Genomic DNA, 121,896 nt, shown 5'->3' with positions numbered 1-121,896 from the left:
GCATTCCACTTGTTTAACCGTTTCTGTTAGTAAATAAAACAGGAATATAAAATGTCCACATGTTTTTGTTAACTGTTTTTATTTGCTGGGACTCAGATGAGAAGTCATTAAACTATAAAAACAAGTGGATGTTTATGATTTTATGTTTTGTCTCAAACCAAAAAACCCTGAAAGTGACTCCATTCTGTTGTCTCTACATACCTGGTTAGTCACCCTCGTTGTTTTAACTCCTGCTAATCCAGATTAAGTCATCTGGAAACCTGTCAATCTGGATCAGCTGATAAAATCCAATGTTGCTTTGAAACACTGTCATAATAAGAAGGATCCCCAGATTCCAGATGATTACATAAACACAGGGGGTTGATTTGGGGATAAATTAGTTTTTATTTCACTATAATTAAATTTGGTTTTCCAAGTTACGTAATAGAAGAAAACCTGACAGAACCAGAATACAAACTATCCAAACCTTCATCTTCATCATCATCATCATCAGCATCATCATCTCTTACCTTATGGATTTTCCTTCTTCAGACGCGGGAAAACAAACGTGATTCTGACGTGTAAAGTCGTGTTTATTTATTTCCACTTATTCATTTATATCCACTCGTGGAAATAAATAAATAAATGAGTTTCGTTAAAATCCAGACTTTCTTCCCGGAGCGGATCTCTGTTGCTGGTTGCGAAGACGCGTTGCCAAGGAAGTACGTCACCCGCGGGAACGCAACGGTCAGAGTGAACCAATCGTAGACATAAATTATACAGAGACGTCGCATCATCGTGGCGCCATCTTGGATCGGTCTCCATGCGCCTCCAATGCTTTTATTTGTAAGGTGTAGGTCAGGGGTGTCAAACTGCAGTCCTGGAGGGCCGGTATCCTGCAGGTTTTTGTTGTGTCCCTGCTCCAACACACACCTGACCGACACTCAAACAGGTTGACAAGAAGCTGTTGGATCCATTGATTTGAATCAGCTGTGTTAGTGGAGGGAAACAACAAAAACCTGCCGGATTCCGGCCCTCGAGGACTGGATTCTGACACCCCTGGTGTAGGTCCAACACAACAATAACATCACCAATTTTTACCTGATTTTTCTCCCAGTTTGGTTTGTTACAAAGGGCAGAGATTTTGTTATGATACAGGTCACTGTCATACATGAACAACTGTGTTTTTATGCTAAAATATTTTTTATAATGCTATGTTACAAAGACATAAGGTTGGTACAATATAAATAAACGTATAAATGAATTAAACTAACATAAAACTAACATGTTTGATTGTTTATTGATGCTTTTGGATTTATCTGGTCAAATAAATTATTATTGAACCTTGTGAAATGTAATTCCAAATGATCTGCTTTCAGCATTTTGCCAGTTCATTTATTTTGAGCTGAAATAAGGCTGGATACAGATGCTCCACTAATTAATGCTGAGGCCTCCCCACCAAATTTAAATTTTACATTCTCTCTGAGAAGTTGCAGAAAAAGTGGTGGTACTTCATCAATAGCTGGCGATTCACTCAAAATCAGACAAATACTATTAGATCAGTACAACACCTTTGAACATGATGCATTTGTTTTTTATAGTCCTTCAGTTCTTTGCATCTCTGTCAACAGACCACTGAAACATGATGCTTTTATAAATTTTCTTAATTTTTATCAATAAACCTTACCACTTATTATCTTATTATATCAGGTGATTTTAACATACACATAGAACAAACATTTGATTTTATGGTGGCAAAAGTTTTAAATTGACTTAACTGCTTTGATTTTACACTACATGTTACACAACTGACTCACAACAGAGGACACACTCTGGACCTGATCCTCATCTATGGTCCGTCAACTCGTGTGTCCTCTGTCGTCAACTTGGCTGTGCTGGACCACTACAATGTGTTCTTTAATATCACCAGTTTAATTCAGTGGGAGACCTCGATACAAACTGTCAGGAGCGTGTGCAGATTTTATTTAAATCTTGGGTAAATTTCATCCAGTTACCCTAACTGCATCCCATGATTTAGTTGTTGATCATTTTATCCATGAAGTCAAATCAACACTTGATTCTATCTCTCCACTAAAAACAAAGAAGGTGCTGCCTCAGCACATGATTGGCTGGGTAGATGTCATGTGATTGGTTGGGTAAATGTCCGTCGTCTGACTGGCTGGGCAGATGTTCGTCACGTGATTGGCTGGGCAGATGTTCGTCAAGTGATTGGCTGGGTAGATGTCTGTCAAGTGATTGGCTGGGTAGATGTCTGTCAAGTGATTGGCTGGGTAGATGCCTGTCACATGATCGGCTGGGTAATGTCTGTCACGTGATTGGCTGGGTAGATGTCTCACGCGATCAGCTGGGTATTGTCTGTCACGTGATTGGCTGGGTAGATGTCTGTCATGTGGCCGTCATAGACGTAGGAGAAGCATCTCCTTTAGGATTGCGGGAACTTCAGCCTCCATCATCTGGTGTTAAATGATGATTCTGATATGAAGTTTTTAACGTCCTCAAGACACAAATCGGAGACAGAAGCGAAATTTTTATAGATCTTTTATTTCTCATTTTCAGTTTGTCTCTCAGACCTGATCACATTGATCACACACAGGTAACACACACTGATTTCCATGCTGCTGGCGACTCGACCTGGTTCTGTTCATGTCTAATTCATCTGACCAGAACCTAAGAGCAGGTCTGCATGAACCTGGGTGAGGTCACATGACCCGGCTGGTGGAACAGAACCTGTAGAACCTGTTAGTGTTTGGTGCAGCAGCTTGTTTACAATAAAAACTTTTTGGACTGGATTTACAGTTTTATTGGGATTTAAAACACATCTTTGAAATTACCCCCTACTTCCTGCTTGGACTCCACCTCCTCCGTCTGACCACACCCCTTACTTGTCATTTTGACTCCACCCCTTCCTGTGTGACTCCACCCCCTCCATCAGAACTCTGGCAGCGACTCATCGTAGTCCATAATGCCAAAGTGTGTCGTCCTTTGGATAGCTGTAGCCGGGTCTGGGTCCTGACTGGGAGGCTCCATATCAGGACTCCTGGTGAGGAGCGTAACTTCCTCCACCTCCTGACCCAGAGGAAGGTTTTCTAGCTGGGCCTCCTCCTCCTTCTCCTCCTCCTCCTCCTCTTCCTTATCATCCTGCTGCTCCTCCTCTTCTGGGCTCTGATTGGTCATCCCAAACAGATGACGCGCTCGCTGCTCCAGGAAGGAGCCTACGACCGGTGGGGACTCGATGGGAGAGGAGGAGCATGACAGGAGGTGTAGGGGGGAGGTGGAGAGGGCCTCCACTGCTCCATTAATAATACCAACAGAAGAAGAAGAGGGGTGTGGCTTGTCGTTGCCCAGGGAGATGGGGGAGGAGACGCTGTCGGTGCTGAGGGAAACAGATGACATCACATGACATCACAGAGACCAGAACCTGCCTGCTAAGTTGGTTCTGGTCCGTATCTGAGGACAGAACCTCAGACTGGAGGACACAAAGCCGACCATTTCTGGCTGGTTCTGGATCTGAGCAGCGGAACCGTGTCAGATCTGGTCTTACCTGCTGGATGGGTCCAGGTGGATCTGGCTGTACAGGTGCAGCATCTGGGTCTGCAGGTTCTGGGTGATCCTCCTCAGAGCGAGGCAGCGACTCTCTGAGGCCGACAGCTCCGCCCTGCATCACACACAAACAGGGAACCAAACCTCAGTCAGATTCTGCTGACTGGACCCAAGACCACCAGCGTCATCGGAACCACCAGAACAAGGCTGCCCAGGACTCTGACCTGCTGTGGCTCTTGGTGTCCTCCAGGAGTTTCTTCTGATCCAGGATCAGCTGCTCCTTCTTGGCCAGCTGGCTCTCCAGCTCTGCTGCTCTGTGATTGGCTGCTTCCAGCTTCTGTCTCAGCTGGACGTCGCTGTCCTTCAGTCTCTGGAAGTCCTTACCCACGCTGCACTGCAGCATGGCCTCTTCCTGCACCACACAGGTCACACAGTCAGAGTCTGTGGACCGCAGGGCCCAGTTCTGATGCAGGAGCAGGTTCTTACAGTCCAGATGCGGGGGTCTCCTCCGTCCAGCTGTTCCCTCAGAGACCTGTTGGTTTCTCTCAGCAGGACCAGCTGCTGGTCCAGGAGGAAGATCTGCTGCTGGACCTGCTCGCTGCTGCACAGCTGCAACACAGAACCAAGATCTGAGGATAGACCGGACCATCCAGAACCACCAGCAGAACCTCTGCTGGTCCTGATGGACCGGACCATCCAGAACCAGCGGTTTATAGGAAACACTGTCACCAAGGAGAACCGTGGGACTGATCCTCCATGTTGGCAGGAACCGGGTTCTGTTTCCAGCAACAGGACTGCTACTGGTTTTACTGGTTTGTCATAGGAACTCCAGTCACATCCAGTTTATTTTCCTCTTCCTGTAATAAATAAATCTACGTCCAGATATTTTCCTGCAGCTGGAAGCAGACGTAGGAAGTGATTTATTCCTGCATATTTAGACATAAATCCAGAATATCTGAACTTATCGACATGAATCAGACGATGAACAGATAATAGATGTGATCACAGATCAATACTGAATCTAGAAACGTTGAGGATCATGGTGCAGGTTTATTTAGGGATCAGTAGTTTCAGAAACTGACGACAGGTGGAGGAACTTCCAGCAGGTAAACACCTGGAACATCTGGACTCTAGGTCTGGGCGACATGACGATGTATGTTTCATCTGGACGATAGAAAATGTTTCGTTTCATATGAGGCTCTATCGTTTACCACCATAAGCTGCTTTACTGCAGTATTTTACATCAAGACATGCTTTATGGCACGCTGCGATACATAAACATGGAGGAAGACGGTAGAAGACGTGTTTCAGAGGATAATTCACTAAAAGACGACCAGACAACCCAAACTGATGAGCTTGTTCCTTAAAGGGGAAATTTCTGTCTGGATGCAGTTTGGATGTAAAAAGAGCGACGTGGAGCCGACAACAGACTAGCTCACAGTCCCGACAATGGACTCCGACACAACTAACTCATTTCATCCAATCCATTTGATTTATACAACATATTTTATAAATGTAAATGGTTTCCAAAATGCTGCACAAGTAAAAGAAAAACAATGTTACAAAACTAAAATACAAACTATACTAAAATAGCAATAAATACAAGTCATAAATAGGGGTGGGAAAATCGAATCGAAAAATCAAAATTTTTTTGATTTTTTGTTAAAAATTATTTTTTTTCTCAAATAAATATATCTAATCCATTACAAAATTTTTTGAATTTTTCTTGTTTTTATTGATCTTTTAACTTGTCTTTTTGGACATTATAGCAGCAGAATGATGGTGTGTTGTTTTTCCCAATTGAAATCAAGGAAAATGACGAGCAACAAAAAAAAAGTTATCTACTTTTTTTTGTTTTTAAATCTACAAAAATGAGCAATATTGAAGAATTGTGAGAATCACCAGCAATTGTTCATCCCAATTAAAAGTGAATCAACACCCAAAAAATCGGAATCGAATCAAATTGGGACAAAAGCATATCGTCACAGCTCTACAAGTAAGCCTAAAAGCAGTCATAATAATAAAATCAAATAAAATTAAATTAAAAAAGACAGAAGACCACATAACTACATTTTATCACCTGCAGGAATCAGGATAAAGAACACAGAATAAAGAATAGAGTCAACCAGCAAAAGCAGCTTCAAGTGGAAGAGAAAGCTCAGAATATACTCCAAACGCTGCAGCAGGTATTTACCTGTGGAATGTCATACGGCCATAGTTCCCCCAGATGGAAGGAGATCACTACTGCTGTTGCCTAGCAACATCTGATACATAACTGATGACCGACACAACATTACACAGTTTTATATGGTTATGTATCGTTATGGGATGTAAGAGGAGCTGAATCGGGACATGAGGTTTTGGTCGTAACGCCCAGACCTACTGTAAACCTGAACGGACTTCATTCGTCAGCAGGTTGAAGGATCAAAGTTATTGATCAAAGTTTCTGCATCCGATCACTTCCTGTCAGCTGATCCATGTCAGGACGTTTCTCTGTGGCGTGTTGGGAACAGACGCTCGTTTTCTGCTCAGTAGAAGAAGAAGTTTCTCTCACCTTGAGTGACAGCTGGGTCAGCTGGTGCTCAGCATTATACGCCTTGTTGTTGGCTTTCTGAAGCTCCGCCTCCAGCTCTCTGAGCCGGCTCTGACTCTCCTGCAGCTCGCTCTGAAACAGCCAATCAGAGCAGAGATGAAGCAGCTGTCGTCCAGGTGGGCGGGGGTTTCGGACCGTCGCCGTACCTGCAGTCTCTGGATGACTCGGGTGTCGTCCTGCTGACGCTGCAGCAGCCGCCGGACGTCTTCGTGCAGCTGCTCGCTCTGTTTCGTCATGTCCTGCTGGAGGACGGCGTAGCGTCCCTGTTCTCTGTCCAGACTCAACTTCAGGCAGCGGATTTCCTCGTCCAGGACGCTCAGCTGCGACTTCTGTCCGCATGGAAACAGAACGGCTGAAAAACAGTTGGGTGGGGCAGTAATGGTCATGGCTTATGTGCTGGTTACCATGGCAACATTGTGCTCCTCCAGCGCAGTGGCGTTGATGACTCTACGCAGCAGGCGGCGGTTTCTGACAGCGTGCTGCTGCCGCTTGAAGCGCTCATACTGCAGCTGGCTGTGGACCAGAAGCAGCTGGCTCCTGAGGGACTGAAGCTCCTCCCCCTGGGCGGGGCCTGACGCAGAGACAGAAGCATGACTCAGCAAAAACCGTCACTGACAGACCCGACTCCAACGGTCACCATGGTAACGTGGAGGTTTGATCCGGATTGGTCCAGACGAGGATCTTCAGTTCTGAGTTCTTCAGAATAAAAGTCTCCAGACTGGCAGGAGGATCCAGATTCATGTCCACGCAAAGAACTGGTTTAGAGGATCCTCCAAGGGACGGATCCTCACCAGAACCTGGACCTGAACGGGTCCGATGGAGGGACGGATCCACACCAGAACCTGGACCTGAACGGGTCCGATGGAGGGACGGATCCACACCAGAACCTGGACCTGAAGGGGTCCGATGGAGGGACGGATCCACACCAGAACCTGGACCTGAACGGGTCCGATGGAGGGACGGATCCACACCAGAACCTGGACCTGAACGGGTCAGATGGAAGGACGGATCCACACCAGAAACTGGACTTGAATGGGTCTGATGGAGGGATGGATCCTCTGCAGAACCTGAAACTGGACGGGTCCGATGGAGGGATGCATCCTGACCAGAACCTGGACCTGAACGGGTCCGATGGAGGGATGCATCCTGACCAGAACCTGGACCTGAACGGGTCCGATGGAGGGACGGATCCTCACCAGAACCTGGACCTTCCCAGGTCTGACGTTCTTGAAGGATCCTGGAGAACGGTTCCTGGAGTCCGACCCTCTGGAGACCCAGTTTCTCCAGCGGGTCAGACTGAGATGAAGAACAGAACCACTCAGACGAGATCTGTTGAACTGGACAGACTGGTTCTGTCAAACTGGACAGACTGGTTCTGACTGGACTGTTTGCACAGACATGGTGATGATTCCTGTTGCCATGGAGACAAAGATGCCGTAAGGCGTGGACGTGCGGCTGTGAGTGAAACGAGCAGAAGCAGCATCACAGCCGGTCTCACACCGCCATCTAGTGGCTGCAGACTGGTCAGTACTGACAGGACACAACTGGGACCAGACCACATGCTGGATCTGGATCCAGAACCGCAGCGTTAAGCTAAGTCAGATGAAGACTTTCAGCACCGTGAACACACACGTAGTGGATCAACTGGTCCGGTTTCAGCGGTCCACATCATGTTAATGAGTTAGATGAGTGTTAGTTTCCGGTACCTTTGCTTCTCATGCTGTGATGTTTACCTCCAGTCTGACTCCGGTCCAGCAGCTTACTTCCTGCAGACAACCTGCCGAGAAGCAGACGGATGGACGTTACCCGTAGCAACAACATTTCCAAGCCTTCCACGTTCTGTTTGCAGCAGCACAGTTTCATCTTCACGAGTTGCATCAGAGCAGGAAACCAGGAAAAGTTGGACACGTCTGCTGTCCACGCTGAAAGGTGTCCTTCTGCACGCCCAGCGCATCAACAGTTACAGGCCGCGTTTCTGATCCCGCCAAAATAAAACACATCATGTATACAGGATCCAGTTCCTGACTGGTTCTTCCAGACTGCAGAAACGTTTCCATGTTCTTAGTATCTGTTGGACCGGGAGCAGGTCCAATAACCTCCTCATTCCCACCAGGTTGCCAGTAGAACACCTGATCACCGTCTGGAGGCAGCGAAGACGTGAATTCATCTGAAACTGGCGGGTGATGGACGATAAGCAGCTCAGAGACGTCATTAACAGTCGAGTTGTTCTGCAGGAAAACAGGAGCTGTCTGTTAAACAGCTAAAGAGAAGAAAGTCAGAAACACGGATCTCTCCTCTGAGGAGGAGAATAAATACGTTTAGTAAAGACCAGTAAAAACTACGACCAGTAAAACCAGTCACTGTAAAACCAGATCAGAGGAAGTAAAAAACAGTAGGAGGAAAAAGTCAAACTATAAGAAACAGAAATCTGATTAAAACTTCTGCTGAAGAATAAACCGTCTTCGTAAACCTCCAGAACCGGGACACGGGTCCAGGGATGGGCTCCTCCCGGGACAGCCCCCAGTAAGTACCAGACCCTGGTCCAGAGCATCACGACTCGGTCCAGACCTCCAGGTCCTGGTAGGAAGACTCAAACCCGGGTTAAAAAGGGAACAGGTAGCAGGAACCAAGCTGGTCCTTGACCTCTGATCCTAGACCTGATGGCCGAACTGGAAACTCCAGACCCAGCTAAAATCCCCCAGTCAGCTGACCGGACCTCCTCTTTATCTGGGTGTCTCCTTTGAGGGACAAATGTCCAAACCGTGACACAAAAGACAAAGCTAAGAACAGTCAGTAAAAGCACAAAGTCCAGATTGTCTCCATGGAAACGAGACAAACAAATTCCACAAACACAGTAAAAGTCATTTGTCTGCACACAGCGGCAGTTTTATGTCGAATTTAGTCCTGAGACCGTTACAAGACCACTTTCCTTGTGGTTCGTCCCTTTATGAGCACTGAAAACAGCTGCTTCCACATCTGGATCGTCCACTAGACCCGGTCAGACTGCGGACTTTGATCAGCTGAGAGGTCCACCAGAGCCGGGCTGGAAGATTAATCATTTAATCTCAGTACGATCTGGGTTTCCATCGATCATAAAACTAAAAGGGTGTGATTATTTTTCTCTCTGCAGTTTCCTCTCCTGCTGTCTTCAGCTGCTAATCGAGCGTCTCTGGCGTTGCAGCGCTGTGCTGTAAACTCCTCCCACAGCCGCTTTGCTTTCATTCAGACACTGTTGCCAACTTGGAGACTTTCTCGCTAAATCTGGAGACTTTTTTTGTTAAAAGCGACAAATCTAGCAGCTTTTACTGGAGTTATTAGAACCTTTTCTGGTGTTTTGGCGACTGACTTGAAGGCACATATTGTTCTGCAGTTACTGTAAGGAAGGAGCAGCGGGAGCCTCTCCCGTCCTAAAGCACTCCCAGGCGGCCAGTCTCAGTCGGCTCCGGCTGCAGGTCCATGTAGAATAACTGCAGTAGGTTGTGGAAGTTCACCTAAACATAGTTTATACCATTGTCAGTGACAACTGGCGGCATTATTTTCCTATACATAGTTCGGCCAGTTAAACACTGTAATATCCCTCCGTTACGGGGCGTTACCATGGCAACGCGTTAAAACGGAGGAACTGGTTTCTGCTCTCACCTCCAGCTGAGGTGTTGGTGGGCATCGTGTCCGTGGACGATCATCTGGTCCAAGGCCTTCAGGGGCGAGATGGAGGCGTGGTCTTCCTCTCCATCCTCATGGCTCTGCTGCTCGCCAGCAGCTCTCTGCATCGCCTCCTGCAGGAGAAAAGGAGCTGCTGCAGCCTGACCAGCAGTTTAAAACCACTTCATCCACCTGAGTCCGCTCACCTGCGTCTTCCTCCCCAGAAACAGCATGGCGGCTCGGGGCACAGCCAGCTCAAACAGGGACTCGTATAGAGGGGCGGGGCTTCTGTCAGAGAGGGAGGGGCCTTCCTCCTCAGGTGTGTGGGAGGAGGAGGGATGTGGGTGGTGACAGGGTGAAACGGAGCAGGCAGAGGGAAGCCATGAGGGGGTTTCATCACGTCTGGGGGTGGAGGTGAGGAGGAGGTGCTGAGAGGAGGAGGAGGTGGGGGGAGGTGGCAGGGACTCCTCAGGTTCAGCATCTGCAGACAAACAGATGTTTACAAGCAGCTGTCTGCATGACATCACCCAGGTCAGTCAGCTGACCCGCTCACCTGCACCCTCATTGTTGTTGATGACATCACTCGTCTGCTGCTGCACCGTGATTGGCTGCTGCTTTACCTGTGTGGACAGACAGGTAGACGCCTCCTGCTGCTGTTTCACCATGGAAACCTCCACCTGTACATCCACCTGTGGCCCAGGTATTACCTGGCTGTCTGCAGACGGTGGAGCTACAGAGGGCAGCGAGGGACATTTCACACCTAGACACACACAGTTGTGTTAATCTGTGGACACACACACACACACACACACACACACACACACACACACACACACACCAGTCATAAAAGTGGAACACCTCACCTGAGACAGAGGTGCACCTGCTGAGTGGAGGAGTGGGGCCCGAACCCGCAGGTTCAGGAGGAGGCGTCGATAAACCACACTGGGAGGAGGGGCTCCATGACACGTCATCAATCTGTGATACACACAGTCACACATACACACACACACAGACAGGTGTTACCTGCATGTAGGTGGTGTTACCTGCCTGTAGGTGGTGTTACCTGTATGCAGGTGGTGTTACCTGCGTGTAGGCGGTGTTACCTATGTGTAGGTGGTGTTACCTGGATGTAGGCGGTGTTACCTGTGTGTAGGCGGTGTTACCTGGATGTAGGCGGTGTTACCTGCATGTAGGTGGTGTTACCTGTATGTAGGTGGTGTTACCTGGATGTAGGCGGTGTTACCTGTGTGTAGGCGGTGTTACCTGTGTGTAGGCGGTGTTACCTGCATGTAGGTGGTGTTACCTGTATGTAGGTGGTGTTACCTGTGTGTGATACACACAGTCACACATACACACACACACAGACAGGTGTTACCTGCATGTAGGTGGTGTTACCTGCCTGTAGGTGGTGTTACCTGTATGCAGGTGGTGTTACCTGCATGTAGGCGGTGTTACCTGCGTGTAGGTGGTGTTACCTGCATGTAGGTGGTGTTACCTGTATGTAGGCGGTGTTACCTGTGTGTAGGCGGTGTTACCTGTGTGTAGGCGGTGTTACCTGCATGTAGGTGGTGTTACCTGTATGTAGGCGGTGTTACCTGTGTGTAGGCGGTGTTACCTGTGTGTAGGCGGTGTTACCTGCATGTAGGTGGTGTTACCTGTATGTAGGTGGTGTTACCTGTGTGTAGGTGGTGTTACCTGTGTGTAGGTGGTGTTACCTGTGTGTAGGTGGTGTTACCTGTATGCAGGTGGTGTTACCTGTGTGTAGGTGGTGTTACCTGCATGTAGGTGGTGTTACCTGTATGTAGGTGGTGTTACCTGTGTGTAGGTGGTGTTACCTGTACGTAGGTGGTGTTACCTGTATGTAGGTGGTGTTACCTGTGTGTAGGTGGTGTTACCTGCGTGTAGGTGGTGTTACCTGTATGTAGGTGGTGTTACCTGTGTGTAGGTGGTGTTACCTGGATGTAGGTGGTGTTACCTGGATGTAGGTGGTGTTACCTGTGTGTAGGTGGTGTTACCTGTATGTAGGTGGTGTTACCTGTATGTAGGTGGTGTTACCTGTGTGTAGGTGGTGTTACCTGCATGTAGGTGGTGTTACATGCGTGTATGTGGTGTTACATGCGTGTATGTGGTGTTACCTGTATGTAGGTGGTGTTACCTGTGTGTAGGTGGTGTTACCTGCGTGTAGGTGGTGTTACCTGCATGTAGGTGGTGTTACCTGGATGTAGATGGTGTTACCTGTGTGTAGGTGGTGTTACCTGTATGTAGGTGGTGTTACCTGCGTGTAGGTGGTGTTACCTGCATGTAGGTGGTGTTACCTGTATGTAGGTGGTGTTACCTGCGTGTAGGTGGTGTTACCTGCATGTAGGTGGTGTTACCTGCATGTAGGTGGTGTTACCTGGATGTAGGTGGTGTTACCTGCATGTAGGTGGTGTTACCTGGATGTAGGTGGTGTTACCTGTGTGTAGGTGGTGTTACCTGTATGTAGGTGGTGTTACCTGCATGTAGGTGGTGTTACCTGCGTGTAGATGGTGTTACCTGCGTGTAGGTGGTGTTACCTGCGTGTAGGTGGTGTTACCTGCATGTAGGTGGTGTTACCTGCATGTATATGGTGTTACCTGCGTGTAGGTGGTGTTACCTGTGTGTAAGTGGTGTTACCTGTATGTAGGCGGTGTTACCTGCATGTAGGTGGTGTTACCTGCATGTAAGTGGTGTTACCTGTGTGTAGGTGGTGTTACCTGCATGTAGGTGGTGTTACCTGCATGTAGGTGGTGTTACCTGTATGTAGGCGGTGTTACCTGCATGTAGGTGGTGTTACCTGCATGTAGGCAGTGTTACCTGCATGTAAGTGGTGTTACCTGTATGTAGGTGGTGTTACCTGTGTGCAGGTGGTGTTGGTTGTCAGCTGATGTGCACATCTGGACAGTGAGGAACTTCCTGTCAACACACAAACATCTGTTCCGTTTGTTTACTTTGAACATCAAAGTAAATCAATAACTTTGTTTACTTTGTTGGGACGGACCTGCGCTGCCGAGCGAATCTGGGAGGTGAGGGGTGGAGGTGATATCCAGCTGCAGAAGTGGGAAGAACGCTGATGGAGGTCTGGACGCGACGGAAGAGGAGGAGTAAATGTCCTCTTCACAAGAGGACTCCAGCGGATCCAGAGACAGTCTGGAGCACTCGATGACGATGTCATGGACTTCATAACACCTCCACCTGAGAAGAAGGGGGGGGGTCAGCACCAACACACTGGGCTGAATTCAATTCAACTTTATTCTAAACAATGTCGTCTCAGGTCACTTTGGGGTGCGTTCCCATCAGGACAGTCCACTAGACTTGGTCCGACTGAGGACTCAGCTGTAGGGGGGGGTATCCATGCGGACCGAGATCGTGTTCACGCTGCACTTCGGTCAAACCAGTCAAACCATTAGAATAATATCTCCCCATTCCCACCAGAGGTGCCGCTGCACTAGTATTTAGCAGAAGAGAGGACCAGACCCGTTTGAAGAAGAAAACTCTGTTTCCTCCACCTGCCAGTTAAACATGGAGACCAAACTCTGGCTGTTTTGGGTTTTTATTGTGTCTTATGCAAGTATCCTGCAGAAATCCACTGCAACAATGGACGCAGTATGAACACCAGACGAGGCAGAGGACCCTTAACGCCATCGCTATGGATTTACCCACAATGCAATGCTATGCCACATGCAGGAAGGGACTTTTCTAGTCCACTTCCTGCATGTGGTCCACTTGAAACAGACCCAGACCTGTGTTTGTAGAGTCCGCTTCTTTGGTCCGAATCAGAATTCGTTTGGTGCGTTCACATTTCCCCAAACGAAGCGACTTTCCGAGGAAACAGGATTCGGATTTGGATCAAAAAGGCTGATGTGAACGTGCTCTTACTGACACACAGATTAAAACCAGTTCATAATAAACGGCCAAGCTGATAGAAACCAACAGACTGCATCAACCCTCCATCCTGAGCTGCACGAGCCTTCCCGGCTCAGGGAGGGCAGCCTTCTGCCTCTACTGGTTGGGGTGGAGACGACAGGAAAGACAGACCAACCACAGCTTTTATCCCACGGATGATGAGGGGACGGGCTGGAACACCTGGATGCAGGTTTTACATCTGGATGCAACTCGTACAGATGTCCTCCAGCAGGTTGGGATGTTTGTTCTTCTCTGAATGAGTTCTTATGGAGCTGCTACTGGTTTTACACTGGAACTCCAGTCACATCCAGCTTATTTTCCTCTTCCTGTAATAAATAAATCTACGTCCAGATATTTTCCTGCAGCTGGAAGCAGACGTAGGAAGTGATTTATTCCTGCATATTTAGACATAAATCCAGAATATCTGAACTTATCGACGTGAATCAGACGATGAACAGATAATAGATGTGATCACAGATCAATACTGAATCTAGAAACGTTGAGGATCATGGTGCAGGTTTATTTAGGGATCAGCAATTAGGAAACTAAAGACAGGTGGAAAAACTTCCAGCAGGTAAACACCTGGAACATCTGGCAACAGGTGAATGACGTTCATTCAGCAGCAGGTTGGAGGATCAAAGTTAATGATCAGAGTTTCTGCATCCAATCACTTCCTGTCAGCTGATCCATGTCAGGATGTTTCTCTCTGGCATGTTTTTAACATTTCCCCCAACATGGCCGACGGAGCCGCGGTGCATTAACCATACGAAGCTCGCCAGCCCCACGTTGCTGACGGTGTTCCTCAGGAATCGACCCACCGCTACTCCACCAGCTGGACTGTACTTGGGCAGAAGACACATTTCTAATCTTTACCAATCATTCAGGTTTTTCTCCTCTGACTCAGATCCCACACCTAAAAAAGGACCGATAGGGATGTAATGATGCTGTTTCCATAGCAACTCACACCACTGCTGCCAGACGGAAGTCAGGGCATCAGCAGGAAAGTCTGAGGAAAACATCTGAACAAGCTCTTTTCCATGTCTGGGTGTTTCATCAGGTGTGAACAGCTTCAGGTCTGGTTCTGTGGTGGACAGGGTGCACTCACCTAGACGGGTCCAGTTCGTAGTCCGGAGTCCCTGTAACCAGTTCTGGGTGAACCCGAACATGTTCCAACATTGGCTGAAAGATGAGATGAGGGACAACCATCAACACTGCAGTTTTTACACTTATTCATCTTGTAGAACAGGGATCCCCAATTCCGGTCCTCGAGGGCCGGAATACTGCAGGTAAAAGATGTTCCCCACAACAACATTCCTGACTCAAATGGACGGGTCAGTACCGGACTTCTGCAGAACTTGACGACAAGCCGAGGAAATCACTTTGATTTGAATCAGGTGTGTTTCAGTTGGGAAACATTCAATACCTGCAGGATTCCTGTCTACGAGGACCGGATTTAGAGATCCCTGATGTTCTTCTGGTTACATGACAGGAAATAAAGGCTGGGCGAAATCATGTGATGAATCACGAACACATGGAGCAGAACTCTGGACCTGGACCAGGAAGCTGGATTTCCTCCAATGGAGACAACTTCAGGGTTTCCTGTACAAAAACACTGATTCATTCTTCTTACACCTTCCAGAACCACCTCCTGGAAGGTGTCCAGGTCCAGAATGATATCAGAATCAGTGTTTACAGACCTTCAGCACCTCCTGGAAGGTGTCCAGGTCCAGAAGGATCACAGAATCAGTGTTTACAGACCATCACTACCTCCTGGAAGGTGTCCAGGTCCAGAATGATATCAGAATCAGTGTTTACAGACCTTCACTACCTCCTGGAAGGTGTCCAGGTCCAGAATGATATCAGAATCAGTGTTTACAGACCTTCAGCACCTCCTGGAAGGTGTCCAGGTCCAGAACCATCTCAGAATCAGTGTTTACAGACCTTCACTACCTCCTGGAAGTTGTCCAGGTCCAGAATGATATCAGAATCAGTGTTTACAGACCTTCACTACCTCCTGGAAGGTGTCCAGGTCCAGAATGATATCAGAATCAGTGTTTACAGACCTTCACTACCTCCTGGAAGGTGTCCAGGTCCAGAATGATATCAGAATCAGTGTTTACAGACCTTCACTACCTCCTGGAAGGTGTCCAGGTCCAGAATGATATCAGAATCAGTGTTTACAGACCTTCAGCACCTCCTGGAAGGTGTCCAGGTCCAGAATGATATCAGAATCAGTGTTTACAGACCTTCAGCACCTCCTGGAAGGTGTCCAGGTCCAGAAGGATCACAGAATCAGTGTTTACAGACCATCACTACCTCCTGGAAGGTGTCCAGGTCCAGAAGGATCACAGAATCAGTGTTTACAGACCATCACTACCTCCTGGAAGGTGTCCAGGTCCAGAAGGATCACAGAATCAGTGTTTACAGACCATCACTACCTCCTGGAAGGTGTCCAGGTCCAGAACCATCTCAGAATCAGTGTTTACAGACCTTCAGCACCTCCTGGAAGGTGTCCAGGTCCAGAACCATCTCAGAATCAGTGTTTACAGACCTTCAGCACCTCCTGGAAGGTGTCCAGGTCCAGAACCATCTCAGAATCAGTGTTTACAGACCTTCACTACCTCCTGGAAGGTGTCCAGGTCCAGAACCATCTCAGAATCAGTGTTTACAGACCTTCAGCACCTCCTGGAAGGTGTCCAGGTCCAGAACCATCTCAGAATCAGTGTTTACAGACCTTCACTACCTCCTGGAAGGTGTCCAGGTCCAGAACCATCTCAGAATCAATGTTTACAGACCTTCAGCACCTCCTGGAAGGTGTCCAGGTCCAGAAGGATCACAGAATCAGTGTTTACAGACCATCACTACCTCCTGGAAGGTGTCCAGGTCCAGAAGGATCACAGAATCAGTGTTTACAGACCATCACTACCTCCTGGAAGGTGTCCAGGTCCAGAACGATATCAGAATCAGTGTTTACAGACCTTCAGCACCTCCTGGAAGTTGTCCAGGTCCAGAATGATATCAGAATCAGTGTTTACAGACCTTCACTACCTCCTGGAAGGTGTCCAGGTCCAGAATGATGTCAGAATCAGTGTTTACAGACCTTCACTACCTCCTGGAAGGTGTCCAGGTCCAGAACAATCTCAGAATCAGTGTTTACAGACCTTCACTACCTCCTGGAAGGTGTCCAGGTCCAGAACCATCTCAGAATCAGTTTTTATCCCCCTTTTTAACAAGTCTTTTATTATCAATGACCTGATGTTAGATAAAAAAGTTGATTGCTTATTTTCAACTGGAACATGGTACAGATGCACCAGTTATTCTCACTGAGACCTCACCACCAAAATTTAATTTTTTATTCTCCTTTAGAAGTAACAAGAAAGGTGGTGGTACTGCATCAACAACAAATAGTCTCCTAAATAATAGACAAATACTTTTAGATCAGTACACCACCTTTGAGGATCTCGCTTTTGTTTTTAACAGTCCCCCAATCCTCTGTATCACTGTTTACAGACCACCCAAACATGATGCTGCTTTTATCAGTGAATTTTCCAAACTTTTATCAGCAATACATGCCGCCCACAATCTTATCATCATATCTGGTGATTTTAACATACACATGGACAATCCCTCTGATTCAATGACAAAAGGGTTTTTAAGTCTATTAGATTGTTTTAACTTTACACAACATAGTAAACAGCCGACTCACAACCGAGGACATGCATTGGATTTAATTATTAGTTATGGCTTGTCAGTTAGTGTGTCCTCTGTTGTGGATTTAGCCATATCGGACCACTACTGTGTGTTTTTTGACGTCACCAGTTTTAACCAGCAGGGGGCCCCGTGAGAACCATTAGGAAACGATGTATTACTTCTGAAGTGGCTGAGAATTTTATTGAAATTTTATACCAAACATCTTCTGAGAACTTACCTGCTTCCTGCGATTCAGTTGTTGATCAGTTTAATAATAGACTAAAATCAGCAATTGATACAGCAGCTTCACTTGTATTAAAAACCAAATTGAAGCCACCGTGGAGAACTGAAGAAAAAAAAGAGCTGAAACAAAACTGCAGGAGAGCAGAAAGACGATGGAGAAAAACTAAACTTGTAGTGCACTATGAAATCCTGTGTGATCACCTAAAAATCTATAATAACACAATAAAAAAGGCAAGAACTGATCACTTCTCATAACTCATAACTGTCAACAAAAGTAATCCAAAGTTCCTTTTTAAAACCATTGATATTTAATAAACACTGGTTTTGATAAGTCCTCCATGCAACCATCACAAACAGCATGTGAGGACTTTGCAGACCACTTCAGAAGTAAGATCAATGCTATCAGATCCAGTCTTTTATCTAAATGCAGTGTTGATTTGAACAGATCTGAAGCATTGTTTTTACCTGAGGAGAAGCTGGAGAGTTTTGTCCTGGTTGATACAAAGATGCTTGGTCGAGTTTTCTCCCAGCTGAACCCAACAACCTGCCTTTTAGACCCCATTCCCACATCACTGTTCAAGACATTTGATGGCTTCTTTGAGTCTGAGTTTTTACTGATAATAAATTCCTCTCTTCAGACAGGTGTCTTCCCCACCGCCTTTGAAACAGCGGTGGTGAAGCCCCTTCTGAAGAAGAGTAATCTGGATCCCAACATTCTTGATAACTACAGACCTGTATCCAACTTGCCGTTTCTTATCAAAATGATAGAAAAAGTTGTTTTTATTCAGCTAAATGAGTTTTTAAACAGGAATAATATCTTAGAAAAGTCAGTCTGGTTTTTAGGACAAACCACAGTACTGAGACGGCCCTTTTAAAGATTGTGAACGATCTAAGAGGCAATCTGGATGCACACAAACTTTCTGTCCTGGTGCTGCTGGATCTCAGTGCCGCTTTAGATACAGTAGACCACCAGATTTTATTAAACAGACTAAGATGTCTGTTGGGCCTCTCAGGTACTGTTTTAAAATGGTTTTACTCCTATCTCACAGATCAACAGTTTTTTATAAGTATGGATACATGCTCCTCAAAGACCCATAAAATAAAATGTGGGGTTCCCCAAGGATCAATTTTAGGCCCATTACTTTTTAACCTGTATATGTTGCCACTTGGGGACATCATCAGGAGACACGGCATTGATTTCCATAGCTATGCTGATGATACACAGCTTTACATCGCTGTGTCTCCTGATGACCTGGAGCCAGTTAACACCCTTTTAAACTGTATTTTAGATATAAAGTCATGGATGGCAGAGAACTTCTTCCAGCTCAACCAGGACAAGACTGAAGTTTTAATCATCGGTCCTGAAGAGATGAGAGAGATCATTTCATGCAAACTGCAGAGTTTTAAATCCTCCCTGTGTGTACGAAATCTGGGTGTTATTTTTGACTCTGAGCTGAATTTTTTTCCACATATTAGACATGTTACAAGACAGGATTTTATCATCTTAAAAACATCGCCAGAGTCCGCCCTTTTCTCTCTCTTGCCAGCACGGAGGTACTAATGCATGCTTTTATTTCTAGTAGACTAGACTACTGTAATGCCCTGCTCTCTGGTCTTCCCAAAAAGAGTATTTCTAGTTTACAACTAATGCAGAACTCGGCGGCACGAGTTCTGACAAGGACCAGGGGGCGGGAACACATTACACCAGTTTTAAAGTCGCTGCACTGGCTCCCCGTGCAATTCAGGATTGATTTTAAGGTTCTTTTAGTGGTTTATAAATGTCTTAATGGTCTTGGGCCTTCTTATTTATCTGACCTGTTTTTAAAGTATGAGCCCTCGCGGACCCTGAGGTCCTCAGGTACCGGCCTTTTAGTTCTTCCTAAAGTTCGTACCAAAACATATGGCGAGGCCACATTTCAGTATTACGGGCCTCGCCTATGGAACAGCCTGCCTGAGGGCCTCAGGGCTGCAGACTGTTGATGTTTTTACAAAAAAGCTCAAGACCTTTTTAGTTTAGCTTTTAACTGAGTTTTAACATTCTTATATTAGCCCATATTTATTCTTCTTTTTAGTTAATTTGATTTATTTATATATTTTATATATTTATTTACATATTATGAATTTTATTATTTTTTTAATGGATTTTATTTTTGTTTTCACTCCAGCTCTCTCCTCATTGGGGTCCTCTTCACCAAGGGCTGCCCCTGCTCTGACTGCATGGGTGTTGCTGTGGGGGCTGTCCCTGTCTGGTGGGTCGGGATCCGGCGCTGCAGCCTTACAGTTGTGGCGTGGGTCCTGTCTGCCCGGACCCGGGTGGACCCCATGGTGGTGGCCCCCATGGTGATGGCCTGGGTGGTCTTGGTTGGGGGTAGCCCTTTGTGTAGAGGCTCCCTGAGAATATTGTTTCCTTATCTGGTGCACATCTGGTACAAATGCACCTGGCCATTCATCTTCTTTTAACTGTTATAGGGCTAATAGGGCATGGGTGAGGGTGGTTGTGGGTGGGTGAAAGGGGACTCTGAGTGTATGTGTGTGTGTGTTTTATCTATTTTGATGTAAATTGTTTTATAATGTAATGCACTTTGTATTGTTATTAAGCATGAAAAGTACTATACAAATAAAGTTTGATTTGATTTGATTTACGGACCTTCACCACCTCCTGGAAGGTGTCCAGGTTCTCCTTCATGCTGTAATGCAGCCTCAGGTAGGAGATGAAGTTGCAGGGAAACATCCCGTACAGACGGTGGAACAGAGAGTACACACCTGCCTGAAGATGGACCAGGTAGACCACCGACACATGACCTGGAGGAACAATGAGCAGCCAATCAGAACTGAGATCTGTGATTGATTGTTTGGTCTAACACAAACTACATGGTACCGGGGTTCTTGTAGCTCCAGGATGCCAGGCGCCCGAACACGTCGAAGAAGTCATAAATGTGTTGTTTCCCAGCCTGTGGAATCATGGGTAGGAGAGTGATGAGGACCAGGACTCCGGTGATCAGGAAGACCACATCACTGTCAGTCTGAAAACAATCAAGAGATCAATAACAGTGACTGACATAAGATTGGAGTCCGGTGTGCATCTGGATCATGGTCGTACCTTGAGGCAGCGCAACAGGGCGGGCAGCAGCAGAGACTGGCTGATGTGATGAACCCACGGCGGCTGTTTCCTGATCAGGTGACCCAGCAGAGTCACAGCAGCCAGTCTGGATCCTGGTCTGCTCAGAGCCTCATTCAGCCTCTCCAGCAGGACCTGACCAGGGGTCCAACGAGATTCAGAACCACATACACCAACACCTGAACATCTGCCGCACCCTGCTCACCTTGTGATGAGGCTCCCTGATGGAGGAGAGGAGGAGCACCGCCTGGGAGGAGGAGGACTCCACGTAGTACTCCACCAGAGAGGACAGGAGCACGCCTCCTCTGTCTACAAGGAGAAGCTCAGGTCAGACCGAGGTGGAGGGGACAGGTGGAGACATGCAGGGACAGGTGGAGACATGGTGGAGACATGCAGGGACAGGTGGAGACATGCAGGGACAGGTGGAGACATGGTGGAGACATGCAGGGACAGGTGGAGACATGCAGGGACAGGTGGAGACATGGTGGAGACATGAAGGGACAAGTAGAGACATGATGGAGACATGGTGGAGACATGCAGGGACAGGTGGAGACATGCAGGGACAGGTAGAGACATGATGGAGACATGCTGGAGACATGCAGGGACAGGTGGAGACATGCAGGGACAGGTGTAGACATGGTGGAGACATGCAGGGACAGGTGGAGACATGCAGGGACAGGTGGAGACATGGTGGAAACATGGTGGAGACATGAAGGGACAGGTAGAGACATGATGGAGACATGGTGGAGACATGCAGGGACAGGTGGAGACATGCAGGGACAGGTAGAGACATGATGGAGACATGCTGGAGACATGCAGGGAAAGGTGGAGACATGCAGGGACAGGTAGAGACATGATGGAGACATGGTGGAGACATGCAGGGACAGGTGGAGACATGCAGGGACAGGTGTAGACATGGTGGAGACATGCAGGGACAGGTGGAGACATGCAGGGACAGGTAGAGACATGGTGGAGACATGCAGGGACAGGTGGAGACATGCAGGGACAGGTAGAGACATGATGGAGACATGGTGGAGACATGCAGGGACAGGTGGAGACATGCAGGGACAGGTGGAGACATGGTGGAAACATGCAGGGACAGGTGTAGACATGCAGGGACAGGTGTAGACATGGTGGAGACATGCAGGGACAGGTGGAGACATGGTGGAGACATGCAGGGACAGGTGGAGACATGCAGGGACAGGTGGAGACATGCAGGGACAGGTGTAGACATGGTGGAGACATGCAGGGACAGGTGGAGACATGGTGGAGACATGCAGGGACAGGTGGAGACATGCAGGGACAGGTGTAGACATGGTGGAAACATGCAGGGACAGGTGGAGACATGATGGAGACAGGTGTAGACATGGTGGAGACATGCAGGGACAGGTGTAGACATGGAGACATGCAGGGACAGGTGGAGACATGGTGGAAACATGCAGGGACAGGTGGAGACATGGTGGAGACATGCAGGGACAGGTGGAGACATGGTGGAGACATGCAGGGACAGGTGGAGACATGGTGGAGACATGCAGGGACAGGTAGAGACATGGTGGAGACATGCAGGGACAGGTAGAGACATGATGGAGACAGGTGTAGACATGGTGGAGACATGCAGGGACAGGTGTAGACATGGTGGAGACATGCAGGGACAGGTGGAGACATGGTGGAAACATGCAGGGACAGGTGGAGACATGCAGGGACAGGTGGAGACATGGTGGAGACATGCAGGGACAGGTGGAGACATGGTGGAAACATGGAGGGACAGGTGTAGACATGGTGGAGACATGCAGGGACAGGTGGAGACATGCAGGGACAGGTGGAGACATGGTGGAAACATGAAGGGACAGGTGTAGACATGGTGGAGACATGCAGGGACAGGTGGAGACATGGTGGAGACATGCAGGGACAGGTGGAGACATGCAGGGACAGGTGGAGACATGGTGGAGACATGCAGGGACAGGTGGACACATGGTGGAAACATGCAGGGACAGGTGTAGACATGGTGGAGACATGCAGGGACAGGTGGAGACATGGTGGAGACATGCAGGGACAGGTGGAGACATGCAGGGACAGGTGGAGACATGGTGGAAACATGCAGGGACAGGTGGAGACATGGTGGAAACATGCAGGGACAGGTGTAGACATGGTGGAGACATGCAGGGACAGGTGGAGACATGAAGGGACAGGTGTAGACATGGTGGAGACATGCAGGGACAGGTGTAGACATGGTGGAAACATGCAGGGACAGGTGGAGACATGGTGGAGACATGCAGGGACAGGTGGAGACATGAAGGGACAGGTGTAGACATGGTGGAGACATGCAGGGACAGGTGGACACATGGTGGAAACATGCAGGGACAGGTGTAGACATGGTGGAGACATGCAGGGACAGGTGGAGACATGGTGGAGACATGCAGGGACAGGTGGAGACATGCAGGGACAGGTGGAGACATGGTGGAAACATGCAGGGACAGGTGGAGACATGGTGGAGACATGCAGGGACAGGTGTAGACATGGTGGAGACATGCAGGGACAGGTGGAGACATGCAGGGACAGGTGTAGACATGGTGGAGACATGCAGGGACAGGTGGAGACATGGTGGAAACATGCAGGGACAGGTAGAGACATGATGGAGACATGCAGGGACAGGTGTAGACATGGTGGAGACATGCAGGGACAGGTGGAGACATGCAGGGACAGGTGTAGACATGGTGGGGACAGGTGGAGACATGGTGGAGACATGCAGGGACAGGTGGAGACATGGTGGAAACATACAGGGACAGGTGGAGACATGGTGGAAACATGCAGGGACAGGTGGAGACATGGTGGAAACATGCAGGGACAGGTGGAGACATGGTGGAGACATGCAGGGACAGGTGGAGACATGGTGGAGACATGCAGGGACAGGTGGAGACATGCAGGGACAGGTGGAGACATGGTGGAGACATGCAGGGACAGGTGGAGACATGGTGGAAACATGCAGGGACAGGTAGAGACATGATGGAGACATGCAGGGACAGGTGTAGACATGGTGGAGACATGCAGGGACAGGAGGAGACATGCAGGGACAGGTGTAGACATGGTGGGGACAGGTGGAGACATGGTGGAGACATGCAGGGACAGGTGGAGACATGGTGGAAACATACAGGGACAGGTGGAGACATGGTGGAAACATGCAGGGACAGGTGGAGACATGGTGGAAACATGCAGGGACAGGTGGAGACATGGTGGAGACATGCAGGGACAGGTGGAGACATGCAGGGACAGGTGGAGACATGGTGGAGACATGCAGGGACAGGTGTAGACATGGTGGGGACAGGTGGAGACATGGTGGAAACATGCAGGGACAGGTGGAGACATGGTGGAAACATGCAGGGACAGGTGGAGACATGCAGGGACAGGTGTAGACATGGTGGAGACATGCAGGGACAGGTGGAGACATGGTGGAGACATGCAGGGACAGGTGGAGACATGCAGGGACAGGTGGAGACATGGTGGAGACATGCAGGGACAGGTAGAGACATGGTGGAGACATGCAGGGACAGGTGGAGACATGCAGGGACAGGTGGAGACATGGTGGAAACATGCAGGGACAGGTGGAGACATGGTGGAAACATGCAGGGACAGGTGGAGACATGGTGGAGACATGCAGGGACAGGTGGAGACATGCAGGGACAGGTGGAGACATGGTGGAGACATGCAGGGACAGGTGGAGACATGGTGGAGACATGCAGGGACAGGTGTAGACATGGTGGAGACATGCGGGGACAGGTGTAGACATGGTGGAGACATGCAGAGACAGGTGTAGACATGGTGGAGACATGCAGGGACAGGTGTAGACATGGTGGAGACATGCGGGGACCGGCGTAGACATGGTGGAGACATGCAGGGACAGGTGTAGACATGGTGGAGACATGCAGGGACAGGTGGAGACATGGTGGAGACATGCAGGGACAGGTGGAGACATGCAGGGACAGGTGGAGACATGGTGGAGACATGCAGGGACAGGTGGAGACATGGTGGAAACATGCAGGGACAGGTAGAGACATGATGGAGACATGCAGGGACAGGTGTAGACATGGTGGAGACATGCAGGGACAGGAGGAGACATGCAGGGACAGGTGTAGACATGGTGGGGACAGGTGGAGACATGGTGGAGACATGCAGGTACAGGTGGAGACATGGTGGAAACATACAGGGACAGGTGGAGACATGGTGGAAACATGCAGGGACAGGTGGAGACATGGTGGAGACATGCGGGGACCGGCGTAGACATGGTGGAGACATGCAGGGACAGGTGTAGACATGGTGGAGACATGCAGGGACAGGTGGAGACATGGTGGAGACATGCAGGGACAGGTGGAGACATGCAGGGACAGGTGGAGACATGGTGGAGACATGCAGGGACAGGTGGAGACATGGTGGAAACATGCAGGGACAGGTAGAGACATGATGGAGACATGCAGGGACAGGTGTAGACATGGTGGAGACATGCAGGGACAGGAGGAGACATGGTGGAGACATGCAGGGACAGGTGGGGACATGGTGGAGACATGCAGGGACAGGTAGAGACATGATGGAGACATGCAGGGACAGGTGTAGACATGGTGGAGACATGCAGGGACAGGAGGAGACATGCAGGGACAGGTGTAGACATGGTGGGGACAGGTGGAGACATGGTGGAGACATGCAGGTACAGGTGGAGACATGGTGGAAACATACAGGGACAGGTGGAGACATGGTGGAAACATGCAGGGACAGGTGGAGACATGGTGGAAACATGCAGGGACAGGTGGAGACATGCAGGGACAGGTGGAGACATGGTGGAGACATGCAGGGACAGGTGGAGACATGCAGGGACAGGTGGAGACATGGTGGAGACATGCAGGGACAGGTGTAGACATGGTGGGGACAGGTGGAGACATGGTGGAAACATGCAGGGACAGGTGGAGACATGGTGGAAACATGCAGGGACAGGTGGAGACATGCAGGGACAGGTGGAGACATGGTGGAGACATGCAGGGACAGGTGGAGACATGGTGGAGACATGCAGGGACAGGTGGAGACATGCAGGGACAGGTGGAGACATGGTGGAGACATGCAGGGACAGGTAGAGACATGGTGGAGACATGCAGGGACAGGTGGAGACATGCAGGGACAGGTGGAGACATGGTGGAAACAAGCAGGGACAGGTGGAGACATGGTGGAGACATGCAGGGACAGGTGGAGACATGGTGGAGACATGCAGGGACAGGTGGAGACATGGTGGAGACATGCAGGGACAGGTGTAGACATGGTGGAGACATGCGGGGACAGGTGTAGACATGGTGGAGACATGCAGAGACAGGTGTAGACATGGTGGAGACATGCAGGGACAGGTGTAGACATGGTGGAGACATGCGGGGACCGGCGTAGACATGGTGGAGACATGCAGGGACAGGTGTAGACATGGTGGAGACATGCAGGGACAGGTGGAGACATGGTGGAGACATGCAGGGACAGGTGTAGACATGGTGGAGACATGCAGGGACAGGTGTAAACATGGTGGAGACATGCAGGGACAGGTGGAGACATGGTGGAGTCATGCAGGGACAGGTGGAGACATGCAGGGACAGGTGGAGACATGGTGGAGACATGCAGGGACAGGTGTAGACATGGTGGAGACATGCAGGGACAGGTGTAGACATGGTGGAGACATGCAGGGACAGGTGTAGACATGGTGGAGACATGCGGGGACAGGTGTAGACATGGTGGAGACATGCAGAGACAGGTGTAGACATGGTGGAGACATGCAGGGACAGGTATAGACATGGTGGAGACATGCGGGGACCGGCGTAGACATGGTGGAGACATGCAGGGACAGGTGTAGACATGGTGGAGACATGCAGGGACAGGTGGAGACATGGTGGAGACATGCAGGGACAGGTGTAGACATGGTGGAGACATGCAGGGACAGGTGTAAACATGGTGGAGACATGCAGGGACAGGTGTAGACATGGTGGAGTCATGCAGGGACAGGTGGAGACATGCAGGGACAGGTGGAGACATGGTGGAGACATGCAGGGACAGGTGTAGACATGGTGGAGACATGCAGGGACAGGTGTAGACATGGTGGAGACATGCAGGGACAGGTGTAGACATGGTGGAGACATGCAGGGACAGGGGGAGACATGCAGGGACAGGTGTAGACATGGTGGAGACATGCAGGGACAGGGGGAGACATGCAGGGACAGGTGTAGACATGGTGGAGACATGCAGGGACAGGTAGAGACATGGTGGAGACATGCAGGGACAGGTAGAGACATGATGGAGACATGCAGGGACAGGTGTAGACATGGTGGAGACATGCAGCGACAGGGGGAGACATGCAGGGACAGGTGTAGACATGGTGGAGACATGCAGCGACAGGGGGAGACATGCAGGGACAGGTGTAGACATGGTGGAGACATGCAGGGACAGGTAGAGACATGGTGGAGACATGCAGGGACAGGTAGAGACATGAGACATGCAGGGACAGGTGTAGACATGGTGGAGACATGCAGGGACAGGTGTAGACATGGTGGAGACATGCAGGGACAGGTGGACTCACCTGTACTCAGCTGCAGGCTGACAGCGGCTCTTACTTGCTCCGCCTCCTGCAGGTCGGAGCTGTCCAATGAGTTCAGGAGCTCAGTGATACTAACCTGGTCCCTGGACATGTTGGAAGCAGAAGTCCAGTAAACAAAGCGACCTGAAACCAGTGGACATAATGTGGACAGTTAATCATCAGCGGGTGTCCAGGTGTCTCAGGTGAGGAAAGGTAACAATGTTCCACCTGGAACATGTATGTTAACAACAACAAAGTTAACACACTGAGTTTCATTCTAATCAGGATCATTTGTGTGAAAACTAGATTGTTTATCTCCTGCAGACTAAAGACGGATCATGTCCAGCGGTTCCTTCTGACTAAAGACGGATCATGTCCAGCGGTTCCTTCTGACTAAAGACGGATCATGACCAGCAGTTCCTGCAGACTAAAGACGGATCATGTCCAGCGGTTCCTGCAGACTAAAGACGGATCATGTCCAGCGGTTCCTTCTGACTAAAGACGGATCATGTCCAGCGGTTCCTTCTTACTAAAGACGGATCATGTCCTGCGGTTCCTTCTGACTAAAGACGGATCATGTCCTGCGATTCCTTCTGACTAAAGACGGATCATGTCCAGCGGTTCCTGCAGACTAAAGACGGATCATGTCCAGCGGTTCCTGCAGACTAAAGACGGATCATGTCCAGCGGTTCCTTCTGACTAAAGACGGATCATGTCCAGCGGTTCCTGCAGACTAAAGACGGATCATGTCCAACGGTTCCTGCAGACTAAAGACGGATCATGTCCAGCGGTTTCTTCTGACTAAAGACGGATCATGTCCAGCAGTTCCTGCAGACTAAAGACGGATCATGTCCAGCGGTTCCTGCAGACTAAAGACGGATCATGTCCAGCAGTTCCTGCAGACTAAAGACAGATCATGTCCAGCGGTTCCTTCTGACTAAAGACGGATCATGTCCAGCGGTTCCTGTGGACTAAAGACGGATCATGTCCAGCGGTTCCTTCTGACTAAAGACGGATCATGTCCAGTGGTTCCTTCTGACTAAAGACGGATCATGTCCAGCGGTTCCTTCTGAATAAAGACGGATCATGTCCTGCGGTTCCTTCTGACTAAAGACGGATCATGTCCAGCGGTTCCTGTGGACTAAAGACGGATCATGTCTGCGGTTCCTTCTGACTAAAGACGGATCATGTCCAGCGGTTCCTTCTGACTAAAGACGGATCATGTCCAGCGGTTCCTGCAGACTAAAGACGGATCATGTCTGCGGTTCCTTCTGACTAAAGACGGATCATGTCCAGCGGTTCCTTCTGACTAAAGACGGATCATGTCCAGCGGTTCCTGCTGACTAAAGACGGATCATGTCCAGCGGTTCCTGCAGACTAAAGACGGATCATGTCCAGCGGTTCCTTCTGACTAAAGACGGATCATGTCCTGCGGTTCCTTCTGACTAAAGACGGATCATGTCCAGCGGTTCCTTCTGACTAAAGACGGATCATGTCCAGCGGTTCCTGCAGACTAAAGACGGATCATGTCCAGCGGTTCCTTCTGACTAAAGACGGATCATGTCCAGCGGTTCCTGCAGACTAAATACGGATCATGTCCAGCGGTTCCTTCTGACTAAAGACGGATCATGTCCAGCCGTTCCTGCAGACTAAAGACGGATCATGTCCAGCGGTTCCATCTGACTAAAGACGGATCATGTCCTGCGGTTCCTTCGGACTAAAGGTGGATCATGTCCAGCGGTTCCTGCAGACTAAAGACGGATCATGTCTGCGGTTCCTTCTGACAAAAGACGGATCATGTCCAGCGGTTCCTTCTGACTAAAGACGGATCAGGTCCAGCGGTTCCTTCTGACTAAAGACGGATCAGGTCCAGCGGTTCCTTCTGACTAAAGACGGATCAGGTCCTGCGGTTCCTTCTGACTAAAGACGGATCATGTCCAGCGGTTCCTTCTGACTAAAGACGGATCATGTCCAGCGGTTCTTTCTGACTAAAGACGGATCATGTCCAGCGGTTCCTTCTGACTAAAGACGGATCATGTCCAGCGGTTCCTTCTGACTAAAGACGGATCATGTCCAGCGGTTCCTGCAGACTAAAGACGGATCATGTCCAGCGGTTCCTTCTGACTAAAGACGGATCATGGCCAGCGGTTCCTGCAGACTAAAGACGGATCATGTCCAGCGGTTCCTGCAGACTAAAGACGGATCATGTCCAGCGGTTCCTTCTGACTAAAGATGGATCATGTCCAGCGGTTCCTTCAGACTAAAGACGGATCATGTCCAGCGGTTCCTTCTGACTAAAGACGGATCATGTCCAGCGGTTCCTGCTGACTAAAGACGGATCATGTCCAGCGGTTCCTGCTGACTAAAGACGGATCATGTCCAGCGGTTCCTTCTGACTAAAGACGGATCATGTCCAGCGGTTCCTTCTGACTAAAGACGGATCATGTCCAGCGGTTCCTGCAGACTAAAGACGGATCATGTCTGCGGTTCCTTCTGACTAAAGACGGATCATGTCCAGCGGTTCCTTCTGACTAAAGACGGATCATGTCTGCGGTTCCTTCTGACTAAAGACGGATCATGTCCAGCGGTTCCTTCTGACTAAAGACGGATCATGTCCAGCGGTTCCTTCTGACTAAAGACGGATCATGTCCAGCGGTTCCTTCTGACTAAAGACGGATCATGTCCAGCGGTTCCTTCTGACTAAAGACGGATCATGTCCAGCGGTTCCTTCTGACTAAAGACGGATCATGTCCAGCGGTTCCTGCTGACTAAAGACGGATCATGTCCAGCGGTTCCTGCAGACTAAAGACGGATCATGTCCAGCGGTTCCTGCAGACTAAAGACGGATCATGTCCTGCGGTTCCTTCTGACTAAAGACGGATCATGTCCAGTGGTTCCTTCTGACTAAAGACGGATCATGTCCAGCGGTTCCTGCAGACTAAAGACGGATCGTGTCCAGCAGTTCCTTCTGACTAAAGACGGATCATGTCCAGCGGATCCTTCTGACTAAAGACGGATCATGTCCAGCCGTTCCTGCAGACTAAAGACGGATCATGTCCAGCGGTTCCTTCTGACTAAAGACGGATCATGTCCTGCGGTTCCTTCTGACTAAAGACGGATCATGTCCAGCGGTTCCTTCTGACTAAAGACGGATCATGTCTGCGGTTCCTTCTGACAAAAGACGGATCATGTCCAGCGGATCCTTCTGACTAAAGACGGATCAGGTCCAGCGGTTCCTTCTGACTAAAGACGGATCATGTCCTGCGGTTCCTTCTGACTAAAGACGGATCATGTCCTGCGGTTCCTTCTGACTAAAGACGGATCATGTCCAGCGGTTCCTGAAGACTAAAGACGGATCATGTCCAGCGGTTCCTTCTGACTAAAGACGGATCATGTCCAGCGGTTCCTGCAGACTAAAGACGGATCATGTCCAGCGGTTCCTGCAGACTAAAGACGGATCATGTCCAGCGGTTCCTGCAGACTAAAGACGGATCATGTCCAGCGGTTCCTGCAGACTAAAGACGGATCATGTCCTGCGGTCCTGTGGACTAAAGACGGATCATGTCTGCGGTTCCTTCTGACTAAAGACGGATCATGTCCAGCGGTTCCTTCTGACTAAAGACGGATCATGTCCAGCGGTTCCTTCTGACTAAAGACGGATCATGTCCAGCGGTTCCTGCAGACTAAAGACGGATCATGTCTGCGGTTCCTTCTGACTAAAGACGGATCATGTCCAGCGGTACCTTCTGACTAAAGACGGATCATGTCTGCGGTTCCTTCTGACTAAAGACGGATCATGTCCAGCGGTTCCTTCTGACTAAAGACGGATCATGTCCAGCGGTTCCTTCAGACTAAAGACGGATCATGTCCAGCGGTTCCTGCAGACTAAAGACGGATCATGTCCAGCGGTTCCTTCTGACTAAAGACGGATCATGTCCAGCGGTTCCTGCAGACTAAAGACGGATCATGTCTGCGGTTCCTTCTGACTAAAGACGGATCATGTCCAGCGGTTCCTTCTGACTAAAGACGGATCATGTCCAGCGGTTCCTTCTGACTAAAGACGGATCATGTCCAGCGGTTCCTTCAGACTAAAGACGGATCATGTCCAGCGGTTCCATCTGACTAAAGACGGATCATGTCCAGCGGTTCCTGCTGACTAAAGACGGATCATGTCCAGCGGTTCCTGCTGACTAAAGACGGATCATGTCCAGCGGTTCCTGCAGACTAAAGACATTTCATGTCCAGCGGTTCCTTCTGACTAAAGACGGATCATGTCCTGCGGTTCCTGCAGACTAAAGACGGATCATGTCCAGCGGTTCCTTCTGACTAAAGACGGATCATGTCCAGCGGTTCCTTCTGACTAAAGACGGATCATGTCCAGCGGTTCCTTCTGACTAAAGACGGATCATGTCCAGCGGTTCCTGCAGACTAAAGACGGATCATGTCCAGCGGTTCCTTCTGACTAAAGACGGATCATGTCCAGCGGTTCCTGCAGACTAAAGACGGATCATGTCCAGCGGTTCCTGCAGACTAAAGACGGATCATGTCCAGCGGTTCCTGCAGACTAAAGACGGATCATGTCCAGCGGTTCCTGCAGACTAAAGACGGATCATGTCCTGCGGTTCCTTCTGACTAAAGACGGATCATGTCCTGCGGTTCCTTCTGACTAAAGAAGGATCATGTCCAGCGGTTCCTTCTGACTAAAGACGGATCATGTCCAGCGGTTCCTTCTGACTAAAGACGGATCATGTCCAGCGGTTCCTTCTGACTAAAGACGGATCATGTCCAGCGTGTTCCTGATGACTAAAGACGGATCATGTCCAGCGGTTCCTTCTGACTAAAGACGGATCATGTCCAGCGGTTCCTGCTGACTAAAGACGGATCATGTCCAGCGGTTCCTGCAGACTAAAGACGGATCATGTCCAGCGGTTCCTGCAGACTAAAGACGGATCATGTCCAGCGGTTCCTGCAGACTAAAGACGGATCATGTCCTGCGGTTCCTTCTGACTAAAGACGGATCATGTCCAGCGGTTCCTTCTGACTAAAGACGGATCATGTCCAGCGGTTCCTGCAGACTAAAGACGGATCATGTCCAGCAGTTCCTTCTGACTAAAGACGGATCATGTCCAGCGGATCCTTCTGACTAAAGACGGATCATGTCCAGCCGTTCCTGCAGACTAAAGACGGATCATGTCCTGCGGTTCCTTCTGACTAAAGACGGATCATGTCCTGCGGTTCCTTCTGACTAAAGACGGATCATGTCCAGCGGTTCCTTCTGACTAAAGACGGATCATGTCTGCGGTTCCTTCTGACAAAAGACGGATCATGTCCAGCGGATCCTTCTGACTAAAGATGGATCAGGTCCAGCGGTTCCTTCTGACTAAAGACGGATCATGTCCTGCGGTTCCTTCTGACTAAAGACGGATCATGTCCTGCGGTTCCTTCTGACTAAAGACGGATCATGTCCAGCGGTTCCTTCTGACTAAAGACGGATCATGTCCAGCGGTTCCTTCTGACTAAAGACGGATCATGTCCAGCGGTTCCTGCAGACTAAAGACGGATCATGTCCAGCGGTTCCTGCAGACTAAAGACGGATCATGTCCAGCGGTTCCTGCAGACTAAAGACGGATCATGTCCTGCGGTCCTGTGGACTAAAGACGGATCATGTCTGCGGTTCCTTCTGACTAAAGACGGATCATGTCCAGCGGTTCCTTCTGACTAAAGACGGATCATGTCCAGCGGTTCCTGCAGACTAAAGACGGATCATGTCTGCGGTTCCTTCTGACTAAAGACGGATCATGTCCAGCGGTACCTTCTGACTAAAGACGGATCATGTCTGCGGTTCCTTCTGACTAAAGACGGATCATGTCCAGCGGTTCCTTCTGACTAAAGACGGATCATGTCCAGCGGTTCCTTCAGACTAAAGACGGATCATGTCCAGCGGTTCCTGCAGACTAAAGACGGATCATGTCCAGCGGTTCCTTCTGACTAAAGACGGATCATGTCCAGCGGTTCCTGCAGACTAAAGACGGATCATGTCCAGCGGTTCCTGCAGACTAAAGACGGATCATGTCCAGCGGTTCCTGCAGACTAAAGACGGATCATGTCCTGCGGCTCCTGCAGACTAAAGACGGATCATGTCTGCGGTTCCTTCTGACTAAAGACGGATCATGTCCAGCGGTTCCTTCTGACTAAAGACGGATCATGTCCAGCGGTTCCTTCTGACTAAAGACGGATCATGTCCAGCGGTTCCTGCAGACTAAAGACGGATCATGTCCAGCGGATCCTGCAGACTAAAGACGGATCATGTCTGCGGTTCCTTCTGACTAAAGACGGATCATGTCCAGCGGTTCCTTCTGACTAAAGACGGATCATGTCTGCGGTTCCTTCTGACTAAAGACGGATCATGTCCAGCGGTTCCTTCTGACTAAAGACGGATCATGTCCAGCGGTTCCTTCTGACTAAAGACGGATCATGTCCAGCGGTTCCTTCAGACTAAAGACGGATCATGTCCAGCGGTTCCTTCTGACTAAAGACGGATCATGTCCAGCGGTTCCTGCTGACTAAAGACGGATCATGTCCAGCGGTTCCTGCTGACTAAAGACGGATCATGTCCAGCGGTTCCTGCAGACTAAAGACATTTCATGTCCAGCGGTTCCTTCTGACTAAAGACGGATCATGTCCTGCGGTTCCTTCTGACTAAAGACGGATCATGTCCAGCGGTTCCTTCTGACTAAAGACGGATCATGTCCAGCGGTTCCTTCTGACTAAAGACGGATCATGTCCAGCGGTTCCTTCTGACTAAAGACGGATCATGTCCAGCGGTTCCTGCAGACTAAAGACGGATCATGTCCAGCGGTTCCTTCTGACTAAAGACGGATCATGTCCAGCGGTTCCTGCAGACTAAAGACTGATCATGTCCAGCGGTTCCTGCAGACTAAAGACGGATCATGTCCAGCGGTTCCTGCAGACTAAAGACGGATCATGTCCAGCGGTTCCTGCAGACTAAAGACGGATCATGTCCTGCGGTTCCTTCTGACTAAAGACGGATCATGTCCTGCGGTTCCTTCTGACTAAAGAAGGATCATGTCCAGCGGTTCCTTCTGACTAAAGACGGATCATGTCCAGCGGTTCCTTCTGACTAAAGACGGATCATGTCCAGCGGTTCCTTCTGACTAAAGACGGATCATGTCCAGCGTGTTCCTGATGACTAAAGACGGATCATGTCCAGCGTGTTCCTTATGACTAAAGACGGATCATGTCCAGCGGTTCCTGCTGACTAAAGACGGATCATGTCCAGCGGTTCCTGCAGACTAAAGACGGATCATGTCCAGCGGTTCCTGCAGACTAAAGACGGATCATGTCCAGCGGTTCCTGCAGACTAAAGACGGATCATGTCCAGCGGTTCCTGCAGACTAAAGACGGATCATGTCCTGCGGTTCCTTCTGACTAAAGACGGATCATGTCCAGCGGTTCCTTCTGACTAAAGACGGATCATGTCCAGCGGTTCCTGCAGACTAAAGACGGATCATGTCCAGCAGTTCCTTCTGACTAAAGACGGATCATGTCCAGCGGATCCTTCTGACTAAAGACGGATCATGTCCAGCCGTTCCTGCAGACTAAAGACGGATCATGTCCAGCGGTTCCTTCTGACTAAAGACGGATCATGTCCTGCGGTTCCTTCTGACTAAAGACGGATCATGTCCAGCGGTTCCTTCTGACTAAAGACGGATCATGTCTGCGGTTCCTTCTGGCAAAAGACGGATCATGTCCAGCGGATCCTTCTGACTAAAGACGGATCAGGTCCAGCGGTTCCTTCTGACTAAAGACGGATCATGTCCTGCGGTTCCTTCTGACTAAAGACGGATCATGTCCTGCGGTTCCTTCTGACTAAAGACGGATCATGTCCAGCGGTTCCTGAAGACTAAAGACGGATCATGTCCAGCGGTTCCTTCTGACTAAAGACGGATCATGTCCAGCGGTTCCTGCAGACTAAAGACGGATCATGTCCAGCGGTTCCTGCAGACTAAAGACGGATCATGTCCAGCGGTTCCTGCAGACTAAAGACGGATCATGTCCAGCGGTTCCTGCAGACTAAAGACGGATCATGTCCTGCGGTCCTGTGGACTAAAGACGGATCATGTCTGCGGTTCCTTCTGACTAAAGACGGATCATGTCCAGCGGTTCCTTCTGACTAAAGACGGATCATGTCCAGCGGTTCCTTCTGACTAAAGACGGATCATGTCCAGCGGTTCCTTCTGACTAAAGACGGATCATGTCCAGCGGTTCCTGCAGACTAAAGACGGATCATGTCTGCGGTTCCTTCTGACTAAAGACGGATCATGTCCAGCGGTACCTTCTGACTAAAGACGGATCATGTCTGCGGTTCCTTCTGACTAAAGACGGATCATGTCCAGCGGTTCCTTCTGACTAAAGACGGATCATGTCCAGCGGTTCCTTCAGACTAAAGACGGATCATGTCCAGCGGTTCCTTCTGACTAAAGACGGATCATGTCCAGCGGTTCCTGCTGACTAAAGACGGATCATGTCTTCGGTTCCTTCTGACTAAAGACGGATCATGTCCAGCGGTTCCTTCTGACTAAAGACGGATCATGTCTGCGGTTCCTTCTGACTAAAGACGGATCATGTCCAGCGGTTCCTTCTGACTAAAGACGGATCATGTCCAGCGGTTCCTTCTGACTAAAGACGGATCATGTCCAGCGGTTCCTTCTGACTAAAGACGGATCATGTCCAGCGGTTCCTTCAGACTAAAGACTGATCATGTCCAGCGGTTCCTTCTGACTAAAGACGGATCATGTCCAGCGGTTCCTGCTGACTAAAGACGGATCATGTCCTGCGGTTCCTGCAGACTAAAGACGGATCATGTCTGCGGTTCCTTCTGACTAAAGACGGATCATGTCCAGCGGTTCCTTCTGACTAAAGACGGATCATGTCCAGCGGTTCCTTCTGACTAAAGACGGATCATGTCCAGAGGTTCCTTCTGACTAAAGACGGATCATGTCCAGCGGTTCCTGCAGACTAAAGACGGATCATGTCCAGCGGTTCCTTCTGACTAAAGACGGATCATGTCCAGCGGTTCCTGCAGACTAAAGACGGATCATGTCCAGCGGTTCCTGCAGACTAAAGACGGATCATGTCCAGCGGTTCCTGCAGACTAAAGACGGATCATGTCCAGCGGTTCCTGCAGACTAAAGACGGATCATGTCCTGCGGTTCCTGCAGACTAAAGACGGATCATGTCCTGCGGTTCCTGCAGACTAAAGACGGATCATGTCTGCGGTTCCTTCTGACTAAAGACGGATCATGTCCAGCGGTTCCTTCTGACTAAAGACGGATCATGTCCAGCGGTTCCTTCTGACTAAAGACGGATCATGTCCAGCGGTTCCTTCTGACTAAAGACGGATCATGTCCAGCGGTTCCTGCAGACTAAAGACGGACCATGTCTGCGGTTCCTTCTGACTAAAGACGGATCATGTCCAGCGGTTCCTTCTGACTAAAGACGGATCATGTCTGCGGTTCCTTCTGACTAAAGACGGATCATGTCCAGCGGTTCCTTCTGACTAAAGACGGATCATGTCCAGCGGTTCCTTCTGACTAAAGACGGATCATGTCCAGCGGTTCCTTCTGACTAAAGACGGATCATGTCCAGCGGTTCCTTCTGACTAAAGACGGATCATGTCCAGCGGTTCCTTCTGACTAAAGACGGATCATGTCCAGCGGTTCCTGCAGACTAAAGACGGATCATGTCCAGCGGTTCCTTCTGACTAAAGACGGATCATGTCCAGCGGTTCCTGCAGACTAAAGACGGATCATGTCCAGCGGTTCCTGCAGACTAAAGACGGATCATGTCCAGCGGTTCCTGCAGACTAAAGACGGATCATGTCCTGCGGTCCTGTGGACTAAAGACGGATCATGTCTGCGGTTCCTTCTGACTAAAGACGGATCATGTCCAGCGGTTCCTTCTGACTAAAGACGGATCATTTCCAGCGGTTCCTTCTGACTAAAGACGGATCATGTCCAGCGGTTCCTGCAGACTAAAGACGGATCATGTCTGCGGTTCCTTCTGACTAAAGACGGATCATGTCCAGCGGTACCTTCTGACTAAAGACGGATCATGTCTGCGGTTCCTTCTGACTAAAGACGGATCATGTCCAGCGGTTCCTTCTGACTAAAGACGGATCATGTCCAGCGGTTCCTTCAGACTAAAGACGGATCATGTCCAGCGGTTCCTTCTGACTAAAGACGGATCATGTCCAGTGGTTCCTGCTGACTAAAGACGGATCATGTCCAGCGGTTCCTTCTGACTAAAGACGGATCATGTCCAGCAGTTCCTGCAGACTAAAGACGGATCATGTCCAGCGGTTCCTGCTGACTAAGGATGGATCATGTCCAGCGGTTCCTGTGGACTAAAGACGGATCATGTCTGCGGTTCCTTCTGACTAAAGACGGATCATGTCCAGCGGTTCCTTCTGACTAAAGACGGATCAGGTCCAGCGGTTCCTTCTGACTAAAGACGGATCATGTCCTGCGGTTCCTTCTGACTAAAGACGGATCATGTCCAGCGGTTCCTTCTGACTAAAGACGGATCATGTCCAGCGGTTCCTGCAGACTAAAGACGGATCATGTCCAGCGGTTCCTTCTGACTAAAGACGGATCATGTCCAGCGGTTCCTGCAGACTAAAGACGGATCATGTCCAGCGGTTCCTGCAGACTAAAGACGGATCATGTCCAGCGGTTCCTGCAGACTAAAGACGGATCATGTCCAGCGGTTCCTGCAGACTAAAGACGGATCATGTCCTGCGGTTCCTGCAGACTAAAGACGGATCATGTCTGCGGTTCCTTCTGACTAAAGACGGATCATGTCCAGCGGTTCCTTCTGACTAAAGACGGATCATGTCCAGCGGTTCCTTCTGACTAAAGACGGATCATGTCCAGCGGTTCCTTCTGACTAAAGACGGATCATGTCCAGCGGTTCCTGCAGACTAAAGACGGACCATGTCTGCGGTTCCTTCTGACTAAAGACGGATCATGTCCAGCGGTTCCTTCTGACTAAAGACGGATCATGTCTGCGGTTCCTTCTGACTAAAGACGGATCATGTCCAGCGGTTCCTTCTGACTAAAGACGGATCATGTCCAGCGGTTCCTTCTGACTAAAGACGGATCATGTCCAGCGGTTCCTTCAGACTAAAGACGGATCATGTCCAGCGGTTCCTTCTGACTAAAGACGGATCATGTCCAGCGGTTCCTGCTGACTAAAGACGGATCATGTCCAGCGGTTCCTGCAGACTAAAGACATTTCATGTCCAGCGGTTCCTTCTGACTAAAGACGGATCATGTCCAGCGGTTCCTGCAGACTAAAGACGGATCATGTCTTCGGTTCCTTCTGACTAAAGACGGATCATGTCCAGCGGTTCCTTCTGACTAAAGACGGATCATGTCTGCGGTTCCTTCTGACTAAAGACGGATCATGTCCAGCGGTTCCTTCTGACTAAAGACGGATCATGTCCAGCGGTTCCTTCTGACTAAAGAGGGATCATGTCCAGCGGTTCCTTCAGACTAAAGACTGATCATGTCCAGCGGTTCCTTCTGACTAAAGACGGATCATGTCCAGCGGTTCCTGCTGACTAAAGACGGATCATGTCCTGCGGTTCCTGCAGACTAAAGACGGATCATGTCTGCGGTTCCTTCTGACTAAAGACGGATCATGTCCAGCGGTTCCTTCTGACTAAAGACGGATCATGTCCAGCGGTTCCTTCTGACTAAAGACGGATCATGTCCAGCGGTTCCTTCTGACTAAAGACGGATCATGTCCAGAGGTTCCTTCTGACTAAAGACGGATCATGTCCAGCGGTTCCTGCAGACTAAAGACGGATCATGTCCAGCGGTTCCTTCTGACTAAAGACGGATCATGTCCAGCGGTTCCTGCAGACTAAAGACGGATCATGTCCAGCGGTTCCTGCAGACTAAAGACGGATCATGTCCAGCGGTTCCTGCAGACTAAAGACGGATCATGTCCAGCGGTTCCTGCAGACTAAAGACGGATCATGTCCTGCGGTTCCTGCAGACTAAAGACGGATCATGTCTGCGGTTCCTTCTGACTAAAGACGGATCATGTCCAGCGGTTCCTTCTGACTAAAGACGGATCATGTCCAGCGGTTCCTTCTGACTAAAGACGGATCATGTCCAGCGGTTCCTTCTGACTAAAGACGGATCATGTCCAGCGGTTCCTGCAGACTAAAGACGGACCATGTCTGCGGTTCCTTCTGACTAAAGACGGATCATGTCCAGCGGTTCCTGCAGACTAAAGACGGATCATGTCCAGCGGTTCCTTCTGACTAAAGACGGATCATGTCCAGCGGTTCCTGCAGACTAAAGACGGATCATGTCCAGCGGTTCCTGCAGACTAAAGACGGATCATGTCCAGCGGTTCCTGCAGACTAAAGACGGATCATGTCCTGCGGTCCTGTGGACTAAAGACGGATCATGTCTGCGGTTCCTTCTGACTAAAGACGGATCATGTCCAGCGGTTCCTTCTGACTAAAGACGGATCATTTCCAGCGGTTCCTTCTGACTAAAGACGGATCATGTCCAGCGGTTCCTGCAGACTAAAGACGGATCATGTCTGCGGTTCCTTCTGACTAAAGACGGATCATGTCCAGCGGTACCTTCTGACTAAAGACGGATCATGTCTGCGGTTCCTTCTGACTAAAGACGGATCATGTCCAGCGGTTCCTTCTGACTAAAGACGGATCATGTCCAGCGGTTCCTTCAGACTAAAGACGGATCATGTCCAGCGGTTCCTTCTGACTAAAGACGGATCATGTCCAGCGGTTCCTGCTGACTAAAGACGGATCATGTCCAGCGGTTCCTTCTGACTAAAGACGGATCATGTCCAGCAGTTCCTGCAGACTAAAGACGGATCATGTCCAGCGGTTCCTGCTGACTAAGGATGGATCATGTCCAGCGGTTCCTGTGGACTAAAGACGGATCATGTCTGCGGTTCCTTCTGACTAAAGACGGATCATGTCCAGCGGTTCCTTCTGACTAAAGACGGATCAGGTCCAGCGGTTCCTTCTGACTAAAGACGGATCATGTCCTGCGGTTCCTTCTGACTAAAGACGGATCATGTCCAGCGGTTCCTTCTGACTAAAGACGGATCATGTCCAGCGGTTCCTGCAGACTAAAGACGGATCATGTCCAGCGGTTCCTTCTGACTAAAGACGGATCATGTCCAGCGGTTCCTGCAGACTAAAGACGGATCATGTCCAGCGGTTCCTGCAGACTAAAGACGGATCATGTCCAGCGGTTCCTGCAGACTAAAGACGGATCATGTCCAGCGGTTCCTGCAGACTAAAGACGGATCATGTCCTGCGGTTCCTGCAGACTAAAGACGGATCATGTCTGCGGTTCCTTCTGACTAAAGACGGATCATGTCCAGCGGTTCCTTCTGACTAAAGACGGATCATGTCCAGCGGTTCCTTCTGACTAAAGACGGATCATGTCCAGCGGTTCCTTCTGACTAAAGACGGATCATGTCCAGCGGTTCCTGCAGACTAAAGACGGACCATGTCTGCGGTTCCTTCTGACTAAAGACGGATCATGTCCAGCGGTTCCTTCTGACTAAAGACGGATCATGTCTGCGGTTCCTTCTGACTAAAGACGGATCATGTCCAGCGGTTCCTGCAGACTAAAGACGGATCATGTCCAGCGGTTCCTTCTGACTAAAGACGGATCATGTCCAGCGGTTCCTTCAGACTAAAGACGGATCATGTCCAGCGGTTCCTTCTGACTAAAGACGGATCATGTCCAGCGGTTCCTGCTGACTAAAGACGGATCATGTCCAGCGGTTCCTGCAGACTAAAGACATTTCATGTCCAGCGGTTCCTTCTGACTAAAGACGGATCATGTCCAGCGGTTCCTGCAGACTAAAGACGGATCATGTCTTCGGTTCCTTCTGACTAAAGACGGATCATGTCCAGCGGTTCCTTCTGACTAAAGACGGATCATGTCTGCGGTTCCTTCTGACTAAAGACGGATCATGTCCAGCGGTTCCTTCTGACTAAAGACGGATCATGTCCAGCGGTTCCTTCTGACTAAAGAGGGATCATGTCCAGCGGTTCCTTCAGACTAAAGACTGATCATGTCCAGCGGTTCCTTCTGACTAAAGACGGATCATGTCCAGCGGTTCCTGCTGACTAAAGACGGATCATGTCCTGCGGTTCCTGCAGACTAAAGACGGATCATGTCTGCGGTTCCTTCTGACTAAAGACGGATCATGTCCAGCGGTTCCTTCTGACTAAAGACGGATCATGTCCAGCGGTTCCTTCTGACTAAAGACGGATCATGTCCAGAGGTTCCTTCTGACTAAAGACGGATCATGTCCAGCGGTTCCTGCAGACTAAAGACGGATCATGTCCAGCGGTTCCTTCTGACTAAAGACGGATCATGTCCAGCGGTTCCTGCAGACTAAAGACGGATCATGTCCAGCGGTTCCTGCAGACTAAAGACGGATCATGTCCAGCGGTTCCTGCAGACTAAAGACGGATCATGTCCAGCGGTTCCTGCAGACTAAAGACGGATCATGTCCTGCGGTTCCTGCAGACTAAAGACGGATCATGTCTGCGGTTCCTTCTGACTAAAGACGGATCATGTCCAGCGGTTCCTTCTGACTAAAGACGGATCATGTCCAGCGGTTCCTTCTGACTAAAGACGGATCATGTCCAGCGGTTCCTTCTGACTAAAGACGGATCATGTCCAGCGGTTCCTGCAGACTAAAGACGGACCATGTCTGCGGTTCCTTCTGACTAAAGACGGATCATGTCCAGCGGTTCCTTCTGACTAAAGACGGATCATGTCTGCGGTTCCTTCTGACTAAAGACGGATCATGTCCAGCGGTTCCTTCTGACTAAAGACGGATCATGTCCAGCGGTTCCTTCTGACTAAAGACGGATCATGTCCAGCGGTTCCTTCTGACTAAAGACGGATCATGTCCAGCGGTTCCTTCTGACTAAAGACGGATCATGTCCAGCGGTTCCTTCTGACTAAAGACGGATCATGTCCAGCGGTTCCTGCAGACTAAAGACGGATCATGTCCAGCGGTTCCTTCTGACTAAAGACGGATCATGTCCAGCGGTTCCTTCTGACTAAAGACGGATCATGTCCAGCGGTTCCTGCAGACTAAAGACGGATCATGTCCAGCGGTTCCTTCTGACTAAAGACGGATCATGTCCAGCGGTTCCTTCTGACTAAAGACGGATCATGTCCAGCGGTTCCTGCAGACTAAAGACGGATCATGTCCAGCGGTCCCTGTGGACTAAAGACGGATCATGTCTGCGGTTCCTTCTGACTAAAGACGGATCATGTCCAGCGGTTCCTTCTGACTAAAGACGGATCATGTCCTGCGGTTCCTTCTGACTAAAGACGGATCATGTCCTGCAGTTCCTGCAGACTAAAGACGGATCATGTCCAGCGGTTCCTGCAGACTAAGGATGGATCATGTCCACCGGTTCCTGTGGACTAAAGACGGATCATGTCCAGCGGTTCCTTCTGAATAAAGACGGATCATGTCCAGCGGTTCCTTCTGACTAAAGACGGATCATGTCCAGAGGTTCCTTCTGACTAAAGACGGATCATGTCCAGCGGTTCCTGCAGACTAAAGACGGATCATGTCCAGCGGTTCCTTCTGACTAAAGACGGATCATGTCCAGCGGTTCCTTCTGACTAAAGACGGATCATGTCCAGCGGTTCCTTCTGACTAAAGACGGATCATGTCCAGCGGTTCCTTCTGACTAAAGACGGATCATGTCCAGCGGTTCCTGCAGACTAAAGACGGATCATGTCCTGCGGTTCCTTCTGACTAAAGACGGATCATGTCCAGCGGTTCCTTCTGACTAAAGACGGATCATGTCCTGCGGTTCCTTCTGACTAAAGACGGATCATGTCCAGCGGTTCCTTCTGACTAAAGACGGATCATGTCCAGCGGTTCCTTCTGACTAAAGACGGATCATGTCCAGCGGTTCCTTCTGACTAAAGACGGATCATGTCCAGCGGTTCCTGCAGACTAAAGACGGATCATGTCCAGCGGTTCCTTCTGACTAAAGACGGATCATGTCCAGCGGATCCTTCTGACTAAAGACGGATCATGTCCAGCAGTTCCTTCTGACTAAAGACGGATCATGTCCAGCGGTTCCTGCAGACTAAAGACGGATCATGTCCTGCGGTTCCTTCTGACTAAAGACGGATCATGTCCACCGGTTCCTTCTGACTAAAGACGGATCATGTCCAGCGGTTCCTTCTGACTAAAGACGGATCATGTCCTGCGGTTCCTTCTGACTAAAGACGGATCATGTCCAGCGGTTCCTGCAGACTAAAGACGGATCATGTCCAGCGGTTCCTGCAGACTAAAGACGGATCATGTCCTGCGGTTCCTTCTGACTAAAGACGGATCATGTCCTGCGGTTCCTTCTGACTAAAGACAGATCATGTCCTGCGGTTCCTTCTGACTAAAGACGGATCATGTCCAGCGGTTCCTTCTGACTAAAGACGGATCATGTCCAGCGGTTCCTTCTGACTAAAGACGGATCATGTCCAGCGGTTCCTGCAGACTAAAGACGGATCATGTCCAGCGGTTCCTTCTGACTAAAGACGGATCATGTCCAGCGGTTCCTTCTGACTAAAGACGGATCATGTCCAGCGGTTCCTTCTGACTAAAGACGGATCATGTCCAGCGGTTCCTGCAGACTAAAGACGGATCATGTCCAGCGGTTCCTTCTGACTAAAGACGGATCATGTCCAGCGGTTCCTGCAGACTAAAGACGGATCATGTCCTGCGGTTCCTTCTGACTAAAGACGGATCATGTCCTGCGGTTCCTTCTGACTAAAGACGGATCATGTCCAGCGGTTCCTTCAGACTAAAGACGGATCATGTCCAGCGGTTCCTTCTGACTAAAGACGGATCATGTCCAGCGGTTCCTTCTGACTAAAGACGGATCATGTCCAGCGGTTCCTTCTTACTAAAGACGGATCATGTCCAGCGGTTCCTTCTGACTAAAGACGGATCATGTCTGCGGTTCCTTCTGACTAAAGACGGATCATGTCCAGCGGTTCCTGCAGACTAAAGACGGATCATGCAGCAAAATTTAGTTTGTCTTCATCATGTTAATTTTATCTGCTTTTATGATGGTTTGTAATCTGTTCTTGTTTCATCCTGCAGACCACACCAGGACCAGATCTAGGACCAGGTCCAGACCTTTTCTCCAGTCATCACAACAGAACAGTGCTAAATAAAATCATGTAGGTTTAATCTCCTTTTATTTTGTGAAATAAATAAAAAGATTTTTTAAATAAAAGCTTTAATTAATTTGTTTTAACTTTTGTTTTTTTTCCTGCTTTTTTAAAATGTTATGTTTATTTATAATTAATAAATATTAAGTTTGTTAATCTGACTGATTAAATCAGTTCATTTTTCATATAATAATAAATTGATAATAAAAACTGACTATACAAATAATAAACTTAATGTAATAATAATTATTAGATCAATCAATTAATCTGTATTATATCTTATCAATCGACAGCTGATCACGCAGGTCAAACGTCACACACGTGACGTCATCCTTCATATTGACAGCTGCTGGAGGCTAACAGTTAGCTGCTAAGCTAACAGGCTAACGTGACGTCCTCAGCTGAAATGCTGCATTGACAGAGCCGCACGCGCCGGCGTGTCACCGCAGACCGTCGGTGCGTGCACTCCGCTGAGAAGCCAGACTGTGACGCAAACAGAGAAACTAAAAGTTCGACTGAGAAACTTTGGAAGTTACCTTCAGACCTGTTGATTACGGCGTGGAGCAGACATGTCCAGCCACAGCAAGCCCCGCCCACCGCCGTAACCTGACACCTGCAGCTGTCAATCAAACTCTGTGGCTGTTCAGGGCCAAAGGACGCGGTGGGAAAACAGAACTTCATAGAGAAAACTTCCTTTTTCTGCTCAAGTTGTTGTTGTTGTTGTTTTTTTTGTTTTTGTTTTACACACATATTCACTTATTACAGGTCAGGTTAGTCACTGTTAATGTAACCATATATAAATAAAGTGAAAACCATGTCCAGTAGTCCTTTATTAGTGGCCTACTAATTTGTTCAGAGTTGTTGTGGCTCTGGCTGTTTCACAGAAGATTCAAAGGGTCCTGCACTCAGACTAAACATACAATCACATGTATGTTTTCCATGTTGCAGATTCTGAAACATAAAGGCAGACAGATAGTTGTTTACGACTGTAATGAACCCTCATATGATGAAATGACAGGGAAACATTAATGTCTGTGGTGACGAGGAAAAGTGTTGGAAGGTAAACTCACGGCTGGAGGATAAAACACAGATGAGTGTGTGTGTTCTGTTTGTATCTGCAGCTGTGTGTGTTCTCACTCTGCTGCTGATAAAAAGGTTGCAGGTGACTGATCGTTTTAAACCGAGGCCCAGTAAATATTTCCTCTCAATTGTGATCACCGTGGACCTTTACCACCAGGTCAAAGATCGACGCAAAGTGTGACGATAACAAACCTGAGTCCTGTTTGATTAAATACAGAGAAAATGTTACACTTCAGACTAACAGAGTCTGGATCTGGATTATTCAGATCTTTAATGTGGTCCTGATGGAGCAGATGTGTATTTGTGTGGTTCCAAAGCTCCTCTGTAGGGAAGAGATCTACCTAGAGTTCCTAAAGGGCACATTCACCTTTTTGGCCTTTTTGCTTTGAATCCTAGTCTGTTTGCTCAGAAAGTCTGCATCATTTGGGGAAATGTCGATGCTCCAAATGAGTTCTGATTCAGATCAAAGAAGCGGAATCATCCGTCTTCTAGCGGACCAAATACAGGACGCGGACTACAAAGTCACAAAAAAATCACTGCCTGCATTTGCTGTAGTGTTACATTGTGGGTAAACGCAGGCCATCAAGCTACAACAACAAAGACGTGAAACGCCAGAAATGGCTTGTGGGGCGATAACGATGTAAAAGCACGAACAGATATATGGATAGCTGCGGAAATTCTGAAGGAGTTTTCTTGTTCTACTCCGGTCTTGTCCTCTCTTTTGCTAAATACAAGTGCAGCGCCATCTTTGTTAGAAAAGGGGATTTATTATTCTAATGGTTTGGCTGGTTTAACCATAGACTGTATATAAAAAGATGGGCGGAGCCTCCGTCACCAATAGGTTTCTGAAGAGCTGAATTGAAGGTCGGTGGGCGGTTCCTACCATCGCCATCTTGGCAGGGGCATGTGCGTCGTCTCGCCCAGAAAATACAAATATCGGCAAAGAGGTGGAGCTGAGAGCGGGGCTGAGAGCGTCATGGTAGATGATTGATATCGAGCAAACTCCGAGCTTTCTGTAGCTAAGAGCTAACCGAGCTAATCGGAGATAACAGGAGCTAACCAGCTAACGGAGGTAAGCGGGCTAAAGCTAAGTCACGTTGTTAACCGGCTAAAAACCGCGGTTGTTCTACGTTCTTCTGATTTGAAGCGGGAGATCGGGTACCTGTCAATCAAAAGGACACGCCCCTAAATATGCCGAACGTAGAGATTAAATTACTTTTAAACGGGTGAGTTAGAAAAAAATTCACTGCCCCCACAGTTGTCATGAAGGTAAACCTGACCTATAAACCGAAAATGGATTTTTGTACCAGGCTGTAAACATGTTTATTCCTGCTGTAAACATGTTTATTTCTGCTGTAAACATGTTTATTTCTGCCGTAAACATGTCTATTCCTGCTGTAAACATGTTTATTCCTGCTGTAAACATGTTTATTTCTGCTGTAAACATGTTTATTTCTGCCGTAAACATGTCTATTCCTGCTGTAAACATGTCTATTCCTGCTGTAAACATGTTTATTCCTGCTGTAAACATGTTTATTCCTGCCGTAAACATGTTTATTTCTGCCGTAAACATGTTTTTTCCTGCCGTAAACATGTTTATTCCTGCCGTAAACATGTTTATTTCTGCTGTAAACATGTTTATTCCTGCCGTAAACGTGTTTATTCCTGCTGTAAACATGTTTATTTCTGCTGTAAACATGTTTATTTCTGCCGTAAACATGTTTATTCCTGCCGTAAACGTGTTTATTCCTGCTGTAAACATGTTTATTCCTGCCGTAAATATGTTTATTTCTGGTGTAAACATGTTTATTTTAGCTGTAAACATGTTTATTTCTGGTATAAACATGTTTGTTCCTGCTGTGAAGTTGGTCTTTTTAACATGGGAGTCTATAGGGATTTGCTCTGTTTTGGAGCCCCTAGTGGGTGAAGGGGGAACTGCAGTTTTATGCACTTCCACATCGGCTTCACTTTTAACTGCCAGAGGTTGCTGCTTGGGTTTGACCAAAGTGCAGCGTGAACACGGTCTCGGTCCGCATGGATACACCCCCCTACAACTGAGCCGAGTCCCCAATCAGACCGCGTCTAGCGGACTATCCTGATGTGAAAGCAGCCTGTGGTTCTGCATGCTGTGGGACTGTCCTGGCTGACATGCCTCTGCAGCACTGTATTAGCATCAGGGACAGTCGCTCTGGGCTGCCAGATTTGGATGGACATGATCTCTAGGATCAGTTGGAATGTTGAGAGGATCCAGTTTGGTGGTCTTAAGATTGGGTCTCTGCTTTTGCAGATGATGTGGTTTTGTTGGGTCCATCAGGTCGTGATCTCCAGGTCTCTCTGGAGAGATTCGCAGCCGAGTGAGAAGCAGTTGTGATGAAAATCAGAACCTCTGAATCCAAGAGCATGTTCCTCAGTTTGAACAGGGTGGAGTGTCCTCTCCAGGGTGGAAATGAGGTGGAACGGGAGGTCTACAGGAGGATCAGCAGCATCTGCGGTGACTTGGACGCTGCATCAGTCTGTCCTGGTGAAGAAGAAGCTGAGCTCAGAGGAGAAGATCTGGATTTACCATCCATCTACATTCACACACTCACCGGTGATCACCAGCTGTAGAGATCCAAAGAACCAGACCATAAAATCAAGTGTCTGCAATGAGAATACCAGTCAAGTGTACAGTTTATGCCGGGAAACTCTCGCTTACCAGTACAAAACATCTGGAGCATCATGGAAGCAGAAATCCTGTAGAGCAGCTGGAATCCTGCATCAGACCAGAATGGGACAACATTCCTCTCCTATAACTCCAGCAGCTGCTCTCCTAGCTTCCCAGATGTTTGCAGACAGATGCTAATAGAAGGGAAGATGCTAACAATGCTGAACATCACACTGGAACTGCTTTTTACACATGCTAACAGCTGCTAACAATGCTAAACATCACCCAGCTGCTTTAAAAATGTAGATGTATTTGTGCCATCAGATTCAAAATCATGAAATGATAAATTGTCTCAGTTTCATCATCTAATATAGTGTTCATCTTCTACTGGGAATAAAAGGTGATGAAATTCTGGTTTTATTTTCAGTTTGAGACACAGGTCTTTTAGGTTTTGGGGTTATAAAATTTAATCAGACGCTTGATGAGCTCATCAGGTTGCAGTTTACACAGCAGTGTCCAACACAAACAGCTCGACAGAATGTGAAACAGCAGCAGGTGTGTTGGAGATAAGAGGCTGGCAGCCTTTAACCAGGTATAAAGCTGCCGGCGCTGCAGCACAAACACAGAGGTGGTGATGATGATGAGGAAGCTGCTGTTGGTTCTGTTGGCTTTCTGGCTGCACGCCGCCTCGGCTGCAAAGGTGAGTTTCAGCCTGATGAATTTTCCTAAGAATGCACTAATCTGGAATATATTCAGACAGATTTAATCCTCCGCTGTGGTGAAGAGGGCAGAAGGAAAACTAAACGTCCCCTCATAGTTTTTATGAGAGGCATAACATAACATAACATAACATAACATAACATAACATAACATAACATAACATAACATAACATAACATAACATAACATAACATAACATAACATAACATAACATAACATAACATAATAAAGAAGTTATGGAGTTGTGGAGTAATGGGCTGAGTGAACTGGGGTTTTTTTTGTAGATTAATCATGTTTGTTGTTAAAAAGTCTAAAGGAACTTTTAGGATTCTGATGAAAATGAGCCCAAGTCTGGTTTTAACCCTTTAACCTTCACACTAACAAAAAGACCAGAAACAAATTTAATGTTTTAAGCAAATGGTTGAGATGTTAAAAAGACAAAGTTAATAATAATGTAACACCAGTGAAACAGTTAAAATGTGAAGCAGTAGTGTAATAACACACTTTGTCCAGGCTTTATACACCCACACCAGCTGGTAGACATGCTCAGGCAGGTTTATTTCCACAATGTTTTACAGAAATTAATCAAAGTCACTGCAAATTTACCTCGACCACATGTAGACCAGGACCATAAAGGTTTAAAGAGGCTTATTTTCTCTTAATGTGAGTAAAATTACATTTAGTGGAGCTTTAATGACAGAAATGGTATTGTGTGTTAGGATAAAAAAAGACACCAACACGTGGAGAGACATAAAGGACAGTTTCTTCAGACTAAAGTAAATCTGAACTTCTCCAAACATTTGAGACTTTTATGGTGAAACTGGTACAGCCGAGTCTGGTAGCTTTACAGTTGTTTCCATGATTGTGTCATATTGTTTCTTATCGTTTTGCATCATATTGCATCAGAATATATATATATATATGTATGTATTGTATCATATTGTGTTATATCGTATCACAGAAAACAGCACAGAAACCAGTACGAGTGCAGACATGCTTATCTTTTCCTCCCAATCCATTTAAATTTAAACCTCTATCAGACTGAAGTGTTTACATGATGCATCTCTACACTGACTGGACGCTGGTGTGCAAGTAACCAACTAGTAAGAGGTTCAGAGATGACAGCATCACGTGAAATGATGAGCTGAAACTTAAAACGGCACTTATTAGAGTAAAGAACATCAGCTGGATGAGACGTATCTGGGGAGACAGAGGCCATTTTATGGCGGTGTGTTAGTTTGGCCAGTTATCATCTCTTATCGCTGAGTATGAGACGGCAGCTGGCCGCCAGCGGGTAATCAGCCTCAGGTCCTTATGTTTCACATGCAGAGTACTAAAGAAGTGGTGTTTTCTGCTTGTGGATGGTGTGCAGCTGGGCGTTGTGAAGACGGAGGCCGGCCTGGTGGAGGGCAAGAGTCACAGCATGGGCCTCTTCAGGAGTGTTGATGTCTTTAAAGGCATTCCTTTCGCTGATGTTCCCCTGATGTGGGAGAAACCAAAGCCTCATCCTGGGTGGGACGGTGCGTAAACCTCACCTGGCTGCAGGTGTAGGACGTAGCGAGCAGCTCAGATCCTTCCTGTTGTCTTTTCCAGGAATACTGAAGGCCACAAAGTACCGTGATCGCTGCCTGCAGGTGACACTGCTGCAGACAAAAACCCAGGGCAGCGAGGACTGTCTCTACCTGAACATCTTTGTCCCACAAGGACGATCACGTAGGTAACACACGACTGTCTTAATGTTCTCAATAACGTCCTGTTCTCTGACATCAGAGGAACTGCAGCTTCTCAACCTCATGTCTTCGTCTTGTCCTTAGTGTCCAGCAGCCTCCCAGTGATGGTGTACCTGTTTGGAGGAGCATTCCTGCTGGGAGCGTCCAATGACGTGGAAGTCCTCGGGAACTCTCTGTACGATGGGAAGGAGATGGCTGACAGGGGCCACGTCATCATAGTCACAGTGAACTACAGAGTCGGTACCCTGGGTTTTCTCAGTACCGGGGACTCCCGACTGCCAGGTGTGACCTCAGCTGCAGACAAAACGACATAATTACATTATGTATAAACATAAAAGTGTGTATATGTAACCAGAACAACAAATATAATTGTTAGAACGATTGACATTAACATGTTAATTTATAATTCACTCAGCACTTTGCAAACTTGCAGCCTCTGAATGCACATAAAACCGTTTCCACCAGCAGATCCAGGTTGGTATGGGACAGTTTGGTTCGGTAAGCCCTGATCACTGATGCGTTTCCACGGCAACGACAGCCCTACCTGGAAAGCAGAATATCAGCCGTATAATGGACTGAGCAGTGAAGGACAGTCAAGCACAGGTTTAAAGTTTCAATAAAGGTTTTTATTTTAACAAAAAAAGTAATCCAAAAGCCATTTACAGCCTGACTGAATAACCTGATGCGGTGCAGTTTGGTCCAGTTAGCTGGTTCTGCCCCAGGGCCACCTACTGGCAGCTGAGCCAGTAAAACAACCAGATCCACTGAAATAACTCCAACAGCATGAATTAGGCTTAAAACCCACACATAAATAAATAAATAAATAAATAAATAAATAAATAAATAAATAATAAAAAAATAAATAAATAAAATGCACCGTTTTAGAAGGAATGTGATTACTAATGTCGCAAACAGGTGGCTGCGGGTGGGGCACTCCTTTAGAGATAGGGTGAGGAGCTCGGTCATCCAGGAGGAGATCAGAGTAGAGCCGCTGCTCCTTCGCATCAAGAGGAACCAGTTGAGGTGGCTCGGGCATCTGGTCAGGATGCCTCCTGGACCTCCCTGGTGAGGTGTTCCAGGCACGTCCCTCTGGGAGGAGACCCCGGGGAAGACCCAGGACACGCTGGAGGGATTATATCTCTCGGCTGGCCTGGGAACGCCTCCGGATCCCCCCCGCAGAGTTGGCAAATGTGGCTGGGGAGAGGGAAGGCTGGGCTTCCCTGCTTAGGCTGCTGCCCCCGCGACCCGACCCCTGATAAGCGGCAGAAGATGGATGGATGGATGGATGGATGGATGGATGGAGGGGTGGATGTATGGATAATGTCAAACATAAATGATACTGGTGTGTAACTGAAATCCTGTATGAAGGGTTGCTGCTACCACTGCTGTGTGGCTGCAGACGGCCAATCACAAGCTGGAGAGAGATGGATGGGTCATCTACCTAATGAATGATGTCACAGTGGTGTGATGCCGCTTCCTGACCTATCTCAAACTGTCCTGACCCATCCTGATCCTGACCTGGACCAAACTGTCCTGACCCGTCCTGACCCGTGGTGCTCAGGACCTGCTGGTGGAAACCAGGCTATGTCATAAAGACAAACTGCATCATTTGAGAGACACAGAACCTCACATCTGGACTGAAATCATGGAATGACAGAATTAGTAAATGAATCAGGTGTGAGACGGTGGAGTTTGCTCCAACGCTGGTGGGATCCCTTACCTCCAACAGTGTTTCATGGTGTCTGAACCAAATGATGGACATCAAGTCTCCTCCAGAAGTTCAGCAGATGACACGAGGACGACAGGAACCTGATGTCGTGAAGAAATCCAACGCTACCTGCTTCTAGAAACATCTAGAAAAGCTGCACATGTTGGTGGCAAAGCAATGAGAAGAAACTGGCTCTGAGACCAGGAGGAGGGTCTCTTTGCCTTCAGCGTGAACTGTGTTAACATGACAGGGTTTCTGGAAGTCCTCCCGGGTCCATGCAGTGATGTCCAGGAGTGCATGGGGTCTGCATGTGAGGTTCTGTGGATCAAGTTCTGCTGCCAGCGATCTGGCCTTTATAGATTCTGAACCAGCACCAAAGCTTAGAACCATGTTGTGGGTTATGATGCAGGGCTCGGGCTCAGCTGATGTTATAGCAACGTGGTAACTTGGTGGCTTCCTGCTTGTCTCAGGTAACTATGGTCTGTGGGACCAGCACGCTGCCATTTCCTGGGTCCGCAGGAACATTGAGGCCTTCGGAGGAAACCCGGACAACATCACCATCTTCGGCCAATCAGCCGGAGCCGCCAGTGTTAGCTTCCAGGTGAGAGATTAACGTCACATGATCAAATCCTGGAACTAAGTGCAGGTTTAAAATCCAGATCTTCAGACTGAGTTCTGCGGTTCTGGTTCTGTCAGGTCTCACCACACAAGGTCTTTGTCCACCTCTGTGTCTCAGATGCTGTCCCCATACAGTAAAGGGTTGTTCCGCAGAGCGATTACCCAGTGTGGCGTGGCTCTTAGCCCCTGGGCCTTGCAGAGGAACCCCATGGCCCTCACCAAGAAGGTCTGCAGCTCCCCTGGAGCTGGTTTCACGTATGTAATCCCATACGGTTTACACCTGTCTTCTAATCACTGCTCGTCTTTCCACAGATCGCCCGTAAAGTGGGATGCTGGAGAAGCGATGAAGAAGAAATGCTGACGTGTCTGAAGATGAGCGACCCAGTTGGTCTCACTATGGCGGGAAAAATCGATGTGCTACTCCTTCTTGGAAAAGGTCTGAGCAGGAACAGAGTTATTTCTCACATCCTGACGCATGAAATGTGTTTGTTCTTCAAAGGTCTGATTTAGACATGTGGACGGACATAGCACATCTAATATCAGGTGGACAGGACAAGTAGAAGTTTATCTCATCATGTCCTCCTATCTCTTTTTACCATCATCGTTCTCTGTTGTCTGTAGGATATCCCTTCTCCACCAGTCTAGTTTTGGTTAAAGTGTCTTCATACATGTTGCATTGTATTGTAGCATTTGTGTAGTTTAATAGTTGGCATCAGCTGAAGAACCACTGGATCAACCTCTGTTGAAGGAAAGTTGAAGATTTACACACTAACTGTTGAGTATTCAGCATCACAGCTAGCTGGGTGTTGGCTTTATTAGGATACTAAAGCAACTTATATGAGAGTTGATCAATTAAGCACAGAGAGAGGGAGGCTTACACAGGGAGAACACACAAACTCTACACAGAAAGGCCACTGTTCAAGCCTCTCCCAGCTGAGGCTTGAACCAGCAACCTTCTTGCAGCCAAGCCGCAGTGCTGATCACCATGCTGCCAGCTCAACAGAAGTTGGCCGCAGTGTGCAGCTCAATCTGCTGGTAAACAGAAGACATGCTAACATAGCAGTCCAGTTAGCTTTATTATGCTAGTAACCAAACAGCAGACAGTGTATTGATTTGATACGATTAAACACTTGAGTTGTTGTCTCTAAAGCTAACACACAATCAGGACAGCAGCTCAGTTAGTTACTCCAATTGATCAATAATCAGATGACTAGAGAGTCCAGGATGGACACTGTGTCCTGCTATAGTTTCTCCACCTTGAAGTCAGCAGTTTTACTGATACTGTATATAAAAGATGGACAGCGCATCCACGACATCACTCATAGGTTTGTAAAAAGTTAAAGTGAAGCTCATTGGGCAGTTCTACCATCTTGGCAGCACAACACATGTCATTGCCTTCAGAGAAATGGGCAAAGGTAGAGCTGAGAGGAGGGCTATGAGCGTAGGGGTGAAATATTTTTGAACCAGGCTGTAAAAATGTTTATTTCTGCTGTGAAGTTGGTCTCTGCTTTGGAGTCCCTGGTGAAGAACTGCAAACTACAGTATAACCCTGACTTTCAGCCTCACACAAGTGTAAATGTTTTACCAGAAAATGATTTATTGAAAGCAGGAGGTTGTTAGCTTGGAGCCATCTGGTGGGGTGGGGCAGAACTACAGTCCAAGGCAATGTTCTTCTGGAATTAGTGAAAACTCCAATAAACATAGCAAAAGTCCAACATCCAATAGCGTAGTCAATGAGACAGGCAATGGTCATTCACGGAGATTAAACTGCTTATCCGAGATGAGCAAGCCAGAATCTGTGGTCGTTCAAAGCAGGTAAACATCGGGTGACAAAGATCCCACATGGGCAGGGCAGGGATGATCCAGGGACGTGACTTCGTCAATGACTAGCGCTCAGGAACATGGAAAAGATGCTGGCTATGAACAAGACAAAAGCTGTTGACCACCTGGCAGGGAAACAGAGACTGGAAAGGGTTTAAGTAGTGCAAGGTACAGGTGAGAAGGAACAGCCAGGGAAGTTCAGATGGAAAAAATGAACTTAATCAAGAGAACATGAACCATGACAGCAAACTGCAAATTTTGGCACTTCTGAATAGGCTTCACTTTTAACCTGCTTAGTTTTACTGAACTTGAACTCACTGATACCTGCACATAAACAATTTGGTGATCCGCGTCTGCAGGTGTGGTAATGGACCTGCTGGAGCTGGCTCCAGTGATCGATGGGGATTTTGTGCCAGATGAACCCAGTAAACTGTTTCACAATGCAGCTCAGTTTGATTACCTGGCTGGTGTCAACAGCATGGACGGACACATCTTCGCTGGGGTTGACGTTCCTTCCATCAACAGCAACAAGGCCAACACGACCACGTGAGTATGGGCAGAGCGCCAGATGACTTTAATTTTCAAACCAGTCTGGAGTTCAGGTGAAGTTTTGATGTAAACACTTTATTTACATGATTGTTACCAACATGAACCTGCTTGTTGTAGTCCTCTGATACAAACCGCTGCAGGTGGTTTGTGACAACACACCTGGTCCTGTTTACTTCTCAGAGAACAGGTGAAAGGTCTGCTGGCTGGTCTGACCAAAGAGAAAGGGAACGCTGCCGTCCCCTCGGCCTTCAGCGTCTACTCTGTTCACTGGGGTTCCTTTCCAGAGCCCCAGGTGGTGAAGAAGACGGTGGCGGACATAGAAACGGACTTCCTGTTTCTTGTCCCCACTCAGATCGCCCTCCAGCTCCACGCCAACAGTTCCAGGTCAGATCTGTAGTCCTACACACTTTTCTGCAGCTTCCCACCTGCCGCCGCCCACCCAAAACCCCATTCCGACCTTATACAACTTCCCAGCAGTAAGAATTAAACAACACAAAAACACTTCTGGGGTTAATCGCGAAAACCTCATAAAAATAAAAACAATGGATCTAATAAAATCTGAAAATAAGACAATAAAGTGTGGCCTACTGAATATTAGATCCCTCCCAAATAAGTCTTTATTAGTCAATGACTTGATAGGTGATCACCACATTGATTTATTCTGTCTTACGGAAACCTGGTTACAGCAAGAGGATTATGTTAGTATTAATGAAGCTACGCCAGCTAACTATTTAAACTTTCACATTCCTAGAACTACAGGCAGAGGAGGAGGTGTTGCAGCTATTTTTAAGTCAGAATTTTTAATTAATCCTAAGCACAAAACTAACTATAAATCCTTTGAATTCCTGACATTAAATTTATCTCATCCAAAATGGAATTCAGAGAAACCGCTCCTTTTAGCATTAGTGTATCGCCCACCTGGACCTTACTCCGAGTTTCTGACCGAATTCTCTGATCTCTTGTCTGAGTTAGTGCTGACTACTGATAAGGTCATTGTACTAGGTGATTTTAATATTCATGTTGACGTTGAAAATGATAGTTTAAACATTTCCTTTAGCTCTTTTCTAAACTCAATAGGGTTTTCACAAAATGTCAATGGAGCCACTCACTCTCATGGCCATACTCTTGATCTTGTTCTAACATATGGTATTGAGACTGATAAGCTCAAAGTATTTCCTCAAAACCCTGTCTTGTCCGATCACTTCTTATTAACCTTTGAATTCACTTTATTTGATTACTCACTGACCAAAAATAAATTCTACTATAGTAGATGTTTATCAGACAATAATATTACAAAATTTAAACAATCAATTGAATCAATTTTTTCCCCTCTACCATGTGTTAGCATGACTGAGAGTCCCCCTTTAAGCCTTACTCCTGCTCAGATTGATCAACATGCTGATACTATAACAGCTTCAATGCGTACAACCTTGGATAATGTTGCTCCCCTAAAGAAGAAGAAATTAGGTAAGATTATGAAGGCTCCCTGGTTTAATTCCCAGCTTCGAGCTCTAAAACAGGCATCAAGGCGTTTGGAAAACAGATGGCGTTCATCAGGACTAGAGGAGTCTCACTTAACCTGGAAAGAAAGTTTAATCGTATACAAAAAAGCCTTACGTACGGCAAGAACAGCTTATTATTCATCATTGATAGAGGAAAACAAAAACAACCCTCGGTTTCTTTTCAGCACTGTAGCCAGGCTTACTAGGAGCCGGAGCGCTGTGGAGCCATGTATTCCTTTCTCACTTAGCTGTGATGATTTCATGTATTTTTTCAGGAATAAAATTGACACTATTAGAGATCAAATTCACAATACTCTTCCTTCTACCTATAATGTTGAGCCTGTTGTGGTCTCCGAAGCATCCTTAGAACCAGGATCTGACTTGTGTCTAAATAGTTTCTGTCCTGTCCAACCCTCTGAATTAACTAAAATAATAGCTTCATCTAAACCATCCACCTGTATCTTAGACCCTCTCCCAACGAGCCTCTTTAAGGACATTTTCCCTTTAATTGATACATCACTACTAAATCTTATCAATATGTCTTTAGTGACAGGATATGTACCACAATCATTTAAAACTGCTGTAATCAAGCCTTTACTTAAAAAGCAATCTCTGGATCCAGAGGTGATAGCAAATTATAGACCTATATCTAACCTCCCGTTTATGTCCAAAATTCTGGAGAAAATAGTTTCAGCTCAGCTACATGCCCACCTGAGCAGAAATAATTTATGCGAGGAGTTTCAGTCAGGATTTAGAGCTCATCATAGCACTGAGACAGCATTGGTGAAAGTTACTAATGACCTTCTTATGGCCTCAGACAAAGGACTTGTGTCCGTACTTATCTTGCTTGATCTTAGTGCTGCATTTGATACAGTCGATCATAACATTCTGTTACAAAGACTAGAACAGGTGATTGGAATTACAGGTACAGCGTTAAGCTGGTTTAAATCATATTTATCTGATAGACTTCAGTTCGTTCATGTAAATGACAAGTCCTCCTCCCAAACTACAGTAAGTCATGGAGTTCCTCAAGGTTCTGTACTTGGACCAATACTCTTCGCGCTATATATGCTCCCTTTAGGCAAAATTATTAGACAGCATGGAATAAACTTTCATTGTTATGCAGATGATACTCAACTATACTTATCCTTTAAACCAGATGAAACAAATCAGCCCAATAGGCTACAAAATTGTCTCATAGACATAAAGACTTGGATGTCTAGAAATTTTCTCCTCTTAAACTCAGATAAGACTGAAGTAATTCTCGTTGGATCTGAAAAACTCAGAGCTAAATTTTCCGGTTTTGTAATGAACCTGGATGGCATTACTTTAGCTTCCAGTGCTACAGTGAGAAACCTTGGAGTAATATTTGACCCTGACCTGTCCTTTGGTCCACATATTAAGCAGGTTACTAAAACAGCCTTCTTTCATTTACGTAATATAGCCAAAATTAGGGACATTCTGTCTCAGAGTGATGCAGAAAAACTGGTTCACGCTTTTGTTACTTCGAGACTAGATTACTGTAACTCTCTATTACTGGGCTGTCCTAAATATGCCCTGAAAAGCCTTCAGCTGATCCAGAATTCTGCAGCCAGAGTCCTGACCAGAACCAGCATGAGAGATCATATTTCTCCAGTTTTAGCCTCTCTTCATTGGCTGCCTGTTGAATCTAGAATAGAATTTAAAATCCTTCTCCTTACATATAAAGCCCTCCACAACCAGGCACCACTATATATCAAAGACCTCATAGTTCCTTATATACCAAGCAGAGTACTTCGTTCGCAGACTGCAGGCTTACTTGTGGTTCCTAGAGTCTCAAAGAGCCGAGCAGGAGGCAGAGCCTTTGGTTATCAGGCCCCTCTCTTATGGAATAAGCTCCCAGTTAGTGTTAGGGAAGCAGACACCCTCCCCACCTTTAAGACTAGGCTGAAGACTTATCTTTTTGATAAGTCCTATAGCTAGGGATGGTTAGCATCCCTTATGCTGCTATAGGTTTAGACTGCTGAGGGACATTTCCTGATACACTGAGCTTCTTTCTTTTTCTCTTTATCTCTTTCTTTTACCCCCCCCCCCCCCCCCCAAAACAGTGTTGCATCATTAACATGTATGTCTCCTGTCTCAGCAGGTCTCCCTGGCCGGGAGTAGCAGTTCATGTTGTCTGTTGTCTTTCTGTCCTCTTCCCCCCACACAGCAGAGGCAGATGGCTGCCTGTCCTGAGCCGGGTTCTGCCGGAGGTTTCCTTCCTGTTAGAAGGGAGTTTTTTCCTTCCCACTGTCGCCAGTGTGCTTGCTCAGGATGGGAGATTGAGTTGGACCTCCAACTCAATCTGTTGGTTTCCTTATATAGGCTATTATGAATTGGCCTTCATTATGTTTTCCCCTCTGTCTGTAAAGCGTCTTGAGATGGCATTGCCGTGATTTGACGCTATATAAATAAAGTTGAATTGAATTGAATTGAATCTGATTGGTCCAAAAGTCAGGCGCACATTCAGAGCCAGAAATCTGTGCAGAAATATTTCAAGACTTATCTGTGATACTTTCATGTAACTGTTGGATAATTCTAGCACGAGACAATGACATCGCCCATCCGCCACACAGAGATTTACGTGTTGATACATTCACTGGTGATCATGTCGCTCCGCTCAACAGGAACAACTCCAAGTGCATAAAATCCTTCTTGTCTTTTTCCTATGGCCCTCTGCTCAATGCCAACTGCGCTGTCAACCACAGTGCACTAGCAACCCCTTGCCAGGTCAGCTAACACTCCCAACAGCTTTGATTCCATCTCTTTCAACTTCTATCTCTTAATCATCCGCTCTCTGTCAAGCAAAGGTCATGTTATTCAGGACTAACCCTAAATATGACTTTCTGTAACTGAAAATTGGCAACCTCTGCATGACTTCTCACAACTCAACGCGGCTACACCCCACGGGTTTGTTCACATCGCTCAACCTTGTGGCTCTGGTCACAGCGATGGTCACGCTGTAACTCACTATGAAAACTGGAAAGTCTCGTCAAGATTTGCTCTTACCATCATTACTTTTTAATCCACTCTATTTTTCAAGCCTAACCCAACTATAACTGCATTAGTTTAACCCAGTCCCTCCAAGTTGTGAGGGTTGCAATTCACAAGTGACTTTATAACCTTTCTTTCATATTTATCCTCTCTCTTTCCAGATATAATCTTGTTGGATGACTTTAATATTCATCTGGACAACTTGCAGCAACCTCACATTCTGGACACACTCTGGCTTCATTCCCTTCAGTTTTACATCCCCTGAACTGCCCATCTCGGACCATTTCCTCTTCTCCTTCAGTGCTAGTCTTGCCCTTTCCTCAAACAAGCCTCAACGTTTCATTTCCCTCTGAAATATTTACATCGACACTGCTCACTTTTATTTAGCCATCAATTCCCTGGACTCTCCACTTAATCTATGTGACCCCATTGATTTGGTCTATCATCACAATATCAACTCAAGTAATATTCTTACCCATCACAGCTCCCCATTGCTCCCCTCAAAACAGGTTTCATTTGCTGTTTCTGTTCTTGCTTGAACTCAGTCTTCTCAAGGCAAAAGCCACCTATGGGAGGGCCTCCTTTTAAAAAATTCTGGCTTTTCCATACATAAAGAAATGTATTTCAGCCATGCTGACCATATTTCACATACCAAAAAGGACTACTACTCTACTTTCACATATTCCCTCAATGATAACTCCATCATTATTGTTTGGCGCCCTGATTCCCCCCAACACACACACACACACACACACTTTTACTCCACAGCTGAAATGATCTTATGTCAGTTTTTAAAGCAAAAAATCCACTTTATCGTCGAGTGTCTACTTTCAAAATCCCCGCTCTGCTCCTCCACTGATCTCCCTTTGCTAAGTCATCCACTCTGTCTTTGTTCTCCAAAGCCCTCAATAATTTCTGAACTTATCCACAAATCTTCTTCCTGCCCAATTAACCCCTGCCAACACGCCTGCTCAAAGCTCCCCATCCTTCTCCTCCTTATAACCGCTATCATCTGCTCCTCAGTTACTACTGGCATTGCTCCAGCACCAATCTTAAAACATCCCACCTCAGATCCTAATAAGTTTGAACCATCTCCAACGGGCCTTATCTTTCCAAAATCCTGAAGAAAGTAGCCACTTTATAACTCCACACTCACTTATATCTGGGATAGGTAATGATGAGGAGCTAGCAAGATTTGAAAGTGGCACCCTGTCTTGGCTCCTCCCCCTCTGATTTTGCTCCTTGTGTGATCTGAAGTTTATTTCTTACCTCCACCAAGGAGGTAAAAAAAAATCTCTTTTATCTCAGTCTTATCAACCAGACCTGAACCATGGTTCTGTCTGTCCCACAGTGGTGCTCGTACCTACTCGTACTTGTTCAACATGAAGACCCGGATCCCTGGTTTCCCACGCTGGGTGGAGGCGGAGCACGCCGAGGACCTGCAGTACCTGTTCGGTAAACCCTTCTCCCTCTCCCTGCTCTACTTCCCCCGACACCGAGACCTGTCAGAGTACATGATCGCATACTGGACCAACTTCGCCAAGACCGGGTAAGTTCTGCATGCACTGTACAAGACCATCACAGCCTCACTTAGGGGGACTGGACCCAGAATTCTCTTCTTTGTTTGGAATAATTGATCCCAGTTTATGTGATGGACTGGCGACTACTCCAGCCTACGCCCTGCCTCTCGCCTGCTGAGTGCTGGAATAAGCTCCAGTATGCCTGTGATCCTGAACTAAGAGGTTTAAGGGGTGGCTGGATGGATGGCTGGATGGATGCTCCTTGACAGCTTCTATCCTGCAGGTCTTAGATGTTTCCCTGCTCCAACACACATGATCAAACTAAATGAACCTCCCAGCAGCTTACAGAATGGTTCATATGAACCCGGTGAGCTGGATCAGAGCAACATCTAAAACCTGCAGGCCCAGATCTGCAGCAGATTTAACAAACTCCAGTTTTGATACATCCACATCTTCATGTTTTATCCAATGTTCTTCAGACACAAAGAACTGGCTCTAATGCACAACCAACACTGGTCCACAGAGAGCCTTTTAAACTAGTCTGAACTGGTTTCAAGTGATCCAAGAAGGCTTAAACTGGTTTGAACCGAGGTGATGTACTATAATCTGATGTACCCTGAACTGGTTTAAACTGGTGCCAGATCATTGATTGGTTTGGTCCAGCTGGAATATCCTGACAGGTTTAAACTAAACTGAACTGGTTTTAAAAGGATCTGTGAAAGCTTGAACAGGTCCAAACTGTTTTTAAAGGATTTCTAAAAGCTTGATTTGGTCTGAACTGGTGTAATATAGTATGAACTGGTCCAAGCTGGCCTGCTATTTACAGCAATGAACTTGAATTGGAGTCAAGTTGTGTGACAGAACTAGTTTCATCCAGATAAACTGCACTGAAGAGACACTGAACTTGTTCAAACTGCTTTGTTGTAAACTGGCGTAAACATCCACTTCTCTCCTCTCCAGTGATCCCAATACAGGTGACAGCAGAGTTCCAGTTGCCTGGCCCCCTTTCACCAGAGGCCACCGACCTTATCTGACCGTCAACCACAAGATGAGCAAGTCCTCTGTCGGGTACCGCATGCTTCTGTTCTCTTCGTCTTCATGTGTTTCTTCATTCTGAACAGATTGTCTCATAAATCTGCTCTACAATATGGCTGTTGACTTCTGATTGACAGCTCACAGAACCAATAGGAGCTTAACAGTTGAGTTACCAACCATAGTCTGACCTTCAGGACAGTCTACATGCTATTCAGACTGCTGAACAAAAGTGGACCTTAGTGTCCTGGACCACCTCAGGATGTGGCCTGCAGGATCAGATGTGGACTCGTGGGACCAGCCAAAACCAAATCTGTTAGCAGTTTAAGTAAAAACACACATAAAAGCAGAACAAAGCAGGTCAGAATAGCAGAAATAACAAGTAAATGAGGATAAAGTTATTTTACCAGAAGTTTCAGGGGTCCATGAATTCACTTCCATCATGATAGAAGAGATACCGGGAAGCTAGTGGAGTCTTGGGAGAACAAGGGTGATGTTGTCACAAGCTGTGTTTCCGTTACTTTTTTTTTGCAAAATAAAAGTTTTGACAAACAAAAATTGCAATTTGCAGGTGTTCCCATTGAACAGTGTTTAGCACAAAAGCCGCAATTCTTGTAAAATCTCGTTGGGAATTGCAACTTATGCAAGGTAACCACATAGTGTTATTTTGGGAATTTCTACTTCCTGCGGGGAATTTGCTATGGCTTTTTAAAGCTTTTCACCCACATTTTCTTTTCGAAATTTGCTGTTATTTCTTCCCTACTGCGCCATCTTTACCGTAAATAAACTGTTCACATGACCCCCCCATGTCACGTCCGGGGAAACGTAAATGTTTTCATATTAAAACGACTGAAAACCCACCTCATGACAGCATAAAAACTTTTCAGCAATATTTGATACTTTTTTTTTTTTTTTTTTTAAAGTAGGTGTTTTCATGAGCATGGAATATTGAGGTTTTGCACAATTCTAGTAATCAAGAACCAGCTTCAGAATGACGTGTAATCAGCCGTCCAGCATGCGGCAAAGGTCATATTGCACCATGTCCTCATGAACTGACTCCAACCAGGTCTGACTAGAACCCAGACACCATCAGGTCTGACCCCAACCAGGTCTGACTAGAACCCAGACACCATCAGGTCTGACTCCAACCAGGTCTGACTAGAACCCAGACACCATCAGGTCTGACCCCAACCAGGTCTGACTAGAACCCAGACACCATCAGGTCTGACTCCAACCAGGTCTGACTAGAACCCAGACACCATCAGGTCTGACTCCAACCAGGTCTGACTAGAACCCAGACACCATCAGGTCTGACTCCAACCAGGTCTGACTAGAACCCAGACACCATCAGGTCTGACCCCAACCAGGTCTGACTAGAACCCAGACACCATCAGGTCTGACTCCAACCAGGTCTGACTAGAACCCAGACACCATCAGGTCTGACCCCAACCAGGTCTGACTAGAACCCAGACACCATCAGGTTTGACTCCAACCAGGTCTGACTAGAACCCAGACACCATCAGGTCTGACTCCAACCAGGTCTGACTAGAACCCAGACACCATCAGGTCTGACCCCAACCAGGTCTGACTAGAACCCAGACACCATCAGGTCTGACTCCAACCAGGTCTGACTAGAACCCAGACACCATCAGGTCTGACCCCAACCAGGTCTGACTAGAACCCAGACACCATCAGGTCTGACTCCAACCAGGTCTGACTAGAACCCAGACACCATCAGGTCTGACTCCAACCAGGTCTGACTAGAACCCAGACACCATCAGGTCTGACCCCAACCAGGTCTGACTAGAACCCAGACACCATCAGGTCTGACTCCAACCAGGTCTGACTAGAACCCAGACACCATCAGGTCTGACCCCAACCAGGTCTGACTAGAACCCAGACACCATCAGGTCTGACCCCAACCAGGTCTGACTAGAACCCAGACACCATCAGGTCTGACTCCAACCAGGTCTGACTAGAATCCAGACACCATCAGGTCTGACCCCAACCAGGTCTGACTAGAACCCAGACACCATCAGGTCTGACTCCAACCAGGTCTGACTAGAACCCAAGACAGCCTTAGGTCTGATCAGAACCAGGACTGACCTGAAACTAGAATACTGTAGAACCTGAGACATTGCTGGGTCTGAATGGAAGCAGAAACCCTTTGCCCTGAGACCCAAACAGCAGAGCCAGAACCAGAGAACCAGCAGAACTTCCAGCTCTTGTTTTTATTCTAGTTGGAATGAAGTGATTCTGAGAGTAAAAGCTGTGTTTTATCTCCTCAGCTACGACCTCAGATCATACTACGTCAACTACTGGACCCAAACCTACAGTAGCCTGCCGTCAGTCAAGAAGCAGGAAGAAGAAAACGTCTGATCCAGTGAGACTTTGGATCAGGTCTGAATAACCAGTTAATTATAAACTACGTGAACATGCAGATAAAAATGAGAAAATAACACAGACTGTCTTCTTCTGTCTAATAAAACAAAACTGAACTCTTCGATGTCAATGCTTCATTTTTCTGTCTGGGCAGATTTATTCACCACAGGAAGTGCAGGTTGATGCGAAACCAAGACGAGATGAGTTTCACTTTAATAAACACATCAACTGATCAAAATAAATCCAGATATGATGATATAAACTTCACAGGTTTGGCCTGTTCATGTCCAACAGATAAACGTAATCCCAAGATTTTACTTCCTCATTAGTTCTGCGTAACTAATAAGCAGAACTTATTAGTCATTAGTTACCTCCGCCAAGGAGGTTCTGTTTTACCCGGCGTTTATCGGTTTGTCTGTTTGTGTTAAAGATAACTCAGAAGGTTATGGACGGATTTTCATGAAATTTTCAGGACTTGTTGAAAATGTGAAAAGGAAGAACTGATTAAATCTTGGTGGTGATCCGGCTCACTGTTTGGACAACATGGGGAGAACTGTGGCCCTTGGCGGAGGTTTGCGCTCTCTGAGTGCTTTTCTAGTTTTATTAGTTTGGATTGACTTTCATATTCTGTACCCGTGAAGTCGTACTTCTATTTACTGAGATAGTCAATACAAATCTGAACATGCAAGTAAGTTAGTTAGTTAGTTAGTTTTAGTTTAATTTAGTTGAGTTAATTTAGTTAGTTAAGTTAGTTAGACAAAACTGAACATGTACTCCACATTTTACGCAAAAAAACCTCAAGAACTGATCAGATTATTGTCCCCTCTACCCAACCAATGGTTTTCAGTCTTGTTGGGATTTCTGGGGGCGACAGCAGTGGTTTTAAATGGAAACAGGCTGTCTGCAGATCTCTAGTGATGGCTCATCAAACGCTTACAGAGTGGTGGGTTCAGACTTGGTTTCTGGCTTCTCACAAATGTGTGTGTGTGTGTGTGTGGTCTGTATTTAGCCTGGACCGGGTCCAGTCTGGTTCAGTTTATCAGGCAGAATGTGAGCAGATGATATTCCATACGAACACTGGTCTGAAGGTTAAAGTGGTCCTGAAGCATGCTGGGAAGGTCTGGCTGGACCATGAGTCAGCTTCACACCATGTTTAAATCCGATTCAGCGTAGTGGGTGGAGCCTAATCTGACCCCTGTAGCTGACCAATCACAGCAGAAGAGATGAATCCAAGTAAATTCAATTCAATTCAATTAAAAAAACTGTGTTTGCCAGAGGGGCAATTTATGTCACACAGAGACGTTTTATATCTTGAAGCTGGGTTTTCCAGATCTCCAAACTCCAATGGCCGCCACAGCCAAGCTTACAGTCTTTAACTTATGGAAAGGGAGGCTACCTCTCACAATCCCCCCTGCAAACACACCCCTTCCCTCATCTGTGGCACCATCATCTCCCACAGTCCGTGCATGAAGTCGTTCCTAATGGTACTCTGCAGTGTAGATGGAGAAAAATGGAGGCAGAGCAGGCAGCTACTTTCAAACCAAAATACATTAAAAAGACAACAAGTGGAACAAGAACAGAAACTTGACTAAACATCGAGAGTATTTCAGCAACTGGTGCTGGAACCCAGCCTGACGATGAGAGGAGGTTTTTGCTGGAGTGAAGACAGTCTGGAAGAAGCATATGCTAAATGAGGAAGGAGGACTGTGGGATCAGAGTAGATGGGACACATCCACACTGGGGTTTTTTTTGTTTTGGTTTTTCCATTTTTTGCACAACATATAATTTCCCTTGTGATTGTTTTACTTTTTGTTATCATGTTCTACTTATTTGAATTTTATTTATGTTCTTTTATTTATGTCTTATTGAACTTGCTTTTTGTGGAGATGGCTGAGTAGTTAGCCATTGTGTTCATTTTTTGTTTCATTTTTAATTTTTTGCTCAATTACATATAATTTATCTTGTGGATTATTTTATTATGGGTGATTTTGATTAATATAGTTTTTGTGATTTCTGTTTCTATTAGTTTCTGCTCTATGCGTAAGTAGTTTCTCTATTAACAATGTTTACTCTTTCAAACACTTTCTTTTTAAATTGGCATAAATATGACAGTATTTTAGAATATTACACTTCCTAACATCATGTTTTAGAAGAAACACTCCACACAGTGCTTTAAGTGGAACAAAATAAGTGGTGGTACTCCCTGAATGACTTGCTGTCAGCTTGTCATGCTAATACTGAAGAATAACATGGCTGACACTAATAGGTAGATCTATAAATTGATCTATAGATTAATAGTTTTATTGCACAGAAATTACAAAAAAACAAACACAGCAAGTTCTAAATCAAATCCACATTTCCCAAATTCAAAGCACCATGGAGACACTTTTATGAACTTCAAGCCTCATTGCTGGACATTAAAAATAACACTGAAAAGTAAATACATAAACTTAAAGTTCATTAACACTTTCATTCAATAATTAATAAAAAAAAACAATGCAACATTTTTTAGAATACAGTATTTTACCTCTACAAGTATGCAATTATACTTTTTTTGTTAATTAGTAATATTTAAAATTTTGTATGATTTATTTTAATTTACTCTACAAAATAGTTATAAAATAATATATAATCATAATTATGTAAATCTTCTATAAAATCTAGCTGTATCATTTTCTTTTCCTATTTATCGCAAAGGCAAAGTTGCGTAATTACATTACATTCAGTTATGTTATTTATTTATTTATTCTGCAGTGAGTGGAAACGTATTGGATGATTCACTAACATCCACTGAAATGGTTTATTTACAAAAATACCCTCCTCATTCATGAATATGCAAGAAAAAAGCTTGTAAATAGCATCCCACTACAGGGCCACTATGCATCAAAGGGTTAAAAAATAAAAAGATCTACATTTAGACTTATCTAGCTTATTACAGACTAATTTAACAGTGTAGTACTTTTACACTTTTCCTCTGTTTTTCACAGCATCAGGCCTGGTCCATAACACTTATAATATTATCTTTAATCTAGAAATAGTCTTCATAAATACTGACCAGCCGAACACTTAGTCTGCAGCATCTGACCTTCATTGTCTGGTGTCACGTCCACTTCAATGTAAACACGGAAGCGAGTGAACAACGTGACGTGCAGCGTGACGTTGTGGGCTACAGCAAGCGTTGTCACCTTTCAGAAATGAAAAAATGACGCCTACCATAACCCCAATCCAGGCAGGTGGGACGCCCACATCAGTGGTATGATTTGTGCTAGTGTCTTAAAAGAGTGATCAAGTAATCAATTAAACAAACTTAAAGATTGAAATGCTTTATTAGAAATGAATACATTCTTTGTTGTGCAACATTGCATAGAATTTAGCTAATTAGGCAACATGAAGCTGTAATTACACAAATCTCTACTAACATGAGGAAATAATCCAAAATGCATCCCGTATTGGTTCAATCCAGTACGCAACATTAGTCTGTCAATTAAAGGACAATTCCGTTTTGTTTTGTTTTTTTTTTGGCTACAGCAAGCGTTGTGCGTCTAACTCAGGGGTCGGCAACCCAAAATGTTGAAAGAGCCATATTGGACAAAAAAACCAAAAAACAAATATCTCTGGAGCCGCAAATAATAAAAGCCTAATATAAGCCTTATCATGAAGGCAACACATGCTTTATGTATCTATATTAGCCTGCTATCAAAATGACTAAGTTGGCTACAAATACATAATGAGCCTTGATGATAAAATGTTTATTTTCCCCGCTGCACATCCTGTAGAGAACGACGCACCACGTGACGACTCGGTTGTACGATGCCGCCTCATGTTTAACTTCATTACTATATTAATGAATTATGTTTCGTTGCTTTGATCAAATTAAAACAATGCAATGAAGAAATCTGATTTTTTTTAATGTCATTTTTATTTTTAAGAATTCGAAAAAAACAAAATGAAATGTGCATAACGTGCCCCTTATCTGGGCAACAAACAGAGTCCAATAAAACGCAGCCTGCATTTATAAAAAATAAACCAGCAGCCTTTTAAAAAGGTAAAGTATATCAAATCAAATGAATACAGTTTGATTTCTGCCAAGCAAGTCAGTACGAGGGTAAAACGCAGCAGCAGCATCCTCTTCTCTTTAGACACGCAACCAACGCAGCTATCCTCCGACCTGAGCACCATTACCAAGTGTCATTCCACATATATACTGACAAAAATCAGAAATCATTTTATAAAAACATCCACTTTGTTACTCAGTCTGTGTCTATGAAGGATGATGTTCTTCCCCGTTTAATGTGACTTCTGTTGTCGGACATCACTGGTCAGCTTCTCAACATGTAAGATGTAACTTGTGCTGAATTAATGTCCTTGATTTGCTGATCGGTGATGTTGCCGCCATTTTAATGGTCCTTTCCTTCACTGTCTTAGCGGAGAGGGGCATGTCTCTGATTTTCTGTATGATCTCAGTTTTGTTTCTGAAGTCTGGAAATACGTGTCCTGATATGCTGATGACTGAGTCCTTCATGTAGTCACCATCTGTGTACGGTTTTCTACACTTTATTATCTCCCGGGTTGCAACTAAACTTGCAGCAGTGGAGTTTGGAGATACAATCCACTTAAATCTAGTTTTGTGCTTCTCTAATTTCTCCAGAAGTGATGCAATCGCACTGTTTGTGTCACTCCCAACTGGGTACTGGCTGCAAATGTAGCATGCTTTCCCTGGAAATGTCTTTCCACATGACTCTTTTTGTTGTTTGACAACTTCTCGCTACAGAGCAAACATTCAGGCAATCCTTCCGCATTGGCAATGAATGCAAATGATTCGGTCCAAGAAACGTTGAATCCTCTGTTCTCCTCGGTTAATTTTCTCTTTTTCCCTTTGGGATCCATGTCCCATCACACAGCCGCTGGTTTGTTTACAACGCCACCTGCCTCCTCCCGCCCTGCTGACAGGCTACATGTGTCGCAGGCGATGACGCAAATCTTCCTTGACAGAAATGATGAAATTTAATATTTATTCTACACATTTTTACAGCATTGGGAAACGTTAAGAATGTTTGTGTCATGTTTGTCCTCCTACAGAACCAGATCAAAACAAAAATATATTTCCCTCCCCCATCTTGTTCCATTTTCAAACATTTTTGAAAAAGCTCCAGGGAGCCACTAGGGCGGCGCTAAAGAGCCGCATGCGGCTCCAGAGCCGCGGGTTGCTGACCCCTGAGCTAAGCCATAGACTGTATATAAAAAGATGGGCGGAGCCTCCATGATGTCACCCGTAGGTTTCTGAAGAGCTGAATTGAAGCTCGGTGGGCGGTTCCTACCATCACCATCCTGGCAGGGACATGCGTGTCGTCTCGCCCGGAAAATACAAATATGGGCAAAGAGGTGGAGCTGAGAGGGGGGCTGTGAGTGTCATGGCGGATGATTGACATCGAGCGAACTCCGAGCTTTGAGCTAACTGAGCTAACCCGGAGATAAGAGGAGCTAACCAGCTAACGGAGGTAAGCGGGCTAACATTAAGTCATGTCGTTAACCGGCTAAAAACCGCGGTTGTTCTACGTTCTTCTGACTTGAAGTGGGAGATCAGGAACCTGTCAATCAAAAGGACACGCCCCTAAATATGCTGAACTTCATGATTAAATTACTTTTAAACGGGCGAGTTAGAAAAAAATTCACTCCCCCCACAGTTGTCATGAAGGTAAACCTGACCTATTAAACTGAAAATGGATTTTTGAATCAGGCTGTAAACATGTTTATTTCTGCTGTAAACATGTTTTTTCCTGCTGTAAACATGTTTATTTCTGCTGTAAACATGTTTATTTCTGCTGTAAACATGTTTATTTCTGCTGTAAACATGTTTATTCCTGCTGTAAACATGTTTATTTCTGCTGTAAACATGTTTATTTCTGCTGTGAAGTTGGTCTTTTTAACATGGGAGTCTATGGGGATTTGCTCTGTTTTGCAGCCCCTAGTGGATGAAGGGGGAACTGCAGTTTTATGCACTTCCGCATCGGCTTCACTTTTAACCGCCGGAGGCTCCGTCCATCTTTCATATACAGTCTATGGTCTAAACCAGTCTGAACAATACTTTTCTTTTGAGGTGACTTTATTAAAATCAACAAATATAAGCTGTGATATATGGGGAAGTCGTGGGACACTGATTGCTGAGGAAAGCCAGTAGAAGTCTCAAATGAGATCAGGTGAATCTAATAAACAGAAACTAAACAAGAAACAAGACACAAGACACAAGGGAACTAAACAGGGAGCACCAGAACTAAATATACAGAACACACATCATGACAGTTTGTCAGTATGTGGATGGATGAAGATGGTAACTTTGAAAATTACCCACTTAGATGGGCATGAGTAAATAATCTAAACCACTGTCCCTCGCTAAAGAACCAGATCAGTACACAATTAATCCTGTGAGGAAATGTTCTTGTTATGGTAATAAGGTAGGTACACAGGTATCGCATTAACATGAATAAACAACAGGTATACCGAAGTAAACAAAAAAATTGAACCATTAGTTAAACAATATGAAAAAGAGGTGCAAAATACAATAAATAAAATAACAATAAAATATCAATACCTACAGACTATATAATATGTATAAAATATACATATACGTGTATATACACTTCATATTCAGATATATATGTATGTATGCTGGTCTGTATGTAGTTACACATGTATGCTTGTGTATACTTATTATTATTATTACTTATTGCTATTATAATAATGGCATGATAGTGATATGGTATTTATAGATGCTGTCATTTATAAATGTTGGATTATTGACTGGGGGAGTTGACTGGTGTGTGTAGTGTGTATGCACAGACAGACACACACAGATGAGAAACTTCTTCACATGGTAGATAGGCTAAAAGAAACTTCTCTACACGGTAGATAACAATGTAATATATATATATATATATATATATATATATATATATATATATATATATATATATATATATATATATATATATATATATATATATATATATATATATATATATATATATATATATATATATATATATATATATATATATATATATATATATATATATATATAAAATCATGTGTAGAAAACCCACATGATTAAACCAAAGAGCCACCAGGAGAGTGAGGTGGAGCCACATATATATTAACCATAATTTCTATCCATCCACATATCTCTCCACATATTCACCGTGTGGAGAAGTTTCTCAGCCTACCTTCCATGTAGAGAAGTAGCGATGCACCGATCCACTTTTTGGGAGTTCCAATCTGATACCGATATCTGAAATTTGAATATCTGCCGATATTTGCCGATACCAAATCTGTTTATGTGAACATTATGGTGACTGTGGTTATTACTGCTGTTATAACTGTGTAAGATTTCATCAGGTTGTAATAAATGACCCATCCTTTCTGAATTTACCTCACCAATACAAATATAATAACATTACAGATCTAACAATTTCAACAAGTTTTATTCTGGTTTGGAACATTTGGCCTAAATACAACTATAAATGTGTGACGCTGAAACAATGATCTCACTTTTAATGTAACAAAAAAATGTCACATTTTACATTCAAGGCATTTATTTCTTTTAAAACACGTCCGAAGCATATCATCACACACATCTGTGCTAGCTTGACTGGTGTGGTATCGGTACACTTTTATTAATACCAAGTACGAGTACACACGCCTGGTATTGAGCAGATACTGATGCTGGTATTGGTATTGGTGGTGGGTACCGGCTGCGGGTACATTCTTTACTCATACGTCTTATTTTTGCGTCATCTGAAAACACAATGAAACATTTGGCTTTAAAACGTGAAAAAAATCACCAAAAACAGCCTCTTTGGCCTTTACATGATGTCAGGAAACGTCAACGTGTGTGTCTCGACAGAAGGGTACGTGAAGTGAACATTTAATTAAATTTTTTTGGATCACACCACTTCACAACAACGTCATCTGAGGACACTTCACAGACACACCGATTCAGCCTGGTTCATTATAAACAGCCTAGCTAATAGAAACCAACTGACTGCATCAAATCTGGACTTGGATCCAGTCTCCATCCTGAGCTGCACGAGGCGACAGTGGGAAGGAAAAACCTGCAGCAGAACCGGTTCAGGGAGGGCAGCCTCCTGCTGGACTGGTTGGGATGGAGAGGACTGGGAATGGAGACCAGTATGATCCAGCTTTTTTCCAGGCAGACCTGCAGAACGAGGAGAAATGTTGATGATGCCGATGCTGTGGCGTGTTTCTACATGGAAGAGCTCTGTGCATCATGGGACGTCTCCATGGCAGCATCACTAATGGATGGCTGGACCCCCTAACTATGAGATTTATCATGAAGGACAGCTTGATCCTAAAGGTAGAGAGGGAGTCTGCCTCCTGAACCCAGACTGGATCTGGTTCCATAAGACAGGCTCCTGATTTCCTCCCATCGTACTCTGAGACTCTGGAACCACAAGTAGACCTGCAGTCTGACTGTGGAATATACGATGGAGCTTGGTTTTATGTGAGGAGAAAAAATGTAAACTGATTTAACGGGAAGCCGAGGGAGAGAAAGTGGAGACATATGAACCGTCGCCGCAGCAGTCTGGAGACTCTTCAGAGTGACCAGGAGCGACGGCGGCTGCTTCGGGTGTTCGGACCGTGTTTTAGCTGCTTATTGGTCGAGTTATTTTTATCTTCAGTTTCTTTTGTGAAAAAATTAAATTCCAGTTTGAACCGGTTTGGTTTAAACTGCATCTGCAATAAAACAAAGGTGATCCTATCTTCTGTTTGTTAAAGCAGCTTGTAAAATAAAGTTTATTCTAATCTGTCTTCTGTGGAAAAATCTGGAGACAATAAAAACCGGACTCCTTGGATTCAGCTGGAACGGACTGGAATCATCCGGAAAACCAGAACAATCTGGATTCTCGCTCCATCAAGCTGATGGAAACTGTGACTTCTGAAAGGAGGCGTTTCATCTTTTCTCCCCCTGAAGCTTTTCTGTCAATCTGGTTTCCTCTGATCCCCCCATCGGGTCCCAGAAAACCGAATCCTGACTGGAGGATCCGACCAGTCCTAGAACGGTGATTCAGAGTGCTTCACTGAAACATTGGAACTTTAGAAAATTAGAAGCAGAAGTTAAAAACAAAAGAGACGACAAAAATAACTTGACATGAAAAAACATTAAAACGTGAAAAGTACAAATGGAAAAAAAAGCTTCAAAGAAACGGCGCAGATTTGGACTTAAATGAAAACCAGACCGGTCCTGCAGACCCAACAGGTCCTGCTGTCCAGACCGGTCCTGCAGACCCAACAGGTCCTGCTGTCCAGACCAGTCCTGCAGTCCAGACCGGTCCTGCAGACCCAACAGGTCCTGCTGTCCAGACCGGTCCTGCAGTCCAGACCGGTCCTGCTGTCCCAACAGGTCCTGCTGTCCAGACCGGTCCTGCAGACCCAACAGGTCCTGCTGTCCAGACCGGTCCTGCAGACCCAACAGGTCCTGCTGTCCAGACCAGTCCTGCAGTCCAGACCGGTCCTGCAGACCCAACAGGTCCTGCTGTCCAGACCGGTCCTGCAGTCCAGACCGGTCCTGCTGTCCCAACAGGTCCTGCTGTCCAGACCGGTCCTGCTGTCCCAACAGGTCCTGCTGTCCAGACCGGTCCTGCAGACCCAACAGGTCCTGCTGTCCAGACCAGTCCTGCAGTCCAGACCGGTCCTGCAGACCCAACAGGTCCTGCTGTCCAGACCGGTCCTGCAGTCCAGACCGGTCCTGCTGTCCCAACAGGTCCTGCTGTCCAGACCGGTCCTGCAGACCCAACAGGTCCTGCAGTCCTGGATAAGGAAACCAGAATCCTGCAGAATGGAGGACCAGCTGATGTTCAGCATGAAAACTGGAGGTTTGTCCCTTTAACGCAACACTCTGTTTCTCTTTTTACCCACAACCCTCCCAACACACACACACACACACACACACACACACACACACACACACACACACACTGAACAGCTGACAGCAGAAGAAGAAGGCCAGTTGATCTATTAATAGCGGAGTCCCCTCAGAGTCTCAGACCGGATCTGTCACAGTCCTGCAAACCTCTCCGCCGGTGGACCGTCTTCAGACCGTCTTCAGACCGTCCTCAGACCGTCATGCCCGGCAGCCAGACCCGCAGCCGGGCCAGAGACCGGAACAACGTCCTGAACCGACCAGAGTTTATGTCCCTAAACCAGCCGCCTCGCAGAGAGCAGGTGGCGGGGGAGGGCCGGGGGGGTGGCGGCGGTCCGAGGAGACCCGTTTTCAGACAGCAGAGTCAGCAGGAAGACGCAGGAGGGAGGTAAGACCCAGAGACACCACCCACTGACAGCCTGCTGACATTTAGACTACAACCAGACCTGATCCTAGACCAGCGGGGCCCAAAGTCGGTCCTCCAGGACCGCTGTCCTGCAGGGGTTCCATGTATCCCGCTCCAACACACCTGGATTAATGGATCCAACAGCCTATGAAGTTCTGCACAGAGACAGATTCATTTGAGTCAGGTGTGTTGGAGCAGGGATACATGGAAATCCTCCAGGATTGTGGTCCTCGAGGACCAGAGCTGGGCACCCCTGTCCGAAACCCAGTCCTGGACCAGAACAGGACAGAGAGAAATTCTTCATGGGTCCTAGTCCGGGTTTTAGACCTGGACCGGAGCGGAGAGGACAGCTTGTGTCCCGCAGGGGTTTTTCTGTCTCTACTGAACATGTTTGAGTTTTTCAGATAAAAGCAGAAACATCAGAAACAAGCAACCAGTAGCACCACTACACTTCCTGACTGGTTTCTCACCTGTTTTCACAACATTTTGTACAAACTTTGCTGAAGCCGGCGGCATCAGGACCATTAGAGACCGAACCTCACAGATCTTACACCACAGCTGAGTTTCACCTCACACCACAAACTGGACGCCAGCAGACTTTAAACACACCATGATGACTCATCACAGAAACGCCATCAGAGACGAACACAGAGATGGAGATAGGAAAAAGAAGACTGACTATTACCAGCTGGAGAGGTCTCAGGGAAGAGACAGGATGAAGAAGATGCTGGGTTAGACATAGTTAGTTGCACATTAACAGGCCTAGCTGTTCTAACCCCCCTGGCCAGCTGGGGGGCTCCAGCCAGCCTGGACTGGAGCAGTGACGTGGGCAGAATGAAGCTAGCCTTTAGCTAGAAAACAGAACTTTGTGCTGCTTCTCAGAAACATGGTGTTATCCGGTTAGTCTGCAGTTTGGAGTTATGACGGTGTACACCTGATATGCAGATAAGAATAAACCTTTTACTACATGAGGAATAATCCCATTAATTATGATTTAAACAAGTAGAAAAGGAAAAGGAAATAACTTGAGATAAATTAACATCATGATCAATTCCATCTCAAAGAAGCATGCAGACATACGGGTGTTTCACATGGATCTAAACAAACTCAGGACCTTGTTCCAGACAAACATCTTGACAAATATTAAGGAGCATCATAAACCGGATATTGGAATATAAAATCGGACACATCATGACACACGTGGAAGGATCTCTCTCTCCTACATCGATCAAAAGTAACCACATGACTCAGTGACGAAAATGAACACGGATGTAATATACAGGATTTGGAATATGATACAGATCTGGATAATAATCTCCTCTGTCAGTAATAACTGCAGGTATCAAACAGATTATCAGTTCAACCAGAATGTCAATGCAAATGGAAAACTGTCAATTATTTGTTTTCAAATTTCATAAACATTAATACTTACAACAGGTTTCACAACCATTTAAAATAATTTGCATGTCATGTATTAACAAGGACAAAGTGACTGACTTTGAAGTGGTTATAAATTCAGTTCCATAAACAGACAAAACAAGCAGGAGTAGCTGCGTATGTGGATGAAGATTTGGACTTTCAGCTTGTGAAAGACATGTCAACTGTTATAGATGATGTCCTCGGATGTTTATCAGTAGAAATTTGCATGAAGAAATAAAAAATGTAATCATTAGTTGTTTATATAGACCAGGCTCATTGTTAAATCCAAATGATCATACAATGACAGATGGATTAATCAGTACGTACAGTTCAAGTGTGAATGCAAAACTCCAGAGCCCCAGCAGGATAACCGCTCATTGTGCAACATTAATTAATAATATATTCACAAATGATGTCAGAAATGATACAATAAATGATATCAGTGAGCACCTACCAGTTTTAACAGTTTATGAACGCAGCTTCAGGAAATATCAGCAGGACATCAGAACAGGACACAGGAGGGGAAAAGGGTCTGAAAGCGCTTAAGGAAGACTTAGTGGCAAAAAACTGGAAAATGTGTACAAAGAAAATGGTGTAGATGCATTCATGGAGGAATTAATAATATCATATGGTAGAAATTGTCCAGTTAAACTGTACAAACAAAAGAAATCATATTGACAGTGTTCCTGCCATGCCATGCTGTACTGTACTGTACTGTACTGTGCTGTGCTGTACTGTGCTGTACCGTGCTGTGCTGTACCGTGCTGTACCGTGCTGTACCGTGCTGTACCGTGCTGTACTGTACTGTACTGTGCTGTGCTGTACTGTGCTGTACCGTGCTGTGCTGTACCGTGCTGTGCTGTGCTGTACCGTGCTGTGCTGTACCGTGCTGTACCGTGCTGTGCTGTACCGTGCTGTACCGTGCTGTACTGTACTGTGCTGTGCTGTACCGTGCTGTACTGTGCTGTACCCTGCTGTGCTGTACCGTGCTGTACCCTGCTGTGCTGTACCCTGCTGTGCTGTACCCTGCTGTGCTGTACCGTGCTGTACCGTGCTGTACTGTACTGTGCTGTGCTGTACCGTGCTGTACTGTGCTGTACCCTGCTGTGCTGTACCGTGCTGTACCGTGCTGTACCCTGCTGTGCTGTACCGTGCTGTACCGTGCTGTACCGTGCTGTACCCTGCTGTGCTGTACCCTGCTGTGCTGTACCGTGCTGTACCGTGCTGTACCCTGCTGTGCTGTACCGTGCTGTACCGTGCTGTACCGTGCTGTGCTGTACCGTGCTGTACCCTGCTGTGCTGTACCCTGCTGTGCTGTACCCTGCTGTGCTGTACCGTGCTGTACCGTGCTGTACTGTACTGTGCTGTGCTGTACCGTGCTGTACTGTGCTGTACCCTGCTGTGCTGTACCGTGCTGTACCGTGCTGTACCCTGCTGTGCTGTACCGTGCTGTGCTGTACCGTGCTGTGCTGTACCGTGCTGTGCTGTACCGTGCTGTACTGTGCTGTACCCTGCTGTGCTGTACCGTGCTGTACCCTGCTGTGCTGTACCGTGCTGTGCTGTACCGTGCTGTACTGTGCTGTACCCTGCTGTGCTGTACCGTGCTGTACCGTGCTGTACCCTGCTGTGCTGTACCGTGCTGTACCCTGCTGTGCTGTACCGTGCTGTGCTGTACCGTGCTGTGCTGTACCGTGCTGTACTGTGCTGTACCCTGCTGTGCTGTACCGTGCTGTACTGTGCTGTGCTGTACCCTGCTGTGCTGTACCGTGCTGTGCTGTACCGTGCTGTGCTGTACCGTGCTGTACCGTGCTGTGCTGTACCGTGCTGTGCTGTACCGTGCTGTACCCTGCTGTGCTGTACCGTGCCGTACCCTGCTGTGCTGTACCGTGCTGTACTGTGCTGTACCCTGCTGTGCTGTACCGTGCTGTACTGTACTGTGCTGTACCCTGCTGTGCTGTACCGTGCTGTGCTGTACCGTGCTGTACCCTGCTGTGCTGTACCGTGCTGTACCCGGCTGTGCTGTACCGTGCTGTGCTGTACCCTGCTGTACCGTGCTGTACTGTACCGTGCTGTGCTGTACCGTGCTGTGCTGTACCGTGCTGTACCCTGCTGTGCTGTACCGTGCTGTACTATGCTGTACCCTGCTGTGCTGTACCGTGCTGTGCTGTACCGTGCTGTACCCTGCCGTGCTGTACTGTGCTGTACCGTGCTGTACTGTGCTGTACCCTGCTGTGCTGTACTGTGCTGTACCCTGCTGTGCTGTACCGTGCTGTACCGTGCTTTGCTGTACCGTGCTACCGTGCTGTACCGTGCTGTGCTGTACCGTGCTGTACCGTGCTGTGCTGTACCGTGCTGTGCTGTACCGTGCTGTACCGTGCTGTGCTGTACCGTGCTGTACCGTGCTGTGCTGTACCCTGCTGTACTGTACTGTGCTGTGCTGTACCCTGCTGTACTGTACTGTGCTGTGCTGTACCGTGCTGTACCGTGCTGTACTGTACCGTGCTGTGCTGTACCGTGCTGTGCTGTACCGTGCTGTACCCTGCTGTGCTGTACCGTGCTGTACTATGCTGTACCCTGCTGTGCTGTGCCGTGCTGTACTGTGCTGTGCTGTGCTGTACTGTGCTGTACCCTGCTGTGCTGTACCGTGCTGTGCTGTACCGTGCTGTACCCTGCTGTGCTGTACCGTGCTGTACTGTACCCTGCTGTGTACCCTGCTGTGCTGTACCGTGCTGTACCGTGCTGTGCTGTACCGTGCTGTACCCTGCTGTGCTGTACCGTGCTGTACTGTGCTGTACCCTGCTGTGCTGTACTGTGCTGTGCTGTACTGTGCTGTACCCTGCTGTGCTGTACCCTGCTGTGCTGTACCCTGCTGTGCTGTACCGTGCTGTACCCGGCTGTGCTGTACCGTGCTGTACCGTGCTGTACCCGGCTGTGCTGTACCGTGCTGTACCCGGCTGTGCTGTACCGTGCTGTACCGTGCTGTACCCTGCTGTGCTGTACCGTGCTGTACTGTACTGTGCTGTGCTGTACTGTGCTGTACCCTGCTGTGCTGTACCGTGCTGTACTGTACTGTGCTGTGCTGTACTGTGCTGTACCCTGCTGTGCTGTACCGTGCTGTACCGTGCTGTACCCTGCTGTGCTGTACCGTGCTGTACCGTGCTGTGCTGTACCGTGCTGTACCCTGCTGTGCTGTACCGTGCTGTACCGTGCTGTGCTGTACCGTGCTGTACCGTGCTGTACCCTGCTGTGCTGTACCGTGCTGTACCGTGCTGTCCTGTACCGTGCTGTACCGTGCTGTACCGTGCTGTGCTGTACTGTGCTGTACCGTGCTTTGCTGTACCGTGCTGTGCTGTACCGTGCTGTACCGTGCTGTGCTGTACCGTGCTGTACCGTGCTTTGCTGTACCGTGCTGTGCTGTACCGTGCTGTACCGTGCTGTACCGTGCTGTGCCGTACCGTGCTGTACCGTGCTGTGCTGTACCGTGCTGTGCTGTACCGTGCTGTGCTGTACCTGTACCGTGCTGTGCTGTACCGTGCTGTACCGTGCTGTGCTGTACCGTGCTGTGCTGTACCGTGCTGTGCTGTACCCTGCTGTGCTGTACCGTGCTGTACCCTGCTGTGCTGTACCGTGCTGTACCGTGCTGTACCGTGCTGTGCTGTACTGTGCTGTACCGTGCTGTACCGTGCTGTACCGTGCTGTGCTGTACTGTGCTGTACCGTGCTGTACCGTGCTGTGCCGTACCGTGCTGTACCGTGCTTTGCTGTACCGTGCTGTGCTGTACCGTGCTTTGCTGTACCGTGCTACCGTGCTGTACCGTGCTGTGCTGTACCGTGCTGTACCGTGCTGTGCTGTACCGTGCTGTACCGTGCTGTGCTGTACCGTGCTGTACCGTGCTGTGCTGTACCGTGCTGTACCGTGCTGTGCTGTACCGTGCTGTGCTGTACCGTGCTGTGCTGTACTGTGTCATACTGTGCATCTGAAGGGGCTTTTCAGGCTTTAAATCTGGTCCTGTAAATCTGGTCTGGTTGAACATGAGTCTCTGTCTCTCAGGGGGCCCAGAGAGTCCTCTGACAGGGGGGATGCAGCAGATGGGGGGGTGAAGGATGGGTCCCGCTGGCCGGAGCAGGACTGCATGCAGCTAAACCCAACGTTCCGAGGCATCGCCATCAGCTCCCTTCTCGCCATCGACATCAGCCTGTCTAAACGTCTGGGCATGTGCGTTGGGGCCCACAGCGCTGGGGCCCCTTTACGCTCTATTGTGACTCTGCTGGCCCTCACGGGACATGCCCTCCCCTGGATATGTGGGACCCTGTTCTGCCTGTGGAGGAGCAACACTCTGGCTGGACAGGAAGTCCTTATCAACCTGCTGCTGGGTGAGACGACCGACACACAGACGGGATGATGTGGTCCACATGAAAGCTGCTCAGCTGGAACTTCAGATTCATGCCAATGCTCTGATCTGTTACCATGGAAACCTAAATAAAAACCATGATATTTGGCACATGCCAAAGTGTGAAAAGGACTGACCTGTTCTCTGCCTGTCTCTCTGCAGCCCTGATCCTCGACCTGATGACGGTTGCTGGAATGCAGAAGCTGGTGAAACGCAGAGGACCGTGGGATTTGCCTCCAGGGTTTCTGGACTACATTGCCATGGACATGTATTCTTTCCCAGCAGCCCACGCCAGCCGAGCCGTCATGGTGTGCAAGTTCCTGCTGAACCACCTGGTGCTGGCGGTCAGTTTGTCACGGTCACTTTAAACAATTTGAAAATATACTTTTGGGAGAATTCAGACAGTTGCTTGGTCCACTTTAAACTAACCCTGCTCCGCCTCCATGGATAGGGTGTTGGAGGAGGGTGTGGACCAAAGACGTGAAACTGGCTGTGAGTCCAGTAAGTGGTCCAGTTCTTTTCATGCAGACCAGAGCAGGACATAATGTAGATCAACATGGTGAATATCTGGCTGCCTCGCCTGATGTTCATACTGGACTCATTCGGGTAAAAACCGGATCAGGTATGACACCAAAGAAAAACCAGAAAGCCTGAAAACCAATCTGTCCACTGGAGGGCATGGTTGCATGTAAGCTGTACTGCCAAACACTGCTCCTGACGAGCTCCTGATACTACTCCATCTCCAGTGGACGGGTACACGTCCGCAAGAGACCGGAACAAATGATGCAGATGATTCAGGAAACATTCACTCTGAATGGATGGTCCTTAAGGAGAAGATCTAGATAGATTATATCTAGCTCTACTTTCCAAAAGGTTCTTTAAGGATCGTAAATGAAAATAATGAGATTGGCGGTTATTACTTTCAGGCCATGTTCACACTGCTGCTGTTTAGTCTGGTTCCAAGGATAGCGCAGTATGAACACCAACCGCACTCTGCTGTAGAGCAAACTCTGGTCTGCTAGTTGGCTTAGAGTCTCAGTTGGCTTGCATAGACTGTCCATTGAAACCCTGCAGGAAAACATGGAAACCCTTCGGACCAAACAGAAAGTGACATCTGCCAATTGTATCAAAGCATGAAGTAGATGTTGGGAATGATGCAGATGATTTGTTTGTGAGGAGGAAAACAAAGCAAACAGTATGTGTTCAGAAAACATGTTTTTTTAAAAAAATATTTATTTATCTCAAACACAAATACAGTACAAGAACAAAAATTCACATTTGCGTGACAGTGTACCTTGTTTGAGACGGAGCAGTAGTAAGCCCAAGGCTTATTTAGATACCACTCCTTATTTTGTTTACACAATTATATAGCAAACCTTTACAGACTAAATCATCAGTCAAAAGACTAAATTAAAACATGTTCTGCACAACAAGGCCAAAAGTCCTACTTGGGTTCAGTTTTACCCATTTTTACATCATGGATCTTATTGGCTGGTCTCTCAACACAATCTATCAAATTTTCTCGTCCCGGAGATCGGGCAGAGGGGAGCCCGCATGTCCTGTGGGGACGTTTCCGGCTGGATACGTTCAGGACTCATCGGTGGAGACCGATGTGTCTGGCGGTTCTGTCCTCTGAGTCTGAGGACGTGAAGGATGTTTATATTTTTGGATTATTGGTGATTGCGATTCTGGAGTTCTGATCTACCTGAAGACCCGTGAGATTCTCGCAACAACTGGCAGGCTGCCTGAATTCTGCAACGGTATGGGCCAAGCTAGCAGTGCACAGACTCGACTGTAAGCAAGATACCAATTTAGCCCAGACTGGCAGTCTTGTCTCGGTTCTGGAGCTGGTACGCAGAATTGATTCCAACATGGAGAAGATGTGCCCTGCGATGGACTGGCGAGCTGTCCAGGGTGTACCCTGCCTGTCGCCCAAAGCCGGCTGGGATAGGCTTCAGCTTCCCCGCGACCCTGAATTGGAATAAGCGGTTCAGAAAATGAATGAATGAATGAATGAATGAATGAATGGAGAAGATGTCTGCTAGGATCGGTGGAAATTGACCCCCTCATTCGGCTGTCTGTAGCTGCCAGCCTGAGACCTGCTATGGAGTCAAGGCTGAGGGCAAATTGTTTTCCTCATATGTGGATTCAGCTTCCCAGCCTTGGGCCGGTGCAACCCCCCCTGAGAACAGAAGAAGACATGTTCATAGACACTCTGTCCCCCTCCTCAACCATCACTTGCCCCTCCTCTCCTGACTCACTGCCTCCCTGGACTGTGTGTGTGTCTTGTGCTTAAGTGTAGGAGGGGCTTTTTCCTGTCTCTCCAGACTGCGCCACCTAGAGGCACAATCCAGAGATACATGTTTTTTTCCCTCGACCCCCCCATGTATTTGGTTTGATTACCCATCAGAACCAGCTGAACCCGTCAGGATGTTCAAACCCGACCCATGTATATAAAACCTCTGAGAACGCTGCATAAAGCAGGTCCACCCAGTTTCTGTGTTGTCTGATCCTGAATCAGAACCAGCAGCAGAAGACCCCTCTGGCTGTTCTGGACGCCGGGATGGAGACAGTTTTATGGCCTCTATCCCTCTGTAAGACGTTTCACTGTTCACATGTAATAAAAATGAGTCCCGTCGCAGATTTCACACATTTTATTGCTGCTTCATTGTTTACTTGAGGTGGACGAGTAGTTTTTCATCCTGTCCAATGGATGAGCTAGATTGTCTTCACGGTCAGTGGTGGGTTTTGTGGAACAGTGCCCCCGAGTGAACAGTTATTGTAACTGCACAACATGGTTCAGGTGCTTGCTAAACGTGACCCAGATGTGTCTTTTGGGGGTAGTAACACAGCATCTGTCCCACAGGTGCCCCTCAGGATCCTGCTGTACCTGTGGACCTTCCTGGTGGGCGTGTCCCGGGTGTTGCTGGGGAAACATCACCTGTCAGACGTTGGCTGTGGATTTGCTCTGGGCTTCTTGCACTTCAGTCTGGTGGAGTCTGTTTGGCTGGATTCTGCGACCTGCCAGACTCTTATCTCCATCGGGACCCTGCGCTGGACTCCACTGGTTTAGAACCAGGTCAGACTGGTTCAAGTAGCAGTAAGACTGCTACAGACTTGGATAGCCCAGTTTGGACTGGTTTTCACTAAAGCTCATGGATTGTCTTACCTGCTAAACTCCACCAGCATTCTGCTCTGGGTTCTACTGGTCTAAACTGGCTGGAACTGGTTCTAACTGGTTTTCAGCTGATATAGACTTTTATAAACTGGTATGGACCTTTCTGAACTGGTTTTGCCAGGTTAACAGTGTAGAGTCTGGTTTTGACCTATTGAAACCAGCTGACACTAGCTTTGAATAATGCATTTAGACCAGATCTAGTCTGTCTCTGCCTCAGTCCCTGTCTGGGTCAGTTTACACTGTTTTAACCAGTTCCGGTCCAGTCTAGACTGGTTTAATCCACTCAGACATGATTTAAACCTGGAACGGACAAACTTTTTATTTGGACCAGTTTGGACTGGTTTTGGTCCTTTTCTGAAAAATTGATAGCAACTGTAATACATTCAGGACTGTCTTAATTGGACAAGAACTGGTCCTGCATGGGACAGTTTAAACTGGTCAGGACTGGACCAGGAAGAAAAGCATGTTCAGCGAGAGGCAGAGCTCTGATTCTGGTTTACACTTCTGAGGTTCTGACCAGGGTTTGGTGGTTCTGGTTCCTGTTTTTATCTAAACATTTGGTCCATTCGGAGGTGACTTGTGTCTCAGGTTCAGACAGGAAGTGCCTCTGGTCAGACGTTCTGTTTTCAGCAGCATCACACCTGCTAATGATGAGCTTTTATGAAAACATTTTGCTCTTAATTTCTTTTTGTAAAGTTGTTGTCATGGTAACAGAAAGAACGGCAGGAAGTACAAAGCAAACTGAAGTTTTGATACAAAAGTTTGAGATTATTTTTCTGTACTGTTAAATGTTTGGTGAGACAAATGTTTTTATTTCTCGGATACATTAAAATGTTTCCTTCCCAAACTCAAACTCAGGATTTTCCTATCAACAAATTTGATCTTTTTTAATTTGTTTACATTTAAATTTTAAAAATGCATTTTAAAACTTTATTTAGAAAAGAAATTGATATGAAAAGGTTTTGATGCCAAGTGAAGTTCATTAAGTGATGCTTTTTACTTCATTTATGGATTTATGGAGTCATTTTTGTCCCACTGCATGGTTGCTGATTTCAGTCCTAAAAGACCAGTAATCTTGCAGGCTTGAGTTTCTTTCTGCAGAAAAACACGACTAGCATTCAATGACTGCAGCACCCCCGTAACCAGGTCAGTGGGCATAGCCCATCGTCAGACTGTTGCCTAGCAACACATCTGTTAAAGGCCAGAGGCTGTGATTTTAAACACACATAACATGAAGTCATTTTTAAGTTTTCTGCTTGAGGGAGACTATATGATGACATTAAAGCTGGTGGAACAGGATGAATCTGATGTCTTTAACTGGGTCTGCAGACGCTGCAGTGTGCAGAGTTTGTAAGTTGTGGGGTGTCCCACCTAGTTTGCACACTTTGAAGCCACTCACCATTGAGCTAAAGTTAAGACAGAGTGCTCCTGTCCCCCGCTGCCCTCATGTGTTTCTACCACAAACACATCACGATTAAAACTTATTAAAAACCTTTTTGCTTTTATTTGTATTTTGAAGTTTCAATGAAATCAGATTTACTCTTAATGACCTGATTTAAGTCCTCACATGTGGGTGAGTGAGTAGAGGTGGGGTGGGGTTGTGTATGTGATGGGAGATGTGTGTGGATTGCGGAGGGGTGTGTGGATGGGGGCTGAGAGGGGAGTGCGTGTTGGGGGGGGGGGGGGGGGTGGGGGGGGGGGGGGGGGGTATGCATGTATATGTGTGTGTGGTTTGGTGGTGGGGGGGTGGTGTCCTGTACCCGGGGAGCGCAGCTGGCGCACTGGGGTGCGACCTGGCTGCCGCTAGGTGGTGGTCTGGGGATCCTGGTCCTCCGTCGGTGTGGGCTGTACCCTCTGCCTGTGGGGGCGGGGGGCTGCTCTCGGGCTCTTGGGGCCCTGGGGCCTGCGCTCTGTCTGCCTTGGGTGGCCGGTGCCCGGCGGGATCGGCCCTTGCTGGCCTGGGCCTGCTCTGGTCTGGTTGAACATGAGTCTCTCTGGGTTCTCCTGGCCTGCCTCTAGCCCTAGGCGGGCGGGATCACATTGGCATGATCTCTCTTCTCTGAACAGGTTCCACTCTAAATGTTCTGCATGAATGTTCTGCATGTGTCACAGTCACTGAGTCATCCAGCAAGTTTATACATTAACAGCAGGTAGCTCTCTTTCTGTCTTTTTGATTTAACTTGGCAGTTTCTGGTCCTCCTGGTTGTCAATGGTTTTGTTCTCCACAGGGACCATGAATCTAGAGTTGGCTTGTGTGGGTGTATATATTTATGTGTGTGGGTGGGTATGTGTGTGTACATATGTATGTATGTATATGTCTGTATGTATGTATGTGTGGGGATATGTGCATCTATCTATCTATCTATATCTATATCTATATATATATATATATATATATATATGTGTATGTGTGTGTGTGTGTATATATATATATACTGTATGTGCGAGTGTATATACATATATATGTAGGTGGGTATGTATGTGCATATACGTGTATGCATTGATTGTTTTTTATGTTCTCTTTTCTGTTCTCTTTCTGCCCCTTTCCTGTCCTTTCCGGTCGGGTCCAGCAGCATAAACTCTGTAATACAAACTATTATCCAAAGCAAATAGAAAAATAAAATAAGAATCAAGAAATACAAGGGGATCATTACATCTATAAAAGTTCCCCTTGGCAAAATAAATTTGCTCAGCAGAACACAGCATCCAGAACATCAGTCTGCTTGCTTAACTGCTGGACAAGACAAAAAAGGAAAAAAAAAAGAAAAAAAAAAGTCCTCACATGTGTGTTCCACCTGAACATGGTCACACAGGACATGTGATAAAAGAGAGGAATTATGTTGGCATCAGTAATGGTGAACAGGTGATGAGGAGAACAAACAAACAGGTGCAAAATTGTGCAGGTTAAAAGGTGAACAGTTAAGCAGATAATGAGTTGAGAAGGTTAAAGGGTCAAACGTGAGCAGCAAAAAAAGGTGATCAAGTATACAGGTGAGCAGATGAACAGGTAAACAAATATGAAGGTGAGCAAATGAACAGATAAACAAGTGTGCAGGTGAACAGGTGAGCAGGTAAACAGGTGAGCAGATGAACAGGTAAACAAATATGCAGGTGAGCAAGTGGACAGGTGAGTAAATGAACAGGTAAACAAGGGTGCAGGTGAACAGGTTAACAGGTAAACAAGAGTGCAGGTGCACAGGTAAGCAGGTAAACAAGTGTGCAGGTGAACAGGTAAGCAGGTGAGAAAAAAGGCAGGTTAACAGGTGAGCAAGTGAACAGGTGCGCAGATGAACAGATTGTAATGAGTTACCCTGAGGATCCGTAATTCAGCCACACACAGGGAGTTCTGGACAAATGACCAGTTTATTGGTGGAGGAGTATGAACAGAAGATCAGTCCGGGGGAATGGTCTGCAGAAGAAACCAGGCAACAGCTGGGAGGTAAACAAGATGGCAAAATACTCGTCCAGGCAAAGACAAGGCTCAGAGATCCAAAGACAGGCAGGGTCGGTAACCAGAAGATCCAAAAGGTAGCGGTATCCGTCGAGGGCAAGGCAAGGAGGGTAATCCAGGGGCATAAAGCAGAGGGTCGGCAACTGAGGAACAATCCGTAGAACGCTGGAACAAAACTAGACATAGGTCTGATTATTATCTGGCAGAAAAGGAGGGATTGGAGGGAGCTTAAGTAGGCAGTGAGAGAAAAGGAAACCAGGTGAACTGAATGAGGTAGCAGAGGCAATTAGGAAGCCAGCAGGTGGATCGAGTAATCAATGATGAGCGCCAGGAGATCAGGGTGGCAAAAACATGACACAGATAAAAAAGTATGCAGGTAAGCAGGTGAGCAGGTAAATAAGAGTGCAGCTGTGCAGGGTTGCAGGTGAACAGCTGAAAAGGAGAAGAGAACCGACCTTCTGCCTGTATAGAGAGAAGCCACAGTAAAGTGTAAATATGCCATTAGCAGCTATGATGGGACATGTATCGTGTTTCTTCTACTCAGAACGCGCTATACTGACTTTTAACTGCCTCAGAAGGGACGGAGAACTTCCTGTTTATATGTCTGCGGCTTGAAAACATGGTGCAAGAACTGAGTACTGTGGAAGTAGCAAATGTTTTACATGTGGCAGCTTTATCTGAGACACATTTAGATGGAAAAAGTAACAAAGAACCGTTTAATGGACCAAACAGCTGACCTTTTCGTTTTTAGCAAACTCATGAAAGGTGTTGTTTTTAATTGATTCAGCAACACCTTTCAGAGAACCGCATCAGTTCTGGACTACTACTGCTACTTACCAATGATTTGCCATGTGTATTAAAAGATGCCTGTATGATTATGTATGCAGATGATTATACATTTTGTGTATCAGCTGGCAAGACAGACAAAGAGAGCTGAGCCTCGTGTCTACTTGGTGTCTGAAAACAGACTGAAGTTGTATGTCTCAAAAAGTAGAGGTATCTCCACCATCGGAAGATGTTTATTTCTGTCAGTCATTAGTTCTTTCCCACTATGACCACTGTCCATCTGTCTGGTCTAATGCCTCTAAACAGGAACTTTACAAGATCTGCTAACTCAGAACAGAGCAGTTCATCTGGCCCTGAACTGCTCAGTGAGAAATGTTGTGGAAGGGATGTACATCCAGTTGTTATGGCTGACGGAAGAAGACAGACGGGACTGTAGCCTGATTTTGTTTATTGGGAATATTTACATGTTGAGAGAACCTTCTTGATCTGAGACCATGGTCCTCAGCCGGAATTGGGTGGATTGCCCTCTCCGGGTCGGAAGTCAGGTCCTGCCTCAAGTGGAGTTTAAATATCTCGGGGTCTTGTTCACGAGTGAGGGAAGGATGGAGCGCGAGATCGACAGACGGATCGGTGTGGCGTCTGCAGTAATGCGGACTCTGCGCCGGTCTGTCGTGGTGAAGAAGGAGCTGAGCCAGAAGGCGAAGCTCTCGATTTACCAGTCGATCTACGTTCCTACCCTCACCTATGGTCATGAGCTGTGGGTCGTGACCGAAAGAAGGAGATCTCGTATACAGGCGGCTGAAATGAGTTTCCTCCGCAGGGTGGCCGGGCTCTCCCTTAGAGATAGGGTGAGGAGCTCGGTCATCCAGGAGGGGCTCAGAGTAGAGCCGCTGCTCCTCCGCATCGAGAGGAACCAGTTGAGGTGGCTCGGGCATCTGGTCAGGATGCCTCCTGGACCTCCCTGGTGAGGTGTTCCAGGCATGTCCCTCTGGGAGGAGACCCCGGGGAAGACCCAGGACACGCTGGAGGGATTATATCTCTCGGCTGGGCTGGGAACGCCTCGGGATCCCCCCGCAGAGTTGGTAAATGTGGCTGGGGAGAGGGAAGTCTGGGCTTCCCTGCTTAGGCTGCTGGCCCCGCGAGCCGACCCCGGATAAGTGGCAGAAGATGGATGGATGGATGGATGGATGGATGGAGAACCTTCTTGTTCATACTTACAGCTAATATTTACATTTGATCAACAGAAATATAACAGCAGACATGCTTGTAGAAGATTTTTCAGACCACCATTACCAGACTCCAATGCAGCAAAGAAAGCTGTGATGTATGGAGCCATAGGAACAAACTACCAGTACAGCTGACTAACTGGAAGTTAACAACTTTCATTGTACTCATTGTGAAGTATTAAACTGAAATGTGATGTGTTAGTATGTTATAGTTTGTGCAGGTATATAAAGATAAAGGTGAGCGGGTGAACAGGACTGTCCATGCAGCCATCATGAGATGTAAATGAATGTTCACATTGGCGTCGTCTGGACGATCTTCCTCAGCAGGTAAAGTCGAGCCGCACATGCTCAGTAATGGTCTGTCACACCTGAAGCATGTCCAGGTGTCGGTAGAGGAAGAATTCCTGGAGGAGACACCAGCAGCTCAGGATGACAGCAGGAAGTGGCGCCCAACGCCGTCCACCATTACACAGCGACCAATCACAGCAGGCCACTAAGACACCAGGAAGCTCCGCCTGCTGACAGTGGCGAGATGTGGCGCAGCCTCTGGACAGGACCAGGTCCAGAGCAGCTGCAGGGACACAGAGAGGACAGCAACAGTTTCTAAAAGAACGCTGCAACAAGAACAAATAAAAGTCAGCAGGTCTGGACTTTCTCATTAAGATAAAGGAGAGGGGAACCGGTTCTTATCACGGCGCTAAAGACCCAGAAAGAGGAAGACAGAAAAGAGAACAAAGATCTTATCTAAGTCCTCAGCAGTCTGAGGACTTACTGGTGGAAGACGTCTTGGTTGGGTTGTTCCGCTTTGCTGACGAGGAAAAGTGGGACTTTCTGTCGCAGGTTCAGATGTGCGAAAACACAATTTCTTCTTTTGTGCTTTTACTCAACAATATCATACAAACTTTGGCCGACACGTGAATTCACCATTTACGTATAGAGTTTCGTAAAACAGACGAAACTCTATGCGATGTATGATGTATGTATCAACCATACATCTTAAATATAATATGATTTTAATAACTGGTGATTTTAACCTTCACATTGATAACAGTGGTGATCCTTATGCCAGAGAGTTTTTAAACATTTTAAACAGTATGGGTTTTAAACAGCATGTTACACAGCCTACCCACAACAGAGGACACACCTTGGACTTGGTCATAACTTATGGCCTGACCACTGGTGTGTCCTCTGTTGTTGACCTGGCTGTGTCAGACCACTACTGTGTGTTTTTTAACATCACCAGCTCTATACAACAGGCCGCTTCGGTGAGAACTGTGAGGAGGCGATATATTACTTCTGAAGTGGCTGCAAATTTTATTAATATTTTATCTGGAACTCCAGCTCAGATTTTTCCTGCATCATGTGATTTTATCGTCGACCATTTTAACAACAAATTAAAGTCGGCAATTAACTCAGCAGCTCCAGTTAAAACAAAAATATTAAAAACTAAATTCAGAACACCATGGAGAAATGAGGAAATAAAAGAGTTAAAGAGAAGCTGCAGGAGAGCAGAGAGGAAATGGAGGAAAACAAAACTAACAATTCATCAGGATATTTTAAAGGAACAACTTAAAATTTATAATAACAAAATCAAACTGGAAAGAAAACTCTATTTTTCAAACCTCATCACAGATAACAAAACTAATCAAAAATTTCTTTTTAAAACCATTGATATTTTAATGAACACAGATAGCATCAAGTCCTCCATGCAGCCATCAGCCTCTGCATGTGAGGACTTTGCAGACCACTTCAGAAGTAAGATCAATGCTATTAGATCCAATCTTTTATCTCAGCATAATGTTGATTTTAATCGATGTGAAGCATTGTTTTTATCTGAGGAAACACTGCAGAGTTTTGTTCTGGTTGATGCACAGATGCTTGGTCAAGTTTTCTCCCAGCTAAATCCAACATCCTGCCTTTTAGACCCGATTCCCACATCGCTTTTAAAAACTTTTTATGGTTTCTTTGAGTGTGAGCTTTTAGACATAGTAAACTACTCTCTTCAGATCGGTGTCTTCCCTTCTGCTTTTAACACGGTGGTGGTAAGGCCCCTTCTGAAGAAGAGTGGCTTAGATCCAAACATGGCTGATAATTACTGACCTGTATCCAACTTACCGTTTTTAAGTAAAATCATAGAAAAAGTTGTTTTTACTCAATTACACAAGTTTTTGAATAAACACAACATTTCAGAAAAATATCAATCTGGTTTTAGGACTAACCACAGTACGGAGACGGCCCTCTTAAAGATTGTTACTGACCTTAGATCTAGCCTGGACTCACAGAAACTTTCTGTTCTTGTTCTACTGGATCTGAGTGCTGCATTCAATACAGTATACCATCAGATTTTATTAAACAGACTCAGAAATCTGGTGGGCCTCTCAGGAACTGCTCTTAAGTGGTTTCATTCCTACCTCTCGGATCGACAATTTTTTGTAAGTATGAATACATGCTCCTCACAAACCTATGAAATAAAATGTGGGGTTCCCCAAGGATCAATTTTAGGCCCGTTACTTTTTAACCTGTATATGTTGCCACTTGGGGACGTCATCAGGAGACACGGCGTTGATTTTCACAGCTATGCTGATGATACACAGCTTTACATCGCCGTGTCCCCTGATGACTTAGAGCCACTTAATGTTCTTTTAAACTGTATTTCAGATATAAAGTCATGGATGGCAGCAAACTTTTTACAGCTCAACTAGGACAAAACTGAAGTTTTAATTATCGGTCCTGAAGGCAAGAGAGAGATCCTTTTATCAAAATTACAACATTTTAATCCCTCCCAGTGTGTGAGAAATTTCTGTGTTCTTATTGACTTCTTGACTCTGCGCTGGATTTTATTCCACACATAAAAAATGTAACAAAAACAGGTTTTTATCATCTAAAAAATATTGCCAGAGTCCGCCCATTTCTCTCTCTTGCCAGCACAGAGGTGCTGATGCTTTTATTTCCAATAGATTAGATTACTGTAACGTCCTGCTCTCTGGTCTTCCTAAAAAGTCTCTTTCCAGCCTACAATTACTACAGAATTCAGCGGCACGAGTTCTGACGTTACACCAGTTTTATTTTTTTTTTATTTTTATTTTTTACACCAGTTTTAAAATCGCTGCATTGGCTTCCTGTGCGCTTCAGGATTGATTTTAAGATTCTTTTACTTGTTTATAAATGCCTTAATGGTCTTGGGCCTTCTTATTTATCCGACCTTCTTTTTAATTATGAGCCTTCGCGGACCCTGAGGTCCTCTGGTACTGGCCTTTTAGTGGTTCCTAAAGTCAGAACTAAGACATACGGTGAGACCTCTTTCCACTGTTATGGTCCTCGACTGTGGAACAGCCTGCCAGAGAGCCTCAGGGCCGCGGAGACTGTTTATGTTTTTAAGAAGAGGCTCAAGACACACCTTTTTAGCTTAGCATTTAACTGAATTTTATTTTATTTTATTTACTTATCTTCATTTACTTCATTTATTAATTTGTTTATTTTTAAATTGTTTTATTAGATTTCTTATTTTTAATACATTATTGTAAAGTCCTTCTATATATATATGTATATTTTCTTTTATTGTTGCTCTTATTTCTTACTGCTTCTTAAGGTTATTCATCTTCTGGTTTTAACTCCAGCGTTTTCCTTATGGGGATCCAGCACGCTGGGGGCCCTGCCTGTTTGGTCTGGGGGCTGTTGTCATTGCGACCGCTGCTGTTTGGGTGGCGCGGGGTCCAGCACTGCAGCTTCACGGCTGCGGGGTGGCCCCGTTGCTGCCTGGGAGTTGTGCGGTTGCCATGGCAACGGCCCCTATGAGCATGCAGGGGACTGGCTCCTGGTGTGGATGGATCCCGAGGTATTGTCTCCTCACATCAGCATCAAGTCAGAATTTTTATCACTTACTGAATGTTTTTAGTTGTTTTATTAACCAGAATGCAGTTAAAGAGACAGTATTCAGGGAATGATGTTTTTCGGGGAATGTGGGTGGGTGTGTGTGTGTGGGGTTCTTTGCTCTTTGTCCTTGTGTGTGTGTGTGTGTGAGTGTGTGGAAAGAGCTTGTGTCGATTATTTTTAAATGCCTTTTCATCCACTGTTTGTTTTAATCCTTATGACTTCATTTTATCCTGTAAAGCACTTTGTGTTGCCTGAGGCATGAAAAGTGCTCAAGAAAGTTTGATTTGATTTGATTTGATTTGTTCCAATACCAGGACCAGAGCAGAACTGGTACCAGAACTGGACTGACACTGAAATAAAAATCTGAGTAATTCCAAATAAAACCTTAGCAAGACCTTCCTAAAGGTGGAGAACTTGTGATGAAACCCACTTTAGATGATCACAAGAAAGACAGAGATGAAGACATGAGGACTAGATCAGGACTTTGGATCAGGACTACGGATCAGGACTATGCTGACTGAGTTGTTTAAAGTAGAAGTAGAAAGTAGAATCCTGTCTGGGTCTTTTTTCTAACCGGTCACTAAACCAGGTGAATGCAATCAGCTCCACTGCAGGTAAATGAGCCTGTTAGTGAAAACACCTGTTCTAAATGCATCGCTAGATCCGAAAACATGGCAGGACTCTGACTTTATTTTTACTTCTACTTTATACACCTCTATGTGGATCAGGACTGTGGCTCAGGAGTCTGGATCTGGACTGTGGATCAGGATTACGGATCAAGACTGTGGAACAGGACTGTGGACTGTCTGACAGGAAACCCTTTCATCATCATCATCATCAGTCCAACGTGATGATTGATTGATTGGTAACGTCTGATGAGATACTGACGGCTGGACGTTGTGATGCAGCGCCGCAGCTTGAATCCTCTGTCTGTTCCACTGCAGTTGATGATTTCAGGTGTTCTGCAGCCCAGCTCCACATAGTCCCGCCCACGGCCACGCCCACCTCCCACGTTGCAGCTGAAACACTGCAGACATGCACCTGCACACACACACACACACACACACACACACACACACACACACACACAAACACACAGGAAGCAGCTGTGAGCACGAACAGCCTGAAAGGTCAGCACATGCTAACGCTGAATCACATTAACATTTCTGCTCAACTGCTGCAGGTCGCACTTAAAAGGTCCATACACACACACACACACACACACACACTGGCTGATCCATCTGCAGACAGGTAACCCGGAGATAAGTTCATCACTAAATCTGTTCAGTGAGAAGCAGAAGAGTCAAAGTTCCTGAAGACAGAAAATCTTCAAACGTCCCATCACGTCTCTGACATTGAACACATCAAATCCATCAGAGACTCAGTGTGTGTGAAGCGTGTGTGAAGCGTGTGCTTCTTACCTGGCAGGCATGTGGAACTCAGAGCGGCGAGGCAGCAGAAGAAGAGCCGAGAGGACAACATGAACGCGACCAGCTGCTCTCCGAGACGCGGCGTTGAGACGTTAAACAGAACGAAGGAGATCCAGGTGCAGCAGCATCACATCTTCGCTCTGATCCGGTTTTACCTGATTTCACAGCTCTGCACACTCCTGGAACATGTCATCGACTGAGACCCTCTGTAGAAGGATGCATGCTGGGTAATGTGGTCGGAGAGTTGCAGAATGAAGCAGGAGCTGCAGCTAAAAGAGGAGATTACGTCATGACCCAGTGACCTTTGTTTGCAGGAGGGACAAACTGGAAGGACGAAGACATAATACAGAAATAATGTGTACAAAATTCCTTTTGGTCCTCTTCGTTTCATGTACAGTTGAATCATGAAACAGTTCTGAGCCACAAAGAAAACTTAGCAAAGAACATGTTAAAGAAAAAACTGACGAGGAGAAGATAAAGTTAAGTCACCAAAATGTTCTGCCATCCACGGCGGTTCAAACGGCAGATAAAAGTCCATTAACTGGCTGTGAATTGTCAGGAGACACGTTGATGTAAAGCTGTGCATCATCAGCATATCTGTGTTTCCTGATAACAAGACGCAACATGTACAGATTAAGAAGAGTTGAGCCTAAAATGGAGAACCCTGGCGAGCTCCCACTTGTATGGTCATGCTTCCTGTCACCTCCTTCACCCTGGTTCCTGGTGATCTGGTTCACCTGTTCTCTCCTTTACCAGCAGGAGGCTGGACCTTCCGCCAGACCTTTTATAGCCAACATGTGGGTGTGACCAGATGCTTCCTCACGTGCACCAAACTTAGTGTTGATCCTGATTTATGAGGTGAACCAGACATGAGAGTTTTTCCAGTTTTCCGTACATACACCTCCTGTAGTCTTCGTTTCTACGCAGTTTTATAAATAAGGCCCCTGGGATCTCATTTATAAAACCTTGCATGGGATCCATACTGAAAGTGTACATATGCCAAAAAGCTGAAGATAACTTTCAACGACAAAAACAATCCAGATTTATAAAAACTTTATTCTGTTTGTGAAAATGCACATTATGAAAATCTTGTCTTACCTTGTAGAAACTTTATTCAACTCAGGCGTTTTGCTTTTCTTTCATCAAGAAAAGAAACAAACCAGTCTGAACCAGACAGAATTCTCTACATATGAACAAGTTGTGTAAAACACACAGTAGTCGTGTCTGAACTGGATTATATGACATGTAGAGAGTTAGAAAGAAAACGTCTCCTTCCTCCATTCCAAGTTGGATTTGGATGATCAGCTTCTGCTTCTCACTAGAAGAAGTTTGATGAAAGTTTTATTGATTCCTAAATGTTTTCTATTTTCAGGATCAGGATCCACCAGGTTTCATCTCATCATGTCTTGCTTAGGGTTGATGTTCGGTGTCTTTCAGATCCGGCCAGAAACAGATCAGCTCCAAAGCTTTTCACCTGAACTCCAACTTTCCAGTAACAGCTCTGAGTCATGTCAGTCAAATCAAATCAAACTTTATTTATAAAGCACTGGGGCCATCTGCAGCAGGAGTTGACCAGACCACAGCAGCATGGGCACCAGTAGGAGAACCGGCATGGGCACAAATAGGGGCACCAGCATGGGCACCAGTAGGGGCACCAGCATGGGCACCAGCATGGGCACCAGCATGGGCACCAGCATGGGCACCAGCATGGGCACCAGTAGGGGCACCAGCATTGGCACCAGTAAGGGCAACTGTAGGGGCACCAGCATGGGCACCAGTAAGGGCAACTGTAGGGGCACCAGCATGGGCACCAGTAAGGGCACCAGTAGGGGCAACGGTAGGTGCAACGGTAGGGGCACCAGCATGGGCACCTGTAGAGGCACCAGCATGGGCACCAGTAGGGGCACCAGCATGGGCACCAGTAAGGGCAACTGTAGGGGCACCAGCATGGGCACCAGTAAGGGCACCAGTAGGGGCAACGGTAGGGGCACCAGCATGGGCACCTGTAGGGGCACCAGCATGGGCACCAGTAAGGGAACCAGCATGGGCACCAGTAAGGGCAACAGTAGGGGCACCAGCATGGGCACCAGTAGGGGCAACAGTAGGGGCACCAGCATGGGCACCAGTAGGCGCACCAGTAGGAGAACCGGCATGGGCACAAGTAGAGGCACCAGCATGGGCACCAGCATGGGCACCAGTAGGGGCAACAGTAGGGGCAACAGCATGGGCACCAGTAAGGGCACCAGCATGGGCATCTGTAGGGGCACCAGCATGGGCACCAGTAGGGGCAACAGTAGGGGTACCAGCATGGGCACCTGTAGGGGCACCAGCATGGGCACCAGTAGAGGCACCAGCATGGGCACCAGTAGGGGCACCAGCATGGTCACCACTAAGGCCACCAGCATGGACACCAGTAGAGGCACCAGCATGGGCACCATTAAGGGCACCAGCATGGGCACCAGTAGGGGCAACAGTAGGGGCGCCAGCATGGGCATCTGTAGGGGCACCAGCATGGGCACCAGTAGGGGCAACAGTAGGGGTACCAGCATGGGCACCAGTAGGGGCACCAGCATGGGCACCAGTAGAGGCACCAGCATGGGCACCAGTAGGGGCACCAGCATGGTCACCACTAAGGCCACCAGCATGGACACCAGTAGAGGCACCAGCATGGGCACCATTAAGGGCACCAGCATGGGCACCAGTAGGGGCAACAGTAGGGGCGCCAGCATGGGCACCAGTAGGGGCAACAGTAGGGGCTCCAGCATGGGCACCAGTAGGCGCACCTGTAGGAGAACCGGCATGGGCACAAGTAGAGACACCAGCATGGGCACCAGTAGGGGCACCAGCATGGGCACCAGTAGGGGCAACAGTAGGGGCACCAGTAAGGGCACCAGCATGGGCACCAGTAGGGGCACCAGCATGGGCACCAGTAGGGGCACCAGCATGGGCACCTGTAGGGGCACCAGCATGGGCACCATCATGGGCACCAGTAGGGGCAACAGTAGGGGCACCAGTAAGGGCACCAGCATGGGCACCAGTAGGGGCACCAGCATGGGCACCTGTAGGGGCACCAGCATGGGCACCAGTAGGGGCACCAGCATGGGCACCAGTAGGGACAACAGTAGGGGCACCAGCATGGGCACCTGTAGGGGCACCAGCATGGGCACCAGTAAGGCCACCAGCATGGGCACCAGTAGGGACAACAGTAGGGGCACCAGCATGGGCACCTTTAGGGGCACCAGCATGGGCACCAGTAGAGGCACCAGCATGGGCACCAGTAGAGGCACCAGCATGGGCACCAGTAGAGGCACCAGCATGGGCACCTTTAGGGGCACCAGTAGGGGCACCAGTAGAGGCACCAGCATGGGCACCATTAAGGGCACCAGCATGGGCACCGGTAGAGGCACCAGCATGGGCACCAGTAGGGGCACCAGCATGGGCACCAGTAGAGGCACCAGTAGGGGCACCAGCATGGGCACCAGTAGGGGCACCAGCATGGGCACCAGTAGAGGCACCAGCATGGGCACCATTAAGGGCACCAGCATGGGCACCGGTAGAGGCACCAGCATGGGCACCAGTAGGGGCACCAGCATGGGCACCAGTAGAGGCACCAGTAGGGGCACCAGCATGGGCACCAGTAGGGGCACCAGCATGGGCACCAGTAGAGGCACCAGTAGGGGCACCAGCATGGGCACTAGTCAGAAGACCAATGACGTTGGAGGCGCCCCCACAGCCATGGCCAACATGACACCCGGCACAGAGGGCTCCCTCTGAGGAACACTGGAAAACATGCTAAAATAATTAAAATACATAAAAATAACAGTGAATACTTAAAAATGAATGCCGATTATAAAATTCTATGTATAAAATTGGGTTAAAATGAAAACACAAAACATCCACTCAGACGATGAATACAAAGTAAAAGCCAGATTAAAAAGGTGAGTTTTGAGCTGCTCCTGAAAACAGGAATGTTCTCTGCAGGTCTTCAGGCTGTCCCAGAGCCGGGGGTGTTCTTACTGTAAAGATGGCTCCTCATGGCTCCTGGCTTTGGGGACCACTAGAAGACCAGCGCCGGAGGATCTCAGTGTCCACGAGGGTTTATAAACTAAAGACAGATCCAAAACACCAGAAGGCCCAAAACCATAAAGACATTTATAAACTAGTAAAAGAACCTTAAATGGATCCTGAAACACACAGGAAGCCGATGCAACAACCTTAGAACAGGTGTAACGTGGCCCCGCCCCCTTGTCTTCCTCAGGACACCTGCAGAAGGATGTTGTCAGGACTGAAGGGCCAAAATCGTCTTCAGAGCAGAAAGAAGGGCATTGCAGTAGTCCAGGGATCCCCAGTCCTGGTCCCGGAGGACCGCTATCCTGCAGGTTTTCCAAGTGTCCCTGCTGCAACACACCTGATTCAAACCAGTGTGCATTTAGCAGACATGTGCAGACCCAGACCCAGACTCAGACTCAGACCCAGACCCAGACCCAGACTCAGACTAAGACCCAGACCCAGACTCCAGCAGGACACCGGTCCTCTAGGACCAGGGTTGGGGACCCCTGCAGGCGTGTGTGGGACCAGTGGTAAAAGCATGCGTTAGCGTCTCCCTGCTGCTCTGAGAGAGACCAGGGCAGAGTCTGACTGTACTCTGAGACGGTAAAAAACAGGTTTTGTGGTTTTCTTAATGTGTGGAACAAAGCTGAGGTCTGAATAAAACGTGGCGTCCAGGTTTTCCCTGCAGAGATGGAATCAGGGACGATGTCTGCAGCTTTAAACTGTTTCTCTCTCAGGGCCGATAAAACTTCAGTTTTGTCCTGGTTAAGCTGGAAAAAGTTGTCTGTCCTGCAGGATGTGATATCCATGATGGTAAAAAGGGCCTCCACTGGTCTGGTGGTGGTTTCTGTGGGAATCTCCAGGTTTCGTACCTCCTCACACGCTTCCCACCGTGTTAACATGACTCCACACAGTGTCCATCGCTGCTTCATTTTCCTCTTCATCGCCATCAAGACGTCTGTCTTCTCTTCAGCTTCAGTTTACAGAATCACATTTCACCTTCGTGTTCGTTTCTCATGTGTCCGATAAACATTCATCTTGTTGTACCAGAGTGTTTCCTGTGAGAGATGAGGTCAGGTCAGACGTATCAGGGTCTCCACTCCACAGAGTTTCCATTCAGCCTGCAGCTGGAGGTGCTCCTGACTGTTGTTGGATTAGAAATAATCCCAGACTGTTGGGAAAGTTGTAAAACTGCGTTATCATCGTAGCAAAGTCACGTTCAGCTTTCCCGTGAGAAAGACAAGTTCTGCACCACACAGACACCGACAGGGTAACGTTCACAGCAAGGAACACGCCTGTAAAGGTGTTCAGGAGAAAACTATCATCTTTATTTCATCCTGAAAACTGTTTAAATAAAGTTTAATAACATGTGATGCAGAACCAGCAGCAGTCTGACGGGAAACCAGTCCGACCGAGGCGGGTTTGTCTCGTCCGTTCGGATCTACGGGACCATAAACAGTAAAGTCACACCTCAGCTGGAGTTTATGCAACTTTGTTGTGTAAAAGCACATAAGAAGAACCTGCGACAGAAAGTCCCACATGCAGCAGAACGACATCCTCCACCACCAGTCACTCTGCATGACGAGGACTGGTTTAGATAAGATCCTTCTTCTCTTTTCTGTCTTCCTCTTTTTGGATCTTTACCGCTGCGATAAGGACCGGTTCCCCTCCCGGCCGTCTCAATAAGAAGCTCCTGCTTGGCAGCTGAAGCATCCCTGCCTCCACATCGGCTTCTGAAGACCTGATCCAGCAGCGGACTCTGCTCTCCTCTGCTTCTGGATCAGCAGTGAAGGTGAGAAACGTTCAGCCATCTTGAAGGTTTTCTGCTTTGTGTGACTGCGAGGCTTCAGCAGGACGTGTTTCCTCCTTCAGATGCGTCTCCAACCCTGGATGCTGCTGGTGGTCCTTCTGTCTGCTGGGAGCCGTCTGTCTGCCGTCGACGTCAACTGGCTGACCGGCGCTGTTGAAGACATACCAAAGTGAGTAGGGACTGGTCCACATCTGTCTGCATCCTCCAGCGCAGTGGAGGAGTTTCCACCTGCAGATAGAAGATGTAGATTTACTCCACCTGATGATTCTGGTGGAGTCGCGCTGGTTCCTGTCAGTCCATCTTGGTTAAGTGTCAGTAAAGTAGTTCCATGTACCTCCTGCCTCAGCAGCGTTTTCTCTTCGTTGGAAGCTTCTGCTGCTGCATCGAGCAGCTACTGGTTGATATGCAGAGCAACAGACTCAACATGTCCCTTAACATGGTCAAAGTCTGGTTCTTCAAACTGGTCTTCCACTTGTAGAGACAAAAACTGCTCTTAAAACCTGAATATCATCTGAGAGAACTGAAGAGAGTCATTTCACGACTTTCCACTTCTTCTATGTTTTCAGGTTCAAGAACAGCGGACAGTTCTGCATTGCTGCGACCATTCCAGGACCTTGGACCCAGAACCAGCCCAGAACCCAGTACCCTGTAGACCAGATTGAAAACACTTTTAATTCTAATGCGGTGTACAAAGACAATAACATCATCATAGCCAAACCTGATGTACATGATAATCGATTTAGACATGCAGAACTTTGAGTCCTGCCAGAGTTATCAGACCTGCAGTGTAATGAAGACAGCTTCCTGCTCATCTACTCCTTCCTGTCTCCATGTCGCCGCTGTGCAGACTGGATGAAAAACACACAAAATTTCAGAGAGAATATACGAGGTTGGAAAGAGGCTGCCTTTGTGTTTACAAGGGTATATGATCAGCCAGGTTTTAAAAACCCAGACATAAATAATCAACAAATCAATAGAGAGGAGCTGGAGGAGATCCTTCATGATCTGGGGGAGGCAATGGGAGGTCTAGAAAATGTTTATCGTTGTTACAGACCCAGTTCCCAGTTAAAGTGTTACAGATGCTCCTCACACGAGGAAATCTGCATTAACAACAAGCCAACGTCTGTACCGAGTGGAAACAACAACAGAGACATGCGTCAGAGTAGAGAGGATTCAAGAGGAATGGACAGGAGGAGCAGCAGGAGGAGCAGCAACAGGTGGAGCAGCAGGAGGAGCAGCTTAGGGAACATACGGGGGAGTGAAGGTCAAAATTATGATCAAAACATGCAAAGTAGAAAAAGGGACAACCGCGTTGGCAAGCAGAGACGCCGCGACAACGGAGACATGAGTCAGAGTAGAAATGATTCAAGAGGAAGAAGCAGGATAAGGAACAGCGGCAGAAGGAGCAGGAGGAGGAGCAGCAGCAGCAGCGGCAGCAGGAGCAGAAGCAGAAGCAAGGCAGGGAAAAGAAAGCGCCGCAGAGGTTTGGAGGATCTCAGGTTCTGATCCGGTCTGAAGAACCGGCACCGTGCCAGACAGCTTCCTGACTCCATGTTAATCAGCCACAGCTACTAGATGTGATGCCTTTTCTCTTTTAAATGTTCGTCATGGCAACAAAGTGCATCCAGATCAGTGAGAGAGACCTGTTCCCTGCGGGTCCTGGAGCCGGACCGTCTGTAATGATGTCTGATGTTTTTAGCATGAAGTCGTTTCAAACGGCTGCTTGTGTTTGAGAATAAAACGGAGCTTCAGCTGGAAACCGAGTCAGTTTCTGCATCAAACGCCTCATAACACCACCCACTCATCAACCCATCCATCCACCCATCCACCCATCCATCCACCCACTCATCCACCCATCCATACACCCATCCACCCACCCATCCATCCACCCACTCAACCACCCATCCATACACCCATCCACCCACCCATCCATCCACCCACTCATCCACCCACTCATCCACCCATCCATCCACCCACTCATTCACCCATCCATACACCCATCCACCCATCCATCCACCCACTCATCAACCCATCCATCCACCCATCCACCCATCCATCCACCCACTCATCCACCCATCCATACACCCATCCACCCACTCATCCACCCACTCATCCACCCATCCATCCACCCACTCATTCACCCATCCATCCACCCATCCACCCATCCATCCACCCACCCATCCACCCATCCATCCATCCACCCATCCATCCACCCACTCCTCCACCCATCCATACACCCATCCACCCACTCATCCACCCATCCATCCACTCATCCACCCATCCATCCACCCATCCATACACCCACTCATCCACCCATCCATACACCCATCCACCCACCCATCCACCCACTCATCCACCCATCCATACACCCATCCATCCACCCATCCATCCACCCACTCATCCACCCATCCATACACCCATCCACCCATCCATCAACCCACTCATCCACCCATCCATCCACCCACTCATCCACCCATCCATACACCCATCCACCCATCCATCCACCCACTCATCCACCCATCCATCCACCCATCCATCCACCCACTCATCCACCCACTCATCCAGCCATCCATCCACTCATCCACCCATCCATCCACCCACTCATCCACCATCCATCCACCCACTCATCCACCCACTAATCCATCCATCCACTCTTCCATCCATCCACCTATCCATCCACCCACTCATCCATCCATCCATCCACCCATCCATCCACCCACTCATCCACCCACTAATCCATCCATCCACTCTTCCATCCATCCACCCAATCATCCACCCACTAATCAATCCACCCACCCATCCACCCACTCATCCACCCATCCATCCACCCACTAATCCACCCACTAATCCATCCATCCACTCTTCCATTCATCCACCCACTAATCCATCCATCCATCCACCCATCCATCCATACACTCATCCACCCATCCATCCACCCACTCATCCACCCATCCACCCACCCATCCATCCACTCATCCACCCATCCATACACCCATCCATCCACCCATCCATCCACCCACTCATCCACCCATCCATCCACCCACTCATCCACCCACTCATCCAGCCATCCATCCACTCATCCACCCATCCATCCACCCACTCATCCACCATCCATCCACCCACTCATCCACCCACTCATCCAGCCATCCATCCACTCATCCACCCATCCATCCACCCACTCATCCACCATCCATCCACCCACTCATCCACCCACTAATCCATCCATCCACTCTTCCATCCATCCACCTATCCATCCACCCACTCATCCATCCATCCATCCACCCATCCATCCACCCACTCATCCACCCACTAATCCATCCATCCACTCTTCCATCCATCCACCCATCCATCCACCCACTAATCCACCCATCCATCCACCCACTCATCCACCCACTAATCCATCCATCCACCCACTCATCCACCCATTAATCCATCCATTCACTCTTCCATCCATCCACCCACTCATCCATCCACCCATCCACCCACTCATCCACCCATCCATCCACCCACTCATCCACCCACTAATCCATCCATCCATACACTCATCCACCCATCCATCCACCCATCCATCTACCCACTCACCCACCCATCCATCCACCCACTCATCCACCCACTAATCCATCCATCCACTCTTCCATCCATCCACTCTTCCATCCATCCACCCACTCATCCACCCACTAATCCATCCATCCATCCACCCACTCATCCACCCACTAATCCATCCATCCACTCTTCCATCCATCCACCCACTCATCCACCCACTCATCCACCCACTCATCCACCCATTAATCCATCCATCCACTCTTCCATCCATCCACCCACTCATCCACCCATCCATCCACCCATCCACCCATCCATCCACCCATCCATCCACTCATCCACCCATCCATCCACCCATCCATCCACCCACTAATCCACCCATCCATCCACCCACTCATCCACCCACTAATCCATCCATCCACCCACTCATCCACCCATTAATCCATCCATCCACTCTTCCATCCATCCACCCACTCATCCACCCACTAATCCATCCATCCATCCACCCACTCATCCACCCACTAACCCATCCACCCACTCATCCACCCACTAATCCATCCATCCATCCACCCACTCATCCACCCATCCATCCACTCATCCATCCACCCATCCACCCATCCACCCATCCACCCACCCACTCATCCACCCACTAATCCATCCATCCACTCTTCCATCCATCAACCCACTCATCCACCCACTAACCCATCCATCCATCCACCCATCCATCCACTCATCCACCCATCCATCCACCCACTAATCCATCCATCCACCCACTCATCCACCCACTAATCCATCCATCCACTCTTCCATCCATCCACCCACTCATCCATCCACCCATCCATCCATCCATCCACCCACTCATCCACCCACTAATCCATCCATCCATCCACCCACTCATCCACCCACTAATCCATCCATCCATCCATCCATCCACCCACTCATCCACCCACTAATCCATCCATCCATCCAACCACTCATCCACCCATCCATCCACTCATCCATCCACTCATCCACCCATCCACCCATCCATCCACCCACTCATCCACCCACTAATCCATCCATCCACTCTTCCATCCATCCACCCACTCATCCACCCACTAATCCATCCACCCATCCATCCACCCATCCATCCATCCATCCACCCACTCATCCACCCACTAATCCATCCATCCACTCTTCCATCCATCCACCCACTCATTCACCCACTAATCCATCCATCCACTCTTCCATCCATCCATCCACACATTCATCCACCCATCCATCCATCCACCCATCCATCCATCAATCCATCCATCCATCCACTCATCCACCCATCCATCCACCCATCCACCCATCCATCCACCCACTCATCCACCCATCCATACACCCATCCACCCACCCATCCATCCACCCATCCATCCACCCACTCATCCACCCACTCATCCACCCATCCATCCACCCACTCATTCACCCATCCATACACCCATCCACCCATCCATCCACCCACTCATCAACCCATCCATCCACCCACTCATCCACCCATCCATCCACCCATCCACCCACTCATCCACCCACTCATCCACCCATCCATCCACCCACTCATTCACCCATCCATCCACCCATCCACCCATCCATCCACCCACTCATCAACCCATCCATCCACCCATCCACCCATCCATCCACCCACTCATCCACCCATCCATACACCCATCCACCCATCCATCCACCCATCCATCCATCCACCCATCCATCCACCCATCCACCCATCCATCCACCCACTCCTCCACCCATCCATACACCCATCCACCCACTCATCCACCCATCCATCCACTCATCCACCCATCCATCCACCCACTCATCCACCCATCCATCCACCCACTCATCCACCCATCCATACACCCATCCACCCACCCATCCACCCACTCATCCACCCATCCATACACCCATCCATCCACCCATCCATCCACCCACTCATCCACCCATCCATACACCCATCCACCCATCCATCCACCCACTCATCCACCCATCCATCCACCCACTCATCCACCCATCCATACACCCATCCACCCATCCATCCACCCACTCATCCACCCATCCATCCACCCATCCACCCATCCATCCACCCACTCATCCACCCACTCATCCATCCATCCATCCACTCATCCACCCATCTATCCACTCACTCATCCACCATCCATCCACCCACTCATCCATCCACTAATCCATCCATCCACTCTTCCATCCATCCACCTATCCATCCACCGACTCATCCACCCACTAATCCATCCATCCACTCTTCCATCCATCCACCCAATCATCCACCCACTAATCAATCCACCCACCCATCCACCCACTCATCCACCCATCCATCCACCCACTCATCCACCCACTAATCCATCCATCCACTCTTCCATTCATCCACCCACTAATCCATCCATCCATCCACCCATCCATCCATACACTCATCCACCCATCCATCCACCCACTCATCCACCCATCCACCCACCCATCCATCCACTCATCCACCCATCCATACACCCATCCATCCACCCATCCATCCACCAGCTCATCCACCCATCCATCCACCCACTCATCCACCCACTCATCCAGCCATCCATCCACTCATCCACCCACTCATCCACCATCCATCCACCCACTCATCCACCCACTCATCCAGCCATCCATCCACTCATCCACCCATCCATCCACCCACTCATCCACCATCCATCCACCCACTCATCCACCCACTAATCCATCCATCCACTCTTCCATCCATCCACCTATCCATCCACCCACTCATCCATCCATCCATCCATCCACCCATCCATCCACCCACTCATCCACCCACTAATCCATCCATCCACTCTTCCATCCATCCACCTATCCATCCACCCACTAATCCACCCATCCATCCACCCACTCATCCACCCACTAATCCATCCATCCACCCACTCATCCACCCATTAATCCATCCATTCACTCTTCCATCCATCCACCCACTCATCCATCCACCCATCCACCCACTCATCCACCCATCCATCCACCCACTCATCCACCCACTAATCCATCCATCCATCCACCCATCCATCCATACACTCATCCACCCATCCATCCACCCATCCATCTACCCATCCATACACCCATCCATCCACCCATCCATCCACCCACTCATCCACCCATACACCCATCCATCCACCCACCCATCCACCATCCATCCACCCATCCACCCATCCATCCACCCACTCCTCCACCCATCCATACACCCATCCACCCACTCATCCACCCATCCATGCACTCATCCACCCATCCATCCACCCATCCATCCACCCACTCATCCACCCATCCATCCACCCACTCATCCACCCATCCATACACCCATCCACCCACCCATCCACCCACTCATCCACCCATCCATCCACCCATCCATCCACCCACTCATCCACCCATCCATACACCCATCCACCCATCCATCCACCCACTCATCCACCCATCCATCCACCCACTCATCCACCCATCCATACACCCATCCACCCATCCATCCACCCACTCATCCACCCATTAATCCATCCACCCATCCACCCATCCATCCACCCACTCATCCACCCACTCATCCAGCCATCCATCCACTCATCCACCCATCCATCCACTCACTCATCCACCATCCATCCACCCACTCATCCACCCACTAATCCATCCATCCACTCTTCCATCCATCCACCTATCCATCCACCCACTCATCCATCCATCCATCCACCCATCCATCCACCCACTCATCCACCCACTAATCCATCCATCCACTCTTCCATCCATCCACCCAATCATCCACCCACTAATCAATCCACCCACCCATCCACCCACTCATCCACCCATCCATCCACCCACTCATCCACCCACTAATCCATCCATCCACTCTTCCATTCATCCACCCACTAATCCATCCATCCATCCACCCATCCATCCATACACTCATCCACCCATCCATCCACCCATCCACCCATCCATCCACCCACTCATCCACCCATCCACCCACCCATCCATCCACTCATCCACCCATCCATACACCCATCCATCCACCCATCCATCCACCCACTCATCCACCCATCCATCCACCCACTCATCCACCCACTCATCCAGCCATCCATCCACTCATCCACCCATCCATCCACCCACTCATCCACCATCCATCCACCCACTCATCCACCATCCATCCACCCACTCATCCACCCACTCATCCAGCCATCCATCCACTCATCCACCCATCCATCCACCCACTCATCCACCATCCATCCACCCACTCATCCACCCACTAATCCATCCATCCACTCTTCCATCCATCCACCTATCCATCCACCCACTCATCCATCCATCCATCCACCCATCCATCCACCCATCCATCCACCCACTCATCCACCCACTAATCCATCCATCCACCTATCCATCCACCCACTAATCCACCCATCCATCCACCCACTCATCCACCCACTAATCCATCCATCCACCCACTCATCCACCCATTAATCCATCCATTCACTCTTCCATCCATCCACCCACTCATCCATCCACCCATCCACCCACTCATCCACCCATCCATCCACCCACTCATCCACCCACTAATCCATCCATCCATCCACCCATCCATCCATACACTCATCCACCCATCCATCCACCCATCTATCTACCCACTCATCCACCCATCCATCCACCCACTCATCCACCCACTAATCCATCCATCCACTCTTCCATCCATCCACCCACTCATCCACCCACTAATCCATCCATCCGTCCACCCACTCATCCACCCACTAATCCATCCATCCACTCTTCCATCCATCCACCCACTCATCCACCCACTAATCCATCCACCCATCCATCCACTCATCCACCCATCCATCCACCCATCCATCCACTCATCCACCCATCCATCCACCCACTAATCCACACATCCATCCACCCACTCATCCACCCACTCATCCACCCACTCATCCACCCATTAATCCATCCATCCACTCTTCCATCCATCCACCCACTCATCCACCCATCCATCCACCCATCCACCCATCCATCCACCCATCCATCCACTCATCCACCCATCCATCCACCCACTAATCCACCCATCCATCCACCCACTCATCCTCCCACTAATCCATCCATCCACCCACTCATCCACCCATTAATCCATCCATCCACTCATCCACCCACTCATCCACCCACTAATCCATCCACCCATCCATCCACTCATCCACCCATCCATCCACCCATCCATCCACTCATCCACCCATCCATCCACCCACTAATCCACACATCCATCCACCCACTCATCCACCCACTCATCCACCCACTCATCCACCCATTAATCCATCCATCCACTCTTCCATCCATCCACCCACTCATCCACCCATCCATCCACCCATCCACCCATCCATCCACCCATCCATCCACTCATCCACCCATCCATCCACCCACTAATCCACCCATCCATCCACCCACTCATCCTCCCACTAATCCATCCATCCACCCACTCATCCACCCATTAATCCATCCACCCACTCATCCACCCACTAATCCATCCATCCATCCACCCACTCATCCACCCACTAATCCATCCACCCACTCATCCACCCACTAATCCATCCATCCATCCACCCACTCATCCACCCATCCATCCACTCATCCATCCACCCATCCACCCATCCACCCACCCACTCATCCACCCACTAATCCATCCATCCACTCTTCCATCCATCCACCCACTCATCCACCCACTAACCCATCCATCCATCCACCCATCCATCCACTCATCCACCCATCCATCGACCCACTAATCAACCCATCCATCCACCCACTCGTCCACCCATCCATACACCCATCCACCCATCCATCCACCCACTCATCCACCCACTAATCCATCCATCCACTCTTCCACCCATCCACCCACTCATCCATCCACCCATCCATCCATCCATCCACCCACTCATCCACCCTCTAATCCATCCATCCATCCACCCACTCATCCACCCACTAATCCATCCATCCACTCTTCCATCCATCCACCACTCATCCACCCACTAATCCATCCATCCATCCACCCACTCATCCACCCATCCATCCACTCATCCATCCACTCATCCACCCATCCACCCATCCATCCACCCACTCATCCACCCACTAATCCATCCATCCACTCTTCCATCCATCCACCCACTCATCCACCCACTAATCCATCCACCCATCCATCCACCCATCCATCCATCCATCCATCCACCCACTCATCCACCCACTAATCCATCCACCCACTCATCCACCATCCATCCACCCACTCATCCACCCACTAATCCATCCATCCACTCTTCCATCCATCCACCTATCCATCCACCCACTCATCCATCCATCCATCCACCCATCCATCCACCCACTCATCCACCCACTAATCCATCCATCCACCTATCCATCCACCCACTAATCCACCCATCCATCCACCCACTCATCCACCCACTAATCCATCCATCCACCCACTCATCCACCCATTAATCCATCCATTCACTCTTCCATCCATCCACCCACTCATCCATCCACCCATCCACCCACTCATCCACCCATCCATCCACCCACTCATCCACCCACTAATCCATCCATCCATCCACCCATCCATCCATACACTCATCCACCCATCCATCCACCCATCTATCTACCCACTCATCCACCCATCCATCCACCCACTCATCCACCCACTAATCCATCCATCCACTCTTCCATCCATCCACCCACTCATCCACCCACTAATCCATCCATCCATCCACCCACTCATCCACCCACTAATCCATCCATCCACTCTTCCATCCATCCACCCACTCATCCACCCACTAATCCATCCACCCATCCATCCACTCATCCACCCATCCATCCACCCACTAATCCACACATCCATCCACCCACTCATCCACCCACTCATCCACCCACTCATCCACCCATTAATCCATCCATCCACTCTTCCATCCATCCACCCACTCATCCACCCATCCATCCACCCATCCACCCATCCATCCACCCATCCATCCACTCATCCACCCATCCATCCACCCACTAATCCACCCATCCATCCACCCACTCATCCTCCCACTAATCCATCCATCCACCCACTCATCCACCCATTAATCCATCCATCCACTCTTCCATCCATCCACCCACTCATCCACCCACTAATCCATCCATCCATCCACCCACTCATCCACCCACTAATCCATCCACCCACTCATCCACCCACTAATCCATCCATCCATCCACCCACTCATCCACCCATCCATCCACTCATCCATCCACCCATCCACCCATCCACCCACCCACTCATCCACCCACTAATCCATCCATCCACTCTTCCATCCATCCACCCACTCATCCACCCACTAACCCATCCATCCATCCACCCATCCATCCACTCATCCACCCATCCATCGACCCACTAATCAACCCATCCATCCACCCACTCATCCACCCATCCATACACCCATCCACCCATCCATCCACCCACTCATCCACCCACTAATCCATCCATCCACTCTTCCATCCATCCACCCACTCATCCATCCACCCATCCATCCATCCATCCACCCACTCATCCACCCTCTAATCCATCCATCCATCCACCCACTCATCCACCCACTAATCCATCCATCCACTCTTCCATCCATCCACCACTCATCCACCCACTAATCCATCCATCCATCCACCCACTCATCCACCCATCGATCCACTCATCCATCCACTCATCCACCCATCCACCCATCCATCCACCCACTCATCCACCCACTAATCCATCAATCCACTCTTCCATCCATCCACCCACTCATCCACCCACTAATCCATCCACCCATCCATCCACCCATCCATCCATCCATCCATCCACCCACTCATCCACCCACTAATCCATCCATCCACTCTTCCATCCATCCACCCACTCATTCACCCACTAATCCATCCATCCACTCTTCCATCCATCCATCTACACATTCATCCACCCATCCATCCATCCACCCATCCATCCATCCATCCATCAATCCATCCATCCATCCATCCACTCATCCACCCATCCATCCACCCATCCACCCATCCATCCACCCACTCATCCACCCATCCATACACCCATCCACCCACCCATCCATCCACCCACTCAACCACCCATCCATACACCCATCCACCCACCCATCCATCCACCCACTCATCCACCCACTCATCCACCCATCCATCCACCCACTCATTCACCCATCCATACACCCATACACCCATCCATCCACCCACTCATCAACCCATCCATCCACCCATCCACCCATCCATCCACCCACTAATCCACCCATCCATACACCCATCCACCCACTCATCCACCCACTCATCCACCCATCCATCCACCCACTCATTCACCCATCCATCCACCCATCCACCCATCCATCCACCCACTCATCAACCCATCCATCCACCCATCCACCCATCCATCCACCCACTCATCCACCCATCCATACACCCATCCACCCATCCATCCACCCACTCAACCACCCATCCATACACCCATCCACCCACTCATCCACCCACTCATCCACCCATCCATCCACCCACTCATCCACCCATCCATCCACCCACTCATCCACCCATCTATACACCCATCCATCCACCCATCCATCCACCCACTCATCCACCCATCCACCCATCCATCCATCCACCCACCCATCCACCCATCCATCCATCCATCCACCCACTCCTCCACCCATCCATACACCCATCCACCCACTCATCCACCCATCCATCCACTCATCCACCCATCCATCCACCCATCCATCCACCCACTCATCCACCCATCCATCCACCCACTCATCCACCCATCCATACACCCATCCACCCACCCATCCACCCACTCATCCACCCTTCCATACACCCATCCATCCACCCATCCATCCACCCACTCATCCACCCATCCATACACCCATCCACCCATCCATCCACCCACTCATCCATACACCCATCCACCCATCCATCCACCCACTCATCCACCCATCCATCCACCCATCCACCCACTCATCCACCCACTCATCCAGCCATCCATCCACTCATCCACCCATCCATCCACCCACTCATCCACCATCCATCCACCCACTCATCCACCCACTAATCCATCCATCCACTCTTCCATCCATCCACCTATCCATCCACCCACTCATCCATCCATCCATCCACCCATCCATCCACCCACTCATCCACCCACTAATCCATCCATCCACTCTTCCATCCATCCACCCAATCATCCACCCACTAATCAATCCACCCACCCATCCACCCACTCATCCACCCATCCATCCACCCACTCATCCACCCACTAATCCATCCATCCACTCTTCCATTCATCCACCCACTAATCCATCCATCCATCCATCCACCCATCCATCCATACACTCATCCACCCATCCATCCACCCATCCACCCATCCATCCACCCACTCATCCACCCATCCACCCACCCATCCATCAACTCATCCACCCATCCATACACCCATCCATCCACCCATCCATGCACCCACTCATCCACCCATCCATCCACCCACTCATCCACCCACTCATCCACCATCCATCCACCCACTCATCCACCCACTCATCCAGCCATCCATCCACTCATCCACCCATCCATCCACCCACTCATCCACCATCCATCCACCCACTCATCCACCCACTAATCCATCCATCCACTCTTCCATCCATCCACCTATCCATCCACCCACTCATCCATCCATCCATCCACCCATCCATCCACCCACTCATCCACCCACTAATCCATCCATCCACTCTTCCATCCATCCACCTATCCATCCACCCACTAATCCACCCATCCATCCACCCACTCATCCACCCACTAATCCATCCATCCACCCACTCATCCACCCATTAATCCATCCATTCACTCTTCCATCCATCCACCCACTCATCCATCCACCCATCCACCCACTCATCCACCCATCCATCCACCCACTCATCCACCCACTAATCCATCCATCCATCCACCCATCCATCCATACACTCATCCACCCATCCATCCACCCATCCATCTACCCACTCATCCACCCATCCATCCACCCACTCATCCACCCACTAATCCATCCATCCACTCTTCCATACATCCACCCACTCATCCACCCACTAATCCATCCATCCATCCACCCACTCATCCACCCACTAATCCATCCATCCACTCTTCCATCCATCCACCCACTCATCCACCCACTAATCCATCCACCCACTCATCCACCCATCCATCCACTCATCCACCCATCCATCCACCCATCCATCCACCCATCCATCCACTCATCCACCCATCCATCCACCCACTAATCCACCCATCCATCCACCCACTAATCCACCCACTCATCCACCCATTAATCCATCCATCCACTCTTCCATCCATCCACCCACTCATCCACCCAACCATCCACCCATCCACCCATCCATCCACTCATCCATCCACTCATCCACCCATCCATCCACCCATCCATCCACCCACTAATCCACCCATCCATCCACCCACTCATCCACCCACTAATCCATCCATCCACCCACTCATTCACCCATTAATCCATCCATCCACTCTTCCATCCATCCACCCACTCATCCACCCACTAATCCATCCATCCACCCACTCATCCACCCACTAATCCATCCACCCACTCATCCACCCACTAATCCATCCACCCACTCATCCACCCACTAATCCATCCATCCATCCACCCACTAATCCACCCATCCATCCACTCATCCATCCACCCATCCACCCATCCACCCACCCACTCATCCACCCACTAATCCATCCATCCACTCTTCCATCCATCCACCCACTCATCCACCCACTAACCCATCCATCCATCCATCCATCCACCCATCCATCCACTCATCCACCCATCCATCCACCCACTAATCCACCCATCCATCCACCCACTCATCCACCCATCCATCCACTCATCCACCCATCCATCCACCCACTCATCCACCATCCATCCACCCACTCATCCACCCACTCATCCAGCCATCCATCCACTCATCCACCCATCCATCCACCCACTCATCCACCATCCATCCACCCACTCATCCACCCACTAATCCATCCATCCACTCTTCCATCCATCCACCTATCCATCCACCCACTCATCCATCCATCCATCCACCCATCCATCCACCCACTCATCCACCCACTAATCCATCCATCCACTCTTCCATCCATCCACCTATCCATCCACCCACTAATCCACCCATCCATCCACCCACTCATCCACCCACTAATCCATCCATCCACCCACTCATCCACCCATTAATCCATCCATTCACTCTTCCATCCATCCACCCACTCATCCATCCACCCATCCACCCACTCATCCACCCATCCATCCACCCACTCATCCACCCACTAATCCATCCATCCATCCACCCATCCATCCATACACTCATCCACCCATCCATCCACCCATCCATCTACCCACTCATCCACCCATCCATCCACCCACTCATCCACCCACTAATCCATCCATCCACTCTTCCATACATCCACCCACTCATCCACCCACTAATCCATCCATCCATCCACCCACTCATCCACCCACTAATCCATCCATCCACTCTTCCATCCATCCACCCACTCATCCACCCACTAATCCATCCACCCACTCATCCACCCATCCATCCACTCATCCACCCATCCATCCACTCATCCACCCATCCATCCACCCACTAATCCACCCATCCATCCACCCACTAATCCACCCACTCATCCACCCATTAATCCATCCATCCACTCTTCCATCCATCCACCCACTCATCCACCCACTAATCCATCCACCCACTCATCCACCCATCCATCCACCCATCCACCCATCCATCCACTCATCCATCCACTCATCCACCCATCCATCCACCCATCCATCCACCCACTAATCCACCCATCCATCCACCCACTCATCCACCCACTAATCCATCCATCCACCCACTCATTCACCCATTAATCCATCCATCCACTCTTCCATCCATCCACCCACTCATCCACCCACTAACCCATCCATCCATCCACCCATCCATCCACTCATCCACCCATCCATCGACCCACTAATCAACCCATCCATCCACCCACTCATCCACCCATCCATACACCCATCCATCCACTCATCCACCCATCCATACACCCATCCATCCACCCATCCATCCACCCACTCATCCACCCATCCATCCACCCACTCATCCACCCACTCATCCAGCCATCCATCCACTCATCCACCCATCCATCCACCCACTCATCCACCATCCATCCACCCACTCATCCACCATCCATCCACCCACTCATCCACCCACTCATCCAGCCATCCATCCACTCATCCACCCATCCATCCACCCACTCATCCACCATCCATCCACCCACTCATCCACCCACTAATCCATCCATCCACTCTTCCATCCATCCACCTATCCATCCACCCACTCATCCATCCATCCATCCACCCATCCATCCACCCACTCATCCACCCACTAATCCATCCATCCACCTATCCATCCACCCACTAATCCACCCATCCATCCACCCACTCATCCACCCACTAATCCATCCATCCACCCACTCATCCACCCATTAATCCATCCATTCACTCTTCCATCCATCCACCCACTCATCCATCCACCCATCCACCCACTCATCCACCCATCCATCCACCCACTCATCCACCCACTAATCCATCCATCCATCCATCCACCCACTAATCCACCCATCCATCCACCCACTCATCCACCCACTAATCCATCCATCCACCCACTCATTCACCCATTAATCCATCCATCCACTCTTCCATCCATCCACCCACTCATCCACCCACTAACCCATCCATCCATCCACCCACTCATCCACCCACTAATCCATCCACCCACTCATCCACCCACTAATCCATCCACCCACTCATCCACCCACTAATCCATCCATCCATCCACCCACTAATCCACCCATCCATCCACTCATCCATCCACCCATCCACCCACCCACTCATCCACCCATTAATCCATCCATCCACTCTTCCATCCATCCACCCACTCATCCACCCACTAACCCATCCATCCATCCATCCATCCACCCATCCATCCACTCATCCACCCATCCATCCACCCACTAATCCACCCATCCATCCACCCACTCATCCACCCACTAATCCATCCATCCACCCACTCATCCACCCACTAATCCATCCATCCACTCTTCCATCCATCCACCCACTCATCCATCCACCCATCCATCCATCCATCCACCCACTCATCCACCCACTAATCCATCCATCCATCCACCCACTCATCCACCCACTAATCCATCCATCCACTCTTCCATCCATCCACCCACTCATCCACCCACTAATCCATCCACCCATCCATCCATCCATCCACCCACTCATCCACCCACTAATCCATCCATCCACTCTTCCATCCATCCACCCACTCATTCACCCACTAATCCATCCATCCACACATTCATCCACCCATCCATCCATCCATCCACCCACTCATCCACCCACTAATCCATCCATCCACTCTTCCATCCATCCACCCACTCATTCACCCACTAATCCATCCATCCACTCATTCACCCACTAATCCATCCATCCACTCTTCCATCCATCCATCCACACATTCATCCACCCATCCATCCATCAATCCATCCATCCATCCACTCATCCACCCACCCACCAATCCATCCATCCATCCACCCAGTCATCCACCCATCCATCCATCCATCCATCCATCCATCCATCCACCCATCCATCCACCTATCCATCCACCCACTCATCCATCCATCCATCCACTCATCCATCCACCCACTCATCCACCCATTCATCCACCCATCCATCCACCCACTCATCCACCCATCGTGATCGTCCTTTTTCCGTTGGTGCTCCTAAGCTGTGGAACGAGTTGCCGCTGCGCATCAGGCAGACCATCCTCTCCTAAAACACAACTTTTCTCTTTGGCTTTAAATCAATCTTACTGTTTTATATTTAGTTTTTGATTTACTGATTCTACGCATTTTAAATTCTCCTGTGTTTTAACTATCTTATGTGGCTATGTGTGTGTGTGTGTGTGTGTGTGTGTGTGTGTGCGTGTGTGTGCGTGTGCGGGCAGCACTTTGGCCAATCTTGATTGCTTTTAAAGTGCTCTATAAATAAAGATGAGTTGAGTTGTTTCTCTCTCTCTCACACACACACACACACACACACTCAGCAACAAATAATATCTGTGTTTCCATTTTCCTGATCTAAGCATAGAAACTCAGATTCTACTCGACCCGACTTGGTTTGGAAAGAAGCTGCATCCAGGATACAACTCTGGGAATTATTACCATGACGTGGATAAATATTTCATTTGTAGACGGTCGGCTGAAACGGCTCCATCACCTTCAGACAGAAACTCCACAGCGTTTGGCTCTTTGCAATGACACACTTTCAGTTTTTAAATTAAATATCACCAACAAAACTTTCTGTATTTTCTGAAAGTAGAATGTGAACAATTATGCTCCAACTCAGTGCAGAAATCTGCTTCAGAGCATGACTGTGCAGAATCTCAGGAAGGAAGTATACCCAGTCAATACAGAAACACCTGCTGACAGCAGATGTGGGCGTGTGCAGAAAGTCAGGTGGCAAGAAGACCAGGACACGTCCACATAAAGAGCAGGAGTTTTTGTTTTGCATACTATACACCAAAAACAGAGAAACAGCTTCCACCTGGACACGTTCAGCATGACACACACACACACACACACACACACACACACACACACACACACACCTAGCAGCATGAAATGATGAGAACAACACGACCAGAGGAAAAGCAGAGAAAACATCCAGATTTTAGGGGAAAGAAGAACAGACACGATCTGACCTCCAGCTGCTTCGTCTAGACACTGGTGTAGTCCACCCAGACGGAGCCCTCCAGCAGCACCGGAGGGCCCAGACCAGAAGGCCCAGACTGGAGGGCCCAGACCAGAGGGCCCAGACCAGAAGGCCCAAACCGGAGGGCTTAGACCAGAGGGCTTAGACCAGAGGGCCCAGACCAGAAGGCCCAGACTGGAGGGCCCAGACCAGAAGGCCCAAACCGGAGGGCTTAGACCAGAGGGCCCAGACCAGAAGGCCCAGACCAGAAGGCCCAAACCGGAGGGCTTAGACCAGAAGGCCCAGACCAGAAGGCCCAGACCAGAGGGCTTAGACCAGAGGGCCCAGACCGGAGGGCCCAGACCAGAGGGCTTAGACCAGAGGGCCCAGTGCCACAGGACAAAGGAAACCTCCAAATGGACCCTCTCAGACTGTCTATCAGATTAGTTAATCATCAAATGAACACTTTTACAACTCTAAAGGAAAATCAATAAACCATGAAGTCCTGCTAATGTTCCTTTGTGAAGCCATCTGGGCTGAAACGATTCCTGACTGGATGGTTCCAGATAACTGGACGGTTTTACTGAATCAGCCTCTGATGAACCTTTAAACCAGGAATAAAGAATATTTCTGAAGTGAAACTGCTTCATCCAAAAGTCTCACTTCTTCTTTTCTACTTTCTCAGAATTGTTATTGAACTTGTGAAACTCTGAAACCAGAAAGCAGAACTACATTCACCATCCTCACCACCGAATCCACAAGGAAACTGTCTTTACACGGGCGTCCACTGTAGCGGACACAATGCATCAAAGTTCAGTCGAACCAACTTCACATCAAAATAAGGTTTAAATGAACTGGTACCTCCACAGGCCTGCGGTGGACTGGTGAAATGTCAGGGTGTACCCTGCCTTTCGCCCAAAGACAGCTGGGATAGGCTCCAGCTTCCCCGCGACCCGTCATTGGACTAAGCAGTTAGGATAATGGATGCATGGTACCTCCACCAGTTCAGTTCTGGGTCCAGGTCTGACCCAGTTTGTCACAGACAAGAACAGAACCGTCTCTAGAGAACGGCCGACACTTGAAAAGCAGATTTCCTGGACAGACCTTTAAGCCACTTACTGGTTTTTATGGTTTGTATTGGAGTCATTGTCAAAAGGTTGTAGTTTTCAACAGGTTGTCATGGAGCTTCTTTCGTATCTTTAGTTCTGGTTTCCTGATTTAGTTTGTAGTCTTCTCTGTTCAGTTCCCTTGTTTCTTGTTTAGCCTTTGTTCCTGATCATTAGATTCACCCGGACTCATCAGCTGATTCCTTACACCTGTGTCCTGTTTGGTTTCCCTGCATTTATACCCGTAACTTTCTGTTCCATGTCTGGCCCATTGTGTTTGCCTCCTGTGTTTACCTGCCCTCAGTTTCTTTTGGAATAAACATCCAGATTCTGCATCTCGGGCTCCCATTCCTGCATCTGGGTCCACACCAAACCTTGACACAGGTCCACCAAACAAGGAAGGAGAGCAGGATTGTTCTTCCTTCTCCTCACTGCTCCCCAACACTCCTGGACTTCCTGTTACTGACCTGATTAATGAATTTCATCTTTTCTCTAAAACATATTTAATTCATGTGAAGACATGCAAGCCTTTTCCATGGTTTCATGATGTAAAAAGTGAACTGTACTTATAGTTTGAAGTCCTGGTCCACAAGATCAGATCCAGCCTCCATGTTATCACCAGCGATTTGTGAATTCCAGACCATGATAACCCCGCCCCCACCTTCCTGATTAGGGATTCTAGAAAACCAGAGTTGGGTTGTTCTGATGGGAAAGAGCAGGTGAGGAGGCAGGTTCCTCAGAGGATTCAGCATCCAAATCCTGGTTTGAGGGTATAGAACGGCTTAGAAACATTTGGTGGAAATCTGGAGAGCTGGTCTCAGGACTGGGTCTTTGGTTTGTGTAGATGTAGTTCTGTTGCCTCCATCAGGTCCTACTGGAGCAATTAAGAGCCGAATGAGATGAGATGCAGACCTTTCAAACTGAAGAACTGAAGGTATAAACCAGTTAAAAGAAGATTCAGGGAAAATCCTGAACATGTTGGAGGAATTATTTCTCCTGGCTCTTCTGGGAACGCATCAGGATTACCTGGTGAAACCAGAAGAAGTGTTGGAAGAGGGAAGTCTGGACTTTACCTGCAACCACCTGAACCTGGAGATGCAGAGGAGGATAGGAGGATGGATGGATGGCTAGGTGGAAGGATGGATGGACGGGTGGAGCATCAGGTCTACAGTTGTACCTGGTTGGAATTAGACGCTTCCAGAAGTCTGGAACCTCTTTAATGGATCAACATGTGTGAAAGTTGGAAAAGTGCATCATCAGCACATATGTGACCTCCTGTGCTCCACTTTCTGAGAACTGGAATCAGATTTATGACCCGGAAAACAGAACTGCATTAATGATGGTCTTTCTATAAATAATTTGGCTGAGTTGCGACTCTAAGCAGCAGGTAAACCATCCGTTTGTTATAATGAAGCTGCAGCGACGCGTTTCATATAAAT

General features: G+C 48.1%; 3 protein-coding genes across 4 annotated transcripts; 2 read left to right on the top strand and 1 right to left on the bottom strand.

Annotated features, from left to right (window-relative positions):
* Window positions 1-2,527: 2,527 nt before the first annotated feature.
* Window positions 2,528-45,236, bottom strand: LOC306764073 (hamartin-like). 2 transcript variants are annotated; one of them, XM_079251098.1, is made up of 21 exons: window positions 45,179-45,236; window positions 27,343-27,483; window positions 20,956-21,059; window positions 20,733-20,885; window positions 20,511-20,655; window positions 20,280-20,434; window positions 14,805-14,878; window positions 12,795-12,988; window positions 12,651-12,709; window positions 10,639-10,750; window positions 10,329-10,535; window positions 9,982-10,256; window positions 9,773-9,909; window positions 7,867-7,910; window positions 6,538-6,704; window positions 6,280-6,462; window positions 6,095-6,205; window positions 4,027-4,149; window positions 3,765-3,952; window positions 3,542-3,655; window positions 2,528-3,373 (listed from the first exon to the last, which is right to left on the bottom strand). In XM_079251098.1, exons 2-21 carry the CDS (start codon window positions 27,449-27,451, stop codon window positions 2,929-2,931), a joined length of 3,099 nt encoding a protein of 1,032 aa, XP_079107224.1. In that variant the 5' UTR covers window positions 27,452-27,483; window positions 45,179-45,236; the 3' UTR covers window positions 2,528-2,928. The 2 variants fall into 2 exon arrangements, with proteins under 2 accessions (XP_079107224.1, XP_079107225.1); XM_079251099.1 differs by having other exon boundaries at window positions 10,329-10,505.
* A 3,767-nt stretch (window positions 45,237-49,003) lies between these two features.
* Window positions 49,004-64,959, top strand: LOC306764566 (bile salt-activated lipase-like; the record flags this gene model as incomplete). Its single annotated transcript, XM_079251740.1, has 12 exons — window positions 49,004-49,066; window positions 50,458-50,605; window positions 50,679-50,798; window positions 50,900-51,097; window positions 52,994-53,124; window positions 53,260-53,367; window positions 53,454-53,577; window positions 55,322-55,508; window positions 55,692-55,895; window positions 61,380-61,577; window positions 62,509-62,616; window positions 64,869-64,959. 12 exons carry the CDS (start codon window positions 49,004-49,006, stop codon window positions 64,957-64,959), a joined length of 1,680 nt encoding a protein of 559 aa, XP_079107866.1.
* Window positions 64,960-75,026: 10,067 nt separating this feature from the next.
* On the top strand, window positions 75,027-85,761 carry LOC306764085 (inactive phospholipid phosphatase 7-like). The gene is made up of 4 exons (XM_079251112.1): window positions 75,027-75,287; window positions 80,775-81,097; window positions 81,277-81,458; window positions 83,981-85,761. The coding sequence occupies exons 1-4, from the start codon at window positions 75,103-75,105 to the stop codon at window positions 84,185-84,187; spliced, it is 897 nt and encodes a 298-aa protein (XP_079107238.1). The 5' UTR covers window positions 75,027-75,102; the 3' UTR covers window positions 84,188-85,761.
* Window positions 85,762-121,896: the final 36,135 nt, after the last annotated feature.

Source organism: Telmatherina bonti, assembly GCF_933228915.1.
Source record: "Telmatherina bonti genome assembly, chromosome: 13".
Classification (NCBI taxonomy): domain Eukaryota; kingdom Metazoa; phylum Chordata; class Actinopteri; order Atheriniformes; family Telmatherinidae; genus Telmatherina; species Telmatherina bonti.
The sequence above is the reverse complement of the archived record's forward strand: the minus strand, read 5'-3'. Positions and strand labels throughout refer to the sequence as shown.

Bases quoted from the DNA above. Each gene is read 5' to 3' on its own strand.
- LOC306764085 (XM_079251112.1), top strand. From the start codon at position 75,103: ATGCCCGGCAGCCAGACCCGCAGCCGGGCCAGAGACCGGAACAACGTC. The intron at 75,288-80,774 runs GTAAGACCCAGA...TCTGTCTCTCAG, and splicing joins CAGGAAGACGCAGGAGGGAG to GGGGCCCAGAGAGTCCTCTG. The intron at 81,459-83,980 runs GTCAGTTTGTCA...TCTGTCCCACAG, and splicing joins TGAACCACCTGGTGCTGGCG to GTGCCCCTCAGGATCCTGCT.
- LOC306764073 (XM_079251098.1), bottom strand. From the start codon at position 27,451: ATGTCCAGGGACCAGGTTAGTATCACTGAGCTCCTGAACTCATTGGAC. The intron at 4,150-6,094 runs GTGAGAGAAACT...TCTGTGTTGCAG, and splicing joins TGACCCAGCTGTCACTCAAG to CTGTGCAGCAGCGAGCAGGT. The intron at 3,374-3,541 runs GTAAGACCAGAT...TGTTTCCCTCAG, and splicing joins CACCTGGACCCATCCAGCAG to CACCGACAGCGTCTCCTCCC.